Source organism: Zophobas morio, unplaced genomic scaffold (genome assembly GCF_036711695.1).
Source record: "Zophobas morio isolate AGI-343-1 ecotype UQ-CSIRO unplaced genomic scaffold, CSIRO_AGI_Zmor_V1 ptg000657l, whole genome shotgun sequence".
Lineage (NCBI taxonomy): Eukaryota > Metazoa > Arthropoda > Insecta > Coleoptera > Tenebrionidae > Zophobas > Zophobas morio.
Window position 1 is genome coordinate 116,326 of NW_026972760.1, and position 104,545 is coordinate 220,870.

Below are 104,545 nucleotides of genomic sequence, written 5' to 3' on the forward strand. Positions count from 1 at the left end.
CAGCTCTTTTTTTACTAACTTTTAAGTTCCCTATTTAATAATGGGATTCCTAATTTGTTTGCTTTTCTGTTGAGGTTTCCGGTCTCTATTTTTAATTTGTGCATCTCTTAAAAGTTAATAAGCCGTTTTTAAGTTCTTAACATTTATTACGTTATAAAGCGTTTAAAAAAATTATATTCCTTATAAATATTATTAGACAATGGTGGTATTTGTAATAAAGGTATAAAATATTTAAAAAATAAGTCACCTAAAGTGTTGGAGGTTACTACATATATGAAATATTAATGTTTGCAACATCCTGTACTCTGAAAAGGGTACTAGACAGTTAATCTTAGAAAATTACTAATTAAAGCTCGAGGTAGTGCAGTAGAACAAACACCGTAATAATAATAGTATCAGCTTGGATAAAATGTAAAAGTCGATCATTCAAAACATTAACCGGTTTAGTTGTAATTTAAAAGATTTATTTTATTAAAAACAAAACATGTTATAATACAGGAATTATAACTAACCTACTTACTGTAAGCAAGTTAATATAAATTTTACATAACAATTAAACTAATAAAGGTTTTCACCAGAACTAGCAAAAACTTCTCTTTGGGTAATCAGTTTTGCAACAGAACAACTTTTCTTAGAGTTGCTCTTTTGTAATTTTTAGGAAGTTGACATCGCAAATCAGTGCTTGCCTTAGGGAGAATTAAATGGACTGGTTAAAGCAAAAAAAAAGGATCTTACATGAATAAAAGAAACTATTCTCTAATACTTTTTGATAATATGCGCAAGATGCTGGAAAAATAACAGGTTGTACTAATAAGGAAAAGGCTTTTTTTATAGTATTATTAATCTAATCAAGAGTGGTAAAGTTGTTAAGCTAGACAAATTACAGACGCTTTTTGTATTAAATATTTTTTAGTCACTGCATATTAGCTTAACCATTTTTAAAAAAGTAAGAAAAAAGTGTACTTTTTAAGAAGAATAAAGACCGATCGATATGTATGCATTATTGACTATGTAGACCAGCTTTACTATAAATTACATTAAAAAGGTAAGAAACTGGGTGCCCTTTATTTATACTATATTGCAAATTTTATCTACCCATGAGCTTCCCTGTTTAATTGTTTTCTATTCTACCACATTTTTAACTAATAATTTTGCTTGCAGCTATATTTCCAACTTTAACACAGGTTTTTCGGGATAATCTATATTTGTGTTTATAAAAGTTTCTAAATCTCTTTAAAATATTTAGTAAAACTAGTTAACTTAGCATTTACTAAGTTGTTCTCTAGACTACTAAACTTTTTAATAAGTTCAGCTATTACCTTTAAAATATCGCTGGTCCTCTAGACCAACGTAAAAATAAAACACTTAAGTGACCGAGCGCCCATTGTTTTTACTAAAAAATATATATATATATACCATACATATTGTATTAATAGAGTATAAAAGGCACCTAATAAACAATATATAGTTACCCCCAATAATTCAAATTTTATATCCTTGTAGTAAGGTGATTAAATTCTAAACTTGTATTCCTCTATATGGTTTAAGTTATACAATATAGTTTTAATGAAACAAGCATTTTCTTTGGTGTTAAAATAATAATTTTTTAAAGCAATTTATTGTCTACGTAGTTATGATTAACTTACCTGCCTGAGTCAGGTGCAACATTGATATTTAAATTCTCTAAGAGCACAACAAAATATTATGCTCTTCGTCTTTCATTTAATTTTATGAATTCCGTGACTCCTTTATTAACGACCACACCACGTGTATACGCACCAGCGCATCAAGGTGTTTCCTCTTTATATACTGATAAAGTATAATAATTGGAAATTATAGTAGGAATAGTTAAAGATAAACATTGCCAATAATATAAATATAAATACTAATAATATTAAAGAATAAATAATTATTTATAAATAATAAGAAATAAAATTAACATGCCCAATGACATATGCTAAAAAAGGGCAGGGGTCTACCCTTAGATAAAAGGCTTGCGCCGGTCAGAGAGCTTCTAAATTCTTGCTGTATTCTTTAGTGATACGCGTCTTGCGTCTCTTTATGTGTTTTTTTCTGGATTTAACACTCTTGTTTTCTAAGTTTCTTTCTCAGTTTTATTGTCTAATCCCCTCTCTTTTCATATATTATTCTTGCATTTATAAATAAATGGTTTTTAATGATCTATTTTATACTTTTATTATTCTTTTATTTATTCAGTTGTAATATTGGCGTGCTTTATTATTTTCACAGAACCCTAGCGACTTTTATGGCTTAACAATCTAGCCGTTTATACACCTTTACAAAATGTTAGAAGCATTTTCATTTATGTATATAGTCGTTTCAAAATAATTCAAAATTCTTTAAATAAACGTTTAATTCAGTAGTACGCAGCTCCCACATCCCCCCCCCCACTCACAGAAGCGACCTACACAGTGGATTAAAAAAATTGAGGTAAAAATTTTGTCCCATTATTCGATTCGGATGAAATAGTGCGTCGAATATTTCTAGTCAAATAAAGTGGTATCCTAGTACAAAAATTTTGGCCTCCGTTGGTCGAAAAGGCGTTTTAGAGTTGATAATTACCATATTTGTTTGTAATAAATATTTGGTTTAATAATTGTATTTTTACCTATTTACATATGATTTAATGTACCTTTAAATAATAAATATGTTAGTAAAACGAAATGAAGTAATATATTAATCAAGTAGTAAGGAAGGGGTGCTTTAGGACTTGCGATCTTAATAGATGATTTTTCCGCACCCACAAGGTGGTCGACCGCTTGCTGGCAGGGTGGGGAATCCAACTCCACACTTGCAAATACGTTTTCACTATGCGTAGTTGAAAAAATATTAGGATGAATTTCCGAGGATCATAATATCCTAAAACTGCATAGAATAACCTTTTTATTTAGCCTTTTAAAAAGTATCGCTTCCAAATTTCTTTGCAAGTGAGAAGACGAACACTTATACGAGAATTGCGGAGACTATTGGAAGTATCAATTCTTGACATACCCTTTACCTTATTAAATAATAAAATTCGTATCATTTCATTACACACAGTTCATTAGTCATTATCTTTACAATAAGCTAATCATAAGTTTTACTTCCAGATAGTTGGTACTTTATATTTGTGTTAATATGGCTATTTCAGCTTACAAGAAATTCTAGAAGTTCGACTTTGCGAGTGAAGGACATTTGTAGTTTCGAAGGGAGAAGCGAAATATAAGTTTTCTACCTTTTATTTTGTTAATCTTCAGCAGGGGCTTAAAAGCATGACGGGGTAGTTATTTTACCTTGAAAGCAACAATCTCTCAATGAGGAATGCTAGATCGAATCTAGCTACTATCTTTCTTCTTTTCTCTTACTAATATCCATGACTTAATGTAAAATAATAGACTTCCAAGCTAGTTATATAGGTTCCAGTTCTATTGGATGCAAGATTGGCTCTAATTTAGTACGAAGGTGAGTGTATGTTTCATTGTTAATGGAAAGATGGAAGTTTGAGTCTTTCAATTAGTGGCTAAATTCTCTTCTAAATGGTTTTAGGGCTGCACTGCTAATGTAGTAGACTACTTATAAGTTCAATTCCTGAGGGTTTCTTAGCAACTAATAGCTCAACGACAGAACCTCTAGACTTTTAAGTAAGAGATAGAGGTCTGATTCCTCTTTAGTTCAGCAGGGTCGGAAATTTACTACCATGATTTGATATAACCTTTCTTGTGTCTTTCGTCCTACTCGAGTATGGCGAGCTAATTAGCATTTCTGGAGTGTTAGTTAGCTTCGTTTGCCTAATGTGGAGCATTTTACTGTAGCATTCTTGTGTAAGCAACCCCAACGACTTCATCAGCTTCTTTTGAGAGATTTCTTTCTCTCATGCGTGCTAATTTACTTACATTAACCTAGGCAGCTAAACAACGAGGAATGCTTAAATATAAAAAATTTTATTGGTTAATGTTATACCTGTGACTAAGCCTTCTAGCTGAATGACTTCTGCTGTTCTGAGTCTTTGACCGTCCCCCGGAGGTCAAGGTTGAGCTAACAACTCATTAGTGCTCTGCATCCACTTAATAAACAACTAAAGCGCAGTACTGGCTAAACTAAAGAATACATGTTTATAGTTTCATTATGACTTGGGCTTTCTCCTAGGTAAAAAAGATTCTTTTGACCCTTGGCGAGGCTTAGTGAGCTACAAATTTAGGTGGGATATCACTCTTGTAAGAGACAGGGAACGGCGACTTGGTAGGCATCGAAAAGAGTGCTTATTTCCTATAATCGATGCAACTTATTCTCTTTTTAGGTGTTGTAGTTGAACGTTGGTTTGACTTGTAAAATTCGGTACTGAAATATTACTGTTGACATCGCTTTAAATGCTTAGATATGTGTAAGTGACGGCCTGGGGTTGGCACTGAGGAGGTAGTCTCATCTCTCTTCTACTCGAGTTCACTTTAATACAATGCTTATACGGCTCTAGTAGGCAGAGTGTACACTAACCTCGAATTCCTTCTTCTCTTTCTAAGAGCGCGGGATCACTTATCTCGTTATTTTAAACCGTGCGTAATATGTTAATTACTAATTTGTAGTGCTACTGAGTAGAATAATAAATAACCTTGTTGAGACTTATCCTAAGCACCTTGAATTTTATTTACATCCTCTCTTAGACATAACTAAACTCTAAATTGATAATATAGCCTAGTTAATTCAGTGTTGTCACCGCTAACCGCTCCCTTATCGAGAAAGCTAGTTCAATCCTACCCAACCCTTAATAACACTTTTAACCTACTAACTATTTTCTCAGTGCTCATAGAAACAGCAGCCTTGAAAAGAAATAGAAGAAAAAAAGATAAAGAGCTGACTGGTGAATTAAACTAGAGTGAGTAAGGCCCCTCCGGAGTGGTACGGATTTTAAAGCTTTCTGTGGTAGCGAGATCAACTGGACAAGTGCCTAGCTAGACAGGGTTACATTTTATTGTAGAAAGTAAAAAAAGGAAAATAAATAACAGGAAAGTAAACAATAGACCAACTTGCTGACTAAACTTGAGATCTCTACCACGATGACTTGCTTCTTAGGGCTTCTGTCTTTATCTAGTCTTGTATTCCAAGGAAAATGAGAACCGTTGGACTAGTCTAAGTGCTGTTTTTAGGCTCTCCTAGGTTGGTTTTAAGCTTGATGAAAGCCAGAGAATAGAGTTTTGACTTTTCTGAGCTTAACCTCGGGAGGTATCCTAATCACGAGCTGCCTGTTATCATGTAATTAACTCTTTAGTTAGGAGAGTGAAATAATTTTTAAAAATAGGACTGTTACCCATTAAGTTTCGCTTCTTTTATTAGCTGTTGTAGTTTAACTCCTAAAAAACTTTTTCATCAGAGAAGCTGGTTCAACCCTAGAACACCCTAATAATTGAGTTACCTTTCTGGGTAAGTATATATTTTTTTCAATAAATAAGGTCGTCACAGACTTAATTAAGAAATGCGATCTCTTTTGCTCTTACCTCGATGCGCGAGTACGTCCCGTATGCTCCTTGTACTCCACCTATCTTTTCAAGGAATGTGCGCGGCATCCTTCATTAGACTTTGATCACGGTGATCTAAGCGTCATATCACTTAAAGAGCCTGTTTAGGCAACTGACGGAGAAAAAGAGGAGCAGCGATTAATTTATTGACCCATAGAAGAAGGGTATTTTATACCTCCAGGGGAAGGAATATAAGATGTACAAAGTCACGTAGTACGAAGCACATAATATATATATCACGTGGTAGGGAATTTTGTATAATAAACGCATGGTATATGTACAAAGTGGTATGAGCACGTGATTTCTCAGGGTTAACTCCAACAGCAACTGTGTGCAGGTCGGGCTATGAGCGCTATCACTGTGCAACTCGTGTTGCATTTGACCATTATCTATACCTCGTTGCTTCGTTCTTTGTTGTACACTCTTGATCAAGGTAAGGGTTGCTCTTTATCCCTAGATTAACTTCGTAGTGCGGTAGAAAAAATAGACCCTATTTAAAATAAACGTCCTGCCTTGGCGTTATTTTTTGCAGCCTCACAATGGTGGTCCACTGTTGCCAAGTTTTCGCCATCCTGACGTGAAAGGGCTTACAAATGTAAATTTACCTTCATAGGGTCATGTCACCCTCTGCTGTTCTTAGGGGTCTTGGGTAATGTGCTATTAAGCTCTATGACTTGCTAATTTTTACTCTTGGCAAGTTATGGCTAGCTTTTTATTTAAAGCTTAGACTTCCTTATAACCATTTTATACACCAAAAATGTGTTCATGGTACCTTCCTGCATGAAACCCTAAGTTCAGGTTGTACGCTACTCCGGAGAGCTAAGCGGGCGTAAAACTACATTGTAATAAACTAAATAACTCTCGTCGAAAGACCAGCACTTAATATTAATTTCCTGGACAGGTGCAAGATTCCCTATGTTTCAGTGCGCATATTACTGCTATCAAGTTACGTAGGACTTATCTCTTGGCGCCTTTGTGTTCGTTAGCTAGACACCTGTTGCTCTAACAGCTGACTCTCGTAGCGTTTTGACTATTGAAGAACACACGAAGGGCTAACTACTCTTTTACTTTGACAGAATTCGCTTGCGTTTAGTATACTAGCATTGCCTTCTGAAGCTATTTATTCTTATAGGTAGTAAATGATGAGCCTTTGGAGACTTTAGTGAAATACTGGTAATATTGGCTAAGTTCCCACAGTAAGATAACCTTCAATGTGTGAGTAGTAAAGCAGAAAGCAAACGTTATGGCTGCTTTGGTAATGAGTGATGACCAATAAAATTATGCTTCGTTCTGAGTCATTAATATAGTTCGGCTAAAAATATAAAACTAATTAACCTTGCACTTGAATAGGCCTGTATTAGTGTAGATGATATAGTTATAGTTATTGTGTGGCTTAGCTACCCATGCAGTGGGTATTGGGGCTGGTAGTGTTATTTTACCAATATATGTATAAAAATCCGCGTGGCTACTTCAAATATTATCACTATTGTTATTATTATTAGTAACTTTTGATGATTATATAATTAGTTTTACTAATATTTTTAATCCGGAGTTTGTTGTTATCATTAGTCAGGTTATTATTATTTCTTTCCATATAATTAATGTTATGCTGGTTTCTGTCCTTATCGGTAGCTCCCAACCTTTAAGAATCTGAACATCATCAGCGGCCACGATTTATCTATTATTTGAAAGGTGGAGTAAGAATTACTTGTACTTTATTGTGAAATATACGCATATAAACGACCTACACTTACATCAAGCAAAAGTAAATGTACAAAAACTATTAATTTAAAGATAATCCAATTAATTAAAACAGTTTTCGGCAGTGGCAGTGATGAGGTTAACGTCCACTGTTTGACATGGTGAAAAGCTAACATATTGAAAAAGCAGTAGACAACGTTTGTCAAGTGGGAACTTTCATTCAAGTAATGCCTTTTCAAATTCTTCAAGACTGTAATTAAATTAATTCCACAATCTTTAAAAAAAAGTAACTTCTTAGTTATATGAGGTGCCACTTTAAGCTGTTTTTCTCCCTGCACTCAGAAGAGTTTATTAAGGCTCTCTACCCCCATTGCTTTTTCGATCTATAGGCAGACTTACCTATGAATTGCCTCCTTAAACTAGCTTTAATCGTGTAGTAATTGAGCTAAAAAAAAAAATTCTAACTGAGGTCTCCGCTTTAACACTTGCCCATCAAAGCTCCTCTTTCAAAAAGGTAAAAGGATGGCATTGAAGTGGAAGTTTTAAATTAATAAGATCCGGCCAACAGCCTTCCATGCATATGAGCAAAAGAAGACAACCGGCGATATCCAATATATAAAAGAGTCATACTTTACCAAAGAATGAGTGTTAAAAAAATCACATAGCTTATGCTCTTAGCTAAAAAGGTATAGTTTTCCTATACTTCCACTCTACACCTGTCTATAACGGTAAGGAAGTTTCTTACAAATACAAACGATTATATGTTTAAGTTCCATATATTCCTCTCCTGCCGAAGAATACTGTTCTCCTCAGCTTATTTGGAAACTTAAGCGTTAACAAAGTAAGCTATTTCAAAATATCTACTAACGCTTGGTGGTTTATTAGTAATGCTTAACTATACAAAGAGCATAAAGTTAAAACTTCCAAGGTTACATAAAAAACTCTTAATACAATAACACAGCATACACAACACCTAAGACACAATTTAAAACACCAGATACAAAAACAATATACCGGAAACACAAAACACATTTAGAAAAAAAAAGTAAACATAGCTTACAAAAATATATTGTATTAGACATTAAGTATAAAGTACACAATCATAAAACATATACATAAAAACAAAATTACAAACGCAAACAAACACAAAACACTAACCTAAATTTTCACATGAAAAGGGTTCTTGATTAATCCTATCAGAAACTTGAGAAACAACCAAACAAGAAAAAAGAGATTAATATTTCAACACAAAAAATTTTATTTGAACTACCTTATAAATTGGATACAAACTAAACAAAGTAAAAATTTTATCTGATTCAATTGAATTTGCTATACATCCTTGATTTAATATACTCTATATATTTTTATACAAATTTTGATACTCTTTTTCTAAAATAATATTGCGGAAGTTATGACCGATTATTCTCAAATTCCATGAGACTGTATTCATCAGGTAAAGTAGTAAAAACATACTTAAGTGCTAACTACGTTCGGTTATATAAAGAAATAAGTAGTAAACAAATCCAAAGTAAAGCTAAACCCTTCATATCGAAAACTGATATGCAGAAAATTTAAAGCACTTTATTCAAAAAAGTACTATTTAATGCCCAGTCAAAAATGATTTATGAAGCTAGATATTTTGGATAATTCAATAATATATTAGACTTTAAAGAATAAACAAAACCCACATCGATTAATCTAATTATCTCTCTCTGTCTCTTTATTTTGTTATTTAATTTAATTTCTTTATTATATATTTTATTTAAATATTATTGTTATTGGTTCAAAATTTTTCTATTATTTTCTGTAAATGCTATTACTGCCTAGCAGCTGTGCTAGTGGGAGCCCAATTTGAATGGCAGCAGTCCCTTCCGAGACTTTGCCGTTTCTTAAACGTTCTAGACAGTTGTTATGCTCCATATGAAAGGTATATAAAGGCAAGAGATAAAGGAGAGTAAATTTTATTAAAACGCTCACGTCATACATATGCCTTTGCAAAAGGTTATTAATAATTATATTTATTGACGGATATTTTCTTAAATATAACTTGAATAGTTTAATTCTTCGTATTTTAAAAGCCGATTATATTGTATTTGTTAATTAATATATATAACTAATAACCTTCTGAAATGTTTAGAAATATATATTTTTTAAAAAGTTACTGTTGATGGTGTTATATCGTTTACTTTATCTCCGGATGAACTTTATTGGGGGGATGGCTAAAGGTATTCGTCCGTGGAATTTAGTGCTCAATAAAAATAAAAATAAACAAAGGCGTTCGGTTTCTTTTCTTCTTGCCACTTACATTGTTTACTTATATGTATATTGAGGTTTGTATATGAGCATTAATGTTTTTTTCTTACCAAAGTAATTATTAAGTGTTGTATTTTGTATTTATCTTATAGCCTTTAAATTAATTCTATTTATTGCTAACAAGATGAAACTGTGTTGATTAAATCTAAAAATATAACATCTTTTAGTATCCATGCGTCGCAACGGTTTTACAGATACCAAACTTTACTTCATCTAGCTCTAAGTTATGATGCGCATTTTATTTAGTAGTAAGAAAAAAGTTGTTTACACTCTCCCCGTAGTCACGAGAGTTTCTACTCAACACTCACTCAGTTATCTACAAGTTAATCTTTATTGCAATACTTTGATCCTATTTTATTAAAATAATACACATTTAAACACTTACGTAACTCATAAAAATCACTACTTAAAATAAAGATATAAAGTAACATAGTAAAAAAAAATTTATTTAAGATGCCTGCGCAAAGGAAGGATTTTTGATTAGAAGTGGTCTACTATTTTTCTTATATGCAGAAAAATTATATTTAATATGTTTTAAAAAATGATGTGTCATCTTAAAGAGTGCATAATTAAACTGAAAGCTTGTCTTAGCGCCTTTTATTATTTTACGTGTACTCACGATTTTATTGCTCCCCTTTTTCTAATATTTAATATATTTTGTATTAGTTATAGCTAAATACCCTTTTGACCATAATTATATTATGCTGTTTTTAATATTACAGTTTATTATAAAACCTACAATTTTAACTTTCCTAAGGAACCTTTTTTAATTTTTAAATTTAAGCCATCTTTAAATTGTATTTTTTTTCGGTTATACCTAATTACAATTCTCTCTTTTTGGGAAAGTCTTTCTTAAATTGCTAAAAATTTAAATGTTTACTTTATAATATATTTTTCTTCGGTAAAAATGATTTTTTTAATAGAATTATACTGCTGTTTTTATTTAATTACAGTATATTATAATAAAATCTTGCTTTCCTGAGAATTTTTTATTATTTGTTTAAAATATTTAAACCCGGTTAATTAATTTTTATAGGTTATACTCAAAAAAGATCTCTTAGGCCGTAATCTTATTCTGCTTTTTTTTTTGTTATAGTCAACTTCAAAAATAATATCTATACTATAATATTAATGGCTAAATCTCCTTTTTTTTTTTAATAACTTTTTATTATAATAAAATTTAATATTGACTTTATAATATTTTTTAATGGTAAACAATTTTTTAATAATATAAAAATTTGTTATGCTATTTTCCATTATGTATATTTTTTTTTAAATAGATAATTTACAATTTTTTATCGTTCTTTCTTGCTTTAACTTATTTCTTTACTTTTACTATTAAATTTTATTTTTATTCGAATATAAGAAGCGTTAACTGGTAGTAAATAAGTTAATTTTTATAAAATTTAATAATTTAAAATAAAGTTAAATATACATTTCCCAAATTATTACCAAGTAAAAAAGAACTCAGCAAGACTTTTTACAAGCGTTTATTATAATTAAATAAAAAATAATATAAATATAAATAATTTCGTTTTACTAAAAATGTGGCAATTTTAAAAATTTACCAAAATTAAAGAAAATGCAGAAATTATTTTATTTTTTCCTAGTAAAAATGAGTATAATAAATGATTGCTCCGAGAGCCCATTGGACTTCAACGCCGCTTATACTTCCGACTGGACGGAAGTTTTCCTGGCTGGTCAGCCTTTTATTGATTTTCATTTTTAAAATTAATTTTAAAAAAATTGATATAAATTTATTTATTGTTATTACTTTACTTATTAATTATTGTAGCTATTATAACTATATTATTATTATTATTATTATTATTATTATTATTATTATTATTATTATTATTATTATTATATACTTATGGCCGAACTGGAGTATATTACTCATCCAACTCGCCTTAAAGCATTGCGACTGCAATCTTCTTTCTGAGGAAAGTGGGTACATCCCTGTTATATATATATAATAACTATAATAATAATACTGTACTACCTTTTTATACAGCAAAACCTTTTTCAAAGTTATTTTTCAAAATAGACCACTTTGTTTGGCAAAAATCCTTCGCAATAGTATCAAACGACTCTCTTGAATAGTTTCCGTCTAGAATAATAAAAGTAATAATAAGAATGATAATAAATGTTTACCATAAAAACAAATATTGATTCTTGGAATAAAATAAAATTCAGAAAAAAAAAAAAGTTTATTATATTAAAACATTTAGACTTTTATTATTTTTAATAATAATATAAATAATACAAACCGAAACGAAAAACATCCGCCGTAGTGTACCAGTACTCTGCCAAGCCCCAGAAGGTCATGGTTTTGTAGGGCAACGGAAGAAGAGTAATACCGTTTAGAGTGCCTTAAATAACAATAATAACAATAATAACAATAATAATATTAATAATAAGATAAATATAACAATCAATCAATGAAAGGCAATCCTCAGTCATATTTAAGAAAGGCATTATTGCTTTCTTGCATAAATCAAAATCGCCATTTCCTAAAATTATATTGGTTAATTAATTTTCTATATAAAATTTGATTGGCTAAAATTCATATAATTCTTGGTCACCACTAATAGTGATTGGCGTTTTATTTAAATAAAGTTTTTTTTGAAATCCTAAAGGAGTGCAGTTATCCAGAATAACGGAAGAGTCTAATAATAATAATAATAATAATAATAATAATAATAATAATAATAATAAATACTTCTATAAGTAAAAAGTTTTTCATAATAATATTTTTCAACCTCGTTAGCCCCGAATCCTAAGAACGAAAAAGAAAAGACATGATACCTAAAAAAAATAAGCAGAAAAAAAAGTTATACAGACTGAAGATTGGTTCCACCTAATAATTATTGATCTTGTGATTGGTTGGAGCAAAACCTAACAAAAATTATGAAATAGTTACTTTTTTCTATTTAGCGAAGTTTCCTTTATTTTTTCTATTCTGCTGAAGTCTAGTTCAACAATGTGATTCGTCAGCTTCTTTAATAGTAAAAAAGTAATATAATCAATAAAAGTTTTATATAAAAAAATTTATAAAAATTAATAATTATAATAAAATTTAAAACTTAATAACTTCAAAAAAAATATTAATTAATATATTTTTAAGTTTTATTAAAAAAGAATTTTAAAAAGCGACTAATAAGAAAAATTAAAATAAAAATAAATATAGTTTTAATAAGAAAATATAATATAGCAAAAAAGAGGGTGAAGCGTTATAAAAAAAATGAACGATTGAGAAACTAATAATGAAATAAAAAATAAGTATAAAGAATAATAAAAGAGGTAATAAAAGAAAAGAGTTAACTCATAAGATATTGAAAACGTTAATATATTTAATTTATTAAAAAAAAATATTGTTTGAGTCCCTTTTTTGTTTACATATATATCGATACTTTTATAATAAGTTTATTTTAATGAAAAGATAAAAAATCATTAAAAAAAAGAATAAAATTAAAAGTAATAATAGAAAAATTAAAATCCATATAAAAAAAAAGGAATTAACATAAACGCTAAAAAATATTTAACTCATGAACTATTTTTATTTTTTTATTATTATTTTTTATTAAAGAAATGAAATAATTAAAAAAAAAACTAAAATGTATAAAGGTTTTTAAAAAAATTTTTATTTAACATTTTTAACTTATCTTTAAAGAAAATTACGAAAACTAATAATAACGAATAATAATAATAAAAAACTTGAAATCGATAACGTTTTATGAGAAGATAAAATAAAAAGTAAGATTATTAAAAATATTAAACTATAAAATTTTTAAAAAATTTAGAAGAATTATTTAAACTAATAAAAATTAAGTAAAAAAACTTTTATTGCAAAAATTATATAGAAAAGTAAAATTATTAATAATAACTTCTGAATTTTGAAGCGGTTGAGGAACTTCAAAAGCAATTTGAGCGGACGCTGTTAGAAGAAATATTAAAATTTTATTAATAAAAAGGAAAAATATAGTAAATATAAATTAATATATAAATAATACTGGAATTATAATAGTAAATGAAATGTAGTAAACCAGTAAATAATTATTAGAAAAACAAATTTTAAATTAGTTGCTACTCATTAAGGTTTTTTAAAAGACAGCTTAATATATAATGACAAAGAATAGAGATAATAATAATAAGTATAAATATTATAAACTTTTAATAATAAAAATATATAAAGAACATTATAATAGAAAATAATAACAAAAAGCATAGAGAAAAAATAATAAACCTTGAGTAAATAATATTAAAGTAAATATTTATTATAATAGAAATCATTAATAAAATGTATAATAAATATTATGAACTTTAAATAATAATAATAATTAAAGACAATATTATTATAACAGAAAATAATAACAAAAAGTATAAATAAAAATTATACACTAATAATAATTTATAAAATATTTACTATAATAGGAAATAATAAAAGTATATAGAAATATGATAAACTTTTAAAAATAATAATCATTACTAAAGCAAATATTTATTATAATAGAAAATACTAATAAAAAGTATAAATAAATATTATAAACTTTATATAAATAATAATAAACTAAATATTTAGTGTACTATAAAAAAAAAATAAAAGTAAAAAAAATTATAATAAATTTTATATAATAAAAATGAAAATTTAATATTAATAAAAAAGTCAAATATATATATAAATACATATATATTAATTATAAATAATAGTAAAATAAGAAAAAATAAAAATAACATATAGACAATATTTATTATAAATATAAATAATAATAAAAAGTATCAATAATTATATTTAATAAAGTGATACAAAGAAAATATAAATCTAATAAATAAAATATTTATTAAATTTAAATTATAAATAAATATATAATAAAAATTTGAATATAAATATAATAAAAAGTAAAGATAAATATAATAAAGTCTAAATAAATAATATTAAAGTAAAATTTTATTTTGATAAAAAAGTAAAATTTATATTTAAATATATATAACTTAAATAATTATAATATAATAATAAAAATAAAAAATAATTATAATGAAGTTTTAAGAATTAAAGGTTATAAAGTAAATTAAGTATGATAATAATAAGTAAAAAATATTTATATTTAATGTTAAATATTAATAATAATCATAAGTAATAATATATATATAACAATAATAATAATAAAATACTAATAATAAAAAGAAAAAAATCGTCATAAAACTGTTATTGATAAAAATAAATATAAATATAATAGTATCGGTTATAGTATATAAAAAGTAAAAATTTGTAATACAATAAAGTAATAAACAAATTTGGTCTACTACAAAAAACGTTATTAAATGTTTATTAGAAATTTTTTAAAAAGTGATTGACTTAAAAGTGAGGTGTACTCTGCAAAATAACGTTACCGAGGTTAAAAAAATTTAAAAAAGTTATTGGATAAAAGAATTAAAGGATGGCACACGCTGAGCAACTGCAAAAATATCGTTACTAATCGGTTATTAATCTTTTTGCTTAACAGTAATTGGCTAAAAGAAATAAGGGACAGAAGAAACCTCCACCCATATCGATGATGCCATCCGTACGGGGCGGCTGTTCGTCCAAAGAGTCGAACTTTCCAAGCAAATAGTTTACAGTGATCCAAGAAAATACGCCTGAAAAAAATATATTATAACTTTTTAAATAAAATTTTCCACAAGTTTTATTTCTTTTTTATACTTATTAATACTCATAAAAATATATATTTTTTTAGCTCTAGTTTTTTTTCAATTTTTTTATTTCTTTATCTTATTTATTGTCTCAGTTATTTGTTATGTTTTTCTTATAATATATATATAATACTTTTAAATTAAAACAGCTAAAGTTTTAGACTCACCACAGAAAAGTAGCACCAAACGACTAGAACTTTGTCACGTGGGCTCTCACGTTCATATAAATGCGTGTACACTAAAATAACTGATCTTGTACCACTCTTATACTATTGAATATTTAAAAGTTGCCCCTGATTGGCTTACAAGCTACCTAAAAAGTTTCATATTTTTTTCAAATTATTATTACGAAACTTTCTGTATAATTATTATTATAAATATTATATTAAACAATTTTTATAAATTATTATTTTTATTTTACTTTAAAAAACTTAAAAAAAATTATTAAAATATTTTATAGTACATATTATTTACTTATAATTATTGCGAAGACAAAATAATTTAACACTTAAAAATTATGATTATTTTTACAAAAATAAAAAAAGTAGTTTTTTAAGTAATTATTATAGTTTTTTTATAATAGTAGTTTTTTTTAAAAATATAATAAAAGTAACAGAAAATCATTATAAAAGTTTATCATTTATTAATTATACTTTTTATAGTACTTACATAAATACTTTTAATACTTTCCCTATAAATATTTTTTTTATTTATTAGAAAAGAATAACTAACAACACAACTTTTTATAATTATTATCGAGTTAAATACTAAATATACAGTATATATTATTTATTTAAAAGTTTTAATAATAAATTATTATATTATTTTTTCTTATTTTTAATAGTAGAACTTTTAAAAAAAAATAATAGTTTAAATAGATTTTAAAATTTTCTTAATTTTATATATATAAATTAACTTCTTAAAAATCTATAAAAGTAACTAAACGCACAACAATATTTTAATAATAGAACTATTGTTTGTTTAACAAATTTTATAAATTTTTCTCTTTATTATTTATTATGACAATAAAAAAATAACCTTCCATTTTTCCAGAAATCACTGTTATATGGTTCTTAGAGAACTGAAAACTAAACTTTTGAGTAACTCTTAAAACTATTTCCTAAAAAAATAAATAATGAATTAAAAAAATAGTGAACCCCCAAATGGGGGTGTTTTTAAAACAAGGTAAAATGTTTAATATAAAATTTATTAAACTTAACATTTCAATAGTTAATTACTATTAATATAATTAGTCTGAGTTTACCATTCACTAATTATTATGAAAATTTATGTTATTATTAATATTATAAAAATTCCTTTTTGACTATTTTTTTAACTTAATAAGATAAAGAAATATAAATAAAAAAGAAATGCAGTAAAAATTTATTTTATATAAACTATTATAGTAAAGTTTGTAATAATCAATAAAACGTGGTTTAAAACATACAATGAATAAAAATAACGAGGTGCCATACCCAATCAAATAGCACACCCACAAACTATATAATAAATTATTATATAAAATTTATTTAAGCTGTAAAAGTAGTAGTAAAAATTTCACTAAAATAATTTAAGTCATAAAATATACTAAATTTTTTTATACCGATCAAAAATTTAATTTTAGATGCCAATAATATTTACCAATCATTTCCTGAATAAATGAAACCCGTAAAAGTAAAGAAAAAATACTTCAATAAGATATTTTGTTATAAAAATTTTATTTTGATAATAAATAAGTTGCCATAACCAATTAAAAATGACTTAAAAGCAAAAATTAACTTCATGAAATATAATGAAAGGCAACAATTCATATTTCACAAAAAGTAAATAATTATACAAAATTTGTCAAATAAATAAACATTATGGCAAAAGAAAAAGTATATAAAAAGCGTCATAAAAACAATAACAAAAATGATATAAATTAACCCAATTAAAATGCTTAAAACAAACTATAATTATAGCATTGTACTTATTATATCCAATAAAAAAAAGTAACCCAATAAAATAAGTATTTATAAAAATCAAACAACTTATAAAATCATTAATAATTATTAAAAAGTCATCTGCTAATATAAATTTTATAGAAGTTTTACATTAAAAGTGAAGAATTGTATCGAGAATTTAGTGAAAAGTGATAATTAAAAAATTTAATCAACTTGTAAAATTATATGAAAGTAAAATTAGACACATTATAAATATTATAAAAAAAATAGTCAAAAAATATTATTTTTCCTAATAATAATGAATTAATAATTTTTTTAATTAAACCCATTATAACCAATAGGAAATGACATAAATAACCAATAAATGTTAAGCAAATAATAAAAGCTTTATTTAATAAAAAATAACTTCTAGTTACTATTTATTAGTATTAAAAAAATATTAAAGTTTACCTTTTCTTATTAAATTACTTATATTCACTATAAAAATATTTAAATCCTTAAGAAAATTGAAGAGGGAATTAGTGGTACTTTAGAAAAAATTAAAAATTAATGAGTTTTGAAAGTTAAAAAACGCACGAATAAAAAATTTCATTTATAGAAGCTTATGAGTATGTTATGAATAGCACACGTGCGCTTGATGGAAGCAAAACTTTCTCGAACGTAGTGCAAAGCATTACAAATAAAATAATGAAAATATCTATTTCTTTACTACCCGTTAGTAAAGAACCAAAGCTTAAGCAAAAGAACTACGCGGATTGGCAGTTAGGAACGCTCCGACTTTACTCCAAAAAATATAATGAAAATATTAAAAAAATGCAAAAATAATAATTATAATGATATTAATAGCAATCAAGTAAGGTATGATTTTTCTAGTTTTACGAAACATATTTTTCTATAGTTTTTATAGTATTTACTATTTTTTTCATTTATTTTTTAATTGTTTATATAATTTCTTATACTTTTAAAATTAATACTTTTCTATAAAATAATGTTAAAAAAATTTTAATTTTTATAATATTTAAAAATAATAAAAATTGAGTATTACAAAGTCCATAAAAAGTTTATTATAAAACTTTAAACCATTTTTTTATAAGCGCGCTTGCGACAAGTGGTGTCGGCACATGGTAAAAAGCACGTGTTTTAAACAAGTGCAGCTAACCACACAGGCTCGCGGCAGTATATGATATAATGACATGTTATGTCTACCACGTGGTGTATCACGTGATTTATTAGAGTTAAACCCAATAATATTGTTCATTAATAAATTATTAATAATTTTTCCTTTTCTATCGGTGTTAATTTTCAAAATTTATATAATAATTATTATTTCCGTTTCATTTAGTATTCATTAATATTTATTAAGTAAATAAATTTATATTGAAAGTTTTTCTAAATATTTTTAATATTTTATTTATAAATCCTAATTATATATTTTTTACTTATTAAAAAGTTTTTATATACAAATTTAAAAAAATATATTTAATATTTGTATTTTTATTTGTAAAAATAAATGATACTAACTTTTCAAAAAGGCGTGCTTTCACAAGTTTTATTTAAATAAAGTTTAACCAATCAATAAAAAAAATTTACTTCCTATTCACCAATAAAAACAAATACATAATAAAACTATAATAAGTTCAAAAATATTTTAATTAACTGTTATAAAAAAGAATTAAACAAAATATTTCCAATATTTTTAATGAAAATATTCAACACCGAAAAAATAATTTCTTGTTGAGCAGTCGGCAATAAGCGCATACCAGCCGTCGCCAGAATATATAAAGGCCTTTAATTATTATTATTATTATTACTACTATTATTATTACCATTATTATCATATTTCTTATTATTATTAATCGTTATGTATCATTATTATCTATTATAGTACAAACGTTAAGTTATAAGGCTCCGCTGGTAAATGCTGGACAGCATAATTAAGTAACTTTAAAACTTGCGCCGATGCTTCTTGAGGATTATCTGCAAAGGCTGAAAGACCTTAATAAAATATTTTATTAATTATTATTATTACTAAAATTATTATTATAATTATATAAAAGGAAGACCTGGCGATAGTTTTAATGAGAGTGAATTTCCTAGAGAATCCAAAGCAGGAAAAAAACGATTAAGTTCTCCTTTCTTTCGAGATTGGGAAGGCTTTAAAATTGTATTATTTTTATTTATTTATTTATTTATTATTATTATATATACACGTTATGAACAACTTGTACAACTTTTATTTATCAATAGTTATATATTTATTACATTAAAAACTAACAAAAAAAAATTTTTTTTCTTCTAATTATTATTATTAAATTTATTATTTATTATTATAGTTAACGTACTAACCCAATAATATATAAAGATTCTACTGCCGCTACTTCCTGCATCAATTACTAAACCATACTGCATTTTTTTCTTCTATATTTTCAATATATAGAGAAATTAATAATAATAATAATAGTATAATAATAATTAAACAAGAAAAATAGTTTATTAGAGAATATATAAAAAAATTAAAAATTTATAAAAATTAATGTACAGCGGAAAGATCCAAAATCCGGTAGTAAAAGTTTACAAAAATTACGACCGCACCGACCAGCAGGAAAAGCAAAACTATTCGTCCCTTTTTATTTTTTAGAAATATAAAATTTTTAATTTTGGAAATTGCAGAGCGATTTTTGAATCTAAGTTGTTGAATCCATTAGAAAAAAGTAAAATAATTTCTATATAATATTTATAAAAATGTAAAGAAGTAAAAATTATAATATTTTTCAAAAAAATAGTAAAAGTTTAAAAAATTTAGAAAAGAGCAATAATTTTTTATTAAAAAGTAAACGAAATAAAAATTAGACTTTTGGGTGTTTTTTTATGTATATATATGAGTTAACGTTTACAAATGAAGTTTTTTTCATAAAATATTAATGTGAATTGAATAATAAAAATATATGTAAAACTTCAAAAATTAGCCAAGCGCTGATGGTTTTACTTTCTTAAAGTAAAAAAAAAAAGGACATTAAGCATAAAAAAAGTAAACTCGAAATCCAAACGAGAGGATGAACGAAGAGGAGAAATATTTATAACGGTTTGACCCACGGAGCCATCTATTATTAAATATTTATAAAAATTCTAAAGTGTTAGTAAAAAGTAAAACTTAAGTATAAAACCTGAAATAGAATTTTGAAGGCTGCTTAAATTCGTACGAGATTGATAACTATGTAAAAAGTTTTTAAATTGCTCATTTACTAGAGGAAAGTAAAAGAAAAATAAAGACAAAAAGGTATATTTTCAAAAAAAAACTATTTGGAGGAAAAACGGATTTTATAATAATAATAAGTACCGCTGATCGGAGTAAAAAATTTGAGAATTAGTCCTTCTTATAGAAGAATTAGGTAAAAATGAAGCAGAAGAGGAAAACACCATCCCTAAATAATAAAATATTTTTAAGATTATTACCTCACTTTTAATAATTTTATTATTAGCAGTAGTAGCAATATTAGTTTGGAAGGGCGCACAAACCAGTACTTTTCATTGTTTTATTATAATACATAATATATTTTTTTTAACTAAATTATATGTTAGCAATAAATAACAATACTAGTTTTAAAGGGGGCATGTACAGTACCTTTATTGTTTTACGATAATATTTTTTATACTACTGTTCTTTTTGAAGCTTAAATGATGTCTATTCAATTAATGCAAAAATATTCATAGTAAAGCAAAGTTCGTTTTAAAGTTAATAAAAAGACAAATACCTGTTTAACAGAATAATAAAAATGACTAAAACGTTTATTAGTTGGTTTCGTAATTTTCAAAAAAGGGAGTGGCGCTATATTTATAGTAAAAATGCTTCTTGTATGTTTTTTTACAGAAATGATAACTATAAATTATTATTTTTATTGCTTGTTAAAACTATGCAGAATTTAAACGAATGTAGATGCAGCTTTGCTAGTTTTTTCCTGAAAAAATAAAAATAAAACACTTTTTTTGGGGCTTACTAAAACTGGCAGAAGTAAAAAAAAAGTAGATTCTTTTTAGTTATTTGTTAACATGCATAATTCCACCAATAACAATTTTGTGTGACTTGCCATCATGTAATTTGATAGGGAAAAAATTGTTGCAAACTTGCTTGCTGTGATCGCACGGGATTCTTGGCTGTTGTCGGAAATTTTTAATCTCTTGACCTCGGATCCTTGCACCGTTGGAATGCAAAAGTTGTACAAGTGGGGGCCATCTTGGTTTTTAGCAAAGAATAATAGGAGGGTTTTCTCTTTACGAGTTCGCAGGGGGGCCCTGCAATAGAGGCTGCAAATATTTTTTTCGCGTAAGGCAGCCGATCAGTCCTCAAAGTTTACTTCGTCGGCGCAACTACAAGCAATACTGTTACCCAGGGACCTCTTAAGCGTCTCGTTTGAAACATAAAGATTTGCTCAATATTCCCATTAGGCCCTCAAGTCGCTGCCAAACCTTTACTGCGGAAGCTGAACAGTCGCAGCCGACAATACGGCAGATATTAGCAATATTAACAACGAAGTTATCCAGCATGCTTAAAACTGTGAAAGGCTGGAATCTGTTTGCAACGGTTTCTAAGCCAAAGACGCGCCGCCACATTCGACACCTATTCTGGAACGCAAATGGAGTTCAAAGTAATAAGCACGAGCCTTAGAGTCTGTTACATAGAGAAAGAATTGATGTGTGCGCCATCAACGAGAGTACCTCTTTCTTAACGTCGTATTTAATTGTGCAATTTTGCTATGTATCGCCAAGACGAATTGGTGCATGCGGCGGATGCGTTGCTGTCTGGTGAAACAAAGTATTCGATATCATTCGATATCTATGCCAGCTCTACATAGTCCGAGGCAGTGGAAATTTACTAGGGACCCGTGCCCATAATCGCTGTCTACAAACCCCCTTGGAAGCTACTTGCGCCCTCCGATTAGACGCTATCCCTGGGAGGGCCTCTTCTGCTGAGCCGATAACTCGAATGGCCACATCCTTGAGACCTATGCTGATGAGCACGGACAGTGTGTACTAGGTCCTTAGCAACTAATACACTTGGCGACTATAGGCGCAACGGACGTACAGGATATTGCCATACTTAAAGCAATCGACACTTGAAGCGCTCCATGAGCTGTCCTCCGATCACCTCCCAGTTATTCTCGATTTTGGGGATGAGAAGGGCACATCAAAGACCATTACCCGTATTTCCACCAACTAGGACTAATATGCTGATGTAGTAGAAACTACGCTACCGCCATCCGTCATTGCCGCGCACGCTTGCCCTCTTGAATGATAGTTGTCCTTTTCGAAACCGCACCGAACACGGCTCACACTATTGCCACGACAACTCATGAAGTAACGTAACGACCTGACCGCTTGTCCGACGAACTAAAGACAGTTATCTAACGTCGACCCACTTACATGAGTAGCCACGTTATCGCAGAGCGCCGAAGACAAACTTGCGCTTAATCGACTTCACAGGTGCATTAGGAAAAAGCTAATGACCCATTTAACAATAAATGGGAGAGCAAACTGCATCGTATATCAGAATCTGGCAGCAGCACTCGCTCCTCCTTTTCGAAATTTGTTAAAAGGATCAAAAATTGGAGTCTTGCACCCCTACTGCCCTTTCGTGCAGAAATATAGTAGCCGACTTGCCAATGTTCTCTCTATCCAACACGAGTCAACTGCTCATTATACTGCTAATGATGATGCGTTCCCTCAACTGAGCTTACCCCTTCCCGTTAACTAAGAAACACTTATTCTCGTTAATGTTGACGAGGTTCAAGCAGTTGTCAAAGTGCTACCTTAACGGAAAGCGCCTGAGCCCGATGGAATCACTAATGAGATGCTGAAGAAAATGCCAGTAATAGGGATGCACTACCTTTACCTACTTATAAAATCTTTTATGCTCCTTGACGCCTTTCCTATTCGATGGAAGACGGCGATCGTTGTGACGCTAGCAAAAACACATAAACCGGGATCAGCATCTACCAAGTACTGAACCTTCAAACTACGGTCAGCGGCAGGCAAAGAGGTAGGAGATGTTTTACTGAGCCGCCTTAAAAAGGTCGTTGACTCTCGGAAAGCTTTACCGGAGTTTCAGTTTGGATTCCGACAAGAGCTCAACTACCCCGCAGTTCCTCTGCCTAACTGAATGAAACTCTCGCGCTTTTAATCATAATAAGGCAATAGGTCCTGTCTCTTTTTTGACGTTGAAAAGGCATTGTAATCAAATTTTGTATGAAGATCTGCTGCAAACCGCGCTCGTTATCCGTCTCTCATGACCTTTATAATATGCTGAATCATATCTGAATGGTCGCACCTTCAGCGTGCGCTTGGGAGATACACGGTCGCCGCTTCGATCTTTGACAGCAGGGGCCCCTCAGTGATCATTTCTTTCGCCCCCTTTATTTGCAATTTACATGAGCGACGTGCCCTTGTCATCCGATCGACGCACACCAATCGTCTCTACGCTGATGATACGACCGTATATTCCTCTTCGAATTCTCTAGCTTTGCTATGCAAGTATCTACAGCGCTATCTTATCGCCCCTGCTCTCTGGTGTCGGGATTGGAAAGTTACTATTAATGCGATGAAGAGCAAAGCTATATTAATTTCAAAGGAACGGGACCCTTTGTTGGTGCCCTTAACCTTTAACGGCGTGAAGATTCCATGGTCTTCTCAAGCGGAATATTTCAAGCGGAATATTTGGAAGTCATTATCGACAATAAATCTTCCTGGTTGTCTCACGTGGACTAATCAGTGAAGGTCAAAGCAGTTAAACAAGGCGCTTTATCCTTTACTTTGCGGAAAGGTTAAGCTTTCTCTGCGAAACCAACGACAACTGGATATGTCTTACATTCAGCCAAGAATGATATTGCTGCTTGAACCTACGATTCCACTGCGATAGCGTCACCACCTTAAGTGCGTCAGAACAAATTGCTGGGTGTTCTAACAAAGGCGCTATGGTTTTTGCGAAATGATGCTTTCCACCGGGGCCTTCAAGTGGGCCCTCTAAACATTGTTTTCCAACGCCATCCCGTGGTCCTTTACCACAGGCTTTTCAGGTACACTAATCCCCTGCTGGTGAGCAAACTTATTACGAGCTATAGGGCGGGGCACCTTCTCGTCCCCCACGTGAGGAGCTTAAGTGCTAGTCTTCTATGTTGTTCATGTAAAAATTGACATCCTGAACGCTATTTGCAATATCTGCTATCACTCCTCATTGAGAGCTCGAGTATTCCAAGTTTTTAACACGATCGAGCTCCAGGGATTGTCATTAATAATAAATAAAGGAGTAAAGGCGCTTCCCTTTTTTTTCAAATCAAATAATTTAATATAAATTAAAAAATTGACGTCTACGGAAATCTTAATACTTCAAAATGGCTACTTTTGCTATAACGAATTAACAACACAATAACTTTACTACGAATGCCAAAAATAAAATTAATTTTTTTTTCTTTATTCGTTAATAAAATTAACACCAATTGGAGCCCCGTTAGGGGCTTACGTATTAAGTTTTTCTAAAATGTTTAGAAAGATCATCTTTATAATTTTAGTTAAAATCAGTTAAATTTAAACTTAAAACAATAAACCGCTTTAGTGGCCTCCGCCTCAAATTTATCGCATATGTAAATCTTTAAAGGGCCAACTTTATAAAAACTACTACACTTGCAGAAAAACTGAAAATCTTTTTGTATCTATAGTTGTTAATTTTAATTAAATCCAACTTTAATATCAATTAGCGACGGTAATATCCTTCGCATGTAAACTAATAAAATCTACAAATTCAGATGACCAACTTAATAAATATACCGCAAATACAAAAGTAATTATCTTTAAATCTTTGTTCGTTGAAATAAATTAATTGAAATTTTAACTCGTTAGAGGCCTACGTATAAACTTTATAGGACCAATAATCCTACAGAGGAGCATCTTTGCTACAACGAATATGCAGAACAATAAATTAACTACAAACGCAAAAAAAAAATTATCAATATCTTTAGTGGTTAAAGTTAACTAAATCCAAATTTATTTCAATTGGCCACGTTGATTTCCTCCGTACTAACTTTTTCAGGTATCTTAAAATCTTCAGGATGGCCATCTTCAGTAGATTTAATAGCTTTGCTAATTTCAGCTTCGCTGTTATCATTTTCAAAACCACTTTCAGTTCCACTTTTCCTTAATTTACTTTTACCTTTTCCATCCACTTTCTTTTTTCTTTTACCTTTTTTTAAAATTATCAATATAAATCCTTATAAAAAATAAAAAAATAAACCTTTCAAATTTTTACTCTTAGCAAGATGCTCGCACTGGGTTATAATAAAAATTAAATCAAAAAAAATTGAAATTCAAAAAAAAAATACTTTCGCTTTATAAGATTCTTGAAGATAACTTTTCTCTTCTTCTCCTTCTAATACACGAACTTGAGGAACTCCATCTTTAAATTTAATTTCTTTTGTTTGTATTTCTTCAGCGACCTGAAGCGCAACGGCATCAGCAAAACGTACAAGAAACTCTCCAGAATTTTTCTTTTCAACAAAAGAAGGAAGAAAAGAACCTTCAACATTAATACAAAAATTCCTTTAAAAATTGTATTTTTATAAAAATTAAAATTAAAAGTTCAATGAGTTTTAAAAAAAGTTTAATTAATATAAATTTTTTGTAATTTCTTAAACTTTTAAATAAATAATAATTAAAACTTCTTAAAATTTTATAATTATAACAAAATAAATCTCAATATTATAAAAATAATAAAACTTATTAATAATTTATAATAAAAAATGAATAACAATCCAAAAATTTTTAATATATAATAATAATTTTTAAAAAACTTATAATAATAATATAATAAAATTCTAAAAGTTTTATATACAAAAGTAAAACTCCTTAATAAACATAAAAATAAATATAAATAAACTTTTTAATAAACTTTTATTATAATAATAATAAAATTTCTAGACAAACTTATAATAATTAAATATTAATACTAAAATTTTCAAATATAAAAGTAAAACATTTAATAAAATTATAATAATAATAATAATAAATAACTCTACAGTATAACTTTTTATAACAGTAAAAGTCCTTGATAAACTTATAATAATATCTAAATAATTTTTAAAATTTTTAATAAACATATAAAAATGATAAGAAAAATTCTTAATAGAAATAATAATAATATAATAACTCTAAAACTTCTGATATAATAATAACAGTAAAATTTTTTATAATAATAAAAGCCCTTGATGAACTTAATTATAATAAAAGTTTTAGTAATATAATAATTCTTAAGCTTTGAAACATAATAAGTATAATAAACCTTCAAATAAACTTATATAATAATAATGAGAAAAATCCATAATAAACTTATTATAACAATAAAAAAAGTAATACTTTGAAAACTATTTAACAAACTTGTATTAGTAATAATAATATAAGTGCTTAATAAAAAAAATAATAAGAATAATAATAAAAGTTTTTTAATACATTCTACTGTGAGAATTCTCTTAACATTCAACGGATGCAACGATGCGTCAAGTCCAGACAAGGCAAGACAGGAACCTTAAAAAAAATATATTAAGAAAAATAATAGATATTAATAGATAATAAATAATATAATAATAATTACTGTAGATTATTTTTTTCCAAAGAATAATAATAAATAGTAGAAAAAGTAATAAGATAACAATAAATAAAGGAAATAATAAATAGAACAAATAATAATAATTAACGTAAATTATTTTGTTTTTATAATTATAATTATTAAAAAAATAGCAATAACTAAAAGTAAAAAAAAAAGAATAATAAATTAAAATTTATCTTAAATTATTTATTTTCCAAAATAATAAGTAGCGAAATTATAATAATAATTAATAAAATAGTAAATAATTAATAATTATTGTAAATTATTTTTTTTTCAAATAATGATAATAAAATAATATATATTCCTTCTCTAGAATTACAATAAAAATAGTAAAAATAAAAAAAACAATAAATAAATAAAAAAGAATAACAAATAATACTATTATATATATTTTCCAAATAATAATGATAAGAGTACATAAAATATAACTGATAATGAATAATAATAAAAAAAAGAATAATATATAATAATAAATAGTAAAAAAAATAGTATATAATTATGATTAGTAAAAAAAAAGTAGTATGTAGTAAAAAAAATAACATTAACAATAAAAAAGTAAAAAGAATAATACATAATAATTATAATAACCTATTTTTTTTCCTAATAATAATAAGTAGTAAAAAAATAATAATGAGTAAAAATAAATGTAACTAAGTATAATAATAGTCGTGAATTATTATTTCCGTAAGTGATCATAATTATTTGTGATTCACTTTTCATAATAACCCCGAAAAATTGAAAACACTTTCACTAAAAATTTTAACAATATAAGTTCAAGTAGTATAAAAATTATTACGCAAAATAAAAATGTTTTTCATTAAAATAAGCCTTCCTCTTTCTGCACTCCTCCAATTAGTGCGCGTATTTCACGAAAATTATTATTAGCTGGGAGTCGCTAGCGACTAGCCGTTAGTAAAAATTCATGCTTCCATTGGTGGTTTTTAAGTGTTATTCATAGTACTTATTTATTTTCAACTTATATAACTTTTTTATATATAAAATTTAATCGACTTTTATTTTTATTGACGTTTATAACTATTTCTATATATACTTTATTACTATTTTTACTTACTCCTGGTTACTTTTTTATTGATACTTTTACGTATTTCTATTTTATAAACTTTTTTATAACCTTTTTACGTTAAGTACTTCTTATATAAACTTTTTTCAAATAAATTTTTATGTATTCCATATTATTATTAACTTTTCGTAACTTTTTTTATAAATACTTAAATATACTTCCTATTATTTTAAACATACCTAACTTTTTTTATATATAAACTTTTACATACTTCCTTATTTTATTAAATCCTAATTTATTATACATACTTTTTATAACTTTCTTTTTATTGACTTCAATAAGTTTTTATATATATTTTTTCTTATAATTTTGGTTTTTTTTATCTTTTATAAGTTCTAATAAACAATAAATAAATATTTCTATAACAAAATAATAATTAGTAAAATTTAAGAATAAATAATATTATTGAAAATAAAATAAACTAAAATAATAATAATAAAATAAAGTATAAAAATTAACGAGTAGCAATAGTAAAAAAATAATAATTTAAATCAAAAAAAAAAATTATATAAAACATAAAAATAACTATAATTAAGTAGAATAATAGAAATAATAATTAGCAATAATTAATGTAGTAATAGTAACAATAAGTAAAATAATAATAAATTATAAATACTTTAATAATAATAACAAATATATACCTAAAAGAATTAGTGAAACTATTTAAATATTTAATAATATATAATAATTAGCAATAAATATCAAAATAAAAAAAATATTTAAGTAAAAATGTAATTAATAATAAATATTTACATAATAATAACAATAACAACAAATATATTTAAAAAATAATAGAAATAGTAAAATAATAAAATAATAATATTTAGCAATAAGCAACAAAATAAAAAAACAATAATAAAGTAATAAATTATAAATAATAAAAAATAATAATTACTAGTAAATAACATAATAAGTAAAATAATATGTAATAAATAATAAAACTAACAAACACCTTTTTTAAACGGCTCTTCTTCAAGAACATTTTCTTCATTATATTTAGGTTTTTCCACTTTGAGATTCACTTGAATTTCCTTATCATTCACAAAAAGTTTTTCCTGTATGGCTTTCTGGCATTCTTCTTCAGAAGTAAATACAACGTAACAGTCAACCTGTATAAATAAATAATAATAATTAAATATGAATAATTTATAATTATAACTCCAATTTTTTTATTTAACTATTTTACCTTAAAATTATAAAAAAAAATTAACCAAAAAAATTCGTGTTTCCCTTTAAAAATTGTACAGAAACAGAATAACAATAAAAAATCAATTATAATAAATTTTTTCATAATAAATAATAAAAAGTAAAACAATAACTTTATTAAAAATATATTTCAAATATTACATAATATTTGAAAAAATTAATTATATTCTCAATGCTTTATAAAATTATATTATTCTAATAAAATATTTATATTTTATTGTTATTATTAATATTGTAATATATAATATTTAAAAGATACTGAAAGTATTCCATTTATATTATATAAACTTAAGTACTTAACTGTTTATAATATTATAATACTTATAATTATTAAATTTATAATATGATAATTGCATGTGTAATTAATAATATTTATAAAAATATTCAAAATTCAATTTCAATATAAATTTTATAATAATAATTACTTGCTGAGACGGTTTTTTGCTTCTAGGCTTTAAAACTTTAACAAGAGTAATTGCTGAGGAGCGGGCAAACCAGAACTTTTCCAAATCTTCAAGAGAATATTCCTTAGGAAATCCTTTTATTATATATAAAAACTATTACATAAAAGTTTAATAAAGTAAAAAATATTATTTAAATTTTATAATAAACATAATATTTCATATTTTTTTAAAAAAAATTTTGAACAAATTATAACAACAATTTAATAAAATTGTAAATAATATAAAATCCTTATAAGTTTTTTATAATTAATGGATATTCTTTAAAAAATCATTTTAATATATATATTATAATATCATTTAAAGTTTTAAATAACATTATAATAAAAAAATATTCGGATCATACGAATATAATACTTTATATATTTCTTATTTTTAAGATAAACTCCTTAAAATTTGCAAGTTTTTTAATAATTTTGTATAAGTATAACTAATTCATTTGTTAAATAAACATGATATTATCATAAAAAAATTTCACAAGAATTTATATTAAAAACTAACATTCAATTAAAAATTTTATAAAAATTATTTAAAACAATTATCTTAAAAAAGTCTTAAAAAAAATATGAAATTTCGAATCTCAAAAAAAAACTACTAATTATATATATAAAAATTATTAAAAATTTGAAATAATCTAAACAAATTTAATATAAAAAATTAATATTTGAAATAAAAAAATTTGATAATTATAGTTGTAAAGTATCTACGAGTACCACTTCAATAGAAACAATAAAATGTATCAATTAAATGCTTATATAATCGGTCTCAAAAAAAGTATTTGTATGCTTTAAAAGATCATATTATAACTTATATTTAATCATAAAATCCTTAAAAATAAAAGAAGTTAAAATAATTTTTATAGGGAATATTAATATTCACTTATTAAGTATAATATTTGATAAATTTTTAAAAAATAATCATAAAAATAAAAAAAATTATAAAAAATTACCAAATTTACAAAATTTATAATGATAACCACTATTCATATCATAGCAATAAAAACAAAGAAAAAATTTAATTCAATTTATAAAAAAAGGCAATAATAATTATTAACAGAATTTATTAAAAATTGAAAATCCTTAATGAAAAAGGTTTAAGTAAATTTAAATAATATTATACAAAAAAATTATTTATAATTATCATAATTTTAATGACATTATACATTATAAAATCTTAATAAAAAAAATAATAAGTATAAAATAATCGATAAGTTGATATAAATTTACTTATTGTTATTTACTGCTTAAAGGCAGTCTTTCAATAGCTAGAAAAGGAATAAAAAAACTATATACAAGTAATTTAAATAACACATGTGCTTGCAGAACTAACATGTGCAATTTGCCCCGCGGCCCTGTCGGGTGTCTGCCAGCGATGCAGAATTTCTTAGAGTTGGTCGTTTTTTTTTTAACTTTTATATTATTGTAATGTAATAAATATTTATATTCTCTCATAAAGTAAAACAAAATAAGATAGTTTATAAATAAAAACTAATTTAATTTAAAAAAAAACTTTATTAATTTATACAATAATAACATATTAATAAAAAATCGTAATAAAGGAAAATTAACTTAAAATAAAATTGTAAATCAAAAATTCTCTATATAGATAAATTAAAAGAATTTATAAAGTAAATAAAATTAGAATAACTATTTTTATAAATTTTTGAAAAAATTAAAGTGTATTTTTATATATTGCACAAAATATATTAGAAAGTATTTAAAAAAGTACTGAAGGTAACTTTTTATGAATCTAAATTTTTCTCAGTATTAAAAAAGCAAAAAGTAAAAATAAATTAAAATTTCATTAATTTAATAAAAATAGTTTTAGAATTATAACTCCCAATATTAAAAAACTAATTAACTAACTCGAAATATAAATTTATATAAACTTTGGAAACAGTTATAAACTTTAAAAGCGTATATAAACTAATTTATATAAATACCTAGATAAAAAAAATTAAAAAAATTTATACTAGTTTAAAAAATTCAAAAAAAACTTGAATTTGTTATAATATTCTAGATAATAAAAATTAATTTTAATATTATTGTTTAAATCTTTATTTTAAAATTTTGAAGCAGAAAATGAATAATTTCTGAAACAAATAAAAATTTCATAAAAATCAAGCAACAACAACTAAATTAACAAAGTAATTATATTTTTCTATATAGCTACTAAATGAAGTTATTACAAGTTTAAAAAGTTTTACTAAGATATAAAATAACTTTATAATTAAAAACAAATTATTATAAAGATCTAAGTTTCTATAAAATTATAAATAATTGCTTTAAATTTATAAAAGCTGCAAAAATATACGTATATTTATAATTATTTAAGATGATAAAAAAATTATACGAAATTATAAAAGTGCCAAATTTCACAAATACTTAATAAAATCTTAATAATATAAAAAAATATTAACTAAGAGTAACCATTAGCAAATATAGCCCTCCCATATTCTGAATAATTTTCAGGTAAGCTATGCTTCCTCCTAACGCTTTTAGATTCTTCATCAACCTAAAGTGTTTAACAGTAATAAATTAAAAAAAACAGAAAGTATGTTAAATTACAACCTCATAAACTTCTGAAGCGTAAGACTTCAAAGCATTAAAAATTACGTCGACGTCGTCAGAAATTTGCGCGAGGCGTTTAAAAGTAACCAAAACAGTTACTGGAACGACTATTAATGTAGTTTTAGATAAAAATAAGTAATTAATTGATAAAATACTTACAGCCTCCTTCATTAGAGGCAATCTGTGCTTTAAGAAAATTGTCTCTCACAATGTTTGCATCACTAAAATAGTACTATAGAGCTATTTAAAAATCTATATTTGATAAAATATAAAGAAAAAACAAAACTTACTTCTACTTGTTTAATGATTTTTTCAGTGCTCATTTTTAGTGTAAATGCCGCCAAAACAAAAGTTTAATAAAAAAAAAAAAAATAAAGAAAATAATCCAACGTTCTCCCCACTTAACTACCACGTGGGCATAAATTGCTGTTGTTCAAGTTTATGTCACGTGATCAGTGCAAGTTTTTGCTCGGCGGCCTTGCGCATTACTACCACATGAAATTTAGCGATTAGTATCTTGCAACTTAACTCAGTCGCAGTACGTATATATTTTCTCGTTTAGCTTTATAAATTTTATCTCGTCTTGCTCCTTTCCCTTGCTCATCTTTTTCCCCTTGTTTTTATATTTAGGCCACAAAAAGCACGAGATTACCCTGTTAACTGTGACAAATTGCTGCTGCATACAATGCATATTTACCATCGCTTTTCCAACACATAAAGAATCACTTCACCTCGTACTCCGTTTTTTTGGGCACAAAGTCGACTCACTAACCTCCTCATCTACAACAACAACTTCTTGCAATATTGACAACAAATCTCTCAGTCTTGGTTGATAGAGACGTTATGGATTTATTTGCCAATGGTTTTTGTATAGCAGGCACCTGCAAACACTGATTTTTGTCTTAAAATGTAAATGATGTATAACGAGGAAAACATTAACTGCAGGGAAGTGTAACGCGAAAGAATCGACCATGGCGAAGACGGTGCCATCAGACGTGTAGGACATCGTTGGCAATTAAAGTTTTTTTACGAACGTTCGTTGTGTCGTCTGTGTTGTTCTTTTCGACAGCTTCGATTCCTCCAAATACTCCCGCCCTACTTGACTGCTACTGTTGCTTACGTGGGAGTTGTGAATATAGTGTGCCTTGCCGACTCTTGAAAATGAGTGCCTTCCAACCCTCTTCCTGTTAAACTAAAAATCTTTTCCAGCGAGCGTTGATGCCTATTCCCCGTGGCCACTTTCGCTACTTTTCCAAGACATATTACACCGTATCATTTGAAACAAGCTGTTGGTATACCATAACCTTCAGTGGAATACAGAGTTGAGCCACATGTCGGAGACTGGTGGTTAAGCAGCAACTTTTCTAGCATCTTATTGATATACAGAGGCCATGTGTCCTTCCCACTACCCACTCTACGAGATGGCGTTTTTGTGGCGTAAGACGACGAAGGAGAAGCGACATTGCTGATCACCTTGCTGCTCAGTTGTAACCTTCTTCTTTGGTTGCGGAAAAAATGATTTTTAAATGGTGTGCTCCCTCGCTGATGCCGAAGAGAAGTGCGAGCCTAACACCATAATCGGAATTAAAGAGATTTTCAAAGCTCTATCGAGACAAAAACAACCTGGCTCGACGGAGGTGATGTTGAAGCAACTGTTGTTAATGGTAAAGGATCGTGTCTGCTTCCGCGTTAACTCGATGAAGATCCTTCGCTCCCCCCTCCCCCCCATTGCGATGGAAGATACACTGGTCTGATGCTATCAAAGACACCGTGACAACCTCTACGCCAATTAAATAACCACCTATCAGCTCCCTGTCAGCCGTTAGCAGAGAAGCGGGAGCTCCCTGCTGCCCCTCTTAAAAGCGTTTGTTAATGCAAGCCTTATATCCCATCAGAGCCCCATTAGGATTTCAGCAAGAGCATCAGCTTTCCCGTCTGGCACAATGGACGACTCTTGTCTTCAGTTTCAAAAGGCAATAGGCGTCGGAAAAGCTTCTGGCCGTGTTGGGTACAAGGGCTTGCATCACAACTTGCAGTCCCTTTTCTTGTTCTTTTCAAAGTGGTCAAACCTCACCTTAAGATCTGTTAGTTTTCTTACCAAACCAAAAAGTGGATGCCTACATTAAAAGGGCAGGATTTCATTTACTAAAGTAGGGCCCACAATAATCTCTTTAAGACTCTTGCTCTCTACACTTTATGTGAGCTATGTGTCGCCGTTCAATCCTTAAGCGCGCATTGCTTTTTGCATAAATGATAGGGGTGTCTCATACCTCGCCCAAGGCGCGGACTTAATACGCAAGAAAGTTATAGTGTTACCTAGTCACGCTCGTAATTGAGTGTCGTCGTTGGTATAGACAGCAAAGCTTTTTTTTTTTATCAAAAGTGCATTGCAAAACTGCTGCTACAGTGGGAACCCTTTGCAAAATATTTGGGTATCATTATAGACAACAAGCTGGCATTCCGGTCGCACGTAAAATTATATAGTAACGCAGTTAAGGCGGTTGGTCAAAATTTGTACCCTTTACTTCGGCCTTGTATCAAAGGCAAACTCTCTCTGTATCCGGCCAATCACGACACACGCGTTTGTTGTCTGGGCCTACGACTCGCCGGCAAAAGCAACCTCATCAAGAAAGTCAAAACAAGCTGTTATGCTTATGACTAGCGCCCTATAGTCCTTTCGATAGATTGCTTAACTTTAAAACTCCAGTTTAAGTCCCTGGCTACTCTTATTCAACGCAATGCCATTACCACTTACGAATAAGTTACGACCTACCAAGCACACCAATCGACGTCCAGAAGAAGAGCTCGATTACAACTTGAAAGAGCGTCCGCAATTGTCATGCGCGCATTGTACTGAGAGTTTTTGATTTATAAATGGTGGTAGAAGGCTAAAGGAAAATAATATAAATATTTGAGATTTCTTTATTTCCAGCTTAAATCTTATTTGTACGCTATCATCCTCTTTGAGTGCTTAAAAATTTGGTTATCAACCGATTGAGCGCAAGGTTATATATTAGACTTATAATAAACTAATAATTAATACTAAATTTTTTTTTTAACCTGCTCAGACCTAGAAACGCCCTTCTCGTATAGCGTACTGTTATTGGTTTAATAGATGTTACAAAATATTTAACTGTGCAAAATTTATGTAAAACTTTAAACGCTATAATTATAACCAAAAACTTAAAGTACACATTTTTGCAATAGAGATAACTTTTTAAGCTTTATTCGGTTTTTAAAAATATGCGAGATTCTTAGTTCTTACTACTTTCTTCAAGTAAGAGCTTTAATAGTTTATATTCTAGCTATATGACAGCATTTTCTTTAAAAACTTTTAATTAATTAAAACAAATTTAATGATAAAACTACCATTAAAACTTATCTCAATAGTTTATAAAACTTTATTAAGGCACTTTCAACCATTTTTAACAAAATCTTCAATCTGTGCATTCCCAGTATAATAGCCCACAGAACTTGAGTTTGAACTTGTTACTTTCTGGTTAGCGGCTTTTATCATTGCTTTTGCCAGTATCCTAACGTCTAACGTGGGTACCAAATGCGCCATGAGTGATTCGCCAAAACGGTCACTTCGAAGACGATTAAGCATTCCAGGCCGCATTATAGTTGTTCTTATAAAATTATGCTTTAGAGTTACTTCTTCCTTTTCCCCCATTGTTTTTAAGTAAAAAAGAGGTTGAAACCAGCTTGGGCCCCAGTGTTCGGAATTAGCATATTGAGCCGATATAAGAAGCATGTGTTTAACCCCTTTTAAAATGTTTAAATAGAATAAAAACTCATCTGAAACTAGAGCAGATCCTATATTTATACAAAATCTATTTTTTGAAACACTTAGTTTTCCTAACTTCAAAGTTATTACAGAAAATAATTACAGTACAGAGTCTAAGTAAATATAAGAAAAACTAATAGAAGATCCACATAAGAAGTTATAAACCAATAGATTTGGCTGTCTTGCAAAGAACATCAGTAAGATCCCTTTCTACTTTAACAAAATTTTCCGCACTTCCGCTCTTCCATCTAGTTGTTCCCAAGCAATTAAACACCGTATCTACATCGCTAAAAAATATAAGTAGACTGGATTTTAACATATATAAGTTTATTGAGACCTCCATTTATCTTTTGAGCTATTGAGTTCACTCATAAAGTCTGTTAAGACAATATTAACTAGATTCTCGTAATCCATTTCAATTTTCTCTCGGCTTATGGCATATACCTTGGCAAATTATATTTGGGTAATAACGTACTTACGAAAGAAGATAGTTTGATATTTTTGCTTTATCTAAAATTGCTATGGACAGTGAAATCGATATGATCTATTTTGTATTTTTTTATTTGTTTAATTTTTCATTGATACTGTCATTGCAGAAATGTAAAAAGAAAAGTTCTATAGCCTACAGTACCTTTTCCCAATTGGAATCCTCTAAAAGCTGTAACAAAACCTGGTACCCCGTAGCACCTGTAGCGCCAATCACCTAAAGGAGTTTCTTACGTTATGCACAACTAACTCGCACAATATTTTAACCAACGCTACATTTCCCGTGGCCATATTCTAAAAAAGTAGAATTTTTTTCCTAACAGTTTCTGTGTGACAGAAGCAAAGAAACCAAACTAATTCTAGTCATTAAAATTATAGCTTCCTTTTAGGGAATTGCATACTTTATAAAAGCTAAACTTTCACGTACCTACTTAAAGTGGTAAACTATATTTTTCTTTCCACATTTGTAAACTTTTTAATACTGTTTTATTATGAATATAATAAAGAAATTACAGGATTTGCTATTATGTAAATTTAACTAAATTATGAACAGTTAAGCCATCGACTGCTTAAACTAAATTACCTTATTTTATTAAGCTGCGATTATCTCAACATTTTTCTTATGTTTCATAAATACTTGCTAATTTATGCTTCACGATCTTTAACGGAATTTATATGTACTTCAGAGCATTGGACAGTTAATTTACATAATTTGCATAGGTACACTGTAGAATATAATTATTACGCCAGAAAATACACAACTTATCTGAAAAAAGGTTATTAAAATATTAAAACAAGCAACATAAGTCTTAGTAACTGCAGTAAAATTCTTTCTTAAATTCATGGCAATAGTAAATGCGAATGAATTAAGAAATAGCTTTTAATGTTTACCTGTATACCTTCTTAGGAGAGAGTACTTTTTATTAAATACTAATATATTTTAAAATTGGAAACAATCATTGATATTCGTCTTTTTCAACTGTTGCATTTCGTTTTAAAAATATGGTTAAGTTTACTATATTACTTAACAATACTGTACTAAAATCTTTTTTGAAGTTAAGAGTTTATAAAAAAAAACGAAATTTTAATAGTTTTAAACACTAAATGTTAAGGGATTTTTAGTATTCTAATTTTTATTGGGAGGTAAAAGAAGAATTAAGCACATTAGCGGAGTGTTATACCGTCAAGTATAAGATAATTACTTACGTTTCAGTAAAAGTAAAACTTAAATCAATTTTTTTCAAAAATAGCGAAATTAGAAGAGCGGAGAATAATAGTAAAGTAGACGTTAAGCAATACATAATTAAAAAGTGAGATATCTTCACAAAGTTATTCGGTCTTACACGATTGTTTATTTTTTTAAAAAACTAAACTTATGTGGCTATCAAACAAATAATTACTTATATAGAAATAGCGTGGTCCTAATGTTAAATTTTCTTTTGAGTTTTTAGACTCTTTAAAGCACAGCCTATAGTCGTTAAGCCCTTAATAAACTATCCTATAGACAGTTACTGACAACGCTCCGTTCGGCCTTATAGGCCAAAACATTACGTTAACCTTGTCCTGTAAAGCTAAAACTTTTTGCAGCCTTATATACTGAGTAGACTCCACAGACAAAAAAACAATTTTTTATTTATAGCCATGTCTTGCTACAGGTGTGATTTACAACCAGTTGTTGCTTAGTCTACTTTCCCCTATTAATTGAAGGTGCGGAAGTCGCAACTCCCCTAACGGTTCATTGCGCCATCAACGAAAAGAACTGATTCGCTTTAGCTAAACAGTATACGTTAATTGAAGACTTTACAGCAAAGTAGTAACAATATTACATTTAATAAAATAGTAAAGTTTTAATACCGTTATATTATGTATTAATATAAATTAATAGGTTAATAAAATAAACCATAATCAGCCATATCCCCCTTTAATAGAACCAGGAAATGTGTTGGCTGTGGGTATATGGTGTGATAATGAGAGTGCCTACCTAAATCGTAAGTTATGGTGATAACTGGTCCCGTAAGCCAGTTCCGTGAAATTTTATTAAGATCTTGAATAGGCTCGAGGTTACACTCTCTATGTAATTGGCTGTTGCGCACAAACCATGGAGCGTCCACCACCATTCTCAGAACGCAATTTTGTAGTATTTGTAGTCCATTTATATGTTTTCTTAAGGATCCAAGCAATTGGGGCATAAACCATTAGCGGGCGCTTAACCGATTAGTATAATAGAAGCTTATTTTTTAAAATAGAGTTTGCTTTTCCTGCATATTAAGGGATATAAAGCGGTTATAGGTTGTCTGGTTTTAGAAACGAGAGATAAGAAAGACGCGCAGACCATTTAGTTTGCCGTCAAGCATAACTCCGAGATATTTAGCCATCTTTATTCGAGGAATGTCAGTTTAAGTTTAGTGAAACCTGGAGTCGGGGGGTTATAATCATAAAGCTACTACTAGACGCATTAACTATTAACCTCCATGTTAAAAACCTTACCTCAAGTACGGTTTAGTAAGACTGCATGTTTTTAAACACCAGTGAGGTAGATTTGGAACTATGAAATAAGACCGTGTCATCAGCATGCTGGGCTAAGTTTATTTTTGACGATTGTGGCATATCGGACATGTGGATAGAAAAAAGGCTAAGGAGATAGTAAGGAGCCTAGTGAAACACCCAAGTTTCTTGTCTAATAGCGGACTTCAACGAACTTACTCTACCAGTAAAGCTTCCATCTGTTAAATGTGTGTGTGCTATTAGATTCATTTTAAAAGAAAAAAGCCTGTAGTAGCTTTACTTACATAGTAAAGTATTTAATATAATTATCCTGGCAAAACGTCAAAATGTTGTTGTCTTTATAACGTTACTTTATGATGTCATTGATTAATTTATTTTTAATTAGAGATTTAATTTGGTATGTTGTTTAATTTTATATATGTTTAAGTAATGTATATGGCGGTTTTATGTGCCCTATGTACTTTTCACACACAGGAAGCTGCACGTGTCATATTAAATGTTGGTTTTCTTTTTATTTATTAAAACCTTTGTAAACGCTTTATAGGTTAGTAACTTCTTTTCATTTGCAAAACAACAAATTGGATCGCTTTTATTGTAAATCTATCATTCATTGCACCATTTTTTTTTTCCAGATGCTATATATTAAACGTGTAATTTTTATGTGAATACATAATGTATACGGCGAAAGAACAGGGCAATAAAAGAGTTAAGAAAAGCTTTGTGCTCCTTCTTTAATTTACTAAGTATTCTATTTTCAGTTGAGTAAATTACGTCGGCGACTAAAGAAGTATTATGGATATTCATTTTTGAACGACCTAATTGTAGTATTAAAACTTATACTCAAAAAGACTTTGTATATTTCCATAATAAAACTAAAACATTAACACTATAATTATTAAGTAAAGGATGTTTATTTTTTTAACGCTAATCCTTCTTTAATGTGAGAAAATAATGACACCAATATTGTTGTGGGAGAAGGGATGCCAACCTCCCCCACCTCTCCCCCACCCCCCCCATAAAAAGGAAATATCTGTACTTTATTTATTTTGCAACTAGTTTTCTCAATGTTTTAAAATAAGTTTTCTACCTGTACTAGGTAAGTACGACCGTTAAACGTATAAATCGACAGCTTTTTTAGTGGGAAGAACACCCATTTAATCTTAAAATTCGTACAGAAGTTTTATAAAAATTGTAAAAAATCAAACTATATTATGTAAAACTAGAAGATTAACTGAACCGTATTAACTGTGATATTTAAAAAAAATCTATGATTTTATGAAGTCAGCACATTATTACAATACAAATTTTCATTGATCTAAACATACCCCTTGTACAGATACAATAGGTTTTTCTGTCTTTCGCACGAAGACATTTCAAACATATGGAAGGACTAGTTATCTCTATAAAGATATACTTGTAGAGAAATAAAAAGTACATACTTTATTAATAATTATAAGATAGAAAGAAGATATATGTATAAAGATCAAGATAGAACACATTTACGTAGCCAATAGACTAGCAGACAGGTGCAGACGCACAAGAAAAATACCAAGAACTAGTTAAGGTTCTAAACTGTAATATGGCTTTTATACCTCAATTTAGAATTAGTCATCTCCAAGAAATGGAACCCATTTCTGAAAAATAGTTTCGACTTTAATTTGCACTCGATCCATGTTCCAATTCCATATATTCTAACCGTTTTGCGGTGTCTTGTAAATTAGTTATAGCAGGGTTGTTATTTTTACGTTAATTGTTTCATAGCCTGAGGTTCTTTAGGTATCCTTAGTACATCCTGGTGTAAATCGCAACCATTCGAGGGTTACTCTGTTTTATTATTTGATAGACCTTTATCAACGACATATCTAACTGTTTAAAACCGAATGCCTTTGCATACCATAATCTCAAATATTCGTATCATGTATTATATGCTCATTGACGCCTGCTGTTTTAAATAGAATGTAAATTTGTTGTACGCCATAATTCGCATAAAGTTCATCAATCGTTTTCACCTTTCCCTTTGTCTTATTTGGAATTCCATTACTTCTGGTAGTTGCTTATCTAAACTTTCAGGAAGGTAACTCATCGGTGTGATGTAGTGTAGAACAAAATTACTTTATTATTACTTTTAGTATATGAAACAGCCGCAATTTTAGGTTAAAATGCAATTAGAAAACTATACGTTGCTCGATCTTTAATTGACAATAAATATTCAAAATATGTGTTATTTGTTCTTTGAAAACGTACCCATAGAAGAAAGATGGAGTGTTCATCAAATAATACTATCATCAGTGGCTAGCTGGTAAACCAGTTGCTAAACGAGATGTCCCTTTTGGTAACCTTGGCAGGCTTCACAAGTCGTTTTACCATAATGTATGGAAATTTTTTCTCTATATGGCCCTTACAGTTGCATTCCCTCTGAAAGCTCCATGTTTAGGCAATAAACATTTTGCAGCAACAAATTCTGCGGTTTGTTGTGAATATACACATGAAACTCAACCTCGAAATGCTTCCTTTTTTTCATCTTGTGAGATACTAAAAGTATAACAGTTCCTATATTTTTCAATAACTCAGTCATAAATGGCTCTAATTACGCTGTATTGTCAATTTTGCGTCGTTGAGCTTTCTTTGGAATATTATGAAAACGATAACTTGCAGTAATATATGATATCTTTATTTTGATAAAAGGTTCTAAACAAAAACTGCCCTGCCATCCGTACATTAAAAATATCCTAAATCTTATCTTGTTTTTTTTACAATCCAGTCAAATAAAGTAAGCCTAGCACTTCTTTCAACTTTATTATATCCGTTGGTTTACTAATAATTTATGTGCCCATCATCTGACTGTGATATTGTTAGTAGTTCCACATTTGTATTTTGTGTAATATGATTCAAATTTCGCTTGAGAATATAAAGACAAAACTCAAGAGTTGTGCGTATGTTTTTTGGAATTAATTTTACCTCAGATGGGTAATTATATTCATTCATGAAACCATCTGAACAATACTTGCGTCAACAAAAAATCTTCGTTACCCGTGCTTTTGAAATTTGCGTACTACTCTCCCGAATTCTTTGTTTGCTATATCCAACAATGGAATATTTCCTTTGCTATCTGATTCACAATTTCCTGACTCATCACCAAATAACGCTCCAAACTCGTCCCATAAAGCCCAGCTTACCCTTTTCTTCTGGTGTAGTTGAAAACAGTTTAATAAATCTCTACCTCTTCTTGTATCAATTTTTATAGTTATAGGCTCTACTAATTTAACTTAAACTAGGCAATGTTGTTTTTAATTAAGTTTACTAATAACTGTAAAAAGAAGGGAAAAAATATAACAAATATAACATTACGGTTCTCTTTTTAATACCCAATAAATGTGGTCAAGAGAAGTAATTAAAAAGAAAACTTTAATTTTTTTTAAAGATTAAAAGATGCCTTTGATAAAGTTATTTGTTAAGACGGTCTTGTGATGTAATAGCTTGAAATGGCCCGTACAATCTATTAAAAACAGTAGTTTAAATATGCTTCGAAAAACTTTAAACGTTGCAAAATTTTGTGGGTCAAAAAATATTTCTGAGCCCATGTACTAGCTTTAAAAGCCGTTTAGCCAAGGGGGGGTGCCTGACCATGCACTGGGATTTAACTTCCCCCCCCCGCCATTTTTTTTACCATTCAATTCTTCGTTGGTCTTAAAGTTATTCGGTTGAGTTTCTTTTTGGAATGTATACTACCTAAGAATTTTGTTTTGTGTGCATTGGGTTGTATATCGTACTAAACATACTTAAAGATATTTATTATTTTTTATGGCACAAAGAAAATAAATGTTTATAAGTTACCTTCCTTGCTAAACTATATAAACTTTAAGCGTATTTAATTAAAAAGTAATGTTTTTTTTTTAGAAAAAAACTGAATATAGAAAGACCCAAGATATAAAATTGTCATAAGTTAGAGTCAAAAAACAGAGGCCTTGTGTCTACCGTTAAGAATTTTCCTTTATCCTTTTAAAAGTTTCAAGTTATATTTTAAGGAATAAGCGATTCTTTTCAGTCCGGTATGTTAATTTTCATTATTATATAATTATTTTGTTACATGAAAAGACCGCTATTTTATTAACCTTTTATTAAAAGTAAAAACTCTTTCTTAATTCCTTTGAAATTTGGTTAAAAAAAGGTTTCCACTCCTAAATATATGGAGGAAGGACACCTATGCGATAAAACGCAAACACGAGAAGAAACTGAAAGCTCGTATAAAGAAAATAAAATAAAAGTATTGCCATAGTAGTAAATATAGATAAAATAAAATAATTAATTTGGAATTAAAAGTATCCCATCTCCGGGGCGGGAGGAAGTGAGGTAGATCCCGAGAAGACTGCTGGAGAACTTTCTGATCAGTTATCCCTCTTGAAGGATATTCCTGATATATATAATTACTTTTCAGATTTTCAAAAGATTGGGTCTGGTTGATCTTTGTAGTTTTGTTTTTTTAGTATCTTTAAAGCTACGATTCTATTACAAAAGGTACTTTTAGTACTGTTTATCGGGCCAAACCCTTACCTTGTTCAGAATATCGCTGTAAATATGTTGCTTTAAAGTGTATATATGAGTCCAGTAGCGCAAAGCGTATTATCAACGAAGCTTCCTTTCTACATGAACTCAGGCAAGCAAAGAAACAGTTCTTTTTTTATAAAATCTAATGTTTTTTAAGAGATGTCCCTTCTGTTGTGAAATTATATTCAATGTTGCGATTCGGTCAACTGAATATTTTGGTTTTAGAATATGTGGAACATGAAAAGGATGTAATAAATAAAATTCAAATGCCTTTTATTTTTTTAATTACATCTGTATCTTTATTTTATAGGAATACATATATACTATGAGCGTCGTTCAATGCCAAACATATATGAAAAGCTTATTTACTGTCTTATCTCATCTTGAAAAAAGAGGGATCGTTCACAGAGATCTCAAACCACAAAATTTTTTGTCTGTTTCTAATAAATGCCTTTAATTTTTAATTTGAAGTACTCACACATTTGCCATCAAGTCGAATATAGTTGCTCCAAAAGTGTTCAAAACTTAATTAGTTTAATTTTTAAAAAGTTCCTGTAGTATAGTGTAAGAGAGAAAACTATAAAGTTTATATATTAAAAGTGATAACAATTATTAAAAAAGCTTTGTAGTATTTACGAAGTTAATTAGTATAGTGATTTTATATGCATAGAAAATTAGCTTTTCTATTATGTGGTCCCATTTTCCTTTGTTTGTTTTACTATTAAATAATTATTTTTTTTAAAAAGTACAATAATTTTTTTAAAAATATTTTTTTTATGTAAACGTACATTACAAGGTAAGACTACAAAGTTTCAGATATTCCTTTACTTTAAAATTCAAACCATATTTCGAATAATTTTTAGATTAATATAACTTTGTAGTAAAATTAATTTGAAAGAATTTTATAAATATTTAAGGTTATTGGCGTTAATATTAAAGTTAATTCCTTTAAGATACCATCGTGAAACAAAAAAGTCAACGTTAATAGACTTTGGTTTATCACACAAAGACGGCCTCCACCATCTTCAAAGATTATCGTTTCCAAACGGTAAGTTGAAAATTTTTCTAAACTTGCTAGCACATAGTAAGTATTTAGATATTTATAAACGAGAAGCCCTTAAAAAATATAACTATAAAATTACAGAATTTATTTTAATGACTTTATATAATACAATTTGTTAATTAGAGCATTCTTACGGTTTAACCTCAACGAGCAGTTATCCTGAATATTATAAACGCCGAGATCAACCCAGCCGTGTGCGTAAAACTTCTCAAAGTTTTAACATTCCTGGTTCTTAAGTTTTATGTATTTTTACTTTATTGTTTTTTCTTAATTTTTATTATTTATTTTTAAATAAAGATACTTTACGAGCACGAGTTACTAACTTTACTGGGAAAAAAAGCACGAGCGACACTTGCCATAGCAGCAGCACCAGCAACGGCTGTTTAAAAACTTGCAGCTCTTCATGTAAAAGTTACACTGCCAGCAGCGGTGGAAATTTTAACGATTCTAATAAGATGATTGGAAGGTATTTTTTAGGGAAAATTTTGATTGGTTTATTATAATCATTAAGTTTTTGATAATATAGTAAAACTTTTTGTTTATAGCTTATATTTACAGTATAAAAAAGTTTATAAAGGTAATACTATCTCGCATATTTAATGTTTTCATTAACTTTTATTTACCCCCTTTTTTATAGTTAACTATGATATTATATGTATATAATTATATTCATTCATATTAAGGCTTTAGTTATATATACTTGTCCCTGTTAATTTCACAGCTAGTAATTATTTCATTGTAATAGTTTTTTTAGTAGTATAAAATTTTAACTTTAAAATTAACATAATATTGTTATTGTCTGTCGTATATTAACTTAAAACTGTTATTTTATATAATAAAATTACTATTAGATTTTAATAAAACATTTTTTTAAAACTTATAAAATTTTATTTATAAAAAAAACAGTTACTTGGCGCACTTGCTTGCAATACTCACATATTATTTAAAAAGCCGAAGTGTCTTTTATATTTTTATTAGTTTTTATAAAATTTTATATAAATGTTTAAAAAAGAAATTTAAAGAAATTTAAAAATTTTCTTTTATTTTTATTTAATAAATTCACATAAAGATAATAATCTTTAACTTTCAGACAGATTTATTTTATTAATTTTTTTTATTTATATTACATTTTTAACTATTTTTATTATTTTTTATTATTATCTTAATAGTAACAACAAAATCCAAAAAAGAATTAAAAAGCCCCTAAAAATCCCCGTTACCATTGGAAAATGTGGATTTCTTTTGAATGATGAAAGGTTTTATAATGACACTTTTAATAAAAATGTAAAAAAAAAATAATGCATAGACCGCCCCCACAATTCAAAATGCTGGCACACGTGGCTACAGATCGCCTGAACAACTTATCCCGGGAGAAACGATAACTACCGGTTTGTAACTATTCTATATATCTATTACATAATATTTTTATTATATAATTATGATTATTATTATAAATCTTTTTATATTGATATTTTTTTTAATTTTTTTATATGTAAATTTTATATATATATATATATATTTATATGTATATCCGTTCAATAACCAATAATTTTTTTTCAACATATTTATCATATAACTTTTTTATTATACTATTAATGATATATTTCTTTATCTATAATTTTAAGGTAATGGTATTTTATTTTTTTTATTATGTATTTACAATAATAATCATCTTATTACAAATTTTTATAAAGCTTCTTAGTTATACTGTCTATTATTTATTTATACTATTTTTTATTGTTTTATTAATAATATATATTTTATTTTTATATATACTTATACTACTAATTAATACAATAAAATTATTAAATAACTCATTTAAACTGTTTATCATTTATTTATTTATAATACTATTTCCAATACTAATTATATTAATTCCACAAATATTTTATATAACTTTAATATTATTCTATTTATGTATTTATCAGTTATACCTTTTATTATACTATTAAAAGTATATTTATATTAAATTTTAGTAACATTAACTATAATTATTTTATTTACTACAAAATGATTATATAACTTTTTCATTATTCTCTTTATATATTTATTTAGTATAGCTTTTATTATACTTACTAAAAAAATAGAATATAATTTATAATAATGATAATTATTTAATTACAATAAAATTATTATATAACTTTTTAATTTTATTGTTTATATTTATTTATTTATATATATCATATATACTTCATTTATCTTTGTTACTATTTTATATATAAAAGTTATATATGCTTTTATATATTATTATTTTTAGTTACAAATTTATTTTTCTACTTTCATATATTTGTTTTTTGGCAATTATTATAAAATATATTTTTATGCTTTTCTACTTTATTATTTTTTATATATATGAAGGCTTTATAATAATAAAGTAATATAATTTTCTATGCTTTTGTACGTTACTATTTTTATTACGATGCACGCGCTTTATTTTTTAGCGGTACTTTAAAGAATATAAACGCTAAGTCACTTAAAAAAGTTTTATTAATATAATTTTATATTTTTATATATACTTCTTTATATAAATTTGGTTGTTTTATTTATTATCGTATTCTTACTTAACTTGTATTAATTTATTATATTATAAAGAAAACAATTTAATAAAACTTATAATAGTTTTTCTTGATATTATTTTTTTGTTATATTTTGAAGTTTATATTAAAATTTATAATAATTTTCTATAGATCATTTTTTTAAAAAATTTGTTTGTTATTATTGCTTTGATCTTATACTTTAGCTGTTCTTTACTTATTATTATTACTTTTATTTTTTTAAAAAAAATTATTTGAAATCTTTTATGAAGTTAAGTTATGACTATTGTTACTTTATACTATCATTATGATTTTTATTAAATATAATAATTATTTTTTTTTACTTATTATTTTTTTCTTTTAATAACATCTTTTATTATATTAATATATTATAATACTTTTATATTCTGTTATTTATTAATTATTATTACTATCTCATAATTTTGTTGTATATTATTTATTTATAAAATCATTTTTTATTGTTCTTTTAGTTTAAATATTATATTAATATATTTTTTATAAATAAGGAAATGCTTAAAATTATTAATAACTTTATACTTTTCATTATTATATATTCATTATACTTTATTTATACATTAATAATTTTTATTTTAGAAAGCAATATTTTTTTATTAACAATTAATACTATATTTTTATTAAATCTGTTCCATTTTTATACTATTATCCTTACGTTGTATTTGTTTTATATTATTACTATTATTACTATCTCTAGATTATTCTTTGGTTAATATTTTTTTATTTTTTTTATATTGTTATTATTACTATATTTATATTATTTCGATCCTTATTTTTATACTTATTTATTATTATTGTTGCTATATATATATTTATTTATATTTTTGTACTTTTATAATAATTTTGTTACTAAATTTATATTTTGATTTATATATTTATACTTCTATTATTATTTTATTTTCACTATACTTATATTAATTTTGTCTTATATTCCATACTTTTACATGTTTTTTTTTAACTATACATACACATAATTTTTGTTCCACATTTTTATACTTTTTATATATTTTTGTTATTACTTTATTAATTTTATTTCCGTTTCATATATATGCTTCTTTTATATTAATATTAATATATTTATATTATTTCTGTCATATTTATATATTATTAATGTTTTTCAATTTTTTTTTTACAACTTCTTATTATTATTATTTTTATAAAGCCGCTGATGTTTGGGCTGCCGGAATTATATTATTTTGTATTGCCAGGCAAGCCATAAATATAAACTCTTGAAGTTTTTTTTATAATAATCAGTAAACTGTTAATATTTTCTATAATCTTATAGATACATATAGATACATATTAATATATTTATGTAAATTTTTATATTTATAATTAATAAATTATTAAAGCTATTATTAAATATTTTAAATTCTGTTATTAGTAAAATTAATAAATAATTGTTGTATAGTCACTTTTTCTTTTTTTATTATAAAATAAAAAAATAATTATAATAAGTAAATTGTTAAATCTTGATTAAACTTTTGAATTTTCACAATTTTATAGTTAATTTTAAACTATAGTAATAAGTAAATTTTTAACTTCATTATTAAACTTTTGAATTTTTAAAATATTTTAATTAATTTCTTAAACTTTATTTAAAAATTATGTTGTAAATGAACTTTTTAAAACTTATAACAATATTGTAAACTGTTTTAAATGTATTAATAAACATTTGAATATTTAAAATATTATTATAATTATTATTAATAAAAGAAACTTGATAAAAAATTTAATAATAATTGAACTTTATAAAAATTATAATAATATGAAAATTCTTAAATTATTATAAAACCTAGTGAATTTTCTATAATATCTACTAATAATACAATATATTTTTTTAAGAAATATTATAAATTAGGAAATTGCAAAATTTATTCAGAAACTGAATTTTTAAAGTAATCACCATTATTTATTCAATCTTTTTATATAACTTCAAATTTCTTTAAAAGTTATAATTTATAACTTTTTTGTATATAATTTTTTTTATATAAAATATTAATTATATATTATATTTCTAAAACTTTATTTTTTCTATAATTCCCATTTTTATAATTATATACCAAATTATTTTTAAATATTTTATAGTAATATTTTACTGCTTTTAAAGCATTAAAAAAAATTTTTATTTTTGTATTACTTATAAAATAATTTTTTATTTCCAGATTACTATTATTTATGGTAAAACTATATTTAAATTATTTTTCAAAATTAAAAATTTACTAGTAAATATAATAATTATTATATAAAAAATTTGGTTTTACGATATTTTTAACTAATAAATTTATTCTAAATTTTTTTTCATGTTTATAAAACTTTTTTTTTAATATTACTAGTTATTAAACTTTTATTTTCCTTATTTTTATATATAAAAAGTTGTATTATATATTCACTTCTTCACAATCGCTTTTCTATATATTTTTTTAAATTAAAATTCTTAATAAGCCTATTTATTTATACAATTGTTTACTTTTTTTTTTTAATATATAAAAATTGAAAACATTAATTTCTTTTAACCTTTTTATTGACAAAGTTGTTAGTAAATATAAAGTTTTACTTTTTTTTTATAGAAAACTAAATAAAATTAATAATTTTAATAAAAATTGCTTTTCCATATTTTTTATTACTAAATATTTAAAATAGTTATTATAATTTTAAACTTTTCCTTTTATAATTATTTAAAAATAATGACAAATTTCGCTTTTTATATATTTCTTATAATAGAAGTTCTTAAAAATATATTTTTTTCTGCACTATTATTAATTTTTATATATAAATAAAATTGTTATAATTATAAACTTTTACTCACTTTATTATTTTATTGTATAAAAAAATAAATTCAAAATTATAACCACTTTTCCAAATTTTTATAATGAAATTTATAAAATAAAATTTTTTCTTATTTACTTTTTCCATTAAGTAATTTTTCTAACGAATAAATTTTCAAAATTTTTTTAACATAATTGTGAAAAATTATAATCATAATTAAAATATTATTTAAATCCACTTTTTATATATAACCATCAAATTTTATAAAAACCATTATATTATATATAAGATTATATTTTTATAAAAATTTATTTGTTTAACGAATAAATTTATAATTAAAAAAAAGTTTCTTATCTAATCTTAAAATAACAAATAAATTTTGTTATAAATCGCTTTTCGTATATTATTAAAAAATTCTTTAAAAACCCATTTTCGTATGTACTATTTTTTTTTTCTTAATGTCTTACAGTGATTTGGTTTATTTTACTATCTTCACTATATTTTTAACAAAATCTTTTGTTGTGTATTTTTATTCATTGTTTGATTAAACATTTATTTTTTTTTTTACTTAATTATTTTTTAAAAAAAACGTTAGTACTTATAAAAATGAATCATTTTTGTAATAAAAATATTATAATAATTAATTTTATATTAATATAATTTTTTTTCACTAAAAACTAGCGGCCGTTATCCATATTATTCTGAAGCCAACGAGGAGATTTTCGATATGATTCGCCTTTTAGGCCCGGTTGCCTTCGAAGAGGCCAGCAACGACTTGAGTTTGACTTTTTTTTATACGTTTACATGCGAACGCTGTAAAAAATATAAATAATAATACAGTAATAAAAATTGGCGTAAAAAGTTTTTTATTTTAATTTTTAGAATTTTTTTTAATTTTAAAATTAAATAAATTTCTTATATTCTGTTATAAAAAATTAAAAAAAATTTATATCAAAATTTTCGTTTTCCTTGTGGATGCCTTAAAATAAATTCAACCTAAAAAGTTGATTAAAATTTTATAAATATTTTTTTATATATATATTTGTGGTTTGATTTGTAGCGAATTTTAAAAAACAATTAATAAATATAAAAATTATATTTAAGATTTTTGTTTGCTTTATAAAAGCAGCAAAAAATGAATGCAAAAAAAAAATTAAGCATAAAAAATTTTCAAAGAAGTCCTTTTAATATAATTTTATAATTTATTAATATTGTAAATTACATGAATTATTTTGTAGTAATGATTAAAATATATTTATAAATTATTTAATTTATGTAAAATTTTTTTTGTTTGCTTGAAGAATGCTACACTAAAATATATTAAAAATAACTCATCTTAAAAAGTTTTTTTTAGAGAATTTTAATTAAGAAATGTTATAAAATTCTATGATATATACTGAAAAAAAATTAAAAAAATTGACTTGAAAAGTTTCGTTTTTTTTAATTATAAAATTTTTTAGTTTTTTTGTTGTAAATATTTAATAAATACTGTAAAAAAAAATAACAGAAAAAATTTTTATTATAAAAAGTTTTTTAAAAAGGATTTTTCTTAATTATAAAATTTTTATAATTTTTTTTTATTTTATATTTTTCAGTTTATTTTGTAGATAATATTAAAAACGATTTAATATACGATTAAAAAAATTAAATTTGCTTTGTAACTTCTGTAAAAAAAAATTACCTTTAAAAATTTCATTTAAAGAACTTTTTAAAATAATTTTTTCTAAAATTTTTTAATTTATTTTGCAGTAAGTATTTAGTAAAATTAATTTAATAAATTATAAAAATAAATTTGCTTTGTAAAGGCTGTAAGTAAATATAACAGGAAAAAAAAGTTTTTTTTTTTAAAGAATATTTTATTATTAATTTTTTTTTTTTTATTATATATCTAAAAAAAAATTTAATAAACGAATAAATTGGTATCGAAATTTTTTAGTAAAAAAATTTGCTGTAAAAAATAAATTAAAATTCGGCTTAATAATTTTTTAAAAGTTCTCTTACAAATTTAAAATATTTTCTTAAATGAGTTTTGTTATAATATTTAAATTTATTCTAATAAATTATAAAAGTTAAACTAATTTTTTTTGTTTGCCTAAAAATTTATAAAAAATGGCATAAAACTTTGTTTTTTTTTTAAATTTTGGGCTCAACCCTCGATGGCTAATTGTTATAAGTAGAAGGAATAACGCGCGCACGACTTATTATTATTATTATTATTATTATTATTATTATTATTATTATTATTATTATTATATAGGTGTTGTTTTCGCTTTGGGTGCGGCGCATTTATTTATAACAAAAGACAAACTATTAAGGGTGTACCCAATACGCAAATCAAAAAACAATACAAGAAAAATAAAAAATGTTATAAAAAAATACTACGAAATGTCGATCTAAAGACTATAAAATATTATAACAATTCAAATAATAAAGTAAATTAAAAAAACTAAACTCCTCTATACCACAGAGTAATCTTCATTTCTATAATATACCTCATACTATATTATACAACCTATAGTTTACAGTATATATGAGTTTTGGGGTTTAGGACTAGTAAACTTGAAAAAATTTATAAAATTATTTTTAAGTCTAAAAATTTAGGTTTAAATTTATAATTTATTGTTAACTTTTAAGTAAAAAATATAAAATATATTTTACTAATAAATATTTTATTTAATTTATTTCTTTTATTCAAATATTTAATTATTATAGTTATTAAATATAACATAAAAGTAAACTTTGTAGTAAATAGTTTCGTAATTTTTACATTTAATAATAATAGATTAGTTTTACTAAAAAATGTTTAAAAAAAATTTTAATTATAAATTTAAAAAAAAAATTAGTAAAAAAGTTTAGGATTTTATTATTTAATAATATATTTTGTAGTTACTATTAAAGAAAGTTTTTAGAAAATTATATAATTATAAAATTGAAAAATAATATAGTAGAAAAGTTTATTATTTCTGTTATTTAATAATTTACTTATTAATTATTAAGTAAAGTTTTTTAAATAAAAATTTAAAACACTTATAAAAAATGTTATAATAGATTAGTGTAGTTTTTTTTTTTATTAATTAATAAAATATTAATAATTTACGATAAGTAAACTTTTCTTTATCTTTAATTAAGGTTTTTTAAAGTATATTTTTGTATTTTCAGTAATAAATGATAACTATTTGTACCAAAAAAAAAATTTTTGAAATAATAAAATTTATAGATTTTTTTTGTTGTAAAGTATATGTAACAACTTACAACAACTTTTGTAACTTTTTTAAATTTTTTTTTTTTAAATAAAAATTATAATATATATTATGAAATAATAACAAAAAATTTAATTTTTTAATTTTTTTAATTATTAATATTAATAATAAGTTTATGTATAAGAATATTAAAAAAAATTTATCCAAATTTTAAGAATAACAAGTATATTTTTTAAATTTTTTTAATTATTATTATTATTAAAGTATAACTACAACATAAACTTTATACATGTTTAAATATTAACTTTTTTAAAATATTATTTATATATTATAAATAATGTTTAGTAAATTTTTATAATGTATAAAAATAAGAAGTTATAATTTTTCATAGTAGGAAATAATGAATTTTTATAATTCTATAATTATATTTAAAGCAAAGTTGGAAAAAGACTTTTCTAGCCTTTTTCTTTGAATTATTTATAATATGTGGACGATCAATTTATTAATAAAAGAGTTAATGTAAATATCAAAAATTATTAATGCCTTTTAATAATTTTTAATTTTAAAGCCTTCTATTGTTAATATTAAAACAATTTAAGTATTAAAATAATTATTTATAGCGTTTTTAATAATATTTTTTTGTATAAATATAATTTTTCAAATTTAATGCAATTTTTCTTTTTTATTATTTTTGTGAATATTTAGTATCGACTTTATTTTATGGACTAATTTTAAATATTTTTTATTAAAGTTTTTTACTACATTTAAAAAGTTTAAATTTATGAAAAAATATATTTTTTATTGAGTTGTTAATAATAAAAAATGTTTTTTAATAATAATATATAAATTTTAATTTCTTGTTTAATTTAGTTATTTATAAAATATTGTAATATATTAAGTTTATATTAATATCATATAAGAGCATTTATAAATAACAAAAAACTATATAAATTTTTCTATTTTTAAACTATTTATAAATATTTATTAATAATTAAAAGTCTCATATTAATGTTGCGTATAATATTTTGTTAAAAAATATATTATATGCCATTTTACTTTTATTTAAAATTTTATTACTGACTATATTAATTAATATTATTCATTTTCATTTAAGTAAATTTTTCTATTACTTGTAAATTTTTGTTTCATTTTCGCGTTTATTAGCTGTTAATGTTGCATAGAGTTTTTTTCTTTCTTGTTTAATTTGGCTATTCAAAATACTTTTAGTTTTACTAATATAATATTTATATTATTGTTTATTATATTTGTAAAAAAAAATATTTTGTTAAATTTGTTTTGACCTTTCAGTTATTAAAAATTTTATAACTACTATTGTTATTATTATTATTATTAATTTTATTATACTTACCTTTTTGTTTATTATTATCATTTATTTATTTATTATAATTTTTCTATAGACTTTTTTATGTTATAACCATTAATTTATATATTTTATTATATTTACTTTTTGGTTTATTACTATTATTTACTTATTTATCAGAGTTATTATATTTTTAATATACAGTATTATGATTTTTTCACTTATATAATTATATTTACATTTTTATATATTGTTATTATTATTTCTTTATAAATTTTATTATATATTTATTTATATATAAGAACTATTAATCTTACTTTATATATACCGTTATTATTATATTAATTTTATTATTATTATTACTTTTATTATTATTAATATTTTATTATTTTTTATTTATATTAACTTTATATATATTGTTTTAATAATTATTAATTTTTTTATATATTTTTTATTTTTGTTCTTGTCATTATAAATTTTTAAACTTTATTAATTTAATTATTAATCATAAATATATTTCGCTGGGCGGTCCAAAAGGGATGAATTTATTTGTTAATACGAATTTTTATATTATTTCTTTTTTTCTTAACAAAATAATTTATTACTTTTAATTATTATTTTAAATTTATAAAAGTTATAACCTTTTTTTATATAAAATAAAAAAGTTTGTAGCATTTTTTTTATAAATTTTCATTTATTTTTGAGTATTTAAAAATTTTTATAAATTTTTTAAATTTTTCTATTAATTAATTTCAGTCTTTATTATTTTTATTTTTTAGATTAATATTTTTACTTAATAAAATTAGTATAAAATTTCTTTCAAATTTTATTAACTTTAATTTAATTTATAAAAAAAAATTTCAAGTAAATTTACTATTTAAGTTAACTTTTTTTTATAATATAACCAATAATTTTTTTTTTTTTTAAAATTGTTCATAATTGTTTTTAAAAAATTTTTCTTTTAGAATTTTTGTAAACATTATTATTTTTTATTAGTTATTAACATTCTTTAAAGAAAAAAGGAAAATTTTAATTACGATAAAAATAACTTTTATTATATTTTAACTTTTCTTAGATATTTTTATTATTATAAACTAAATAAACTTTTTTTTTTGAAATGAACTTAAATTTAAAAACAATTATTTTTTTAGAAGAATTTTATAAATCTATAAATAATTTAAATTTTTTATACTAAAATATTCAGTATCTTTTATATTTATTACTAAGTTTTATTATAAACAAATCAATTTTTTTTTAAATTATAATTATTTAATTATTAATAAAGTATCTTGAAAATTTTTTTTATAAATTAAAATATTTTTTTGGTTGTGTATAAATTTTTTATTAAATATTCAATAATTTTTAGATTTATTTATATTATAAATGAACTAAATTTTTTTATAAATAATAATTATATAATTTTAAATTTATTTAGAAATTTATAATTATTGAAAGTAAAATGAATTTTTTTTTAAAAAGTTCGGAATATATTCTGGTTGTTTTAAATTTACACATAATAGTCAATATCTTTTTATATTTATTATTATTATAAACGAATTTAATTTTAGTTATAAATAATAATTATACAATTTTATGATTTAATTAGAATTTTATAAGTTAACAACGTAAATTAAATATTATACATTAAAATTAAATTATTTTCTTGTACATAAACATGTGAAAACTATAATAATTATTTTACTTCATATAAATGTTATTATAAAATTTTATATCCAAATTAAATTTTTTACATTTAAAATCAAATTAGTTTTTATTTAATTTCTTTACAACTTTTTTCTTATTTATAAGAAATAACCAATAATTTATTTATAGAAGAAAAGATTTACTTTTGTAACATAACTTAATTTACTTTAATTATAAGAGTTTGAAACAAATTTGAAATTTATTAATTATATATAAATTTTTTTTTTTGAAATTAATAATCTAAATTATTCTTTTAATAATAAATTTTTCATAATTTTAATTTTTTAAAAAATATTAAATAATTTACATTTAAATTGTTTATCAATAGTTTAAAATTAATTCCTAAATTTCTTAATAAATATTAATTTTTTTTTAATTTTTTATTATAGTTATATTTAAAAGTTTGCAATTTTATAAATTTGTTAATTTTAATTTTTAATTTTTTTTAGATGTTTCCTTTTCTTACACTTTTCCTGGTCTTCAGTTTGAAAAGAATTCCCCGTTGGCTTTAAAAAAAAAGTGCGAGTACATTAGGAAATGCGAAAAACTTCTATTTATTGATTATCCGCTGGAAATGTACGACTTGCTTTACTGCTGCTTGCAAATTAGCCCAAAAAAAAGAATAAAAGCTTCTCAAGCGCTTCAGCACAACTTTTTAATTCAAAATTATAACGAACGAAGCTCACAATCGTTTTAGAATTTTTCAAATAAATTGTTTATAAAATTTATTATAACGGTTTTTCTTTACAAAAAATTTTTTATTTAATTTAAATTCTATAAATTTATTCGTTAAAAAATTAGTTGTTTAGAAGTTCATAAGCAAAAGAATAACTTTTTTTTATAATATTTATAAAGCAACTAATAATACTAAATTAACTTTTAATTTTAATATTTATATATATAGAGAAATAATATATAAAAGGTATAACTTATAAAAATAATAAGGAACAAAAAAAAGTTTTATAATAAATATAATATAAATGATAAAAAAGTAATCATCGTTGTGTATTAATTTTTTTTTAGTTGTTAAAAAAAATAAAAAATAGTTTTTATACTTAGTAAAGTCCACAACTTTTTTTTTTATAGAAGCGATGCCAGTAAAAGAAAAACAAATTTTCCAATTTTTTTTACAAGCCTTATAGTTTTATTAATTATTATCATGAAAAAAGTATGCATAAGCAAACCTAAAAGAAAAACAATTTCTTTAATATTTTACATAAGAAAAACGGATAATAATACTAAGTAGAGAATGCAAATTATATATATATAAATATACAAAAATAAAGGATTTTAGTATGAAGTATATTAATAAGGAGAAAACAATGAACATTGTGTTAATATTCAGTTAATTAAAAATTATGAAAATTCTTTTATAATATACATATAAAAACGAATAAATTCATTTTTTTTGTACTTATTTAAAAAAAAGAATTTTAAAATAAAGTATATTAATAATGGGATAACAACTAGCTGTGTTAATAATCAATTACTAAAAAAATTTGAATAGAAATTGTTAGACTTTTATATTCAGCAAACTCCTGCATCAACAAAAGTCGTTTAAGGCATGCCTTTAAAGAGAAGCTCACTTTTTAAAAATTTTTAAAAGCTTTGCCAATTTTATAATATAAAAAAATAAATCTGAACTCCTTTATAATTTTTAAACTTTAACTTATTATATAGGACTGTAATGATACTAACTTATACAAATAAAACTAATCTATTTTTTCTAAGGCAAATATATTAACTCGAATCTACATATCTTAATTGATTTATAAATTTAATAATAATAAAATATTTATTTAAAAACAGCTTTTCAGGTTAAGAGGGATGCTTGATCTTTATTGTAGACTTTTAGCGAACGCCTTTTAATAAATAAAATGTCATAACGTATAGTACAAAGCTTGTTGGTAGTGGAAACTACTAAGATATTTATAGTTCCCCTTATTAACAAAATTACTTTTTTAAGTAATAATTGACAATAATCCTTGGAGGTACCCTTAATAGTTTTAGTAAAATCTCAATAGTTCTGTAAAGTTTTAAAAATGTTCCATTACAGAAGTTTCAAAAATTGCAAATGTGGAGAAAAAAATAATTTTTAGGTATAAAGGTAATTGTTTTTTTTTTTATATCAATTTTTTTATTGTTAGCCAGTAAAAAATTTTTTTAAAATAAATTCAATTTTCGTTACTCAAATCTTTTGGTGAAAGAGTAATTTTAATCGAAAATAGAAAAGAGTCAGTGGCAGTGAACGGAGTGGGATTCGAACCCACGCCCCCGAAGAGACTAGATCCTTAGTCTAGCGCCTTAGACCGCTCGGCCATCCGTCCGCTTAAGGACAACCTTTAAGAATAAACCTTTACATGGAAAACTGTTAACTACCTTTTTAAAAATTAGAAGCTTTTGCATTTATTTACATTCCACTACCTTACACGAAATTAACCGGTTACCGAATTCAGTTTACATATATGGTAATTATATTAAGTTAAAAAATAGATATATTTTTATATTTAAAAAAAGCTGAAAAGACGAAACGTTATGAAACCTTTAATTTACTAAATGAATCTGCCTGTGTTAAATGACGAAACTTCAATAGTCAAAAAATTTAATAAGACATTTAGATTACTATACTGAAAGCAATGGTTAGTAAAATAAAAAGTAAACTTCTTTTAAAAATATAAATTTTATATTATAACCCATTGTTGCTATTAATTTTAATATATATACTAGTATTACTTTTACTAATACCACTATAATATTAGTCATTAGTAATAGTGTAATAAGTTAAAGTAAACAACTCTTCAAAAAAAAATGAAAAATATATAAAACAGTCACGACGCTACCCAAACTAAGAACAAATTTTGATATTCACAGTAGTTTGAGATAGTAACGGTTGGAGCACACACATGAGTTTGGTAAATTTTATAGCCAATAGGTTCTAAATAAAAACAAGGTTAAGTAGTTTAATTGGATTTTATAGCCCATAGTGGCTGGTATAAGACGCCTTCTTCCTCACTCTATTTTTACTGTGTTGGCGTAAAGCAGTTTAATAACTTTGTTTTTTGTCTCTTTCCTACCTTTCCATTTTTTTTTGCGTGCAGACTGTAGTTAATTTTTTAATCTACTTTTATTAAGCTCAAGAATTTTTTTAATAATTAAAAAAGTTGTAGCTTCTCGCCATGCTAAACGAACATAAGAAGCATACTATATTATTAGTGCAATACGATAAAAATTTAGCATCAAGAATTTGGTCTGATTTTGAAACTGTTTTATCTGGAATGGCGGGTTAAATATATTTTTTAATATTTATTTATAAATATTATATAATCGGATCGTTTTTGAAGTATTTTTTAAATTAAAGCACTTACAACTGTTAATTAGTTTATTTATCCTAAGCATAGTTTTTTTTAGGCCTACTATTAAAGTTTATATGTATATATATTTTAAATTTAGCGCTTTTCAAGTTTTACGAAGAACATCTTAAACGCCTCGGGCCCTCTGAGTAATACATTATAATCTTATTACACACGGATCCAGCTTTACATATACTTATAGTAAAACATAATTTTATGGTTTAGATAAAAAAATTATACGTTTAGTTTTTTACCAAAAACATATGAAAAGTTTAGAGGCATTAAAAGGTTTAAGATATTAATAGTTTTATGACATTTACTAAAGATTAGTGATAATTATTGATGTTCATATTAACTTTGAAAGAGTTATTTGGTGGCACTCACTGGTTTCTTTTTATTGAAAATTAATCTTTTATTATTTAATTTTTTTTAAAATATATTATGGTCACTCAATTCTTTAATTTAAATACTTTTTAAATTTGGTTTTTTTTTTTGAATTTATAAAGTTTTAATTTTATTTAATCTAATTTTTTTAAAAGTAAAACATTTTTTTTTATTTAATCTTATTAAATTTTTATTAATTTTATTATTATCCTTTGATTTACAATACTAAAAATTATTTTGTTTATTTTTGTTATTGAATTTTATAGAATTTAGAGTTTTGATTTTTTTTTATCTAAATTTTATGGTAAACATTCTTTAATTCTATATATTTTTTATTTTTGTATTAAATTTTATATTTCCCTCTATTTTTTTTATAAAATTTTTACTTTCTGACATTATTTTTTTTTATATTTTTTTTAATTCTTTTTAATATGTAAAACTTTATTTATTCTAAATATATATTTAAAACTTTAAAATATATTTATATATATTTACAAAAAAACATTTTATAATTTATGCTTGCTAATTAATTAATAAGTTAATCAAAGATTTATTTTTTGTTTAAATTAATTTTAATTGTTATATAAATTAAATCTTTTATATAATTTTAAATTTCAAAATATCAATTAATTTTTTTTATTAATTAATTATACTTGAAAATTTTACTATAATTTAAAAATATTTAAAGTTTTATTATTATTTTATTTTATGTGTACTATATTTTTTTTATTTAATTTTTTTTAAAGATTTTTATTTTATTATTAGAAATTAATATTTAGATTCGTATTTTAAACCTTTTTACTTTCTATATTAAAACTATTATTATTTTAATATAATCTTTTTTTAAAAAACTTCTAAATTTTGTTAATAGTTATTTAGTTCTTTGATTTATAAACTATACGTTTAAACTTTTTATACTTTTAACTTCTTTCAAGTTTTATTATTTTCTTTAATTTCAATTTGGAATTTTTATAAATTTATTTAAGTTAAATTTTTTATTTTTCAAATTTTTTATTTTCTTATCCAGCTTTTATTAATTATAAGTTAACTCCTTTATTTAATTTTTATTAATTTAAGTGTTTTCATATAAGATATTCTTTTTTTATATATTTTTTAATACTTTTAGTAAGAAGAATGAGTTATACATGCAAGATTTGTTATTTTTTTAATATTTACATTTTATTAATATTTATATTTAACTTTTTTAATAATTGTATAAATTATATTTTAATTTCTAGAGATTTAGTTTATGGACTTGAGGAAATTCTCAACTACATCGATAGTTTACATGATTGTTGCTGTTTGGTGTAATAGTTCATTTAATTTTGGTGGAATTGATGCTTTTTTTTTAATAATAATTATATTTATATATTTTTTTATTTTTTTTAAATAGCTTTAATGATTTGTTACTGACTTACGAGCCGAAAGATAAGGTCTGCTTGTTTTTTTACTAATAATTTATATATATATTTTTAAAATTATATAAATGAATGCGAGTAGATTTGGATTAAAAACACGATTACTGGCAATATTTTAGGTTTTTGTAAATTTTGTAATTTAATTTTTAAAGATTTTAAACAGTTCTTTATATTGTAGACCTTAAAAATTTAATTGACTCTCACTGAATTTATTTCAAGGCTTGAATCATTATTTATTATTATTATTATTATTATTATTATTATTATTATTATTATTATTATTATTATTATTATTATTATTATTATTATTATTATTATTATTATTATTATTATTACTATGATTATTGCTCTCGTGGTTACTATTAGTATAATTGTAGGCAATCAAAAGTTGAAGGGGCAATTTTAATTTACTTGGAAACAAATTTCTTTGGTTGGAACCTTTTTTGCTTCTATTAATAAAATTATTTAGTGAAATTTATTAATTAAGTTATTGTTATACTAATATGAATTTCCTTATAAAATTTTTTTTAAGCTTATGTATATTAATATAGAAGCAAATTGGACTAGTATTAATAGATTTTTTCGTGAGCCTTGAATTATTGTGTTTTTGTAAAGGATTTGGAAATTTTTGATTTATTTTACAAATTAATTTTAAGGATTAACATTTTATTGGAAAGAGGGAAGAAGAGCAATCAATTTAATTATACCTACAGAGAAGAAATACAAATGTACAAAATGTGGGACAAACATAGAAACAAGTGACAAAGTCAAGCGGATGAAAGCGCGTGTGTAGACATGTGGTATGAACACGTGATTTGTAGGATTTAACTCCAACACATTTTAAAAAATAACGTCGGATGTATTTGAGCCCGAGTGTACGTGGCCCCTAAAGATGCCTAATAAATACATTACCTCCCTTTAAATTAAGTTTATAAATTATAAAGTAAACAGTAATTGAATTTTCTTTTTAATTAAAAAAATTCGTTTAGTTATTGGTATCAAAACAATTTTTATACTACATCTATAAATTTTTTTAATTTTATGAACCGCTTTAGCAGGAGCAAGTTTTATAGTAAACTAATTAATTTTATTATAATATTAAAACTATAAAAGTTATTAAATTATTACTTATATAAAAAGTTTTTACACTACAAATATAATTTATAGATAGAAACTTTTTTTATAAACTATAAATTTATAACAAAAAATAAGTTAGTAGTTAATGGTTTAAAAAAAGTTTTATAATACAATTATACTCAATTAACTATTAAATTTATGAGTTCGCACAAAACAATGATACCAACCATATATAATATCTATTAAGATGTTATAAGGTCTAGTAGAAAAGTTTTATACTACATTAGTATATCTTTGATGAACGCAATATTTATAAAGTTACATTTATTAATTATAATCTATAGATAATACGTTAAAAAATAAGCACTGGTACCAAAAAGTTTTTAAACTTAATTAAAAATTTATGATGGAAGCATCACTCTCTTACAGTTAAAACTATTACTTTTTAATATAAAAAAGTCTCTAAATAGTTATTGGTGTTAAATATAGTATTATACTACATCTATTATGATAGATAAAAGTACTATAGTTATAGTCAACTAAATTTCTGTACAATTTAGCCAAAGCTAAGAAGTAATAAATTCTGTATAGTCTTTCCTATATATACTATTATATTTAAGTTTTACGATTAAACCTTGTTCTTGTAGGTCACAATATTGATAATTATTAAACTGTTTACTAAACAGTTTATAATGTAAATTTATTTCTACAATATATACAATATATTGAACTTGCACGAAACTTTTACCTTGGTTTTTTTAGTCGCTCATCATTATTATCAGAATTTACTCAGATTTATCTATAAGTTCGTTTACTTTGAAAGTCCTGCACTTTTGTAATAGGCTAAGAGTACAGCAAAGATAAGGAATATTATAAACTTTTTAAAGAGGTAAGCTTTCAAAAACCTAAAAAAAATAAAAATTCAGAGAGAATTAGACTCAGCGTTAATAGAGGCCCTTTAATATAAATTTACCAACTTTTTATGAAGCGATTAAAGATTTGTTGAGCATTTTTTTTAAAGAAATTATTGTGGGGATACTCAAGCGAAGGTCTAGTAAGAAAATCACTCAAATTTCTTTAAGATATTTACTTTAAATCACAAAAAGTTATAGCAGGAGTAAATTTTTCTTATATAACTTGAAAAAAATATAAATTTAAACAAACTATTCAACAGATCAGCTTGGAAAGGTTAAGAAAAAGAGATCGTAATACTTAGCACAATTGCGTTTCTTATTAGTTATTTTTACTGTAATCCTAAAGTTTTAAGACCTTGAAGTGATTGCAGTTTACTTATGCTAACATTTGAAGTGTGCCAAGATGATGTATATATTATAGGATCTCCTGCTATTAGCCAAAACCGATTTTCATTTTTTGGCTTCTGTGACATTAAAAATTTATAACAATCTTTACTAACAACTGAGAATCTAAGTAACAACATTTTACTATTTACTTTTAAATAACACCGTTCTCAAATAAATTAATTAAAAAGAAATTAAAAAACCAAAGGCCAACTTATACTTTTTTTAAAATATTACAATCTTTATATATGGTAGAACATATATTATTGAACCTAAAATTAGGAATAGCAAGCTTTTTCAAGAAAACTAAGAACACCTAAAAGTAGCGCTGTCCATTAAATAAAGGCATTCGCTTTTTTCCTAGACATATAACCGTACTGATTTTTTTTAATTCTCTAATGCCGTTATACATCGCATACATTATAATAATCATAAAAAAATGTTTTTATGATCATATTAAATAGAGATGAAATAGAATTCAAGGCACTAAATAATATAGCAAATTCAATAACTATTTAATGATTAAGTAGTTCGGTTTCACATTTAAAAAGGAATAGGAACTATTTCTTACGGAACAAAGTGCGCTAGTAAAAATGCTAAGAATGTTTTAAGGTTAATCCGTTAATACTAAGGCACAGACAAATTTCTTATCAACGGGTTATTTATGTCTTACTAGCTACTCGCTTATATTATAAAATTAAAAAAAACTTATTAACAAAATTAAAATAAAGTATAATATAAGAATTTTTTTAAATGTTCATGCCTCCTTGACAAAAAATTATAACCGAGATAGTATTTTTAATCCCGCCCTTTTCACAATATTTTTAATAATGCCTCCCGTAAACTCACAAATTTTTTTCACAAAAGCTATATACGCCTAAATTTTAGCTTTGGCTTTAACTCATGTTACACAAATTGTAATTATAAAAATAAAAATTAGCTGTGCATCAAAAACCGCACTCTTAGAAAAGTAAGTATTAATATAATATTATACTTTAAATAGTTTTTTTATAAATTACTTTATATAATATATTATTTTTTAATAATAATAAAAGTTATTCTTAATATTATTTAGTTTTTGCACTTTTGTATTATTTATTTTTCCAAACAGTTTAGTAGGATATTTACGTTTCAAACAATCAGAGCTGATGATCTTTAATAGCTATAACCGGTGCCATCAGCAAAAAGTGCCAAAAAAAAAAGGTTCGGCTAGTTAGAAGAAGGATGTTATGAAGTTGGTAAAGAAGCGTCGAAGTAAAAACAGCTTAAAATTTTGCAAACCGGAAAAAGCAAGCTTCTTTAAATTTATTCACACAGAAAGATATGAAATATAGCTACGCTGCTTAGATGAATCAATTATCGTAAAAAAAATTTTTTTCATCTCAAAAGTCATAATAAGAAATGTATTATTTACTTTTAAAATATATATAGCAACGAATAATTGTCATCAAAAAGTTTATAAAGAAAACTTTTCAATTGGCAATATAAGCCAAACACCCAACCAAAAGTTATATCACAATCACGTGTCTGCTTTGTTTTTTTTCCGAGTTTCTCTATACTATCTATTTTATAACTTGTAGCCAATAAAAAAAGTGCTTTAATAAATATCCACCAATAAGCTAATTATTTTAAATATTAATCGTCTTGAAAACGTTGATCCCCGAAGCTGCAGTGGAGGCGAGCAAGCCAGGCACCTGTGGATGCCAGTGCGCTTCTTTTATATGGTTCTGGCCTTGATGCACAAACAATAGCTGCGCAGGAATTTTACTCTGCTCTTCCGGTGAAGAAACCTCATAGTCTTCCTCCAATGACAAATCCCATAAGCTGATCTACAAAGAGAAATTTTCATAAATTCATAAAAAAAAATATTACAAAGCCACCTGGTCGTCCGCTCCAGAGACGGCAAGAACGGATTCATCACACGGGTGCCATTCCACTGAAGTAATTGCGTCTGTATGCCACTTAAATGTCGCAATTGGGAGCGCTTTGGCGCCGAATGTGCGCAAGTCCCACACCTTGAATTCCCCATCGTCGCCTCCAGACACAAGTAGGTAACTCACGAGCCTTTAATAATAATAGTAATAACAATAATAATAATAATAATAATGTTTTACTTATTCCAAGAAATAACATTAACGTCGCACTGGTGAGCACGCACAGAAATGGCACAACGAGACTTCTGCCGGGCATCCCAGATCTTGATAGTTTTATCGCTAATAATATAATAATGTGAATTTACTATTAAAAAAAGTATAAAAAATTGTTACACTAAAATAATAATGATATGAAAAAGTAAAAGTTAAGCGCCTTGAACAGGAGGCTAACGCGTTTGGTTCAGAGGGGCTCCACTGTAAATCTTCTACGGAACTCTCGTGCCCAACAAAGGGGGTCTTATATAATAATATTAATATTAATATTAAATAATAAAACAATTAAAAATAATTAAATAAAATGACACTTCATGTTAAGGGTTACAATAAAGTTAATACAATAATAATAATTAATAATATTAAATAACTTATTTAATTTTATTGTGTTAAATTAATAATAATAAATTTCTTGATTAATTATTATACTTCATGTTAATAATTATTATAATTTAATTTAAATGTTAAAAATAAATATAATACCTGATTATAATTAAATAATTTAAAAATTAAACTTCAAGCTAATAATAATTATAACGTTAAACTGAGTACAAGAAATAATAATAGTAATAATGATATTAATATTAATATACTAAATAAAAAAAATTAAATAATTTGCGTATAATAAATCATTGTTAATTTAATTAGTACTTCGCAAATGGACCACAAGCCATCTTCGGTGGGCTCCCATAAGTAAACTTGTTTAGAACAATCCCCGGATGCAAATCTTCCTTGCTTAACAGTAGACCAGTCCATGGCGAACCCTAAATATTAACAATAATAAAAAACTATTGTGAAAACAGGAACATAATAAATATATAAATACAAAATTAAGAATTAAAAAATAATAAAAATATAAATATTCAAAAAACAAAATTAGATTTATTATAGTTTAGATCTCATACAAACAAAGGTTATAAACAATTAAAAGGTAAAAGCAAACAAAATATATAAATAAATTTTTGAATCTATAAAAAATTAAAATTAATTAAGTTGTATAGGTATTGCCTTCGCAAGGATGCCCTGAAAAAGTGAATAAAGGTTTTACATTAAAGGGAGCAGCCCTTTTTGTAGAAGATTCAATATATTTAATTTGCTCACTTGCATTAAACCTTAAAATATAAATTAAAAAAACTTTACTAGTAAATAAAAATTAAATATTAAATAAAATAAATAACTTATGTTAAAAAATATATAAAATTTGTAACTATAAAATTTGACTAGAAGTTAATATTATACTTTATTAGTAATTATATATTATAATAAATAATAAATGAGGAAAATTTACATTCTAACAGAACCGTCATCTCCCCATACGCTAAGAATTTCCGACTTATGAGGAGCTACACGGATTCTTAAATTTAAAAAAAAAAATTAAATCAACCTTAAGGAAATAGAAAGTTATGATAACCTGTTAATAATTCCAAAAGGGTGCTTAATAAAAGAATCTCTCAAAATGGGATCTTCTTCGACTTCATCATACTCAATGCCATCATCTAAAAAATTATATTTATATAATAAAAGAATTAGGAAAAAAAAAAGCAACCCGAATCATCTTGACTGCTTGTTTTATATAAATTAGAAAGTTTAATAAATAATATTTTGTTATTCACCGCCTGATCCGCTTGCGTGCCAGCGGCAAAGTATAATGTTAAAGGGAACTAATAAGAATATACATAATAACGTATATATATATTAATCAAAAAAAATTACTTCAGTGCGGTTTTCACCAAGATTATCTTTGATAATATCGAAACTAAGACAAGGCCATTCGACATTAATTGTTTGTAAAAGGTCATAAGCAGTCTAAAAAAAAGTTAATAAAATTGTGGATGTATATAATAATGAAAAAAGTTCAAGTACTGCATCAAATTCAAGCACTTCGCCTTCTTTAAGTTTTTCAGAAGGCAAATAAACTTTAACACTTTCGTCATTGGTAATATCTTATAAAATTAAGTTTAAAAAAAAGGTAGGAAACGATGAAGCAACAATATATATGATTATAGTTATTGAAAAGTTTAATAATAAAATAAAAAATGGATAAAAATACTAACAAAATATTTAAAGATAGACTTTTAATAATAGTAAAAAACCATTTTCAACTTCATCGCTGTAATTTTTGATATCTTTTGTGTGTTCCTCTTCCAAAGATGAGATATCACTTTCCTCTTCTTCTTCTGTACTTATATTCGTAGAGCCTGAATCATAGCCTGATGACAAAAAAATTTAATCTCAATGTAAAAAAAAAATTCCAATAAACTTTTTAACAGAAAATAAACCATCTTCTCTATAAATATTATTAAAACTTCACACCATTATGCAGTCTTTTACTCATTGCTACAAGTAGCTCTAATGTAGCTTCTTTGCTTTCAACTTAATTATCTTCGTGTCCTCATGAACATGTGCTTAAGAGTTGGCCAATACTTCTCTTTAGTTTTTAAAGGGCTCCTGCTGAGAATACTATTCTTTTACTGCTCCTCTTTTATTCAAGCATTTGTATATATTAATCTCATTAAACTTTTAAGCTTTTTAGATGCTTAAAACTAATAAATTTTTTTGTTAAAAAAATACAAAAAGGGGAAGTTTAAAGTTAAGAATTTGCTAACAATTATTTTAAGTAAAAAGTTTTTTTGTTTTGAGGATTAAACGGTTGCGTTCAAATTAAAATGATTTTTTTTTTGTCTTTAAGGGTTATGCGTCGCTCCTAGAAACTATAACTAATTATAATGAAGCCTTTCATATAGCATACTTTCTTGTAATTTAATTTATTTAAGTGAAATTCTGTCTATATGATGTTAAGTCTTTCTCTGGTCATCTCGGTGTTTATATCTAAAGACTACATCATTTCATAAACATAAAACTATGTTAATAGTTAAATAACAATGATTTACAAATTTATCTAGATATTTTTCTCTCTTTATTTTGTTGTTATATTTTTATTATTGTTTTGCCTTTAAATTTACATTTACATATATACAATTTTATTCCTATTTTTCTTTAGTTTTAGTACAATCCGGTAAGGCTTAAGACAGCGCTGAACTTAGAGGTATTAATTGGTTGCTGCCTATTAAACTGTACTTAAGACAGAACCACTCAAAATCGTGATAAATTTTTTTTATATGTAGGGTAATCTCTATCTTAGGGGCCAAAACTTTTTCTGAGTTCCATGAAATTACATCCAGTTAAAAATAAACTATAAAGTACTAGTGTTAATAATTTCATCTTACAGAATCCTTGACTAGATTTTATCTTGAATGGATATAAACTAAACTTTACTGGATAACAGTTAACTGGGGATTTAAATATTATGTTTTTGGACTATATTTTTAATTTATGAGTGGGAGCTATTTGCGGTAGTTAAGGTATGTTCAGCTCTTCAGAGGCCTCATTTATCATTCATATCTTTTGATGTTTAATTGTAGTATAACTATTATCAGTTTATGTTCTTCATCTTTATTGACGTATTATGTATATTTAAAGGCCGTTCTATGTTATCAATATTAAATTTTGTAAAATTAGTCTTACCATTTCTTTTAAGGTTGCGCAACAACCCTATATTATAGTTGCATCTGATGGGTATATGGTACCAATATTGTCCGTGCTTATGTGCTTTCCTAACTGATTATATTACCTCAGTAAATTATTTTTCCAATATTGGTGTTTATAATAGTATACTCATTTTCAATAAAGTCCGGAGATTTAAAAAGTAATATTCCCTCTAAAAATATATACTGCAATTTCCTTTTGTAGCCGGAGTCGTAAAAATAAATGTTACATCCAAGTGGTTGGTGTTGCTGTCTTAATTTCGTAGAATTGCCTGCGCTAAAAAGTTGCCTTTTGATGTTGTTAATGATAAAAACGGCATCACCCCCTGCCTCACTTCAGATTTTTTATTGGTAAGCAGGAATTTTTTAATACATACCTAGTCATGTTACAGGAAGTTTGTTTGGTACGTTTAGTAGGCTTGTATTGTGGTGTATCCTTCACTGACAAATTTAATAAGTTCAAAGATAATTTTTTCAATACAAGTTGGGTGAGAGGTGTTATTAAGCCTTATTTCTAATATGTATAGCATTTGAAGCAAAACCTTACTTTACATGTTTGGATTTTGTATACGTTCCAACCATTACATGTTGATTTTATTTATAGAAATTAAATTCTACAGTAATGTGCCAACTTTTCTTAAACAAGAAGCTCGGCTAAACCTTGTTTATTATTTTCTTATTTATTTTACATATCACACGAAAGTCACAGTTGTCATTCGTAAGAGGTTGAAAGCCTAGAACAGTTATTTTTTGGTATTTGTAGCTAATATGTAGATATTTGTAATGTTCAGAAGGTGTAACACAGCTCTACTTGTTTTCAATAGTGGATAAAAGCGTAAAAGCTGGCACTATCGCTCTGTTTCCTGAGCTGCTAGTGAAACCACGCTTGGCTTACTTATTTGACTTTAAAGCTAGTATCTTTAGCTGGTCCATTCGTAGAGGCTTTGCGCGGTTCCGGATTGGCCTGACTGAAGAACAGTATTGGCTATTAGTACTATATATAACCACCGCTCTCCCGATGTAACCTATATAAACCATCTTTTAAATGGCCTTCGGCAACAGGTAAATTGCATTTTTCAACTGTAACTCTTCACTTTTCATATTTTGAAGTGTATCCATTCTCATCTAGTTTCCTTACAAATATTAGATTGTTTAAAATGATTTATCATTATTAAAAAAAAAAAAATTTCATAACCTAATAATGAGTTAACGTAAAATTTTATTGTATTAGTAGATGTTTTGTCATTTCGTACATTATGTATTAATCCTTAATCTTTAATAAACTGTGGATAAGCGGCAGAGTCAAGTATTAGGTCTTAATCAATGAGTGCCGGCATCATGAGAAAAATGATTCGTTAAATTAATATTTTGGCTGCTTGATATTATTATTTTTCTTTTAAAAGCTTAACATCTCTATATATGACCCAAAATCCACAATAGGCAAATCACTTTGTAGAAATAGGGCAATAAATTCTCATGCGGTAATCACCATATTCTTTGTACATAATAAGAACAGATTTTGTGTAAGAGGTTTTCCTTAATAGCAGCTTTGATTTTTAATATAAAGAGTGTTTTGCTTCTATTAGTTTCCTAGCCTTTTCTTGCAATAAAAAATTCAGAGCATAGCTGTAGTCCATTTCTTTCATTAATGTACCATTGTTTTAAAGAAATTTTAGCACATGCACCTATCGGAAGGTTACTAGATGTTAATATAAAATTTAAACGAATCCTCTTCAACCATTCACACCTTAAGTTTTAAATTTACAATATTTAAAAAAATAAACGAGAGGATGTCTTAGTGGTTAGTTAAACTTCATATTTTGCATAGTTATTTTTTTTTATATATTGTTAGGTATATATAGAAAGATTACTAATAATGAAGGGGTAACGAAAAGGCCTAAAAAAGCCTTCTCACGCTTCACAACCGAGAATGGGAGAATAAGCTTTTTAATCTAGAAAACGACCGTAGCCCTCGTTCTTTGAAATTCATTAAATTGGTGAAGAACAGCCATAAATATTAGGGTATTTAAACCTTTAATGACCGATATCTAAACCTTTAAACCCTTTAAAATTAATTGTAATCATATATATAGATGTACAGATGTGACTAAAACAAAAAAAGGCAACTAAAAAAATTAACACGACTGCCAGTTTTTCGTGAACCTTCATTATATACTAACAACTAAGCAACGAAATAATCAGTAATAATCATAAAATTGTCTAAAAATGGTAATTTGCGTTAAAACTTATGAACTGTAATCTTTTCCTCAACAATAAACAGCACAGCTTCCCATTAAAGTCGAAAACCGGGACTGTTTAGGACGACAAGGAGGAAGCAGAAGTCTTTGCTCTTGTCCCCCTTCCCAACGCCCACCCTTAACAATTTCTTCAGATAGGACAGCTACCCTCACACAACTCTTATCCTCCTCTAGTAAGCAAGCACCGCTAAAGGATCACACAAACTTCGAAGAGGTACAATCAATTATTTACACCTTCTCAACTAAGTCACCAAGACCTGATTGCATAACAAACCTCATGCCAAAAAACTAACCTGAGAAGGCATAAAAACTCTCACTCAATAATTAACGCCACTCAGTTTTTCACAATTTTCGGATCGATGGAAAGTGGTCACTGTTATTTTCTACTAAAATTAAAAAAATCTTCCTCAAACCCCGCAGACTATAGCCCAGTAAGTCCAATATCCTATGCTGGCAAAGTAGCAGGGGGAGTTATTCAGGCAATAACAGAAATATGTAGTACAACCCTATCATCCCTGAAAACCAATTTGGGTTCAAAAGGGACCTACAACTATGCAGCAACTCTTGAGGTTCACCGAGCATGTGACAAAGGGGTTTAACAACAACCACAGATGCTGTCCTCTCAGATATTGAAAAGACTTTTATAGAGTTTGGCATGCGGGTCTCATAACTAAAATGAAAGTCTAAAAATACCAGATTACCTCATCTCCCTTGTTGAATCATTATTGCGCCATGGAGAGTTTTTAACTAAAATGAAAAGGCTACTTAAGTTTGACTCCGAGGGAAGGTATACCACAAACTTCCTTACTTTTATCCGTCCTCTTTTCGATTTATAATGCAGACATACTCAGACAGTCCAATACCTCAACATTTTTAATACAGTTCGCAGGTGACACAACAATCTTTGCTATTTTCTAAGTCAGTTCCTAGCAATAAAATATGTGCAAGCATACGTTAAAGGGATCGAGCTCTGATTCGCCCAATGGCACTTTACTAAGAACCCTTTAAAAAGCGCAGCCATAATCATTTCTAAAAGCTGTAAAAGACTAAATTTTCAAACAATTGTCATTAACGGTACACCAGCCCCTTAGCGCACTAACAAACTATTTGGGAGTAAAAATAGACAACAGATCCTCATGGCACAACCATATTATGTCACGAAGAAGGCTAAAATAAAGATTAAACTACTATACCGCTTATCTGCCGAAACAGTCGCCTCTTTAAACGCAAAAACCTTCAACTTTATCTCACCACCAGTAGACCAGAGATAACCTAAGCATCTTTGGCGTGATCATATTGTCTCCCTGCGGTTATTCAGTCACTCCAGGTTATACAGAACTCTATACTGAGGATTATTTTAGGTGAGCTAGGATTTGTTCCTTTGCTTTATTCTTCACCGCGATTTAAATATTGAAACTCTACCATAACTTCCTCAACTTACAGCCAAAGAAAATTATGTAAATTTTTTGGTTCATTCTAATCCGCTATTTATTCAAGAACTTACGATATGAGTGTATACAAGAAATACAGGAGACTTCGAACCGCAACTTGATTGCATCTGATGCTCCAGTGGCCACCCAGTTAACCTGACTACCCAATCACCCGATGTTACTCCGCAACAAAGTTGATTAAGCAGTATTTGAGGTCTTACAAAAAGAGAGGTCCGGCTGTAGCATGTCAGAGTTATAAATAAATAACTAAATAACTGAATAAATAAGGGGGTAACCAGCCAGAAATTAATAAAAATTTAAACCAATAAAAATTTAAAGCAGTTTACTAAAAAAAAGTATTTAATTTACTATCCAATAAACAATGGTTTATGAATTTATCTAGTTATTTTAGATTATTTAACGATATATTAAACTTCAAAGAATAAACAACAACCGCATCGGTTAATCTAACCATCCCTCCTTGTCTCTCTATTTTGTTTTTTTATTTTATTTCGTTATTATTTCTTTTTATTTAAACATATATATTTTTTAATATTTCATATTTTCTTATATTTTTTTCTAAATCCTAATAGGGAGGCCTGACTAGCAGGGGTGTTGGTGTGTCTCCAGGTGGCCTCTGGTCTCGTGACCAAGTCTGCCTCTCCCAGTGGTGGTTCTTAGTGGTTTTCCATAATACTAGACCGCATGGTGGGGATTCAGGCCCGATTTTCCTGCTTTTTTTCAGTCCATCGGGACAGTCATGATAGTGCAAGCTCCTTCGGGTAGGCAATCGTGCCCGCTTAGATCAGATTGAGCAGTTTATTAGGCCCTCTTTTTTATATTATAGGGGCCTAGTTGTAGTATGTTGGGTAATAAAAAATTAAAGAAATAATAAAAGGCAATAGGGTTTTCCTCATTTAATTTCCTTCCTTTTTTATATTCTTTTTCCTTTTCGCCTACCCTCTTATTAGGAGTGCATGCACAACATCTTTTTTTTCCTTTTTGTTTGTTAATTTAGGTGTGTGCGTTCTGCTTCCTAGGCAGCTTATAAATTATCAAAGAAAGTATTACAGAGTTTTTTTGTCTTATGATAAACCTATATTATACTTTTTGTTAAAATAATAATTAATAGTTCTCGGTAACATTAATTTTGTAAAATAGACAATTTAATTAAACTCTCTTCCTGGGATACACTTATTAAGTTAAAGTGGATGCTAATTTACTAGAGTTAAAATGGGATAAGGAAGAAAATAGTTTAGACAAAAGAATACTGTGAAGAAAATGTATTGAAAATTATAGTTTAAACTATGGTGTACGGTCTTTTAAAATTACAAAAGATTTATACTAAAAGTTGGAGGATAAAATTGACAGATATTCTTAATATAATAGAAAGTTTTGCTACAAAAATCATACTTGTTGTCCACTTAAATAAAGTAAGCTCTTATGGTTAATCAACTAATATTGGTTCGAACCAAGGTACTATGGTATCGGGGCTAGTAAATGGGAAAGTATTTTTGGTTTAGACGTGGATGCCGATGGAGGTTACATATCTTATAAAAGTGTTAATTAAAAGGTTTTTTAGTTATTAGTAATGAATCCAATGTTTATTATGTATTTAGTGGAAGAAGGCTTGGGTTGGATTGAGTCAGATTCAGTCGACCAAGAAATTAAAGCAAAAGTATATTCAAAAGTAGTGAGGCATACAATGCCTATTGGAATTGTTGTACTACTATGGAGAAGTGTTTAGGAAAAATACCGCTATAAGTTGGTTAGGATAGGAGGTGCTCCTCTCGGTGAACCTACTAGATCTTTTAAAAGAGGTTTACTAAAAGAAGAGCACTAAATTCGCGCAGGAGTCAAGAAATCTGTCACCAAGCATCAATTTGTGGAGAAAAGAGACGAGCTTTACCTTAAAGAATTTCATGAAATTGAAAGAGAAATGGGGGAGTGCTCTGCTAAAGACGAGGAAAGACAGCTATTTTTAAGTGTGGCGAAATACAGGATCACTGAATAAAAATTTAGCGCAACAAATTTATAAACTGAAATGGGATCCTGCAAAAAAATCTATGAAACTAAGCTTAAAAAAGTCGTGTTAAAATAGAATTTTAAGCCTTCTTGGATAGTTATGTAATAGAAGATAAGTGAAAAAAGCAGAGTAATTCATGGGGGTTGTGAAAATATTGTGAAAGTAGAGTTAACCAATGGAGCCATTGGTAGGTAATAATTCCTTCACCCTTTATAGGTTACTATTCACTCTGTTTACCACTTGCCGCCTAGGTTCAATTTGCAAGACTAGGTTATGGAATTTGACCCAAAACAACAGGCTTGGTCTCTGAAACAATCTCTGGTAAGTTTGAGTATCATGCTCTAAAGGATTAGTCAGCAACCGACAAAACGTAAAAAAGTGGTAAATTTCGTTACCAGTGAACGTAAAAAAAAAACTATTTTAAGCCCCAAGTTTTGCCCGTTAAAGGGTTAACCTGAAATAGCTAAAGCTTCTGAAGAGGAGCAACTTGAACCCGAAACTTATATGCAAACGTGCGGTGACTTAGGGAGTTGAACAAATAGCATATTGGCAAAACGATAAACCATTCTCAATGAAAAATTGATTAACATGAAGGCAAGGAACAGGCGTTTTACTACAATTTATAACGCTAAAGGGTTTTATCAACGTGAGTTAAATCAAGAGACTGGAAGATACTTAGCTTTTAAAGGCCGAACGGGCGCAGAGTGCAGTAGACTTTTGGATATGTAAATGCGTTATTTAAAATACCAGAAGGCTATGGATATGGTAACAGCTGACCTCATGAACATGTATGTTTATGTAGTTGCCTGCTTAGTGTGTGGCAAGAGTAAACTTCGTCACTATGAGGCTTTATATAATTTAGTGAACAGATAAGAAATTTTTTATGTCAAACTTAGATTGGAAAAATGTAATTTTGTTAAAATTTTCGTTTATTTAAAAAGAGAAGTTAGTAAGAATGGCTTTTAAATGTGTGTGGGGAGAACACAAGCCTTTAAAAATATGGAATATATATATACCATTGTGCGCTATTGTTAGAGCCTTTAAGGACACTACTGAAGGAAATGCTAAATGTTTCTGGGGTGATGAAAAGCAACTAATTGGAAAAAAGGTATTAAAAATACCATAGGCGAGAATATGCGTTGAAGAAGTGAAGCCAAACGAGCCCACAGCCGAATGCCAGTGGGGATTAGCATGGGAGGATTCTTTTACAGCGTTATGATGATATGACCAATGTGACCTTTTTAAATTCTAAATGTAACAATGTTCAAAGGAACTATAGCACAAACCCTTAGCAGTAGTTTTAGTGCTTAAAAACTATTGGATCTGATAAAAATTAGCGGTAATAGACTAATTGTAGAAAATGATTCTGTTTGAAGTAAAATAAAAAGTGGAAGCAGATCTTAAATTCTTTTTTTAGTGAATGCTGCATTATTACCAGGGGCTGATAACGAGAAAAACAGATTTTCTCTCTAGAATGGCTCCAGAAAATAATTAAAGCGACTAGAATAGAAGGTCTGAAAATGAAGTAGCAATGGTTTTTAATGGAAAAAGCATTACAGCTTAGTTTATAAAATGCATTTTAACTTATTTAATTTTAAGAAATAGCAACTACACCAATTATCAAAATGTAATGAATTGGAACCGATAATTAGCACAGTAGTAGACAGCTGTGTAATTTTGCCAGACATGTAGTAACAAATTATATCTCAAGCGGGAGCCTATGCAACTTAATTACTCTACTGAAAATACCTTTTCAAGCTAATCAGTGGATATTATGAAGTAATTTAAAACCAAAACAGGTTACGATAGCGTCCTTGTAGTCGTAGATAGTTTTCAAGGTATGTATGGATAAAAAAGTTGTTTCTTATAACGTGTTGGAATTAGTATAAACAATTGTAGTATGCGGAAACTTATGAAAATTATATCAAAAGCACACAGTTTTTATCAGCTCTTAAATAAAAAATTTAATAACTCGGAATAATATTGAACATCAAGTGGTTACCGTTAATAGATATTAAAAAAGTAATGGGATAGTTGAACGAGCCATACAAACCATCAAATAGGCATTGGCAAAAATTTGTTGTGAATGGCACATTGAGTGGATGAAGTTTTAGATGACGTTTTAAGAGTGTCGCTTATGCTAATCCCCTTATTAAAAACTTAAGTTTATTACTTTAATTTTATAAGAGGACGGTCTAATCGATAAACTAATGGAAGAAGAGGTACCTCTATGCTGTTTCAAGACTACAAAAAGTCCCAATGTAGTATGTAAGTCTATTAGAGGAAACTAGAGTTGTATAAAGAAAGTTTGAATATAGTATGCGATAAGGGTGTAAAGAATAAAAGAGAATAAAGGCGGGAGACAGTGATAGAAAAAGTGTTCCAGGGAAAAGGGACTTAATAAGTTAAATACAATGGGAAGCTATCAAATCGACATTGAGAACAGATTAAAAATGCTCCAAGTAGAGATATAATACGAGTTATAAAAATTTAGGAAAATTGGGAAATAAATTGTATGTTATGGAATTATTTAATAACTCTAAAATTGATAATGCAGGTAAAGAAAGAATGCTTCAAATATTTGTAGCCAAGTATGGTCGTCTTTTGTAGAGAAGGGTATCTGCCCGAAGGGTTGGTTGTACGCTGGAACCGATTTCTAGAAGGAAATCCTTTTGAAATACCGGATGAGAGTAAGTTGTTGGGCTATCGGATAGTACTTAGAAAAAAGATTAAGACTTTTAAACCAAAAAGTCTTATATAATGGCTGCTTGTAAAGTTGAAATAATAAAGTGTTTCAGGACAGTGTTCTATCTAAACATAAGTCTCAGAAATTTTCAACAATACCTTTGAAATAGTTAGGAGGGGGGGCTATATGTACGTAGCGTGAAGGTTGAAGCTTGGGGGCATCTCTAATTGGTGTTATATCAGGCGTGGCATGTGCAACACTTTTCTTCCTTTGTGTTTATCCTAGGTGTGTGGGTCGTGCTCCTCAGGCAGCTTGAGATTATTAAATAAATCATTCCAGAATTCTTTTTAAATCTATGTTAAACCTATACTATACATTTTGTTATCTATAATATCTAGTCTCGGAAACAAAAGTTACGTAAAATCTATACATAAAAATTCCTCCCCACTCGTATGGATTAGCGCTATCGTCCTATGGGGGTCTGTGACCGGGTACTCTGTGTTGTTGGCTCGGAGTGCATTGTTCTTGTATTTCCCGTGCTATTAGAGTTGATACAGTGTGTTAATTTTTAAATAATAAATTTCGCCCAATTATGTTTCTAAAATGGGGTTGTGATCGGAGGAAAGTGCGTGCTACATGGAAAGTGAAACAAAAAAAAAGATACATTTTTATGTATTGTTATACCAAGGATATCTCTTGTACTTATAGCCGACTAGTGTTGTAGGTTCTTTTGGCCATAAAAAGATGGTCATTCTAACCCTGATTCTGGGTGTATGTTCTTTACATGCTAACAATTAAGGGAAAACTATTTTTATAATAATTTAAGACTTTTCTAACTTTGCCTTAAAAATAATAAACTGAAATACTTTCCTCAACACTCCCTTTATCCTTAGATAATTTTAACGCTTATTAAAGATTTGTTGATAAATTTTATAAAGTTTTCGAGTGTGCCCTTCAGCTAAATTTTTTTTACGTAGTGCTATTTAAGGTTTACATGCCTCAAACGCCTACTGCCAAGCACATCCCAATTCAATATTGATTGCAGGTTTCTTATCAATATATATAGTTAAAAAAATTTGCAAAGAACCCAGTTCTTGAGTTAGAATCTTGAAGTCAGCTGTTGTATCGTACGCAGGCTGCCAACGCGAAGTATTCGGGATTCTCAAGAGGTTAGGGCTGTACCCTCATGACTTTAATTTCCATAGTATGGGACAGTTATTTATTAATATAATTAAACCTGTTCTGCTTTTTATATCATACTTAGCGGTAAAACTCGTGTCTGTGTAAATTTCTATTTCCAAGTCAGAGTGCCACTTCGTCTTTCTACTTTATAAGTTTTCGTTACGTTAAGGCATCTGAGGATTTGTTTAGCGGCTGTCCATGTGCTACGCCATAGAATTTTAGAGGCTGAGACAGCTTGTTCACCGTTAAGGTAATGTCAGGTCGCGTGCCGCTAGACAAGTCCTGCGGAGACATAATGAGTTCGTTAAACGGTCATTCATAAATTATATTTTCAGTTTTTGACAAATAGTTATTGCTCATATGGTATTGTATTCCGAGCTCTTGCTTGTTATAAGCCGTATTCTGGTAGCAAATTTTTTTTAAAAATTCTTGTCCAAAAATTATATAATTGTTGTCCTCGAATACTTTAAAGCCAATAAACTTGTTGCTTGCTGCAACCTTGTATTTAAAACTTATGAGGCGATCATGGCTCTTACTTTAATTGCTCCGTTGGTTAGTGTTCTCAAATCATTTATGTATAACGCGATTGTACCGCTATTGTACCCCAGAAGTTCTTCTCTAAAGAGTAAACACGCAGGGTTCTATAAACCTAGTTTTAAAAATTTATTTTTGTTTAATATGTACCATGAAAGTCCTGCTTGCTTTGCTCCGTACACTACTTTATTTTTCGATGAACAATTTCTTTATAAACCACCTTTATAAAATTTTATAAAATCCCTCTGATATTTTACTATAACTTGGCGTCCATATTTGCAATTATATATGCGATCTTAAAGTCTAGTTGAAGTTGAGTAAACGATAGTGTTGAGCGATAACCATTAACAACCTTGCCATCACTCGCGATATTGAATTCATGGTTCCATAATAGCCCACCCCTTGTATTTGTAAGAATCCTCTGTAGCATATTATTTATTCCTTTAAACCATCGACTTTTACTCTAAATGACCATTTTGTATCCCTCAAATGCACACACTGTCCCCTTGGCATAGGTCGGAAATATTCCAATTATTATTACCGTCTAAGTGGTTTAACTCCTTTCGGCTAAAATTGATCCCCTCGAGGTCCTTAAGTGCTTCACTTGCACTATTAGGAAGGTATCTCAATAACCTTACGTCATTGATAACTTCACCGTCACTAAATTAAATGGCAATACGTTTTCCCTTTATACCAATTATTCTACCAGTAAAGGTTTTTCGCTCTCCATTTTCAAAGAAATCGGCTTGGACTCGTTGATCTATGATAGGGCTTTCTGTTTGTAGCGGAGATGCTCCTGTTTCCTTGACCATCCACCCTATTGCCTGTGTCCTAGTCGTTTGTGTCGCTCTCTTCGTCTTCAAAATCTAATGCATCATTCACGTTGCGCTCTCCCATTGGAGTTTTTATTATGTTCGAATGGCAAAAAATTGCATTTTTTAATTATTCTACCAGCCTGTAATTTGTAATTCCTTAAGCAACGTCCGCATGAGTCAGCAGCTAAGCCAAGTAATATACCCTTAGGCCTTGCTTTCTAGTTTTCCAGGTTTAATAATATCGTGAAAGGTGACCTTCGTGTCACATATAAACATTTTAGTTAAATCGGGTTTACTGCCATATAAAGTTATCAAGCATGAGATGTCTGGTTAACTATTATAGCGGCGTGACTCATTGCTTCTGTCCAAAAAGTTATCACGTTAACTATACCAATGTGGACGCTTACAGTTAAAGTCTCCTCCCAGCAGTGTCGGTTTGGTCCAATTACATTGTTTAAATCTATCTGATGCAGGTCATACCTGGAGGTTTTAAGCTGAGACAATTTTGTTAAGGCCATTATTCTGCAGGTGTAGTCATAACTCTAGTTTCCATGTCTGGTTTCAAATTCAATTAATAAGTGGGGGATGTTACATTATAATTGGGTATGAGTATTTGTTTACATCCTAAGAGGGGGCTCAAAGATTCAAAGTATATTTATACTTAGTCGCGTTATTAACGCATAGGGCATCTTCTAACGAACTCCATAAACATTCCAAGATGATAATCTAAGTTTTCTAATAGCTTTTTCATTCATCGGTGGAGCTAAAGTTATTAAAAAAAATGTCATTAAAGGCTTTAGCGACTAGGGTGCTAATGGCTTCTAAGAGTACACGCGCGTATGAACGCCCTATCGAAATGGGTTCCTCCACGGCTTAATAGAAATTTCCTCTTCCTGATAGGCGCATTCTCAGGGGGAAAAAATACAGGCACGATAATTGGCGGTGCGTATCACCACAAATAGTGCATTTAGGGGGCTGGTCTCTTTCCTTTGTGCGAAACTTGGTGTCATGATACTCGCCACATTTTGCACATATGAACATTGAAGTGCAGAACTGATTACTATGTCTGTATAACTGGCACCAAAAGCACTAATTAATTCTCCCCGTTTTCTTTAAAGGTTCTATAGTAACGAAAAAATAAATCCTAATTTCTGGTACATAAATCCTTTACGATTCTGACTTAGGAAGTTTTACAAGTACAAGAAACAACGGAGTTCTTTTTTCAATCAAAAATTCGCATTCTTATTACTTCGCTTGGAGTGTATTCTTGATTTTCTAGTTCTTTTTTAATATCTATAAGGTTCATTTCAATGAAGAAACCTCGAAATAGAACTTTAAGTTCTTTTAAAGTAGTCGCAAGAGGTCTAACAGATCAGTAAATTTTTTTTTTAGTTTTCTAAATTTTCAAATTAGATAGAATTTAAAGTTTAGTGTAACCTGTATTCTAATGTCTCAATAAATAACATGTTCAAAAATTTACGGTATGTTTTATTTAATATAAAAGTAAAAAATTTAAAATTCAAGAGGTCTGAGAGACCTACTGCGACTACTAATATCTAAATAAGAGGGCGACAGGTGTAGAGTTAAGGAGGGTAGGCGATAAGTGAAGTATTGTTTATTGTTTGGAATTTATTCACTTCACAGCAAGGCTTTAAAAAATGAATTATTGAGGGTAACTATATATTGTTTATTAAGTACCTTTTATAATCTATTGCTACAATATGTACGGTACATATATATATTTCTGTTAGTACTCTTGGGTGGAACCTCACTTTCTGCTCTTTTTTCCCTTCTCTCTTTTCAATTTTTACCGCGTCTTTAGTGTTTTAGTTTACGTTGGCCTAGAGGACCAGCGATATTAGAAAGATTACCTTTTTAGTCCAGAGGGCGTTATAGCTGAATTTATTAAATAGCTTAGTACCTAGAGGACAACTAAGTTAATGCTAAGTTAAGTAGTTTTATTAAATATTTTAAACAGATCTAGAAACTTTATTTAAACAATTATAGCCCTGGTTAAGTGAACTTACCAGCCTTAGAAAATCTATTTTTGAAAAAAGCCAAACCCTGAATCCTCGGACTACATCTTTTGCAACAGTAGAAATACTGATATATTTTTTTTAATTATGATATTTGTCTTTCACTTTTATTTCTTATAGTAATAGGAGGTATCCTAGGGATTCCCTTATAATTATTACTTGTATTTTTAAAGTTAATTTTACAACTACAAAGGTTACTACTGCTATTATCACTATTACTGCTTTTATCATTACTATCCTCATAAGCACCACTATTACTGTCGTTATGTGTTATTACTTTTTTTCTTAAAAGGCAATTAATTAATATTTTATTATTGTTTTTATTACTACTATTTACAATAGTGCTAGGCAGGGACTTAACAAGTACATAAACATCTGTGGTTTTGCATGCTGTATATTCCTTATTAACCTGTGATTCGTTAAAAATTTGGAGAGCAGCGTAAGTATTAGATCTAATAAGTATCTTGGCTCTACCTTTTCTAAAAATTTTTTGGTTTGTAAAAGCAGTTTTACTACTTATAAAATATAGTTTTCACAGTGTTGAGTTCTTTATTTAAATTTTCTGAAAATATTAGGTGGTTTTTAATCTCTTTTAGCTTAATTTGTTGTAAAAATCTCCCTATTTTGTGGTGGCCTGGCGGGTTAAAATTTTCGGCAAGTGAATTTTGCATTCCACTACTCATAGCAGAAGGTATGACCTGTAACTTCAATAAATATTTAGCCGAACAATAACCAAAAAAGTATACGATTTATCTATAAACAATAAAAATTCATTACATAAAGAGTTATAAAGAGTATAGGAAATAAAAATCTTGAATTATTGAAATTAATTACAAATCAGACGGTGTTCACTTTTTAATTTTTTTATTTTATTTGGAGTCACGTGGTGTTAATTGTTAGCCAATAGCCTCGAATCAAAAAACTACCCATTTTTGACGGTTACTGAGGTTAATATACATTAAACAGGTTAAATACGTGATGCCATTACACCGGGATCGAGAGTTGTCGTCGCACCTCCAAGGTTACTGACGCGCATACTCATGGCCGCGGATTCAATTCCCACCAATGTGACTTTCTTTCTCGGTCTTTGATGATCGCGTATTTAACCTCGCCCTCATAAATCTCATAACATTTTTCTTGTATAACGTGCCTACTACCTCAATTTTATCAGTCGGATGTGGTCGTAAAGCGTTGTATATGTTTCTGCTTCTTTTCTATTACCGATCCATTGGCGTAGACTTGATAGCTGCGCGCACCAAGGACAAGAATAAACATACGCAGTGAAAGCTTAGGCGAATAATATAACACTCTTTCTATTGCTTTCTTTGTGCAGTTCTTCTAATTAAATTTGTATACGTAAATAGAAACTAGCGAGATTACAGAAAAATTTAATAGAGTTAAATTAACAAGGGGAAAATGAAAATAAACATAACATAACTGTAAAGAAAAACTTTATTATATAGATTTTATATATATATTATAATTACAATTAGTAATAATTGCTATCATCTAAAAATTATATATCATGGTGAACTGGCGGTATTTCTGGCTAAAACATGTCTTCTGCTCTGTTTTACTTTAAGCTGAGCAAATAGTTAACGGATTGCACATTCGCAGTTCTTTAAACTGTAACCTAGCCATAAAATTTACTTGTCCAGTATGACATTGCTAAACTTTGCGCTTCAATTTTTGGTACTCTATAAGCAGTAATCTTCGTATAGTTGCGTAAATCTTTGTATACCATATCGCTCAAACTCGCAGTTCATATTTATACTCAATAATGCATGATGCAATTACTTGTAATTTTTAAAAAAAAATTGTTTTAAGGCCTCGCACTAGCTGGCTTCAGTTCTTCTGTTTTCCAAGTTCTAATTTAAATAATTAGTAAATAATTTTGTGCTGTTAGTATTCCAATATTGATTTACTAGGGAGTGCATCTATTGCAGGTTGGCTTATATCCTTAGAATCCTTCGGGATGGAGTATTGCATATTTATTTTTTTTGATTAATTATTACGTCTTAGCGGTGGCTGCGAACCTTATAAACTAAAAATTTTTCCCTTAATTTTTTTTTACCTTATTCTTTGACTATGTAATATTCACACTTGTGTATGCTTTTTAGTTGGACTTTTAACAGTATTTCTTTTACCCTCATTGGTTAAAAGAAAATTCATGAACATAGGGACTAAAACAGGCCTTAAGTACTTCTGAAGTAAATTTTTAGTTATTGCTAATTTTAATATGGTCTAATAGCAGATAAAGATACTAAATTTTTTAAAATCTTATAGAAATTTTAGTGTATTGTATTAAGATTTTATGATTTGATTTATTTAAGTAATAAACTGTTTTATTATGAAAAGATATGCCAGTTCTACTTACTTGAATGATATTCCTTTGTTAAAGAAGGGAAATACTCTTATCAAAAACTTACCTCTTAGCAATTTTCCAAACGATAACACTTTGAAATATCGGATACCTTCTTTTTGGTTTCAACAGATTCAAGATGAAGACCCTCAAATTAGGTTGTTTTTGGCTTTAGGCCATACTCCCTATCTTCCTTATCCATGTAATAGATGATTTATTTCCTTATCTTTTTTTAGAATTAAAGCTATAATACAATCTCGAAGCTTCATAGTTCTTCTTAATAATGAGAAAATCGCTGAGTGCACACGAACATTTATAGCTTTGTTGAAAAAAGAAAATAATTTAGTATGTAATAAATTTTATAGAAATCTAATTTTTTTTTCCAGAAACTTTTTTCTAATTAGTATTGCTTTTTTTATTATTATAGAATGCTTTGTGTGCTCTTCTATCTCATTTAGGGCACTGGGCAAAAAAAATACTTTCTTTAGATGATAAATTACTTTTTGAACAAACAATGGAAGCCCTAATCCATAAATATCAGTCCCTATCTACTTTAAATCTAAGTTGTTCTGAAACTACTAATTACAAAAGACTTCAAAATAAGGCAATTTCACGATTTTTAAAAGTTTTTTTAAAATTAAGTTCTGGTGCGGCCTCCAGGTGAAACGTTTTTATTTGGTTCTTAAATTTAAAATAACTGTATTAATTATTACTACAGCCAAATTGAAAAAATTTTGGAATTTGCTATGAATAATTTAAGCTCTATTGATTGTCATGTTTGCTTGAGTTCCTTGACTGTTATTGGCAGTCTTTTTTCAATTCCGGCAAGCACCGTAAACTCTGAGGATTCTTCTAAGAATTTGTTAGAAATCGATATACAAAAAGTTCTTTTTGAGTATACACAGGGAAACGATCCTCGTGTTCGTTCAGCAGCACTTCGTTGCTTAGTACAACTGGTTTTATATATTTCGTTACTACTATTATTATTACATTTTACCGCAATCTCCATCTCTTGGATCTTAATTTTTTTTTGTTATAATATTTTTTCGTTTACTATTAAAAATTTAATTTTTAAATTACCGTAGAAGTAAATTTTATACCGTTATTAATTTATATATTTAAAATTATTAATTTTAAAGATTTATAAGTATTGTTATGAAACTATTACCTTATTTTGTAAATAAATTTTATATACTATATTATATATAAGTGTTGCCGTCAGTTAACTAATTCTCAATATCGTTTGCAATTAAAAAATCTGTATGAAAATAGATCCAGCATACACCGCAAACTTTTTTATATGCTCAAGCTTAAATTCTTGCTCTTCTTAGTAGCTTAATATATATATTTTTCACAATTAATAATTTTTTTCTGCTTAACGAGTGCTCACTATCTATTAAAAAGTATAAAATTGCAAAGTTTCAATGCTAGTATGGACAATTTAACGAAGTAGATCCGCCCGTGCAATTTATACATTAGTAGCTTTTAAAGTAGGTAGCCGATTTTCAGCAGGGCATAACATAAAAAGGATTTTATGGATCCACAAGATGAAAATTTGATTTATAACTAAAGCAAATTTATTTCTTTAAAAAGAGGGGCAACACTTTAGAAATTTTCTTTCGCACGTTAGTACTAAGTAAAGAGAGTGGAGGCGTAACGTCAGAAAAGTAATTAAAAATAATTAGCCTTCTTACTGAGTAAACAACGCTATATGACTTGAAAGTAAACTACATATTATTATTATTGATCGCCGTTTTACCGTACTTATACTGCAATCTGTTCTGTGAGGGTTTACTCGAGATTTTTAGTTTTTTCTTTAGTTTATATATTAGATAAGGAAACAAGGTTTAAACTTTTTTAATCTTACACAAGTTATATATCATCTGTTTTAGGAAAGTGTGCGACTTACAAATATAATTATAATTATAAAATTTTAAGGAGTAAATTTTTTATAAATTTTTTTAAAGTAACGGAGTTTTGAATAATAAATGGTTATTACTAATGGAAAAAAATTAGTTTTTTTCTTGTTAACCAATTTTTGAAAAGTTAATTATATTTTAGAAAGACCGAGGCCTTGTTTATAATCCGATATACTATCCTTCTGTGCTTCATTCCCTTTGGTGAATCTTCTATACGCGTGTAACAATTATAAGTTTTATCAAGAGCTGCCCATCCATTCTTAGCGATTATTACGAATCTGTCCGAATGGAGTCCATGCGGCTGCTTCGGCACTATTCCATAATGTATCCCAATCACCACGTGTGTCTTAGAGCGGACGGCAGCGTTCATGGCGTGGAGTGCATTACTCAAGTTAATTTTTTAAAGGAAAAAGTTAGTGAAGAGCGTTCTTTTTTGAAAGATGATGTTTTTTCCAAGGTTTTATGCTACGAGTGTATTTATGTTTTATTATTGTTTATTTTTATTTTTAAAAATAGTTATGCAATATGGTGAACGACCCAAACTATAGAATACGTACTTTTGCCTTTGAGCTTCTAGCAGACTTTGAGGCTGTCGCTGGCGAGCTTCTTATACAAACTTTGGGTTTATAGTGAAAACTATACTAGTAATAATAGAAATATTAATTTTTTTTTATAAATAAAAAAAAAAGATAAGAAGGTTATGTCTCACTTAAAAAAAAGAAAGTCGGCACATGAAGAAAGAAATGAAAGCAAACTTTCTATTAACCCTGAAGGAGATGTAGAGTTCAATCCCGATGAACTTATTTTAATGAACAGGTTCCTAACTAGAAGTAAAAGCAAGAAGTTGATCTTTTTTAGTTATCCTTCTTTTACCAATAAGATTAATATTCTAATAACTTCATTATAAATTTTATACAAAAGTAACTTGTAGTAGTAGACTTTTCTTTAGTTATCTTGTTAGAATGCGGTATACTAATTTTTACTATATTTGGAAATGATAAGGGACGCATGTGGAGCTTTTGTGTTGGGTTTGGAAGATGAGATTTCAGTGGTTCGCTCTGCGGCCGTGGAAGCTATTTATAAGTTGAGCCCATTAGACAAAGTTATTTTCATTTATTATAATTAATATCATTATTATTTAATATTATATGAAAGGAATTTGGAAGAAAAGCTGTTGATTTTTTAGTTGATATGTTTAATGATGAGATTGATGAAGTGCGCTTGAAAGCCATAGTTTGCTTGAGTAAAGTACACAATTTTCTTTTATTATAATATATATTTCGCTTCTCTCGTTATTCCAATGATTCTGATTGGTTAGATGACAAACATTCTCGAATATTCCCGCGAGCAACTTAATATTATTCTTGGCGTGCTGGAAGAAGAGCGCCAGTTTATCCGCCACGCATGCCACAAGTTCCTTATTTTTTTATGTCCTTAAACATTTATTATATTTTTTTCTTATTATTTTATAGGCTGATTGCTGTTATGGAACTTGAAAATTTGGACTGTTTGAAAATCGTTTTAAATAGTATTTTTGTGAATTTGAAGAAATTTCCACGGGACTGTCACAGCGTCTGGTTTATTATTATTATTATTATTATTATTATTATTATTATTATTATTATTATTATTATTATTATTATTATTATTATTATTATTATTATTATTATTATTATTATTATTATTTATAACTATTTCTATTACAAACAGGAAAGCACTCAGTATTCTTGGTAGAAAACACTCTGCTTTTGTTGAACTCCTTTTTGAAGTATTTTTATTTTGCAAAAAGAATTTTAATAAAACCATTAATTTTTTTTCCAGTATTTATTATGCATAGACCGTCGCTTTGCTTGTACGGAGCCCAACGTTGATGATCTTGATTATGTTACAAAAATTATTATTATATTTAATGCTGCAAAGTCGTTACACTTTTCATCTTATCTGCTATGGTTAACATCTTTACTGCATGAAAAATAGAGAAAACCCAACCATCCTGTCGCTGTGCCCGTCGCACACTTTCAAGCACTATTTATACCTAAAAGATCAGCTTCCGCAGTTCTTCTCAACAGACTTGTGCATAAAATATCTCGAATTTTTTGAACCTATTTTGGCGCCGGAATGTGCTATACAAGTGCCAGTTGTCGGGTTCAGTGAAAATGATGAGTCTTTTGAAAGCTATTTAGGGCGAGTGGACGAAAAAATTTGCGCTCTTTTTAATTTTGAAAAACCGCCGAATTTTGATAATCTCCAACGCGTGTTCTTCATGATATTTATGTATTTTGTTATAATTTTTATAACAGTTTATTATTAATTGTTTCTTATTTATAAGCAGCCTTCATTTTTATCGTAAAATAAAGTAATGTTTTATATCACATTATAGCTTATTAAAGGAAAAAAGTTTCTCTACTTTATTTCATTATTTTTTAACTTTATATTATAATTATTTATTGTTATTTATTATTCAGAATAAAAAATAACTTTATGAATACTATAAGTTATTTTTAACTCTTATTAAAAAATACATTTATTGCTATATTTTGTTTTGTTGCTGACTTCTTACGGCCATCATTATTATAATATATTTACTAAAATTATAATCAACACCTTTAGTGATTTATATATTTTGTGATTGGCTATTATATTTTTATTGTAAACCATTTTAATCTTCTCAATTTTTTATTTTTGTAATATATTTTTATTTTATATTTTTTATAATAGTTAAAAAATTTTATTATAATTGTAATTTAGTGTATAACTAAAAATTACTTTTATTATTATCAATTTTTAAATTTTATATTGTTTATTAATATAATATTTACTTTTTATCTGCCATAATTTTTTTATATTATAAATTTGAATAATGAATGTATTCATAAAATTGCTATAATTTTTATTCTTCATTTGTGTATTATTTTATATATTTTAGCTTCCATGTCTTTTTATGAAATATTATATAATTTATTATTATGTTTTTTATATATATAATAATTAACTTATTTTTTTCAGGAGCATAAAAAATTCAGTGAAGCGCTTTGCTCAACATTCGCATCTACTTCATTTTTATTCGACTCTTCTTCTTTCTTACCATTATTTGTTTAAAGTATAAACTTTATAATTATGAACAATTTTTTTTATAAAACTTATTTTTTTATAAAAAACTTTTTAGTTAACAAAGTGATATTGTTTATCTTAAAACTTATTATATAATTATGGTTTTGTAAAGTAAAAGAAATTTTTTTTAAAAAATAAAAAAAGTTTAATAAAGGAATAATATGAAAATTTATTATTATACTGAAAAATATCAAAATGTTTGAAAAAATAATAATATAATTATGAATAAAATAAAACTAGAAACTTAAAAAATATATATAAAATTTTTATTTTTTTTAATTATTATACTTTTTTTATGAATAAACTTGTGAAGATATTATAAAAAAATTAAGAAACTTTTAAAATATTTTTTATTTTTTATTAACTTTATACTTATTATTATTACTATTACTATTATATTATTATTATTATTTATAAACAATATTATAAAAGTTTATTATATTCCAATATGTATATTATATAATATATTAAAATATATATATAACTTTTCTTTTTTATTCATTGTTTATATAATTTATTAAATATACGTTTCTGCTTATTTTTTATATTAAAATTTGTTTAAAAAATTCTAATCGTTTAGATTATTTTTTATATAAATAAATATTTTTTTAAGAGGATATATTATATTATGATTCTTTATTATTATACTTAAATTTTTTTTTATTTGCTTCTAATATATTTATATATCGTTTTTCTATTTTTCTATTACATTAAAAAAATTTTAGTATTTCTTATCTGATAAATATTTTGTTTATTGTTATAATAATAACTATTATAAATAAATATTTTATATAAATTGCTAAATTTTTTTTAATATTTATATTATAATTTAAATTTTTTTTTCATATTTTTTACATTATTTTTATTTTTCTTTATTACACCAAAAAAATTTTTTAGTTTTTTTGTAAAGTATATATTTTATTTATTGTTATAATAATAAATATATAATTCTTATATATTATTTTTCTTAATATTTTTATTCTAATTTATATATGTTTTTTATTTTTTCATTACTTTTGTTAAGTTTTTTTAAAATTATTTTTTTGCTTTATTATACTATAATGATGTTATTAAGTATTTTTTTATTAAGTAAATATTTTTTTTATTAAAATAAAAATATTTTATAAAAATTTAATATTTAAAAAAAAATATTATATAAATTTTGTTAATATTTTTCTTATAACTAAATTTTTTTATAAATTTAATAGTATTTTTTACTTTTTATATTTATTTATAATAAATTTTTTATAAATTTTCTAATTTCTTTTTTGTTACTCCCTTATTAACTTTTAAATTTTTCTACAAAGAAATATATCATAAATTTTTCAAGTGTTTATTATTATTATTAAAAATATATTTTTTATATTCTGTTACTTTTTATAATATTTTTTTATTTTATATTATCAGAAAGAGAAAACTCTTTTTACTATTACGTTTGTATCGTCAATTATTAATTACTTTTTGTATTATTAAAAAATATATTTTTAATGCTTTGTTTTATTTACGAAAAATTGAACTTTTTATAAATATTTTATTAATACTAAAACTTTATCTTTTTTTTATATATATTTTTTATAGTATTACCAAAACTTCCTTTACTTTTATTCTATTATTATAGGAAAACTTATCTAATATATTTTTGTCGTAAAAGTTTTTTTATATATTTTTCATAGTAAAAGCCAAAACAATAACCTTTTTTAATTTTTTTGTAGGTTTTAGCTGATTTTAATAAAAGTTTTTTTGTGGAAAGGTTTGTTTATTTACTATTTATTATATTTTTTATCAGTAAAATATATTTTTTTATTAAAAATAAATTCAACTAAAAAAAAAAAGCTTTACAAGTTTTATAAAGTTTTCTATAAACAAAATTTTTATATATTTTTAAAAACTAAAGCAGTTAATAATAATTTTATAATTACTTTATAGTTCATTTACGGAACTATTAAAAAGTTTAATTTATAAAACACACGAGCTTGAAACTCTTTTCAACGGCTTGTCTGTGGAAATATTAATAAAAATAAAAAGCTTACGCTTATTTGCTTTATTTATTTTCATGTCCTTAACAATAAAAAGGTTATTATTATTACTATCATTATTATTATTATCATTTTTATAACAAGTATTATTAAAGTTTCAGCCCGAGTGAATTCGATATGCTCTCATCTTTCCTTGTAAAGATTGAAAGTTTAAAAAAAGAAACTCAACAGCAAGCAGGCGAATCCCAAGAATTAAAATTTTACGACAAGTGGATTCAGACAGTGCGCGATTGGTCGGAATTTCTTATGAAAAGAGGCCATGAAAATAATGAAAAACTTTTTTCTTTCATTTGTGTAATTATTATTTGTTGATTATTTTATATAATTATTTATGACGAATTTTTTAATAAATATATCATACTTGTGTCATTTTTTTTATGTAGAAATAATATTATGCTTGTAGATTGACGAAATATTTAATTATTCACAACACCAAATTTTTGTTTCGTTATATTTTATCGTTAACAATTTTTTTAATAAATTTTATATAATTTTTTTTTAGAACTATTTCCCCCCTTTAATAACAAAAGTGGTCTGTACTTCTAAAGTTTCTTGCCGGAATTTATTAGTGCGCCTTCCCTATTCAGAGGTACAAAAAAATTGGCTTTTTTAATTTATTTTATTTTATTGGTGATTTCTTAATTAGGATTCGTTACCATATTTAGATTTATTTAATTTATAGTTTATTGATTGGCTATGTAAAAGAGAATTTAATATGATTACATCAAATAATTTCTCTAACACATTAATTAATTTTTTTATTACAATTTTCATTTAAAAAATATATATTTCGTTGGATATTATAAAGAATTTTTTTAAAAATAAAATATATTACTTTTAACTATTCTAAAATTATATACTATTTACGATCTCTATATAAAAAAAATATAAAAAATATTTAAACTTTCTTTGTATATTATTTATATCGGGATATATAATATATTTTACTTTTTAATTATAATAATTTACTTTCATCTAAAAAATTATATTATCTATTCTAATTTTTTTTAACAAATAAACTATTTTACTTTTAATTATTATAATAAAATTATTAAATAATTCCAATTTTTATATAAAAATAATCTTTTTTCTTTAAAATTATATAAAGAATCTTTTTTTAATTGAATTATTTTCCTTTTAATTATTATTATACTATTATTTACTTTTTACAATTTTCGTATTAACAACTTTAAATAATTTTTTATAGAATATAATTAGTAAGAACTTTTTTTTACAAAGTATTTTACTTTTAACTATTATTATATAATTATTAACTTTTTACAATTTTTGTATTAAAAATTCTTATAATTTTTTTTAAAATATAATTTATAGTTATAGAAATTTTATTTTAAATTATTATTATATATATTTATTAAGTAAATATTATTTATATCAAAAAAAAATTTTAAAAATTAAAACTTTTTGTTCTTATACAATTATATATATTATATTTTAACTTTCTACTATCTTTTTTTAAAAAAGTCAAAATACTTTAATACTTTTTTTGGAGAATTCTTTCGTATTTTATAATATTTTTATAAAAGTAAAATATTTTTTTAAAATTTATTTTTGATATATAATTTTCTAATTTTGTTTTTCATATGCACTCTTTAATAATATTTTAAATTATTCATATTAAAATTTAGTTTATACATAAAATATTATATTTATATTATATTTATATTGTTATTATTATCTTTAATTTTCTATGTAAATATTGATTGTTAAACAATTTTTATAAATAAAATATTTTACTTTAACTTTATTTCGATTTTTTTATATTTATAAAATATTTTTATATAATAATTTTGTTTAAAATAATATTTACTGTTTATATACTTTTTATATTATTCTTCTTTCTTTACTATATTTTCCCTATAAAGTTTTTTTATGTAAATATATATTTTACTATACTTTTAAATTTTTTCATATAAATATATTTACTTTATATACACACAATATATTTTACTTCTAATATTTTCCATTTTATTATTATTTACTTTTTTTATATTTATATAAATTTTTATAATAATTTTTCGTAATTATTTTTTTTATATTCAAAGTTTATTATATAGAAATTATTTACATTTACTTACTTAACTAAATTTATATATAATATATATACTTGTTTATATACCAAAAATACAAAATAAAAATCTTCTATGACTTTTTTTATATACAAATATATTATGTTCTTTTCCTTTTCTATATGTTATATTTACTTATTCATTTTACTTTATTTATATACATATTTTTTTATTTTCACAATTTTTTGTAAGTCTAGAGTAAATATTATTTTTGTTATTAAAAGTAAATTTTTTTATTATACTTTTAGTGTTATAAAATTTTCTTTGTTAATTACTTCATATTTATAGTAAATATACTCTATAAACTTTATTATATTTATTTATATATTTATACTAAATTTTTTTTTTTTTGATAAAAGTAAGGTATCTTTTACTTCTTATTTTAATAAATTTTTATATTTTCTATTGGATATACTTATTATTATATACTGTTTTTATTATTATTTTATAGTTTATTATTTATTATTATTATTATAATAGAACTAAAACTTTTACATAAAACGAAGAAAATATTATTATTAACTTTTATCCTTTTTAATGTACTTTTAGAAACACGCATACCCCGGTCAACTACCAATCGTTTTGCAACTCGAAGCCACTTTTATAGATTTACTTCGACCTTGTGACGTTTTTTTTCAGGTTATTATAATTTTTTATGTATATATTTTCATATATATATTTCTTTATTATTATTATTATAAACTTTTATATAGTTTTTATTGGATATTAAAAAAATTCTTATAAATAAATAAATACAAAAATTGATGATATTAATATATTAATTATAAAAAGATTGAAATCTCTGATAAAAGTCTGCTCCTTGTAAAACCTGAACTTCATTCTTTTAGAGCTTCGAAAAGTATAAATAAATATAAATTTCTGCAGGAAATTCAGCTTCAACTTATTTCTTCTACTGGTTTCTTTATTATTATTATTAGTAGTATTACTATTATTATTATTAATATAATTATCAATGAAGAACACTTCCAGCTTGCTATTCGGCCTGTACTTAAAAGTGCATCTTCTAATAGTGAAGGTGATAAAATTTTATTATTTTATTATTTTTCGAATATTTCTTAAATTTTAAAAAGTTTATATAAACTTTACTATTGTTAATATTAGTGTTATAAGTTTATATAAAAAAATATTAAAGTTTTTATACAATTAATATAAATTTATTAATAATAATTATTTATTATAATTTGAAAAACGTTAAAAAAAACGTTAAAAAGTTTGAAAATATTTATATATTGAAATAAAAAAATTTATGCGGATTTCTTTTTAAAGTTAGCAACTTTTGTTTATTTTATAGAGAAGTTTTAAAAAGTATATATATATATAACGTTTTATATTTTATAAATATTATAGTATTTTTTTTTTAAAAATAAATATTTATTTATAAAAAAGTATTAAGGTTACTCTTTTTAATAGTAATTCAGTTCAATAAATGTAATAAAATATATTACAAAATAAAAGAATATTTTTTATCTAATAACTACAGTAATTCTTTAAACTAAATAAATATAAACAATGTAAAGTTGATTTACTATTATAATAATAAATATATTAGCGAGTATATAAAGAAAAGTAAATGATATAAATTTTATTAAAACTTTTTGAAAAAAGTAAGCAAACTTTATTATTATTTACGCGAATATTATTTTTATAAAAGTTTAATCTAATAATACTTTAACTTTTGTGAAAGAAGTTTTAAAAAGTTTATTTTTATAAGTATTATATTATATTGAGTTAATTATTATTATTATTAAATAAAATAAAAATATTATATATTTATCAATAGTAGCAAAAAAATTTTATATTAATAGTTCTGGTAAATATTATTTTTTTTAAATTTTTTACTAATAAACAATTTTTTTTAAAATAATAAAAATTACATTTACGTAAGTTATTAAAAGTAAATTTTTTAATAATATTCTGAAAGAAATTCCGAACTTTTAAACTTTTATACTATAAATAAGAATATTTTAATAATACAATTTTGTAAAAGTTAAGCTTTTCATCGTTAAAATATAATTTTGTATTTATTCTAATTATTTAATGGAAATATCATTTTTTAATAAAAAGTTTTGTTAATAAAACATAAAATTTAGTAATATTAATAATAACATTCATGATATAAAGAAAATAAAATAATAATAATAATAAAAACTTCGAAAGAAAAAATATTTTATAATTTCCTTAAAAAAGGTATACTTTCTTATTAAAGTTTTTTACAATCACAAGACTTTTCGGTCCCCGAGAGCCACGTGGCCTTTGGGGAGCCTTATTTTCTGGACGTCCATCCCTTCCCTCCTGCGAAAAACGCTACAGTTTTTGGGAATCGTTAGCTTTTTTCAAAATAAAAATAATAAGTTTTTAGGAAATTTTATTATTTTGCTTATTATTTTTTTAAGAAAAATTTTTATTACTTTTCGTATTTTATTTATTTTTTTTTTATTAACAAAAAAATTTTAATTATTTTGCTAACTTATTATTTTTTCTTAACAGAAAATATTTTTTCGAAAATTCTAATTTGTTTATTTACAATTTTTTTTAAAAAAATTATTACTTTGGTTTTCATGTTTTGTTTATTATTTTTTTAATAAAAAATTTTTTTTATGATAATTTTATTTGTTTATATACAACTTTTATAAAAATAATTTTTACTTTTCTTATTTTTTTTATTTATTCCTCTTTTATAAAAAAATTATTACCAAAAATTTTTTATTATATAAATATTAATTATTATATGTAATAATTTAATATAAAGATAAACTATTGGCTCATTTTTTTTTGTAAGTTTTTTTTTAGTTTAACAATAACTTTAATTACTAAAAATTTTATTTCTTGTATAAAATTTTTAGAATTTATAATTTTTTATTTTATATATATTCGTAAATTCTTTACTTCATATTTATTATTTGTTCAAATATCATTTTATAAACAAATTTTTTTCATTTCGGTTTTTTAAAACTTGAATTATTTTTTTATATTTTAATTTTTTTTATTAATACGAACTTTTTATTATTTTTGTATAATTATTTTCTACAATGAACTTCTTTGGTTTATTTTTTCTAAAATTCTATTTTTTTTTATTTGTTTTATGTTTTTTATTTTTTATTAATTCATTATTTTAAAATTTTTTTTTGTTTTTAATTATAAAATAAATTTTAGATATTGATTATAAAACTTAATTACTAATTCTAAAGAATATATTTTATATGTATTTTTATTTACAAAAACTTAAATTCGTCATGTTCATTTTTTTTAATACAATATACAATTCTCGTTTTATTTTTGCATGAATTTATTATAAAATGTTTTTTTTTTAATATCTAATATTTAACTTAAAATTAAAAAAATTTTCTTTTTTACTTCAATTTAAAAAAAAATTTCTTTTTTTACTTTGTTAATAACTAATTATTTTTATAAAAATTATTTATATTCATTTAATATTTTTATTTACTTTTCTCAATAGTGATTGTGTAATGTTAATTTTTATAATGCTTTTTTAATTTAAAGGTAAGTATAATTAATATATACTTTTTTAAAGTTTTTATCATGTTTGTTGAAAGTTTATAAAAATGTACGGTTCCATTTTTTTTTTAAAAATATTATTTTTTTTAATCTCCAAAAATGTATTTTCATTTGTTAAATTAATTTTTTTTAAAAAAAAATTACTATTTTTGCAATTATTTATAACTTATAAAGATTATTGTTTTTAATTTATAATCATGTTAACTGTATAAGGCGAGAAATAATATTTCTGGATATCGTTCTTTTGAAAAGAAGCGGTTAAAGGGAATGCAGCTTAAATATTATATTTTAATTACTAATAAAAAAGTTTTTAATAATTTTTTATTATTCACATGTTTTCTTTTTTTGTAAAAAAAAAAGTTGGCGTTATAATTTTTTTATAAAGTTTGTTTCATAATAAAAATTTGTTATACGACGCTCGTGCTAAATGATTTTGTTAGAAAAGTCAAGTTTACTTTCTTTATGATTTATAAAAAAATGTTCTTAAGGAAACTTTTTTGTCCGAGCCAAGTAGTTGTCTTCCGATACGCATTAAGAAACCATTCACTGGCAGTTCCATCTATAGACTTTTTATAAAGTTATTTTTATATAACTTTATTATTTAATACAATTGAATGACTCGGAAAAAAAAGTTTAGGAAGTTTTGAATTATAATTAATTAATTGAAGTTTAGCTGAGCTTTCTATAATCTAACAGCTTGTAACTTTTACAAGTTTCACTTCTCAAAACAACTCTCCTTATATATATTTTTTTATAATTAAAAAAATAAATATTAATAATAAATAAAAACCGGAATTATTAAATAACTGAATCAATAAAAGCATAATCTTCACATCCTCATGATAAAAATACTTCAAAATACATAAAAAATGGCGTAAGCTAACATGAATTCTTCGTAAGTTTTAATTCTACGTCGCTCTATTTATATGCAAAATAAAATACTTGTATGCTTAATATCTTTATTAATCGTCTGAAGGGTAAATTTTTTACAATTTCGTTTTCCTAAACTTCTTGAATAGTTCCAATTTCGAACTTTTACGCGTAGAAAAAAAATACTTTTTAGATAAGAACTGTTTAAATATGTGAATATAAAACCTTTTCATTATAAAAAAGTGCATAAAAGTATTAAATATAGTAAAAATAAATTTATTTAGTAACACTCACCAAATAGGAAATCAATAGACACTGTTTAGCTTTTCTCTTTAAAGCTTTTCCTCTTTCTTGAAATTTATAGTTTAGGTATATTCTTATACGCACGAGTGCTCTTGTAATGTATATTTTTATTTCGTATTATATTTCCTGCCACACGTTTTGTCGATTGACGAGTACAAAAAAATGAGCTGAAAGTATATAAATTAAGTTGTTGCGGTTTATTGTAGACAACAGAGAAGTTCTAATGTTCAATACATACAAAAGTGCATACTCAATGGCTAAAAAGAAATTCCCTTTCTCCAGTTTTAAAACCTTTTAATTTATTTATATCTTCTTTTAAAATTTTAAATAAACTTCTACGTATTTCAGTAAAATTTGTTTTCGTGGTATTACCTAAAAAGCCCTTACTATTTAATAGCTTTAGTTCGGCTTTGCTCTTTTTAAGATTTAACAATTCTTGTTTTATTCAATAGACTTTATATATATATATCCGGTAAGGTTTAAGTCATACAAGGATCACTTCTATTATTAACAGACTTATCACTGTTACGTAGAATATAATAATCCCACTGCTGCAACAACTGAGAGATTTCATCCACTTTAATGAAGAATTTACTTTTTAAAATCGTTTGGTGAACAATATACCACAAGTTCATAGAGTAATAAAATAGGCTTTACTTACCTTTTTTTTCTTTTATTAATTTGAATAAATGTATTAATGTTTTATAACTGTATTACCTTCATATACTCGTAACAACAATTAAGTGTTCAGTTTTTTACCATGGATTTTTCTTTTTTCACTTCTGTAACAACTCTATATCACCCCGTTAAAAAGAAAGCATATTACTCACTTAGCATAGAAGACTAAATATTAATTTTGTTGCATAGTCTTAGCGCCTTTATATAGATTTTAGATTGGGCCTTGTAACCGGCACAAAAAGCATCTCTTCTAATTTGTGGTTTAAGTCAGTACTGCGCCTACAAATTAATTGTACTTATCTTAAACTCGTAATTCAAAGTTTAATTAATACGCTTATCTACCGGAGTGAGCTTTTAGCTTGTTTGTTTGTCTTCATCTATCTGGTTGGTTTCTGTATACGGTAAAAAGCTTAGCTGAATGATTTACAATAAATTTTATTTAATATAAATTACGATACCACCCCCTTAACAAACTCCCTAATCAGTCATGCAGAGTAAAAAACTTATTAACACAGCTATATAACAAATAACATCTATATAAGTTATCAGCGGTTTACCTTCCCTTATAAAAGAGAATAAATTGTTTTAACTTTAATGAAATTTTCTTAATATTTTATTTTAAAGTTTAGTTGTTACATTTGTTATATATTTCCTCTCAGTAGATAGGTTATAAATCATCTATTAACAAACTGAAACCTTTTAAATCACTATAATTATAGCCCTCAATTCCTTTGTCACTTTGAGTAATTACTTATAAACGAAAGTTTTCCCACTCAATGTCACAATAGAATTTTAGTATTATACTTACGCCACTTTTTAAAATGTTTACTTTTACAACCAATTTACAGAAGAGGTATAACTAAAAATTTATATTGCCCTAACTATGGTTAGGATGTAATCATACTTAAAATTTCTTTTGGGTACTTAGGAAACCCGATTTGTAGATAAAATTGTTTTTGGTTAAAAAACAAATCTCCACTACAATCTGCTTTAGTAGGAATCTTAAAAGTATAGAAGATTTAAAATATAAAACCATTTCTCAAAAATATATAAATCTACTTTAATTATTTCAAATGTTACTGTATGCATATTTATGACAATATTGATGACGATACAAAAACACAGGGATAATAAAACAAAAGTTACTAACCTTTAAAACGGATTTTTTAGTTTTAGATATTTACTAATGCTACACTAAGATGAGATAAATATAAAAGACTAAAGTTAAAAAAATTAACTTCTACAGGTTACAAGCTTTAAAATAATTAACAAAGAAACTCAAGCTCCTATTTTACTCCCTAAGCAGCCTACTATTTAAAAAACTTTAATATAACCTGATGATAGATTTTACGTAGCGGACAACTATGCTTTGCCTACCTTTCTGTACTCTTATTGTATCCGCGAATCACTTAGCTAATACGACTCCTGGATACTTTTAGCAGACGAAGAATAAGACCATGAATGGTCCCTTGCTTTATAGATATAATAAAAGTTTACTTTTACTCACGATTTTGATTTTAAGCCTAAATTTTTATATCGTGCTCATCCTCTTTATTAAAGTTAGATGAAAAATTAGGGAGATGGTTAATTTTTTTTTTATCTTAACGTCACTATGTTTTGTAAAGCGGTTCAATGCGATTATTTACTGAATTTGGGTAGTTTGGTTAAATTTGCTTTGTCAGTCTGGATCCTTGTAGTTTACATCTGAAATTTATATTATAACTTTGCTAACGCTAAGAAGCCCTCCATTTTTTTTAAAAAAACAATAATCTAGTCTTAGAGTTAAAAAACATAACGCAAGCTGACACCCTTAAAAATAAAAAGGCAATCAGTACTCACCAACTAGAAGCAAAGTACGAGTAACTGAAGTGTATAATATATCTGTATCTTTTTTTATATAGAATTAGTTCAAAAAATTTATGCTTATTTATTGGCTCAGTTTAACTTATTTAATCGAAATGTTTGTTAAATTGACACGAAATAACATTTTTGATGGGCCACTTTTTAAACAGTTTCTTTAGCCATTCATTGCCTTTAGTGTTAGCTAGATTGGTATTTTATTATTAAGGATTTCTTCTGACTACCCTCCTACTATAGATGGGTGTACTTGGTTTTCTTTGTCTGGTTGTGTAAAGTTATTCCCTTATTATACTGTAGGTACAGGAGTTGTGTGCTTTCATTTGATTTTTTTTTGTATAATTCTGTTTGAATTTTATACATTAGTTGGTAATCCGAGTTGCAGGCCGCTTTCTATTGTACCAGATTTACAGGAGACAGTTTTTCAATATAAATTATCCCGAGTTCAATCTTTCGCGTCCTTCATTGCTATTTCCGGCTTCTAATCTGACTCAATAAATTATTTTCAAAGTTAAAAACTTGGCTGTTACGGTTACAAGCTTTTGCAGGTTGCACATGAAGCCAGCTATTAAAACTATTTACAAGCCCTTGACAAAGGGTGATGTAGTAAATGTCATTTCACACTTGCAAATTAATTACATGCATGAAATCTTCTTGAGGTAAGGACTTGATATACTCACTCTGATGATATGTACTTCATCTTAAGTGGTTTATTTTCTAATCAATAAGGTAAAGGTCCTACTGATTTGAACAATGTTGTCACAGACTTTTGGACTGTCTACACTGTCCACCTCGATTACCAGTACGTAATGTAATTTGCCGTACTTCGTATAGACACACATGGCTTATGTTATAAGAAATATAAATTAACCAAAAATGACCGCTTGGCAGTTTCCGTAAAGAGCTTTGATCAATTTGAGAATGCTTGCCCTTACCCACACCTCACTGTATTATATAGAAACCTATATAATTAATATTATTGTGCTTATAAAAATACTTAAAATCAAACTGCATTGATCTCTTTATCTGTAACTATTAAGAAAAGTCCGTCAATTATCACAAAATATTCTATTTCTTTTAAGAAAACAGCACGTGGTAATTGACCCTTTGCGACTTCACAGTCTCTTCTATTTGATTGTAATATGAAAATATACGAGCTTCTCATTAAACTTCTTCTTCAGTGAGAAAAAACCACCGTTAGAACAGATGGGTGTTAAGGAGATTGTAGAAAAAGAAGGTACCTTATAAGTTCCTGATTTGAAGTTTCAAGGAGAAAACAAGTTTTTTTTTGTAGACTTAATTTCAGGTTCCTCTACTTCCATTAATCACGACATTGATGGTACTATCCGGGTCACTTTACATAATACATATAAAAGTGATGTTATTAATTTTTTTAAAAAAAAGTTAGAAATGTTCTATTTATTTTAAACTTTTAGGTAATCAATATCCGGAAAGTAACAAAGATTCGGGGCTTCCATGTTCGGAAGTTGAAGTCAATGAGAACGTTGTTGAAGCCCGTCAACTTTTACTCGAAGGGCGTACTTATTTTCAAAATAAAAATTGGAGAAGTGCAGCAGATACCTTTTCGGAAGCTATTAAAATATTGTATGTATTTCTTAAGTGGTTTAGGATCAATCCTTATAACAAGGGCTGAAATCTAAATTTTTTTAAAGTATATAATACGCACTTGTATTTTTTTTAAGAGCAACTTCTTTGGGAGAACAGGCCGATGAACTTTCCGAGCCTTACTACTTGTATGGTTGCAGCTTGTTAGAGCTAGGCAATACCGATCTTCCTCTTCTTGGCGAAGAAAATAATTTATCTGAAGATTCTGATGCTCAGTCCGACTGCAATGAAGCCGCGGTCTTAAATTTATAATTTTTCTACATATAATTATTTTTTGATTGTAATTTATATTAAATGTTTTAAATTAATTATATAATTTATCCAATGTTTTTAATTATAGGAAGAACTGCCTTCTACAAAATCTTTATTGGAAAATTCTAATGTGGATAATATTAGTACCATTTATTTATTAAATTATTTTATTTTTTATAATAAAAAAATTAGTAGTTTCTAATTTGCAAGAAAAGACCGATCTTACTGCTCTTATGAAATCTACTAACCAGCTTTTCAAAGATTTATCGGATACGCTCTCTTCGAAAATCCAAAAAGGTAAGAATCTGTGTTTTATTAATTTTTTTTAAGCGAAATTTATTATTTATTACTTTTTTTAAACTGTAAATAAATTGTTATTACTAGCTTTTTCATTATTTTACTTTCATTTTTTATATATTCCTGTGTAAGTTTTTAGATATTAATAATCTTATAGTTCTGTGTATAATTTTATATTTAAATCCCATTTATATATTTTTTGGTCAGTTAAATTTAATTTATTACTTTTTGAAATTTTTTTTTATATACGCTTATAATATAATTTTAGCCTACTGCTTTTTAATGTTTTTTAAATTGTTGTAAGTAATTTTTAAGTCATTTTTTATGAGAAAATATTTGTTATAAGTAATTTTTTTATTTATTATTTATTAATTTTTTAACGGATTCCTGGTTAAAAAACTTTTTTTTGAGTTTTCATATTATAAAGAAAATAAATTTACGAAGTATAATAAAACTTTTTGAAGAGTAGAAATAGCGAAATGATTTAATTTACTTAATTATTAACTATAAAATAATAAGCGTTCTTTTTGCAATTTTTTATTGTTAGATTTTAAATATTCTTTTACTACAATTATTTTTTAGTTTTTAGATTATTTAAATTTTGATAAACAATTTATAAATTTCTATATTAATTTAAATTTTATAATAATTATATAATATTTAGATTTATATAATTATATTTTTTATACGAATATTGTAAAAAAAATTGTTTTTTTCGAAGTATTGTTTTGAGTAAGTTTGTTTTTTTAAAAAATTTATATACTGAACTGTTAGGTTTGTCAATTTGGTTGTTTATAATTTTAATTGGCACGAATATAAATTAACTGTTTAAGTTTACTTTTAAGTTTTTTCCGTATTTTATTTTTATGGTTAACTTCTTTTTGCTAAAGCTTTCACGTGTTTGAAAGTTTCTTGCTTGAAGCTGCTTTTTTGCATATTTTTTATAAAAAAAATTTTAATTTTTGTGTATTAGCGTTGAAATTATTTTTTATATAATAAATTTATATGGAAAGTTTTCTGCTCAGGTCTACTTTTTTGCTTATTGTGAAAAAAGCTTATATAGAAAAAAGTAAAACTTTTGTAAAACGGATTGAATGTTTATAATGTAACTTTTAAATATATAAAAAGTCTTTTTCTTGGATCTGCTTATTTGCAACGGGAGTGGACTTTTAAAAAGAATTAAAATTTTTGAAAAGACGTGGAATTTTTTTAAAAATAGATTAAAGCAGTCTATTTTATTTATATTTTATTTATTTAATAAAACTTTTGCTTGTGAAGAAGTGGATTATTTAAAAATAGAACTTTGCAGCAGTCCAGTATATTAGTAGTCCTGACTTATACAAAAGCCATTT

General features: G+C 25.6%; 5 protein-coding genes, 3 long non-coding RNA genes and 1 other non-coding gene across 9 annotated transcripts; 3 read left to right on the top strand and 6 right to left on the bottom strand.

Annotated features, from left to right (window-relative positions):
* Positions 1-11,140: 11,140 nt before the first annotated feature.
* On the bottom strand, positions 11,141-20,559 carry LOC135121668 (nucleoside-diphosphatase mig-23-like). Its single transcript, XM_064045961.1, has 19 exons — positions 20,496-20,559; positions 20,323-20,369; positions 20,193-20,259; positions 19,698-19,842; positions 19,505-19,576; positions 19,222-19,312; positions 19,051-19,153; positions 16,254-16,335; positions 15,063-15,161; positions 13,412-13,461; positions 12,448-12,524; positions 12,365-12,384; positions 12,247-12,303; positions 12,110-12,193; positions 11,957-12,037; positions 11,795-11,896; positions 11,545-11,634; positions 11,396-11,483; positions 11,141-11,230 (listed from the first exon to the last, which is right to left on the bottom strand). Coding segments are annotated over exons 8-13 (255 nt in total). The 5' UTR covers positions 16,261-16,335; positions 19,051-19,153; positions 19,222-19,312; positions 19,505-19,576; positions 19,698-19,842; positions 20,193-20,259; positions 20,323-20,369; positions 20,496-20,559; the 3' UTR covers positions 11,141-11,230; positions 11,396-11,483; positions 11,545-11,634; positions 11,795-11,896; positions 11,957-12,037; positions 12,110-12,193; positions 12,247-12,301.
* Positions 20,560-21,492: 933 nt separating this feature from the next.
* On the bottom strand, positions 21,493-34,044 carry LOC135121678 (la protein homolog). The gene is made up of 13 exons (XM_064045968.1): positions 32,413-34,044; positions 32,282-32,354; positions 32,123-32,229; positions 31,982-32,066; positions 29,517-29,629; positions 28,838-28,994; positions 26,648-26,722; positions 25,525-25,718; positions 25,437-25,470; positions 25,207-25,385; positions 22,064-22,186; positions 21,623-21,778; positions 21,493-21,552 (listed from the first exon to the last, which is right to left on the bottom strand). The coding sequence occupies exons 1-13, from the start codon at positions 32,443-32,445 to the stop codon at positions 21,493-21,495; spliced, it is 1,389 nt and encodes a 462-aa protein (XP_063902038.1). The 5' UTR covers positions 32,446-34,044.
* A 1,528-nt stretch (positions 34,045-35,572) lies between these two features.
* On the bottom strand, positions 35,573-36,594 carry LOC135121673 (uncharacterized). The gene is made up of 4 exons (XR_010279085.1): positions 36,541-36,594; positions 36,247-36,353; positions 36,075-36,196; positions 35,573-35,887 (listed from the first exon to the last, which is right to left on the bottom strand). It is a non-coding gene; the product is annotated as an uncharacterized LOC135121673 (long non-coding RNA).
* A 21,723-nt stretch (positions 36,595-58,317) lies between these two features.
* On the bottom strand, positions 58,318-58,399 carry Trnal-aag (transfer RNA leucine (anticodon AAG)). Its single transcript has one exon. It is a non-coding gene; the product is annotated as a tRNA-Leu (tRNA).
* Positions 58,400-59,280: 881 nt separating this feature from the next.
* On the top strand, positions 59,281-61,445 carry LOC135121666 (enhancer of rudimentary homolog). Its single transcript, XM_064045960.1, has 6 exons — positions 59,281-59,354; positions 59,523-59,571; positions 61,045-61,113; positions 61,200-61,239; positions 61,307-61,343; positions 61,403-61,445. The coding sequence occupies exons 1-6, from the start codon at positions 59,348-59,350 to the stop codon at positions 61,429-61,431; spliced, it is 231 nt and encodes a 76-aa protein (XP_063902030.1). The 5' UTR covers positions 59,281-59,347; the 3' UTR covers positions 61,432-61,445.
* A 3,726-nt stretch (positions 61,446-65,171) lies between these two features.
* Positions 65,172-66,503, bottom strand: LOC135121670 (glutamate-rich WD repeat-containing protein 1-like). Its single transcript, XM_064045962.1, has 5 exons — positions 66,398-66,503; positions 65,907-65,989; positions 65,714-65,812; positions 65,480-65,663; positions 65,172-65,428 (listed from the first exon to the last, which is right to left on the bottom strand). The coding sequence occupies exons 1-5, from the start codon at positions 66,500-66,502 to the stop codon at positions 65,228-65,230; spliced, it is 672 nt and encodes a 223-aa protein (XP_063902032.1). The 5' UTR covers position 66,503; the 3' UTR covers positions 65,172-65,227.
* Positions 66,504-67,337: 834 nt separating this feature from the next.
* Positions 67,338-67,945, bottom strand: LOC135121672 (uncharacterized). Its single transcript, XR_010279084.1, has 4 exons — positions 67,840-67,945; positions 67,610-67,689; positions 67,460-67,552; positions 67,338-67,407 (listed from the first exon to the last, which is right to left on the bottom strand). It is a non-coding gene; the product is annotated as an uncharacterized LOC135121672 (long non-coding RNA).
* Positions 67,946-85,223: 17,278 nt separating this feature from the next.
* On the top strand, positions 85,224-88,850 carry LOC135121679 (integrator complex subunit 4-like protein 2). The gene is made up of 13 exons (XM_064045969.1): positions 85,224-85,280; positions 85,339-85,576; positions 86,682-86,740; positions 86,804-86,996; positions 87,056-87,161; positions 87,229-87,355; positions 87,542-87,641; positions 87,695-87,787; positions 87,858-87,952; positions 88,012-88,116; positions 88,250-88,307; positions 88,361-88,458; positions 88,517-88,850. The coding sequence occupies exons 2-13, from the start codon at positions 85,367-85,369 to the stop codon at positions 88,848-88,850; spliced, it is 1,578 nt and encodes a 525-aa protein (XP_063902039.1). The 5' UTR covers positions 85,224-85,280; positions 85,339-85,366.
* Positions 88,851-91,802: 2,952 nt separating this feature from the next.
* On the top strand, positions 91,803-97,570 carry LOC135121663 (uncharacterized). Its single transcript, XR_010279079.1, has 7 exons — positions 91,803-91,980; positions 92,189-92,275; positions 94,323-94,412; positions 94,566-94,689; positions 94,753-94,809; positions 96,018-96,116; positions 97,524-97,570. It is a non-coding gene; the product is annotated as an uncharacterized LOC135121663 (long non-coding RNA).
* Positions 97,571-104,545: the final 6,975 nt, after the last annotated feature.

Excerpts from the sequence above, each read along its gene's own strand:
- LOC135121668 (XM_064045961.1), bottom strand. Across the intron at positions 12,525-13,411 it reads AACCGCTTCAAAATTCAGAA|AAGCTGACGAATCACATTGT; the intron begins GTTATTATTAAT and ends TTACTATTAAAG. Across the intron at positions 12,385-12,447 it reads ACTTCGCTAAATAGAAAAAA|GTGGAACCAATCTTCAGTCT; the intron begins GTAACTATTTCA and ends AATAATTATTAG.
- LOC135121678 (XM_064045968.1), bottom strand. The coding sequence starts at position 32,445 with ATGAGCACTGAAAAAATCATTAAACAAGTAGAA. Across the intron at positions 25,471-25,524 it reads AAGAATCTTATAAAGCGAAA|TGCGAGCATCTTGCTAAGAG; the intron begins GTATTTTTTTTT and ends ATTATAACCCAG. Across the intron at positions 25,386-25,436 it reads TAAGAGTAAAAATTTGAAAG|GTAAAAGAAAAAAGAAAGTG; the intron begins GTTTATTTTTTT and ends TTTTAAAAAAAG.
- LOC135121666 (XM_064045960.1), top strand. Across the intron at positions 61,240-61,306 it reads CTTACGAGCCGAAAGATAAG|ATTTGGATTAAAAACACGAT; the intron begins GTCTGCTTGTTT and ends GAATGCGAGTAG. Across the intron at positions 61,344-61,402 it reads GATTACTGGCAATATTTTAG|ACCTTAAAAATTTAATTGAC; the intron begins GTTTTTGTAAAT and ends TTTATATTGTAG.
- LOC135121670 (XM_064045962.1), bottom strand. The coding sequence starts at position 66,502 with ATGGACTGGTCTACTGTTAAGCAAGGAAGATTTGCATCCGGGGATTGT. Across the intron at positions 65,664-65,713 it reads AATGTTATTTCTTGGAATAA|GCTCGTGAGTTACCTACTTG; the intron begins GTAAAACATTAT and ends TTATTATTAAAG. Across the intron at positions 65,429-65,479 it reads TCTCTGGAGCGGACGACCAG|ATCAGCTTATGGGATTTGTC; the intron begins GTGGCTTTGTAA and ends TTCTCTTTGTAG.
- LOC135121679 (XM_064045969.1), top strand. The coding sequence starts at position 85,367 with ATGAATAATTTAAGCTCTATTGATTGTCATGTTTGCTTGAGTTCCTTG. Across the intron at positions 87,642-87,694 it reads AGTTGAGCCCATTAGACAAA|GAATTTGGAAGAAAAGCTGT; the intron begins GTTATTTTCATT and ends ATTATATGAAAG. Across the intron at positions 88,117-88,249 it reads CGGGACTGTCACAGCGTCTG|GAAAGCACTCAGTATTCTTG; the intron begins GTTTATTATTAT and ends TATTACAAACAG.